This window comes from Arabidopsis lyrata (genome assembly GCF_000004255.2).
Source record: "Arabidopsis lyrata subsp. lyrata unplaced genomic scaffold ARALYscaffold_6, whole genome shotgun sequence".
Taxonomy (NCBI): Eukaryota; Viridiplantae; Streptophyta; class Magnoliopsida; order Brassicales; family Brassicaceae; genus Arabidopsis; species Arabidopsis lyrata.
In genome coordinates this window covers 10,316,490-10,454,246 of record NW_003302550.1, presented here as the reverse complement: position 1 = coordinate 10,454,246, position 137,757 = coordinate 10,316,490, and the positions used below count along the sequence as shown (strand labels likewise).

The 137,757-nt window shown below is 33.7% G+C and overlaps 22 protein-coding genes, 1 long non-coding RNA gene and 1 pseudogene across 41 annotated transcripts in view; 16 read left to right on the top strand and 8 right to left on the bottom strand.

Moving 5' to 3' along the window:
• The first annotated feature begins 2,702 nt into the window (after positions 1-2,702).
• Positions 2,703-7,644, top strand: LOC110227803. 13 transcript variants are annotated; one of them, XR_002331483.1, is made up of 10 exons: positions 2,703-2,978; positions 3,675-4,347; positions 4,579-4,653; positions 4,744-4,815; positions 4,910-4,982; positions 5,073-5,240; positions 5,341-5,410; positions 5,723-5,778; positions 5,904-6,562; positions 7,566-7,644. It is a non-coding gene; the product is annotated as an uncharacterized LOC110227803 (long non-coding RNA). The 13 variants fall into 13 exon arrangements; XR_002331481.1 differs by lacking the exon at positions 7,566-7,644 and having other exon boundaries at positions 3,675-3,757; positions 4,296-4,347; positions 5,904-7,152; XR_002331476.1 differs by lacking the exon at positions 7,566-7,644 and having other exon boundaries at positions 5,904-6,011; positions 6,124-7,152.
• LOC9308165 (GDSL esterase/lipase At4g10955) lies at positions 7,276-9,873 on the bottom strand. Its single transcript, XM_002872050.2, has 4 exons — positions 9,435-9,873; positions 9,016-9,095; positions 8,174-8,810; positions 7,276-7,889 (listed from the first exon to the last, which is right to left on the bottom strand). The coding sequence occupies exons 2-4, from the start codon at positions 9,075-9,077 to the stop codon at positions 7,509-7,511; spliced, it is 1,080 nt and encodes a 359-aa protein (XP_002872096.2). The 5' UTR covers positions 9,078-9,095; positions 9,435-9,873; the 3' UTR covers positions 7,276-7,508.
• Positions 9,874-10,024: 151 nt separating this feature from the next.
• On the bottom strand, positions 10,025-12,818 carry LOC9310243 (GDSL esterase/lipase At4g10955). The gene is made up of 4 exons (XM_002872049.2): positions 12,266-12,818; positions 11,677-11,800; positions 10,846-11,467; positions 10,025-10,682 (listed from the first exon to the last, which is right to left on the bottom strand). The coding sequence occupies exons 2-4, from the start codon at positions 11,778-11,780 to the stop codon at positions 10,284-10,286; spliced, it is 1,125 nt and encodes a 374-aa protein (XP_002872095.1). The 5' UTR covers positions 11,781-11,800; positions 12,266-12,818; the 3' UTR covers positions 10,025-10,283.
• Positions 12,819-15,540: 2,722 nt separating this feature from the next.
• LOC9308164 (vesicle transport protein SFT2B) lies at positions 15,541-18,266 on the top strand. The gene is made up of 6 exons (XM_021023800.1): positions 15,541-16,461; positions 16,544-16,597; positions 16,803-16,876; positions 17,473-17,590; positions 17,733-17,791; positions 17,904-18,266. The coding sequence occupies exons 1-6, from the start codon at positions 16,354-16,356 to the stop codon at positions 17,980-17,982; spliced, it is 492 nt and encodes a 163-aa protein (XP_020879459.1). The 5' UTR covers positions 15,541-16,353; the 3' UTR covers positions 17,983-18,266.
• Positions 18,267-18,588: 322 nt separating this feature from the next.
• Positions 18,589-19,339, bottom strand: LOC9310242. Its single transcript, XM_002872048.2, has 3 exons — positions 19,220-19,339; positions 18,909-19,066; positions 18,589-18,792 (listed from the first exon to the last, which is right to left on the bottom strand). Exons 1-3 carry the CDS (start codon positions 19,269-19,271, stop codon positions 18,775-18,777), a joined length of 228 nt encoding a protein of 75 aa, XP_002872094.1. The 5' UTR covers positions 19,272-19,339; the 3' UTR covers positions 18,589-18,774.
• Positions 19,340-23,482: 4,143 nt separating this feature from the next.
• LOC9310241 (squalene epoxidase 6) lies at positions 23,483-26,874 on the top strand. The gene is made up of 8 exons (XM_002874128.2): positions 23,483-23,725; positions 24,232-24,343; positions 24,438-24,618; positions 25,119-25,287; positions 25,417-25,635; positions 25,817-26,095; positions 26,192-26,470; positions 26,557-26,874. The coding sequence occupies exons 1-8, from the start codon at positions 23,522-23,524 to the stop codon at positions 26,668-26,670; spliced, it is 1,557 nt and encodes a 518-aa protein (XP_002874174.1). The 5' UTR covers positions 23,483-23,521; the 3' UTR covers positions 26,671-26,874.
• Positions 26,875-29,939: 3,065 nt separating this feature from the next.
• Positions 29,940-33,432, top strand: LOC9310240 (squalene epoxidase 5). The gene is made up of 8 exons (XM_002874127.2): positions 29,940-30,200; positions 30,392-30,503; positions 30,797-30,977; positions 31,702-31,870; positions 32,019-32,237; positions 32,400-32,678; positions 32,795-33,073; positions 33,187-33,432. Exons 1-8 carry the CDS (start codon positions 30,003-30,005, stop codon positions 33,298-33,300), a joined length of 1,551 nt encoding a protein of 516 aa, XP_002874173.1. The 5' UTR covers positions 29,940-30,002; the 3' UTR covers positions 33,301-33,432.
• Positions 33,433-35,935: 2,503 nt separating this feature from the next.
• Positions 35,936-37,561, bottom strand: LOC110227663 (probable protein phosphatase 2C 25). Its single transcript, XM_021022737.1, has 2 exons — positions 37,122-37,561; positions 35,936-36,627 (listed from the first exon to the last, which is right to left on the bottom strand). Exons 1-2 carry the CDS (start codon positions 37,170-37,172, stop codon positions 36,310-36,312), a joined length of 369 nt encoding a protein of 122 aa, XP_020878396.1. The 5' UTR covers positions 37,173-37,561; the 3' UTR covers positions 35,936-36,309.
• A 5,782-nt stretch (positions 37,562-43,343) lies between these two features.
• LOC9310239 (squalene epoxidase 5) lies at positions 43,344-52,095 on the top strand. 3 transcript variants are annotated; one of them, XR_002331526.1, is made up of 8 exons: positions 43,344-43,593; positions 43,802-43,913; positions 44,007-44,187; positions 44,819-44,987; positions 45,120-45,338; positions 45,508-45,786; positions 51,409-51,659; positions 51,809-52,095. XR_002331526.1 is itself a non-coding variant. In XM_021023697.1 (7 exons), exons 1-7 carry the CDS (start codon positions 43,387-43,389, stop codon positions 51,920-51,922), a joined length of 1,281 nt encoding a protein of 426 aa, XP_020879356.1. In that variant the 5' UTR covers positions 43,344-43,386; the 3' UTR covers positions 51,923-52,040. The 3 variants fall into 3 exon arrangements, 2 of the variants coding, with proteins under 2 accessions (XP_020879356.1, XP_020879358.1); XM_021023697.1 differs by lacking the exon at positions 51,409-51,659 and having other exon boundaries at positions 51,809-52,040; XM_021023699.1 differs by lacking the exons at positions 51,409-51,659; positions 51,809-52,095 and adding an exon at positions 45,888-46,020.
• Positions 52,096-57,184: 5,089 nt separating this feature from the next.
• On the top strand, positions 57,185-60,889 carry LOC9308163 (squalene epoxidase 4). The gene is made up of 8 exons (XM_002874125.2): positions 57,185-57,746; positions 58,451-58,562; positions 58,695-58,872; positions 59,010-59,178; positions 59,307-59,525; positions 59,665-59,952; positions 60,172-60,450; positions 60,558-60,889. Exons 1-8 carry the CDS (start codon positions 57,549-57,551, stop codon positions 60,630-60,632), a joined length of 1,518 nt encoding a protein of 505 aa, XP_002874171.2. The 5' UTR covers positions 57,185-57,548; the 3' UTR covers positions 60,633-60,889.
• Positions 60,890-60,980: 91 nt separating this feature from the next.
• Positions 60,981-62,861, bottom strand: LOC9310238. The gene is made up of 4 exons (XM_002872047.2): positions 62,445-62,861; positions 62,125-62,239; positions 61,539-61,790; positions 60,981-61,458 (listed from the first exon to the last, which is right to left on the bottom strand). Exons 1-4 carry the CDS (start codon positions 62,687-62,689, stop codon positions 61,123-61,125), a joined length of 948 nt encoding a protein of 315 aa, XP_002872093.1. The 5' UTR covers positions 62,690-62,861; the 3' UTR covers positions 60,981-61,122.
• Positions 62,862-65,488: 2,627 nt separating this feature from the next.
• Positions 65,489-68,244, top strand: LOC9310237 (RNA polymerase sigma factor sigE, chloroplastic/mitochondrial). Of its 2 annotated transcripts, XM_021022900.1 has the most exons (6): positions 65,489-65,634; positions 65,963-66,721; positions 66,843-66,989; positions 67,072-67,308; positions 67,394-67,657; positions 67,766-68,244. In XM_021022900.1, exons 2-6 carry the CDS (start codon positions 66,014-66,016, stop codon positions 67,961-67,963), a joined length of 1,554 nt encoding a protein of 517 aa, XP_020878559.1. In that variant the 5' UTR covers positions 65,489-65,634; positions 65,963-66,013; the 3' UTR covers positions 67,964-68,244. The 2 variants fall into 2 exon arrangements, with proteins under 2 accessions (XP_020878559.1, XP_002874170.1); XM_002874124.2 differs by lacking the exon at positions 65,489-65,634 and having other exon boundaries at positions 65,675-66,721.
• A 1,687-nt stretch (positions 68,245-69,931) lies between these two features.
• On the top strand, positions 69,932-71,698 carry LOC9308162 (probable WRKY transcription factor 30). Its single transcript, XM_021023647.1, has 3 exons — positions 69,932-70,442; positions 70,524-70,658; positions 70,883-71,698. Exons 1-3 carry the CDS (start codon positions 70,177-70,179, stop codon positions 71,394-71,396), a joined length of 915 nt encoding a protein of 304 aa, XP_020879306.1. The 5' UTR covers positions 69,932-70,176; the 3' UTR covers positions 71,397-71,698.
• A 177-nt stretch (positions 71,699-71,875) lies between these two features.
• Positions 71,876-72,836, bottom strand: LOC9308161 (arabinogalactan peptide 16). The gene is made up of 2 exons (XM_002872046.2): positions 72,528-72,836; positions 71,876-72,173 (listed from the first exon to the last, which is right to left on the bottom strand). The coding sequence occupies exons 1-2, from the start codon at positions 72,643-72,645 to the stop codon at positions 72,100-72,102; spliced, it is 192 nt and encodes a 63-aa protein (XP_002872092.1). The 5' UTR covers positions 72,646-72,836; the 3' UTR covers positions 71,876-72,099.
• An 857-nt stretch (positions 72,837-73,693) lies between these two features.
• Positions 73,694-76,224, bottom strand: LOC9310236 (inactive leucine-rich repeat receptor-like serine/threonine-protein kinase At5g24100). Its single transcript, XM_021020639.1, has 3 exons — positions 76,070-76,224; positions 74,476-75,800; positions 73,694-74,348 (listed from the first exon to the last, which is right to left on the bottom strand). Exons 2-3 carry the CDS (start codon positions 75,755-75,757, stop codon positions 73,783-73,785), a joined length of 1,848 nt encoding a protein of 615 aa, XP_020876298.1. The 5' UTR covers positions 75,758-75,800; positions 76,070-76,224; the 3' UTR covers positions 73,694-73,782.
• Positions 76,225-79,526: 3,302 nt separating this feature from the next.
• LOC9310235 (acidic endochitinase) lies at positions 79,527-81,402 on the top strand. The gene is made up of 3 exons (XM_021020482.1): positions 79,527-79,928; positions 80,371-80,567; positions 80,829-81,402. The coding sequence occupies exons 1-3, from the start codon at positions 79,611-79,613 to the stop codon at positions 81,232-81,234; spliced, it is 921 nt and encodes a 306-aa protein (XP_020876141.1). The 5' UTR covers positions 79,527-79,610; the 3' UTR covers positions 81,235-81,402.
• Positions 81,403-90,302: 8,900 nt separating this feature from the next.
• LOC9310233 (G-type lectin S-receptor-like serine/threonine-protein kinase At5g24080) lies at positions 90,303-93,916 on the top strand. Of its 2 annotated transcripts, none has more exons than XM_021020210.1 (5): positions 90,303-90,969; positions 91,130-92,473; positions 92,564-92,744; positions 92,833-93,283; positions 93,441-93,916. In XM_021020210.1, exons 2-5 carry the CDS (start codon positions 91,243-91,245, stop codon positions 93,810-93,812), a joined length of 2,235 nt encoding a protein of 744 aa, XP_020875869.1. In that variant the 5' UTR covers positions 90,303-90,969; positions 91,130-91,242; the 3' UTR covers positions 93,813-93,916. The 2 variants fall into 2 exon arrangements, with proteins under 2 accessions (XP_020875869.1, XP_002874166.1); XM_002874120.2 differs by having other exon boundaries at positions 91,119-92,473.
• Positions 93,917-103,179: 9,263 nt separating this feature from the next.
• LOC9310232 (probable peroxidase 61) lies at positions 103,180-105,154 on the top strand. The gene is made up of 4 exons (XM_002874119.2): positions 103,180-103,599; positions 103,687-103,866; positions 103,967-104,126; positions 104,684-105,154. The coding sequence occupies exons 1-4, from the start codon at positions 103,351-103,353 to the stop codon at positions 105,118-105,120; spliced, it is 1,026 nt and encodes a 341-aa protein (XP_002874165.1). The 5' UTR covers positions 103,180-103,350; the 3' UTR covers positions 105,121-105,154.
• Positions 105,155-106,574: 1,420 nt separating this feature from the next.
• LOC9308160 (uncharacterized protein At3g49140) lies at positions 106,575-109,978 on the top strand. 2 transcript variants are annotated; one of them, XM_021023280.1, is made up of 11 exons: positions 106,575-106,687; positions 106,765-106,861; positions 106,992-107,214; positions 107,476-107,578; positions 107,673-107,743; positions 108,109-108,270; positions 108,381-108,518; positions 108,608-108,901; positions 109,086-109,238; positions 109,355-109,500; positions 109,592-109,659. In XM_021023280.1, the coding sequence occupies exons 1-10, from the start codon at positions 106,648-106,650 to the stop codon at positions 109,478-109,480; spliced, it is 1,407 nt and encodes a 468-aa protein (XP_020878939.1). In that variant the 5' UTR covers positions 106,575-106,647; the 3' UTR covers positions 109,481-109,500; positions 109,592-109,659. The 2 variants fall into 2 exon arrangements, with proteins under 2 accessions (XP_020878939.1, XP_020878938.1); XM_021023279.1 differs by having other exon boundaries at positions 106,576-106,687; positions 109,355-109,450; positions 109,601-109,978.
• A 7,320-nt stretch (positions 109,979-117,298) lies between these two features.
• On the bottom strand, positions 117,299-118,960 carry LOC9310231. Its single transcript, XM_021023054.1, has 2 exons — positions 118,070-118,960; positions 117,299-117,772 (listed from the first exon to the last, which is right to left on the bottom strand). The coding sequence occupies exons 1-2, from the start codon at positions 118,564-118,566 to the stop codon at positions 117,499-117,501; spliced, it is 771 nt and encodes a 256-aa protein (XP_020878713.1). The 5' UTR covers positions 118,567-118,960; the 3' UTR covers positions 117,299-117,498.
• Positions 118,961-122,050: 3,090 nt separating this feature from the next.
• LOC9310230 (putative F-box/kelch-repeat protein At5g24040) lies at positions 122,051-123,730 on the top strand. The gene is made up of 3 exons (XM_002874117.2): positions 122,051-122,640; positions 122,713-123,187; positions 123,287-123,730. Exons 1-3 carry the CDS (start codon positions 122,387-122,389, stop codon positions 123,677-123,679), a joined length of 1,122 nt encoding a protein of 373 aa, XP_002874163.1. The 5' UTR covers positions 122,051-122,386; the 3' UTR covers positions 123,680-123,730.
• Positions 123,731-125,166: 1,436 nt separating this feature from the next.
• On the top strand, positions 125,167-127,139 carry LOC9310229 (putative F-box/kelch-repeat protein At5g24040). The gene is made up of 3 exons (XM_002874116.2): positions 125,167-125,514; positions 125,887-126,364; positions 126,594-127,139. Exons 1-3 carry the CDS (start codon positions 125,267-125,269, stop codon positions 126,939-126,941), a joined length of 1,074 nt encoding a protein of 357 aa, XP_002874162.1. The 5' UTR covers positions 125,167-125,266; the 3' UTR covers positions 126,942-127,139.
• A 4,875-nt stretch (positions 127,140-132,014) lies between these two features.
• LOC9310227 lies at positions 132,015-134,226 on the top strand (annotated as a pseudogene).
• Positions 134,227-137,651: 3,425 nt separating this feature from the next.
• Positions 137,652-137,757, top strand: part of LOC9308157 (S-type anion channel SLAH3) — a 4,864-nt gene continuing 4,758 nt past the window's right edge. The window contains exon 1 of one of the 2 annotated variants that reach the window (XM_021020442.1): positions 137,652-137,757. This exon is cut by the window's right edge and continues 173 nt beyond it. The gene's annotated coding sequence lies outside the window, so the exon portion shown is untranslated. The other variant, XM_021020443.1, reaches the window with a different exon arrangement.

Below are 137,757 nucleotides of genomic sequence, written 5' to 3'. Positions count from 1 at the left end.
CTCTCTTTTCTATGGTCACGTACTCTTGCTAACACACTTGTATGACGCCATCGACGTGACGACTGACGAGGATTTATAGTTTGCCCAAAGACAAATCCAAATCATAATTTGCTTTTGTTTTCTACATTACATAGCTATATTCTTAATTGCTTAACCAATTTTGTTTACTCACCAAATTCTCAAAGAAAGAAAAAGAAAAATGAACATTTATATCATCAAGAGATGAGAATAATCTTTTAAAATAAATAAATTCAACAAAACCGTCTTTTCTCACATGCAAGTAAACTAGTAAAGCGACTGAACATGGTTTTATTTTTATTTTTTTATAATCTCTTTAACGTCTTTTTAAAATGTGTATATTACTGAAGCGATGTTTGTATAGAAGCAGGCCCGGTCCGTCCATAAAACACGTGAAGCACCTGTTTTAGGCCACAACATATAAGTTAAATTTGAAAGGCCACATTCTTACAATTATCAGTTTCGTCTAGTGGTAAGATAGCCCATTTTTAGATCCAAGGTCCCAGGTTTGAGCCTTCCTTTCCACTTTCTTATTTCTTTTTTTTTTTTCCTTCCTGGCATTCTTTTCCATATTTTTTTTTGTACTTTCTCATCTAATTTTGTAACTATTAAGTGTTTTTTTTTTTAATTCCCGAAACCAAACTAACAACTAATAAGTGAAATTTAAAAAAGATTATTTTACTTTATTAAAATATTTAATGAAAACATTGACTCTATGTCTATATTTAATAAAAAAAATTATAGTATGTAATTCTAATACTTTAATATATATTTTTTGTCCATAATATTTAAAGTATAAGAATATCACATTTTTAATTATGCTTTAGGCCACTAAAAGTTTAGGACCGGCCCTGTATAGAAGATTCAATTGACAAGAAAATAACTGAAGCGATGAAAGCCCAAGTCATACTATGGCTCCGAATGGTAACTGTGTTTTACGGTGCGGGAGAAGTGCGGTATTACATTGCGGTACGGTTCAACTGCGGGACGTGCGGGAGAAATATATTTGCGGGACAAGTGCGGTTTGTATAAAATAAGCGGTACGAAATAAAATTTGATTGGTGAAAAAAGCTATTTGCAGGACAAAAGCGGTTTTATATATATATATATTAATAATTAATTTTTTTGTTAATAAATAAACAATAACATAAATTTATAAATCATTAGTAATACACAAATTGATCAAAATATAAATTTAATTTTTTGTTTTAAAATTTAAACCATATATTATAAATCAATATGTTAATATCACAGTATGAAATATAGTAGATCATTTAGTAAGTATATTATTTACACTAAAATTATTTAACAAAAAAAATAATTGAAATATTTATTATATAGTTAATATGAAATCATTTAACCATATTTTTTAATAAAAATGACTATAGTTTCTTTATATTTCTATAAATCTGTTTTTTTCCGTAATAAAACTGATTATTTTATAGTTTATGAAAAATAGTGAAGTAAGTTAAAAAAAAATTCTAAAAAGACTTGTTTTTCAATATATATTTAACAATGACTATACTATATTTGTAAGTAGTGAGACATTTTTAAGTAAAACAATGTCTCTATATATATATTATAATAATATTGTATAAATAAATATATGATTTAGCGAATATATATGATTTAGACAAACTAAGTAAACTGAATTATAAATTAACGAATAATATTAATTTAACTCTTACATGCAGATTCCATGATTTATAAAAATTTTAACGATCACTATGATAATTAATGATAATTATCTAGTTACAAATTAATAAAATACATAACTTATTACTATAATAAAATTTTGAATTAAGAAAACATAGATTTATAAATATTGAATCAGATAATCTGTTTTGAATTATTAGAAACTAAAAAATAGAAAAACATATGTAATGTATGGGATGAACATATGAATACATGCTTTAATTAATTATTACTACAAAAAAAACAATAAAAGTGGTAACATTTAAAAAATGGTTTGGTTACCATAATGTGATTAAAAAATCAGAAAATTACCTTAAGTGTAAAAATAGTTAGAAAGGACTATGGAGATAGTTTGGAAAAATTTTCTTTAGTTTTTTGCTTATGTACTTCGTAGGACAGCTATATATAGGCAAAGTTGTTATATTAAAAACAATAAAAATTAATAAGAGAAGAATCTAGTTATTATCCATCGCGTTTTTATACCGGACCGCATGGTAAAGCATTGAGGCAGCATGGAAACGCGGTCCAGTCTATTTCTCTGTCTTAAATTCCGCAAACTTTTTTTCTTCTTTTTTTTTTTTGAAAAACGCTAGTTGTTAGTATTTTGCTGTTTGGGGGACTAGGTGCGTTTTTCAATAAAACTTTTTGAATTCCGCAATTTATACGTTGCCAATCAAGGCCTATAATTTGGTATGAAGAATGTCCAAGCATTGGATTCCACCATTGATGAATCCCATGATCTGTCTGAAAATCCGGTGATATGATCGGATCGAGTTGACCATCACAATGGCCGACGGAAGAAAATGAAAATATCTCCAAAGTTTTTTATGGGATTCTAACCAAATATCCCCAAAGCGGGGAAACACAATTTTGAAAATAATGCCGTTCGAGCATATATATACACATAAGGGCATAAACGTAAATCTACGTGCTCTTTGTTTCGAAGAATCACATAAATAGCTGCTTCGCTTCTCTAAACGTTTCGTAATTTGGCAACGTAAACTCTTCTTCCACAAATAAACGGTCAGCGAATATTGAAATTTCAAAATTCATTTCGAATTCGCGTGGAGAAGCGATTTTGTTCTTTGATCTTCTTCTGGTTCTTTTCTCCGATCAATTGAATTTCATGTTCAGTGGCGTCTGATTCGTTGGGTTAGTTCAAATCGGGAATCCAAGGGTTTCGATTTTGGGTCGTCGGTGATAATCTAACGATGGATACGCGGATTGGATTCGGATCGTGTGATAGTATTACCAAATCGAAGAAGGTGCGCAAGATTTCGATCGTTGTGTATGTTGATTTGGGAATTTAGGGTTTTAGTTTTTAAATTGTTTGCTTGATTTCTGTTGGAATTTAGTTGTTTTTGATGGTTATGAGATCTACCAATTAGGATAATCAATCGCGTACATGGATTTTAATTTGGTGATCATAAGAGTTTCATGTTATGGAATTGTTTTATCAAACTTCTCTGTTATTTGTTGAAGTAGATGAGTTTAAATGGTTTCATTTCGTTGTAAAAAAGTAACGATTTAGAGAATTTCCGTCATGTCCATGTTTTAGATTGCATCGTTTTGGCTATGGTTTGGATTGTCTTTATCTGTGATTCTATGTCAATTGTTATGTTCATCGTTTATCTCGAATATCCTGTCTTTCTTGTTTTTCATGTTTATGTCGCAATATATATACAAGCTCTAATGAGTTTTGTGGTCATATGATTCAGCAATCAAGTGGCAATTCATATCTCAATTTGGAGACAGGAGCAAATTTATGTTCTAATCCACTGTATAAATTTATATTTGTTGCCTAGATGATGATGCATTGGAGGTTCTTTTTATTATCATAATGTGTTCTCTGCCGTTTTGTTCCTCATGCGTGAGATTGTTTTTCGCTCTGTACCAAGTTTTTCTTCTTCTTGGCATTGATTTTGTGGTTTCATTTTATGGTTTGTGTGTTGTATTTTCAGGTGAAATTTTGGCTCAGTAGTAAGTGCTAATAAGGGGGTCATGTTTCTTGCCTCATGCTGATATCTTTAAGAGCATATGACAGGTCAGATATCTCTCACTCTGTTCTCATGTTTATTGTGTCAGCTCGACAGGTTATTTGCATTTGAAAAGCTGAGTCTTGGCTTGTTTGGGTTACTCACACTATCTGAAAACACACGTTATCAAGAAACAGACACGGAAATCACTCAAACAAAATGCACTCAAACTCAAAACACACCCAAAGACTACAACACTCAAGCATAAACATAAACACACAAAACTCAAACACTACCAAAAACAAATCACATCTCACGCAACAAACCTCCAAACACACTCAAAGGTAACAAAACTCAAACAGAACATAACAAAAGAAATCAAATACAGCACAACACAAAACTAGACACAAGAAAACAAAAAAAAACTATAACGTCACGATTATATTCTTCTTTTTTTATTGGTAAGAATTTTGAGATTCTGTTGCCAAGTCAATTTCAGGTAAGTATCTTTATCTTCCTATTTTTCTTCCTTTTCTTTGTCTCTTACAACTTACAGCTATTAATCTTTTTTGTTAACAATTTTGTACTTTGTATGCTATTCCAAAGGAGAAATTCAAGCCACTACAAGCGACGGTGTCTTGCATACAAAAGTAAAGAGGTAACAATGTATTTACTTAGATATGTTTCGTCATGTGATTTTAAGTGAAGGGGTATCGGTGATGATTCAAAATCCAAGAAAAATACTAAAGTTTTAGGATAAAGCTTCTTGATTTCTTCTCATTTAATTACTTTTGCTTCATATATTCTTATGAATACATACTTGATAAAGGACATAACTAATCGTAAAAGCTGGTTTTGTCATACTTAATAAACATTTTCAACATTTCAGCTATGGACATTGTTTCATTGTCAAGATTAATAGAAACAATAGGAGCAAATCAGTCGAATCCCGGAATCAGACTTCGTAAGATTTCCTTCTTCATTAGCATTATTTTTGGTTTTATTTTATAGTCTTGTATTAAGTATACCGCTAATAGAATGGTTTTATATCAAGATGGTGGACTCTTAGGCTGAAAATAATTTAACAAGAAAGTGATTCAGTCGACTCATAAAAAGGAAGTGTCAGGTAGATAAACTATCTTTGTCTCTTTTCATAGTTTTTATTTATGGTCCTGTGTATTTAGTATACTGCTAATACTGTATAATGGTTTTATAACAAGGTAGACGGATCTTAAGCGGAAAAGAACCTAATTTAAGAAAGCCATTCAGTCTCCCCAAAAGAAGAAGGGTCAGGTAGATAAACACACTTTTTCTGGAAATGTCTGACGTGTTTAAGTGATCTATAACTTGTAGAACTAATAAAACATCATATTTCTCTATTAGATCTTGATTCCCATGGTACACTATTAACAATATCAGGGATGGGTTTTAGTTGTTGGAGAATCCTTTGCCAATGAGACAACCAAATATTTCCTCAGTGCTAAGGTGACTGATTTTCTTCATCTCCTCTTACACCAATCCTGACTTGCATCAGACTTCGTAAGATTTTCAGTAAGTTTCTACATTAGCATTGTTTTTGTGGTTTTATTTTATAGTCTTCTGTATTTAGTGTATTTCTTACACAATGTTTTTCTTTTTTAATCACTTCAAGATAGAAGATTCTTAGGAAATAACTAAACATAAGAAATTGATTCAGCCTACTCGGAAAAGGGAAGGGTCAGGTAGGTAAACATCTTCGTCTCATTTCTGAGTTTGTACTTTTTATGTTCTTGCTATCTTGTAGACTGTTATCATAATAGTGTTGTACTAAGATACATGATACTTGAGCGGAAAAGAATCAAATTTAAGAAGGCCTTCAATATCCATGAAAAAAGAATGGTCAGGTAGATAAACATACATTGATAAAATCTTTTTCTGTCTGATGTGTTAAAGTGATTTATAACTTGCAGGAACTAATTAAAGCACAACGTATTTCTCTATTAGATCTTGATTTCCAAGGTAAAATACTAACGATGTCATGGATCGGATTTCAGTTGTTGGAGAGTCTTTTACACATGAGGCAACCAAATGTTTCCTGATCAGTACTAAGGTGACTAATGTTTTTCATCTCCTCTTACACCACTAATTTTGGTAGCAGAATGATTTTTCTAACTTTATTTTGTGTGTCCGTTTTTTTTTCCATTGCATCATTTTGGTTGTGGCTTGGATTTGAAGGAAACCATCATATTTACATGATCCGGATTAATGGGGTTTGGAATAATGGCTGTGGTGTCACTTTTCGTTGCATCTGTGAAGAAGAAATTCATGCAAGAAGAATATATGGTTATACCACTTTGTTTATTTCGCTATCTATCTTTATATCTTTATATGTTTATGTCTCCATTTCCAAGCTCTAACATCTTTATAGCTTATATGTTTATGTCTCCATTTCCAGGCTCTAACATAATCAATCTGATTGGTAAATGATTCAGCAATCAGGTGACAACTCATATCTCAATTCCGTGTCAGGAGCAAATGTGAGTGTTGAAACACTGTTTGAATCATATTTGCTGCCTAGATGATTTGGGTTATCTTTTTGTTATCTTAATGCCGTCTCAAACGTCTATTGAGTGAGATTGTTTTCCTAACTTGATGAACAACCAGTCAGGCTCTGTAAGATTCTTACCATGTTTTGTAGTTTCATTTTCTTGTTTGTATGTCGTACTAGTCTGTGCCCATAATAATTGCTAACAAAATGTTTTGGATACTAGAGAGTGGATCTACAAAGAACAAAAATTCAAGAAAGTGATTCAGTAGCCAAGAGAGGTCATGTATTTTTGAGCTGTACATAACCTAATTTCCAGAGGCGATTCCAAGAGCATATGAGAGGTCAGGTAAAGTAATCTTTCCCTCTAATCTCATGCATTCTTCCCTACAGGTTATCTCCCCCTTCCCATTTGTGTTTCTTTTTCAATCTCTTACATCTATCAATCATTTTGTTGTTCATATTGAAGTTAAGTATGTTGTCTAACAATTTCGTAATTTCTTTGCTACTTTGAAAGAGAAATTCTAGTCACTACAAGCGAAAACGGTGTCTTGCATACAAAAAGAAAGAGGTAATCAATACACTTATACAGATATGTTTTGCTTTGTCAATGTTTTTGTCCTGTTTTGTGAAGGTGAACTTAAAGGGACTGGAGCAGGCTACGACGAGACAAAAGATTCTTTTTCGATTCATCCCTGAAGTTGAAAACCTCCAACTCGTGAACTTAGCTGTGATGATTCAAAATTAAAGTGATGAATCATAGTTGGTCTAATGTAAAATCGAGTATCGATAAGTAACATTCAGACGTCACATTCAAGTGAATGAGTCTTTATTTTTCATACCTATTAATTCTTTTGACAACGACGATTTTTTTATTTTTACCATAACTTTCTTAGCTATCTTGACATCACATTCAAGTGAATGAATCTTTACTCTTCATACATGTTGCTTTAACTATGTATGCGTTACTTATGTATGTATAGTTTGTGAAATTAATCATATATCCTATATAATATAACTATATAAGTCATGCAATTGACAACAAAATGATTGAAAGAGGTACAAAACATATCACCATTAAAAGTCGGATATCTCACCAAAACAGGCTTTAATAGAATTGAAATCCAACTACAATCAGTTTTTATTATTAGTGATTCCAAAACATGGAAAAGACAGGCAAACACAAAATAGAAGAAAACGAACCATAGTGCCATGAAAAAGGGTAAATAAAGTGTTCCAAACTAAAGATCAGCAGAACATATATATAAGAGGCATATATCATTTGATGCATCCTTTCAAGATTTGCCTTCAGGGTCGGGCCTAATTAAGCAGCTTTTCCAATTTTTCCTTAGGACCGAGTCTTGCTCCCACCATTGGTGAAGCCCATGAGCTACCATAGACGAACACGATTTGTTTTTGTTGATAGTCATATCTGCTGATTGAAGAAGGTGAAGAGGTTCCATTGACAAATCGGACAGTGGTGATGATGTTCCTATTCCTCGTTTCCATTGAGTTCTAAATGAATGTCTAGAACCGGTTTTCTCGATTTTACTTGCTCCGATCTTAGACATGAAGGTTTTGTGTCTGAAGTAATCGATGTATCCTGCACAAATTGGATCTGCTGGATTCACATATATATAAGGTATCCACGATGCTGTCTTAGAATCTTCTTGAACCTGTAATATTTGAAGACAAACGTATTGGTTTACAAAAAATAATAATAATATTAATAATAATTTCTTGTAAGAAAATAAACTATAAACTAGTTTTAATAGATATTTTAAACAATAATTTTCTTATTTTGGCCAACATGGAAATCTTGGCCTCGAGCTAACAAGATGAGTTCTTATTGACTAAACCACCATAGTTTATTGAATCAGTTATCAAAAAAAATAAAATTGAACCAGTTATCTTGATGTATATCAAACATTTGAATTTCGTAAAAAGATTAGTTATTTACCCGTTGATTGGTTAAGGCCATCTCGAAACTAGCTGCAGTAGCTTTGACGAGACTCTCGGCGATTCGATACACACCTTTAAGTGTACCGCCGCCAGGTAGCTGCTCCAGAGGAACAGTTATGATGGGTGGGTTGAATATGTAACTCTCGAGGAGGAATCCATAAATGTTCATGGTCTTCCCGGCCATCAACACTAGGGCGGCTCCCAAAGAGTGTCCAGCAAGCCATATAGCTGATTCGCTGTGTTTGTCAATCATAGCGCTGATAGCTTGTATGGCGTGGATAGTCCGGCCGCCTCCATGGAGGTTATTAAAGATGCATCGGATGTCAAGTTTCACATCAGGCATCCAAGTTTCTCCTTTTAGAACCGTGCCGCGGAAGGCAATCACATAATGTGGAGGTAATTTCAAATTAGGGGTGTTTTTGTAAAGGTTGTAGTTGTTGTATTCGAAAACGGCGCCATATATTGAGCCGTCGTTGTCGATCAAGGTTTCGAGTAAAGTGAAGTGGAAAAATTCCCACCAAGCCGGGGCTCGTGAATCGGGACGACCTACCCTTTTCTTAAGCCTGTCCCCTTCTAATAAGTACACTCCATTTACCAAACATGATGCCACTGAAGTTCGATGGTAAGAATCGTTCCTATTTAACAAAACCATTATATTTTTAGAAGCTAAAATGAGTAGGTATTGATATTTCTTCTCAAAAGGCTATTTTCATTAATTAAAACTCCGATTGGTGGTGACCATCAAAGAATCAATAAGAATGAAATGAAAATAAATTAAAAGAAATAAACTGAAAATGAAATAATCAAAATGAGAAAGAAAGAGGAATATAATATATATACCAATCAACAGAGGTAAGATGGAAGGGGCCAGAAACGCTGAAAGCATCTCTATCTGAGGCCATCGCTCCTTCCTCTTCTTCCTATGAGGGAAGAATTTCACAAGTGAAAACAACAAAATCAATTTCAATGGATGCACTCTTTTTGGCCAATGCCAACACTTTCATAGTAAAGGCATATTGTGTTAATTAAATTTAATTTCGATCAAGATCTCTAATTACCAAAAAGTAAACTACAGAAAGAATAAGCTTATACTTCTGTGTTTTAAAAGTCAGATTATACAAAAACATTGTAGGAACTTTTTTTTGGCTTTTTTCATGGCACTCTTTACAATATAAATACAAAGATTTCTTTCTAACAGGAAAGAAAATAACAGAAAAATGGTGAAAACATAAAGAAAAAGAAAAGGTTTTGAAAAATACCCTTGTCCGTGGTTTTATAGGTCAATCAGAATCGAATACAATAGAATCTGGTTAAGGAAGAGATCCCACTAAGCAATCATAGAGTTCTTTCTTTCAAGAATTCCATAAAAGAACGATTTATAGATGCTAAAATCTGAAGACTTTTTCTAGGATGATGAAGACTTTTTTGATCCGGAGGTATTGAGACCTCCCTGGGAACCACCTATCCCTTTAACATCAAGACGAGCATTAACGCGAGCCAGAATGTATCAACAACCTCTTTATTTACATTTGACAAGGTCCTAGTTCCTACAAATTGGCAATTAAAAACATATTAATAAGTGGATTAGTAGTACTCACTTTTGCTGCCAATTTCATCAAAACTAGATTTTATCAAGTGTACTCCTTTCTGCTGCCATTCTCATCAAAACTAGATTCGCAAACAAATTCTATTTTTAAAAAAACAAATATTGCTATTGAAGACTAGTCCAAACTTTCAATGTACAGAAAATAGACTTTTCAACGAGTGATTAAAAAGGCAATAATTCATAATATATCTTTAAAAATCAAACGAGGAAATGCAAAACAAAATCAAATGGAGAAAATAATTATACTTGTAAAGATAAGATGTAGTTCGCATCATCGGCATAGTTCAAATAATTATCAACAATTACATGGAAAAATAAGGAACTAAAACATGGGAAAGAGAGGCAGACATGAAATAGAAGACAACAAAAAAGTAAAAGAAATGGAAAAGGGTAGACAGAGGGTTTGGAACTAAAATATCACATGACTAAGATATAAATTATAAAGCAATTTAACCAAACCAAATAACTATTTTATATATATGACCCTCCTTTGTATTATTGTTTATTGGAGGGTCAATTGCTCCAATTTGTCTTCAGGGTAAGGTCTAATGCAGCAGCTTTCCCAATTTTCCCTCAGTGTCGAGTCTCGCTCCCACCATTGGTGAAGTCCATGAGCTGTCGTAGACTTAGTCGGTTTGTTCTTGTTTACAGTCATATCCGCTGATGGAAGAAGGTGAAGAGGTTCCGATGACAAATCGGACGATAATGTTTTTCCTCTTCTTCCCACCAATAGACTCCTAACTGACTTTCTAGCACCGGTTCTCTCGATGTTGCTTGCTCCGATCTCAGACATGAAGGTTTTGTGTCTGAAGTAATCGATGTATCCTGCACAAATTGGATCTGCTGGATTCACGTATAAATAAGGTATCCATGATGCTGTCTTTGGATCGTCTATTGGAACCTGTATAATAATATAAGACAAACAGTTTCTTGTAAGAAAATCAACTTGAATATAGTACTCAGTTTGGAGTGGCCAACAAGGAATCGCAAGTGAAAGAAACTTGTTATATTGACTCTTAAGCAGATCAAACATATTAAATTTCTTATAAAGATTATTTATTTACCTGTAGATCGGTTAAGGCCATGGCTACGGTGGCTTTGACGACACTTTTGGCGATTTGAAACACACCTTTAATTATATCGCCCCCGGGTAGCTGCTCTAGAGGAATAGAAGAGATGGGTGGGTTAAATATGTAACTTTCGAGGAAGAATCCAACCCTAGTCATGGTCTTTCCAGCCAACAACACTAGGGCGGCTCCCAAAGAGTGTCCAGCAAGCCAGATAGCTGAATGGTTGTGTTTATCCACCATACGGCGGACTGCGTTCAGGGCGTACATAGACCTATTACCTTGATGGAGGGTGTTGAAGATGCATTTGAGGTCAAGTTTCAAATCAAACTTCCAAGTTTTTCCCTTTAAAACCGTGCCGCGGAAGGCAATCACATAGCGTGGAACTTTCACATGAGGGGTATTTTCGTAAAGGTTGTATAGCTCGTATTCGAAAATGGCACCATATATGGAGCTGTCATCGTCGTTCAAGGTTTCGAGTAAAGTGAAGTGGAAAAATTCCCACCAGGGCTTGGCTAGAGCTTCAGAACCTACCCGTTCCTCAAGCCTGTCCGCTTCCAATGTGTACACTCCATTTACCAAACTTGATGCCACTGAAGTTCGATGGTACGGATTGGTCCTATTAGAGAAAAAAAAAAAACTTAATTATTTTAAGACTCCGACGAGTAGATAGATATGGGATATTGTTTTTCATTTTCATTAGTTGGTATCGATATTGATTGTCAAAGGTCAACTTTTACTAATTCATATAATTTTAATGAAAACTCCCATCTTCTTCTATACACATATAAAAAACAAAGTTATACTAATCAAAATATAAAATATTACCAGTCAATAGATGTAAGATGGAAGGGGCCAAAAATGCTGAAAGTATCTGTATCTTCTGAAGCTATCGCTTTTCCTCCTAATCTTTTTCTGAAGCCTCGTCCCATTTTTTTTCTTCTTCTTCTTCCTATATTAGATTGCCAGTTAGTAATCAAATGGCAAAGAACAAAATACAAATGTTCTACAAATTTATACATATATCATCTTTACATATATTTAATTTTAGTAATGTACATTTATTTGGTACTGTGAGGATAATTAAACTACTCAACAAAATCAATTTCAATGGATGCACTATTCTTTTTGGCCACTGCCAAAACTTTCATATACATGCATGTTGTGTAAATTAGTTAGTATTTCGGTATAGATCCTGATTAGTGATTACCAAAAATTAAAACTGCAAAAAGAAAAAGCTGAATTTATCGTTTTTAAAGGACAGATTATACAAAAACATTGTAGGAACTCTTTCTAGGCTTTGATATGACTAATCATTCACTCATTACATAAAGTACAGAGATTTCTTTTTAAAAGGAAAGAAAAAATCAGAAAATGATAAAATAAAATATAAACATACTAAGTTTTTAAAGAATACCTTCTCCGTGGTCTTACTGGTCAATCAGACTCGAATTTAATCGAATATGATTTAAGTAAACTTAAGATTTCGAGAACTTCTTTCTAACTCTCTAGCTTAGATGCACCTAAGGTTAACAAAAAAAATTGAGATCCTATAGAGTTCTTCTGTTCTTCTGTTTATTCTTTCTTTCAAGAGGAGAAAAACTAATGAGTTACTACACAGATAAGCACTTGCTATTTATAGATGGTAAAAATATGAAGACTTTTTGAATCCGGAGACTTTGAGACCTATCCCTTTAACACTGAGCCAGACTATTTACTTCTTAATTAGTTACAAATTGACAAATTTTCTACAAATTGGCAATTAAAAACACATTTAATAAGTTTGAATCAGTCTCTGACAGCATATACAACTGGTTCGATTTATCATATATAAAGCAAACAAGACTTCTTTATTCATCCATCATCAAACCAATAGTCCCACATGATATATAAAACTCAATAAAGAAAAAAAAAAATTTGGTTTAACAACAAATTGGTTTTAAACTAAAGTAAAAGGTTAGTTACAAGAAATTAAATCCAACACATAACTATATATCTAAACTAAATCATTAATTGTATTAATATATATACAAGAATTTAAATTTGTATGGTGATATACATAAATTTTTGCCCAAAAAAAAAAAGTATTGATAACTGATATACATAATAGACTCACATCATGACACAAAGTCAACCGAATATGTTTAAAGCATAGTCTACATTGAAATCATATCTTGTATTACTAACGTTAACGTTGTATTAAAATCCTACACTAACGTTGGATAAGTCTAAAATGAACTCATAATTATTCCTTTACAACTCCTTTCGAAATTACCAAAAATATTTTGCGTTTGAAATTAATTATAAAGTTATAATAGATTTTTTTTTGATAAAAAATGGAAATTTCGGGGATTGTGAATTATAATAGATTGTAGGTCCTGTATAACTTTATTCAAATTGCACATACTCTAAATAGATAAAGACTATAACAATATTTTGTATTCAAGTTGTATTTACTCTCCAGCATAGTTAACACTATATGTTTGTACCATGACACTCTACGTTAATTAATTATAAGGTTATATATCTCTGTCGGAAAGTTTTGCGATTGAATTTTATACTTTAGGTCAACGATACTCTACACTACTCTATTCGCTTAACCCATATTCATGTAATGCCATTGGAGGCTTAAGAATAAGGGAGGGAGATAAAAATATCAAATGTCAAGCATCAAGATATTACTATATGTTCTAAAAACTCATGGTCAACACAATTTATTGTTGCTTATCAATTTGGTTTCTTATAAGTTCTAAGTGGCAGTGTTAAAATAATCGTTTGACTTTAGCTATCGCTACAATAATCGAAAATAAAATTGCATTCATAATTTTTTTTAGCTTTTTTAAATCCAAGACCTATGGACCAAGTGGCAATAAGATAAATTTATATACAGTACACTGCATACCTTACCATTTAAGGGATTATTGTTGATTTTGACATTTTTCACCAAAATCTTTTGAAAATGCCATTTTCTTAATGACTTTGTGGATTATGGCCTTTTTGCCATTTTTAAAAACTTAACATTTGAGATTTTTTTTTTTTTGAAATAAACATTTAACCCTAAACTCTACATCTTACAAAAAAATGGGAACTTCATAAACCCAAACATAATCCCTAACATTATGTTTCTAAATCTTGAGAAATGGCAAATATAAAAGTTTTAAGAAGAAAAGGCATTTTCTACAAATGCCATTGAAAAAGGACAAAATCTATAATTAATTCCACCATTTAATATTTCTTCATATGGGCTAGGAAAAAAAGTTTTTCATGTGACTTCCAATTGGAATATATACATATGAAAAATATTCGAAAGAACCCTTCAAAGTGACAATTACTTCCACTTTGATTCTTCAAAATTTTTTCTTTTTACAATAAACCATTAATATGAAATATTTCAAATAAACTCTCTTTATCGATCTCGATCTAAATCTGGGAGAGATTTGATGTTTCTTGACTCCTTCGAACATGATCTAATCGACTTAATATTTGGCGTCACGGTCCATGCAACTTTTGATGGTTTCAATTCTTTTTACATAGATTTCGTCTTGCCGTTCTTAGGTAACTCTAGAAATCTAATTTTTGAAATTTTTAAAAAATCAAGTGAGAACTATAAGACCAAAAGTCTAGCTCTAAAAGCGCCCTTTTTTGGAGATCCATGAACCAACTTCCAATCTCGGAAAATAACCAGTAAATTGAAGAAGAAAGAAGTTGTTGATAATATTTATAGTGTTGTTGTCTTTTGTAAACTTGGTCTGGTGTTCAGTTTATTCGTAGTGCCATTTTTCGTTAATCGGGCTTTTGGTTCCGCGAGTTTTCTTTAAACTCGTCGCCTTTGTTTTCAGAGGGGTTTTTGTTGGACATAGTTCATGCCTTTCATTTTAGTCCGACCCAAATCAAGATTAACTTCATTAGCAGCCAACCAAGCCCAAAAGACCCATGATAGTAGGTCCATGATTTTATCACCAACTTAGTTTTCTTATAAATAGAGAGGCACCTCAATAAGAGAGAAGGGAGAGATAAAAAAAGATGGGAGAAGAAACTCATACTTCAAACAACTACTCTGTTCATCCAACTTGGGTTCAATTGCTCTGTTCTTCCATTTCGTCGCTTGACTCCTTAGTTCGTCCAACTGGCGCTCAACTGCCCTGTTTGTCTATCTCGTTGATTGACTACTCAGTTTTTCCAACTTGGCGTCCAACTGCTATGTTAGTCCATCTCGTCGCTTGACTGCTATCTCGTCGCCCAGCTGCCAGCTCGTCATTTAAACTGCCTAGCTCGTCGCCCAGATCGCCTAGCAACAATGATGGACTAGCTCCCACTTATTATAATATGAACTACAAATGGCCTGATCTCTACGTAGGCAGACTTTCACATGGCACATCTATAAAATAAATAAACTCTATATTCGTCGTGAGAACAACCTAACTCCCAAACTTTAACGGCATGAGAATGCTTTTCCTTTGTCAAGGAACTTACAAATACTTCATTGAAATCTAGGCATCAATATTATCGATCCTTGTCGGCTGAAAATTTCGTTCAGTTTTCCAGTTTAGTGTAATTTCTGTTTTCTTTTCCAAATTTTTTTTTCATATTCTAATTTTGTATATATATATATATACATATTTGTATATCCACCTTTTTTTGTTTTTTTGTTTTGTTTTGTATATCTATGGTGAATTGCAAAACTAACCATTTTGAATAAAGTAATTAAATATATAGCAGTATAATATAGAGATTTAAGCAAGTAAGAAAAGAGGGAAATAAAAAGTCCATAAACTCCTTTCTCGTTAAAGGAAATGGACGTGCGGCCACCGGAGCACTCGTCGCCGGAACTACCGCCGTTGATATTGCCGGCACCGCCGTTTCAATCCCTTAACACCGTCCTTATCTCCGCCTCTCTCCATCGACGATTCCAGATCGATATGTATTATCTTCTATTAACTTCCGGCGAAACTAAGACACTTACATGGGATGGGAAAGTGAGGTTGAATATGATCGGAGATCCATCGTTGGGCGGAGGAGAGATTGGTGAGATGTGTGATATGGTCACTAGGGATAGACGGCGACGGCCAGAGATGGTGGCTTTGAAGAAGACGGAGGAAAAGGAAGATGGAAGAAGAGTGTTCACACAGGGACAAAATTGTCCTAAATACAGAAAATACGGAAAATATCAACTCTTTTTTTTGTTGCATGTTAGAAATTTAATTTAAGTTTTTTTTTTTTTTGGTTATTCTTGCAAATTTTCCTGTATCCATCTTAATTATGTCATAAACTTTAGACATTGATTTTGATGGCCATATATATATTAGATGGACACAGTAAATTATATTCATAATTTAACTTTCTAATTGAACTATTATAATGAAAAATACAACACTAATTACATATCAGCAAGTCGTACCTTAATTTTACTTGTTGAATTTGGGCTTAAAGTGGCCCAGAGTTGTTGACACAATTGCATTCACATTAATAATTTTTCTCCGATCATCGGAAAACGCAGTAATCGAGATGCAGAAGCTCAACGACTTCTTCTCTGGTGGCGGAGACGGCGAAGAAACAACCGATAGTTTCCTTGAAGAAGGATCGGAGGGTCTCTGTGCTCTCTCCACTACCCAGGTTTCTCCTCAATGTCGATATCGCTAAGGTTTAATATTTGGTCTCTCTCTCTTTACTTAATCAATCTTCTTCGATTTTACAGAGAATGTACGGATTCGCCGCATCTTTAGCCACTGGTTTGCTGCTTATGTTCCTGGTAAAATATCAAATTTCATTGATAGAATGAGAAAATTTGCGATTTGTTAGATTCACAAATCCGATGGATTGTTCTTATAGGCTTTGTTATTGATTGATGTTCTTGTTAGCCACGTTCTATTGATCTAATTGAGATGGTCTTGTTCAGCATTAGACCGTATAGAAGAAGTGATTTCATTTTTCTGTTTCTTCTTCTTCTTATGCAGTCGATGATTGTATTTGGTATCCCCATCAAATTTGCATTGCTCTTCACATTTGGAAATGTTCTAGCTATTGGAAGGTATGTTTTTGTCGGGTGAAAACATGATGTTTGACTAACATTTGGCCATTTCATGGAATTTTAACTCTGCTTTGAATGGTTCTTTGCTCATATCTAAATCCAGTTCTTTTTGTGCTTGGGATGGATTTCAGTTAGATTTAGTTATTTTGATTTCTAATGCTAATTGGTTCCCATAATGGCATGGTTCGTTTGCTTCTACTTCTTGATATTTTATAGGTGAAAATTTCATTCTGAGATTGTAGATAGAAAACATGATTACTCCAATTTATTATAGTTGAAGCCATTTTACAACTTTCATCGTGTCCAGCTAACCGAGGTATTTCATAGCGTTTCTTCATGATTCCTGCCATGGAATTTTTTTACTTTGTATGACATTTACGGCTTCTGGAATTCTGTTTGAAAGATCAAAATTTAGAGCTATAGATTTGTTCCCATTTTAAGCTTGGTTGCTTGCTTGCTTGTGTAACTTCAATTAAAGCTGTTTCCATTGGCAAGAATCTGATGATATTGTCTTATATCTAACAAAATCTCTTGCCATTTCTACCTTCACAATGTTATTCTTTTTTAAACCACAAAGATCACTGTTTCTTTGGCAGCACAGCTTTCCTCATGGGACCTGAGCAACAGATGAATATGATGTTTGACCCTGTTCGTTTCTTAGCTACGTCCATTTATATCGGATGTGTCGTTGTTGCACTCATTTGTGCTCTCCTGGTATGTACTTGCTCTCTCATACAACAACCAATAACTATGTTTAGTGCCAATATTAGATCCAATCTGAGTAATGTCTAAAATCAGCAATTTGTTTGTCCCCAATAATTGTCAGCTTGAATTTAATTCTCTCCCATTCATGTAGATCCACAGCAAAATTTTAACCGTCCTTGCGATCCTATGCGAGATTTGTGCACTAATATGGTAAGTTAAATGCTAACCTTTAACTCAAAACAGGGTTTTGTTTCTATAAGGACCAGAAGGATTCTTAAGCCTTATTGGATTGAACATCTTCCTATACACATTATAATGACAGGTACAGCCTCAGTTATATTCCATTCGCACGGAGAATGGTCTCTGAAATAATGATCCGTCTCTGCGACACCGAGCTATAGTCAGTCATCTGGCAGCAAGATACAAAGCACATAAATTGTTTTATACTGGTCTCAAGAACTTGAGATCTGATTTTTTCTTAAAACGAAATTTGTTTGTTTGTTGACCTGGTCGTGTGAGCAGAAGTAAAACAGAATGAGCTTGTTTTATTGGGGTCGTGAAGCTCTTGTGTGTATTTTGTTGCTTCAAGCTCTTTTGTTGCTTCAGTCTTTAACGTTGTTTGGCATTTTGTGTGATCAAATACAAAGATTTTTTTTATTCAAATAACATCTTAGAGTTCTGAATCTCACAAGTAAGATTGCATCATCAGTGATGCAGTTGCAGCTGCAAATTGCATCATCAGTGACACAATCGTTTGCCACTATGTTTAGTTGGAAAGAGACATGAGAATAAGAGGTCTTAATTAATTTTTTTTTTTGTCAACAACTTTATTAGATTAGCTTATACAAACCAATTTTGGGGATATTGTTTACATAGGTAATTAGATGCGACATGAGAATAAGAGGTCTTAATTAATTATTTTGTTATTTACCTAATTTTGTATATTCGTTTAATTGGCTCTCAAAATTGTTACCAAGTGGCTTAATAAAAAATTGTCAAGACAATAATGCAGAAACTCGAAAGAAGCATTTTATCGTTTAATACTAATAACGAGAAAGAGTATCATTCTTACAAAATCATATTCTCTACATTATTAGTTACTTCTTTACATTTAAAAACAGCATAATAAACTTCACCAGCCGACAAGACAAGAACACCAAAGTGTTCGATCAAATCTTCGTAACTCCCAAATGTTAAATGCAACCACCCAACTGCAAAAATTCACAAAGTACAAAAAAATCAGAGTTCAGTTACTAATTGTATGACAGCAAAAAAGTTTTTTTTTTCCTCATGCAAGTGTTTGTTAGCAAATTATATAATCTCTCACCATAATAGATTCGATTTCTTTGTCGGAGACAGGTGTACGTTTCGGCTGCAGAGATGCTTTTCCTCCCTCAGCAGTGTTCTTCGGAGCCGCCGGAACATCTGAACTCGCCGTCACATTTTTCTTACCGCCGGCAACAGATCCCGGCGCCGAACCAGAACCTGAGAAAATTCACACAAAAATGAAGGAGACGTTAAGAACAAGAATAAAGCTAGTGATGAGCTTTTAGTAAACAAGAATCAAAGAAAATATGAGTAGTACTAAACTAAAAACATAAAACTGAGAATCTTAGGAACAAAGAAAAAATGTGAAACCTGATGAAATAGAATGTCTCTGAGGAAATTTGATACGAGGAATTCTCTTCATCTTCAGCTTCCTTAGATTCTTGAATTAATTGCTTTGTTTTCTTTCTCTGGTTTTTCTGACCATAGAGATGAACGTAGCTCTTATCTTTATCCTAAACTTAATGGGCTAATGGGCTGAAGAAGATTGTTCGTTGGATGGGCTTTTTGTAAAATAACACAATTGGGTTACGGCAAAAAAAAAAAAAAAGTATAATTTTTCCTTGCATAATTGAACAGTTGAAAAAAAAAAGTTTACGAGATATTAAATGATATGTTTTAAATACATAATTGGCTATTTTAATTTTCTAATTAATTAAGTGATTATTTGACAAGAAATACTCTAGAATTGTAAAAAAATATTATATTTATTTCAAAATATAAGATGTTTTAGACATTTTACTTTGTTTCATATTATAGGATGTTTTGCAAGTTTATATGCAAATTTAAATACATTTTATCATTTATTACCATTTATATTTTGCAGTATTTTGTATGATTGGTGGGATTTTTTTTTTTATTAAAAACAAATCATATTTTCTAAAAGAAAAATAAACTACCTAAATATGTGTGCTTTTATCTTAAACATCTTATAATTTGAAACAGAGGGACTACAAGTTTTATGGACAATTATATTACTCATTCCACAAATTTCTAAAATTAGCATTAGTGAGTTTATACAACAATTATTTTACCCTTATCTAATTATGTAAAATAAAAAAATTAGTTACAATTTGAAATTACGATTATAATACGATCACCTGAAACGTCAATCAAATGCTTACATATATTAGCTTTTTTAATATTAAATTTATGCTATTTTGGAACTTTAGAAATTGTATGTTAAATTTGTTAACAAAATCTATTTTTGTGCTATTTGTGAGAATTGCCTTTATTTGATCAATGATCACGTTTCATTTTATTTTTATCCTTAATTTGATATTTTCAACTTTTCTCTTATTTTTCATGTGCATTTTATGTCCCTTTCTTCATATTCTTTTAATCTTTTTTAAGGTTATATAATCTTGTTTTATTTCATATATTGAGACGTTACATTCATTCACTGACTCGTTATTTAAGAAGCTCTTTTCTTTCATTTTGGAATTTTTCTTTTTATTTCTATGAAAAATAGAAGTTTTGTCTTGCAGTCTAATAATTTATTTTAAGACGGTGGTCATATAAAAACGCTCTTCCTGGAGACTCGGGTGATGCAACAAGTCTAGCAGTCTGCCACCGTACCGTCTGACGTTATTAAAGATATCTTGCATGTAGGAAACTATTTTCTCTTTATTTTCTTAAGAACAATGTCTAATTTCTTATCTTTGGTGTTTTGACTTCTCTCCCCATATATATATAACGAGTGAATTTGAAGAAGAAAACTTCAAGACGATAGTGAATTCATGTGAAGATAAGATAAATACGAAGAAAATGTGGACACCGAAGATAAGATATTAGCGTAGTCGTCGTCCCAAATCCCAATCATTGATAAAGTTATGTGGTGAGGATTACATTGACTTGTTCATGGAAAGCAACTAAGAAATGAATTAGTATCTAACGATTTATGGCAAAACAACATATTACGTCGACCATTGACAAAAACGAAAACAACATTTTACGGAGCACGGAACAATAGTTGACATCATCCATTGGCCTTTACTCATCTTTCAGCTATCATGTTGATGTTTTTCCAATTAGCCAACCGGAGCAAGAAAACCACGGACTTGTGGATTTAGTGTTATATGAAAAAAAGACGGTGGTACTGACGTCATCATCGTTGGAGCCGGTGTTGGCGGTTCGGCTCTCGCCTATGCACTTCCTAAGGTTCGTAATCGGTTCAAATATTGAATCTGCATCGCTCTTCTAAATGTTTGTCTTTGTATACTCATATGAACAAAAAGTGAATCATGCATATTTATAGAAATCACTTATTAAATAGTTGGTGGATTTTATTTGATTTTTTCTTATACATGGTTAATCTATTTACATTTTTGAAGTAAAAAGCCAGTTATCCTTTATCGAGTAGCCTTGATTATTCAAAACCTCTTGCTGATTCGATAGCCTGTAAAGATGTAAGTTTAATTACCAAATGCAGAGTTTTGGCAGAATGCATAATTATGTTACTTTAATTAAATTGCCACGTATTTTGGTTTGTACATAACGTACATGCAACAAAAATAGAGGCTCCGACTGGTAACACCTGTTATTAAGGTTGAATTGCAGTCGATGTTATAATTTACAGTAAAAATTATGTGGTATAAACTGTAGACTGATGTAGTTTTTTGCTGTAAAAATATGAGTTATCAGTCTGATCAATACAAGTGACTGGTAACTTTTGTGTTTTAAAAGTTGCAGTATATGTTATTAAAACTAATTAATTAAATATCAATAATAATAATAATAATAATATTTTTTACAAATTAAATAATAAAATAAAATAATACTAAAAACATATTAATTTGAAATATATTTTTTTTACATAATAGTTATAAAACTAATGATTTACATTTTCCTAGCATATTCTAAATTTTATCTGTATTAAATCTAGTCCTATAAATAGTTTTTGATAATTAAATGAAAATAAAAAACAAATTAAAAATTTTAAAGATGTTAAGAAAATTAAGAATTTAAATACGTATTTTTTATGAAATGTTATTGAATTAAACTAAGATAATAATAAAAACAATTATCATTATTAAAATTAATTTAAGATATTTTCTTCTAATTTAAAACTAATTTTCGTTTTTTTAAAATGTAAAAATTATAACTCAACTTACCATATTCTAACTCATGAGAATTTCCATGTTTTTGAGTTAAGTTTTGATTTAGCAATTTTACAAAGGAGATAACTCAAAAATGTAAGTCATTCATAACTCAACAAACTTCAACCTCTAAAGCAAATTTTTAAAAACAAATCATGATTGGTAACATTTTTGAGTTATCTTCCTAATTCAATGCTACCACATAGTAATTCATGTTACCAATCACACCCATAAACATCATTTCTAAAAGGGTTATAGATAAAGGATCTGCTAAAATGAAAGTTGATATGTATAATGTATCCAAATTTAAAGTCGTGGAATTACGAATATATGTGTGAAAACTAATTTGAAAAATCTAAACTGTTACCTAAAATATCAATTCTATTATAAAAAAACATGGGAAAATACCCGAAAAAAACCGTCATCTATTATTATTTTGGCCGTTTAATACATGTAGTTTTAAAATTGGAATAAAAATACCTTGATTATTAAATTTTGTCTTTTAAAATATTCGTATTATAAAGGTTGGTAGAATCTTACCCACGAGTTAACAGCCGTTAACACGGGTAACGGAATCTCTAACCACAGTTAAAAGTTAACCCCACATATTTAAATAGATATATATTATTGTTTACTTGTACATACATGTAAATTAACTTCGCCTGGTGGCAATAAGCAGGTTGAATTCCCCATCTTAAACCGGGAACGAATCCTACATGCCACAATTTTTTAATTTTCTTTTTCTTTTTTTTTTCCGTCGTCAGCTTCCCTTTCCTATCATAATCACGGCGGCGTTAGGGTTTTTCTGAAGGAAAAAAAGAAAAATTTTATTTAAAAAAAAATCAAAAAAGTGTGACCGGTAGGATTCGATCCTGGGTTTAGAGGGGAACTCAACTTGCAAACCAGGCGAAGACAATTTATTGGTATTTGTATTTAAACAGATACTATATATCTATTTAAATATGTGGGGTTAACTTTTAACTCCGGTTAGAGATTCTGTTATCCGTGTTAACGGCTGTTAACTCGTGGATAAGATTCTACCAACTTTTATAACACGAATAGTTTTAAAGATAAAATTTAATAATCAAAGTATTTTTATTTCAATTTTAAAACTATCTGTATTAAACGGCCAAAATAATAATAAATGGCGGTTTTTTTGGATTTTTTCCAAAAAACATTGATTGACACATTTAGCTTCAAAAATGTCAATAACTTGAGTGGTACGTACCTTTTATTTGCTTGTTCTATTTCTATATAGTAACATACTCATTAATTAGGGGTGTCAATATCTTCTGTTTGTATCTGATATAAATTCATCGTCTCTTTAATGTCAACTTTGACAGCTCATAAATGATAACGAAATATGTGGACAACATAAAAGATCAATTTGCTTTCTAAATTATTATAAAAATTTAGCATGTGGTGATACCATGTCCAAACTGGCATATCTTTGTACTATATATATGTTATTCCTCTTTCTCAATTCTTTCATACACCACAATTAGAACTAATAGATATGGATATCGCTTTTACGCACGTTTTTGTATGGACGATACTCGCCTTCGTGCTGACTTGGACGGTGTTCTACGTTACAAACAGGGGGAAGAAGGCAACGAAGTTGGCTGATGCGGTGGTGGAAGAGGGAAAAGACGGTGCTGCTGACGTTATCATCGTTGGGGCTGGAGTTGGCGGCTCGGCTCTCGCATATGCTCTTGCTAAGGTATGTAAAGTCTAAAGTGGCGTTGGAATATTAAATCTGCATGGCACTTTTGTTAACTACTTTCTTATACTAATATCTGCTTATAAAATAGGATAATAAAAACCTATATTATACATTATCTATGATTGTTTTCGTTTTAGCAAGATAGAATTCTATCGCAGCATATGGTTTTCGCATGATAAAATCAGAACCGGTCCTGAGAATTTGAAAGCCAAAGAGAATAACAAAAAATTAAAGACCTATATATAATTAGGAACTTTAATAATTAAAAAAAAAAAAAAAAAAACTAATGAGAATTGGGAAAGAAGGAGTGTAACTAGACTTTTTTCGTATCCACGTTATAATACCTCTACCGCTCCACGGCTCCACCACAGTAGAAGTCGACAAGATCGTTTTAGTCAAAAAGGAGCCGGTAAATTAATATAGAAAAAAAAAACAAGTAAAGTTTGGGGTTAGGGCCGGCTTTGAATACAATCATATATTCCTATGCTAATTTCGGGTTATAGGACGGACGTCGAGTACATGTGATAGAGAGGGACATGAGAGAACCAGAGAGAATGATGGGTGAATTTATGCAACCAGGTGGACGACTCATGCTTTCTAAGCTTGGCCTTCAAGGTCTGTGTCCGCTTTACTTTCATTTACATTTATGTAAATCAATCAAGAAATTGCGTCTTGGTTTCATGGTCTCATGCGTTTATAATTTATACAGATTGTTTGGAAGACATAGATGCACAGAAAGCCACGGGTTTCGCAGTTTATAAGGATGGAAAAGAAGCAGTCGCACCTTTTCCAGTGGAAAACAACAACTTTTCTTATGAACCTTCTGCTCGATCTTTTCACAATGGCCGATTTGTCCAGCAATTGCGTCGAAAGGCTTCTTCTCTTCCCAAGTACGTTTCCTTGTTCACTAATTTTTTTACTATATGATTTATTGTATTCAATGGAAATCATGAATACATCTCATATACTAGTATTAGAATCAGAGTAATCCAAAATAAGTATTCGTGTGGAATGTGAATCGAAGTGATCTTATCGATATCACACAAAAGTCAAAGATATATAGAACTTTTTCATTGGCAACTAATGGAAGCTAATAAACTTTGATAAGATATATATCTTCTATAAATTAAAATTATATGACACTCGATAGATCGAACTGAGTTGTTTGAAATAGTTTTTAGACAGTCAATTAAGATATTTATACTTTTTACTTTAAAAGAAAAGGAAAATATATATTTAAAAATCTATTAACATCATATATAAAGAGATAGATAGATGGTAGACCCTCTTCGAATATCCAATTAGCGTCTAATTAATTTTCGTACATTGGAAAATACTACTGAACTTGACAATCGCAATGATTTTGTTTACACCAATCGTTGATTGGTAGTGTGCGCCTCGAAGAAGGAACGGTGAAGTCTTTAATAGAAGAAAAAGGAGTGATCAAAGGAGTGACATACAAGAATAAAGAAGGCGAAGAAACAAGAGCCTTGGCACCTCTCACTGTAGTATGCGACGGTTGCTACTCAAACCTTCGTAGGTCTCTTAATGACAACAATGTAAGTATGCTCCTTTGAGAGAAAAGACTACAATCGTTTCATATAAACGCTAATGCCATAGAACTGGTGTTACTTACTCTGATTTACTCAGTTACTTAATAAGCATCAATGTGCTATGACTTCATATAGGCGGAGATTTTGTCGTACCTAGTTGGTTTCATCTCCAAGAATTGTCGACTTGAAGAACCCGAAAACTTACACTTGATATTGTCTAAACCTTCTTTCACCATGGTATATCAAATAAGCAGCACTGACGTTCGTTGTGGTTTTGAGGTTCTCCCCGAGAATTTTCCTTCTATTGCAAATGGTGAAATGTCTACTTTCATGAAGAATACTATAGTTCCTCAGGTACGCATTGGGCTGATTAATCTTTGATCGATTGAAAAAAGAACTAAGCTTATAAATATATAAGTAAATTGGTGTTACTTGTACATAAATAAGTCATACATAGACACATTCTATAACATGTGCAAGAGGTCCATAAATCCATTCACAATATGCATTTAACATCTCTTACACTTATTTGCAGGTACCTCCAAAACTCCGCAAAATATTTTTGAAAGGAATAGATGAGGGAGCACAAATAAAAGTCGTGCCAGCAAAGCGCATGTCAGCTAGTTTAAGCAAGAAGAAAGGTGTGATTGTATTGGGAGATGCATTCAACATGCGTCATCCAGCAATCGCATCTGGAATGATGGTTTTACTGTCTGACATTCTCATTCTACACCGTCTTCTCCAGCCATTAAGCAACCTCGGCGATGCTAACAAAGTCTCAGAAGTTATCAATTCTTTTTATAGTATTCGCAAGGTGAGCATATGTACATTTTAATCTAAAACATAAAAATTTGATCAAAAGTGATTTACAACTCTTTTTTATAACTATACATGATTTTTTATGGTGAAGCCAATGTCAGCGACGGTTAATACATTAGGAAATGCATTTTCTCAAGTGCTAATTGGATCAACGGACGAAGCAAAAGAGGCAATGAGACAGGGTGTCTATGATTACCTTTGTAGTGGTGGGTTTCGCACGTCAGGGATGATGGCTTTGCTCGGCGGCATGAATCCTCGTCCGCTCTCTCTTATCTATCATCTATGTGCTATCACTATATCTTCTATTGGCCAACTTCTCTCTCCATTTCCCTCTCCCCTTCGCATTTGGCATAGCCTCAAGCTTTTTGGTGTAAGTCAATATATCTCTCTTTATATCAAAATTTTTCTATAGAATTATTTCTTTCTTAACCCTTTTTCTTGTTTGCTAATATCTAGTTGGCCTTGAAAATGTTGGTTCCCAATCTCAAAGCTGAAGGAGTTAGCCAAATGTTGTTTCCAGCAAATGCAGCCGCGTATCGCAAAAGCTATATGGCCGCAACCGCGCTCTAAACATTGATGCTCTAAATCGCAATTTATATGGAGCACGAATTCTTGTGATTGTGCATTTGTGAAACCTGTATTGTAGCTCTTATAAAATTATTAGTCTGGAACAGGGGAAATTTCTAAATATAAATAAATAAATAAACATTTGAATGTGAGATGTGTGAATTAATCTTGTTGTTACAAGTAATGCTCCTTTTTTATTTAGCTTCACCCATGTATTTATGGAGCTAATTGTTTGTTGCTCAGTCCTTTTTTTTTAAGACGATGGTGTTTATTACTTTGAAAAGTTTTGTTTTATACGTATTCGACATTTTTTAGTCATCCGGTATTCATATACAGTAGCACGGCTCTGGCTAAACTTGTAAATGAAACTTAAACAGAGAATTACATGGTAATCCATGATGACCTGATAGGAAATCAAATGCAGTCGATTCCTAATTTCATGTCAATGATTAGAGTAAGCTGAGAATTCGAATGGTAAACCTACTGATGCCAATCATTTCTCTCTTACCAGAGCTGTGTCACTGTGACCTGGAACTTCAACTGAAGGAAAAGAGAATGTTGTGTATTTAAGATTGTTGAGGTCAATCTCTCTAATGTGTTTGTCCAGTCGGTAGTTGGCCGAAATCGTTGAAAAGGTGCATGTAGTCTAGGCAAACGGTAGGAATATAGGCACAAAGATACTCATTTATCGAGTCTCATCCAGTTCTCCATATGAGACACAAGTTTGATTAACACCGTACCCCAACCTCTAATATTGTCACCAATTGGTAATTGATCTCGATTAAAAACATGAAGAACTCATCCATTTAATTATGAGAAAATGTACATAATTGTTTTTTCATTTATCCTGAATATATATATATATATATATATATAACAGTTTACTTAAAAAATTAAATATAATGCGATAAAAATAATGTTCAATCTATTTATTTCTATATATATCTTTTTTTTTATAAATATAATCTGCCGCTTGTGATGATTTTGGATGGAATCTTCCACCTGTTCGATCAACGCAAGCTCGCAACCTCCATGCTCTGTTATCCACAGTCAATCCGCCGGATCCTTCTAATGGGGATGACAGCTATTGTTGGGTTATCCATGGTATTAGCTACAATCACTTTCCCACTGCTATTACTTGGGACTCTATTAGGCCGAGAGCAGCTTTGAAGGGTTGGGCGTCCTCCATCTGGTTCAAAGGAGCCACTCCACGACATGCTTTCACAATGTGGATGGCTCAGTTGAATAGGCTTCCAACCCGGAGCAGGATGGTGTCTTGGGGCCTGCATGTGACCCCTACTTGCTGCCTTTGCTTGAACTACGATGAGACTCTTGAGCACCTCTTTCTGACTTGCTAGTTTAGCCAGCAGGTTTGGAACTTAATTCAGTCTCATTTGCACTTACCCGTCTGCATTTTCTACACTTGGCCATCGCTCATTTCTTGGACAAGGCTGAGAACTGATTCCTCTCCTTCGATCCTTCGAAAACTGGCGAGCCAAGCCGCTGTCTACCACATCTGGAAGCAGCGAAATAATCTGATTTATAACCAGATTTCTGCCACACCTGCTGCAGTTTATAAAACCATTGAGAAGGAACTGCGTAACACAATCACGGCTAGACGGAACCAGAAGAAATTCAGGAACTTGATGCCGCTTTGGATTAGATAGTTTGTTGTCTGACACACAACAATTTGCTTTGTAACTCTTGTTTTTTATTTCTTTTTTGGCAAGGTTACAACCATAGGTTAAGCTCTTTTGTAAAACTTCAAAACTTCATTTATATGATATTAACATTCCTATCAAAAAAAAAAATTAGATTCAAAGAAAAAATAACTCTTTTACAACAAGTGCAACGTTTGTTTGGAAGTTAAAGAATTCGAAAATTTAAACATTCCCTCCTAGAAACCCATTAAGTCAAACCATGCTTGGATTCCTAAATCATATCTCCTGTCTCCATTTATTTTAATCGCCGAGAATTGTTTATCGCTCCATTTGATTAGGCGGCTGGGAAGATTCGATGCATTGCCGTGCTTTCTTCCATTTTTTTCTCTCCAAATGGTATACGTCGAAATGGCTATATATATATCACTAAACCTTTCTGAATTTTCTTATAAACCATATCAAGGACTAAATTATCACGCAATTAATAAGCAAAACCGTAATGAATATGGCTTTGCCATACTTCTTGTGGTTATGGACGCTACTCGCTTTCGTGTTGAGGTGGATGTTGTTCCACGTAGCCAATCAGTCCTATCTTTCGATCTTATTTAGCATCTATTTGAAGCATTGCATTAATGGCCTTTCTTGCTAAAAATCCCACCTAGAAGCATTAAATTGCATTAGATTAAATTGCATTAAATTGTCCATCTGTCCACAAGGAAACTGTTACTTAACCCATAATTTTTGTAAAGCCACATCATTTTTATTTATATATACAACTTTTCACAAAAGAAAAAGTGTATAGTATCTGTTCGTTCTTTTAAGTGCTTTGTTTTTTTTTAAGTGCTTTTTTTTATATATATTCATACAACCCAAAAATAAATCATGTGTCTTTATAGAAATGATAAATATAGTTGGTGGATTTTTAAGTGATCTTCCGATAAATAATAGTGTACGTATATCTACATATTTTACAATATCGTGATTGTTGACCATGGAAGAGTTTTGCATACATTAATACATAAGTATGTTACTTTTATTTCCATGAATGTTTGTTTGTGACATCGTGTGCATAAAATACATGCAAGTATGCAACAAGCATAGATGCATCATCTTTAAAAGGTTAAAGAAACCAGCATTAGCTAAAATGAAAGTTGATTTGTGTCCGCAGTTCGGACTGAGGCCGGTCCAATGTTTCTAATAGAATTTTGGATGTTTCTTCCACAATGTGATTCTCTAAGTGATGACTTATTTTGTCTATGTTCTGGACCGACCCTCTGTTATCAAAAACATTGATTTATACATTCAGATTTAGCAAAATTCTCTTACTATTTTAATCGCCATTCACTAGTTTTCAAAGATATCAATAATTCAAGTGGTACCTTAAATTCGCTTGTCTATATACTGACAAAATCATTAATTAGGGTGGTCAATCTCTTATGTTTGTATGTGAAATATAAATATCATCTGTTTATGTCAATGTAGACAGCTAGAAGTGATAACGATTTATGTGGAGAACACAAAAGATCAATTTATTGCTTTTAAAAAAATAATATCATAATTTACCATATGTGGTGATGCCACGTCCAAACTGACTTAACTTTGTATTATATATGCATGTTACTCCTTTTAATAGTAATCAAAACCATATTGAGAACTAGTTAATAGATTTGGGATATGGCCTTTACGCACGTTTGTTTATGGACGGTACTCGCCTTCGCGCTGACCTGGACGGTGTTATACGTTACCAACAGGAAGAAAAAGGCGACGGAATTGGCGGATGCGGCAGCAGAGGAGAGAAGAGACGGTGCTTCTGACGTCATCATCGTCGGGGCTGGTGTCGGTGGCTCGGCTCTTGCATATGCTCTTGCTAAGGTATGTAAAGTGGCGTCAGAGTTTTACGTCCAAGTATTAAATCTGCATCAAGTTAACGATTTTCCTACTCTACTATTTGCGCATGAATAGGGTAAAAAATTTAGAACTATATATACATGCATAATAGAATTCTATTCCAATGTTTTGTTTTTGCATAATACAACCTTATGCTAATTTCTGATTATATATAGGACGGGCGCCGAGTACATGTGATTGAGAGGGACATGAGAGAACCAGAGAGAATGATGGGTGAGTTTATGCAGCCAGGAGGACGATTCATGCTTTCTCAGCTTGGCCTTCAAGGTCTGTCTCTGTTTCACTTTCATTTTACATTTACATTTTATTTTTAATTGGAGAATCTAGAACCAAATTCTATACGCTAATCTTCGAAACTTGTGAAAAATCGAATATATTTGTTATTTAAAAGTGGCTATAGTGTCCAACTATGATTTAAATCGCAGAACTTAAACCATAGTCTTTCAACTTCTTGAGGAATTCTTTAGTTACTAGACCATGAGTTTGTTTACATTTGCGTTTATAGAATTAAATGAATATGTCTTAGATGGATGATCGAACTTGTGCGTTTTTCTATATAGATTGTCTGGATGGTATAGATGCCCAAAAAGCCACGGGGATGGCAGTTTATAAGGACGGCAAAGAAGCAGTCGCATCTTTTCCGGTGGACAACAACAACTTTCCTTACGATCCTTCTGCTCGATCTTTTCACAATGGCCGATTCGTCCAAAGTCTGCGCCAAAAGGCTTCTTCTCTTCCTAGGTACGTATCTCTTTGTTCACCAAATTATAATTGCTAAGAATTTTACATCAAAAAATGTTACGAGATTTTGGCTTTGAGTTGTTGGTGTGGGCGAAGCGGTCTAAACCGTTAGCGGACTAAACCGTTCTATTTTTTGGTTGGACAACAAACCGCGCGGTAAACCAAATTTATTTATATGTAAAAGCAGTCTGCAAATTTCTGGATCCACACTGCTACGGTCCAATCCGTAAACGGATTTCTCCACTCCAACTGCCGCAACCATTCAACCTTTTACAGATCATATAATAAACATAACCGATCGGAAAGTCAAGACTTTTATATAATATTAGAATCAGATTGATCCAAAATAATTACTCATGTGGAAGTGAACTAATCGGTACTTTACAAAAGATATAAACCTTATTCAATGCCAATTAGAGGAAGCTAATAAACTTTGATAAAATGAACTTATTCTATATTATAAACCTTTAAGTTATAATTTTAATTTGGAAAAATTTATACATAACTAACGTTTGTGTCAAGGTGGGTTAGACAACTAATTAATAATATGTATACTTATTTTAACTCCTTATAAAATAAGACAAATAAATAGGCTCCAATTAATTAGTTAGGTGGTATACCCTCCAAAGGTCCAATTAACTCCTAATAAAATTTTGAACATTGGAAAATACTACTAAACTTGACAATAGCAATGATTTTGTTTACACCAATCTTAAATTGGCAGTGTGCGCCTGGAAGAAGGAACGGTGAAGTCGTTAATAGAAGAAAAAGGAGTGATCAAAGGAGTGACATACAAAAATAAAGCAGGTGAAGAAACAACAGCATTGGCACCTCTCACTGTGGTATGCGACGGTTGCTACTCAAACCTTCGTCGGTCTCTAAACGACAACAATGTGAGTATATAATTATATAGTCTCATTTAAACGGAAAAAAAAAAAACTTCAACTTTAACATAAACACTAATGAGTAATAATTTATGTTACTTACTATGATTTATTCAAGTTAGTTTAACAAGCATTAACGAATTATAACTTGATATAGGCGGAAGTTCTGTCTTACCAAGTTGGTTACATCTCGAAGAACTGTCGGCTTGATGATCCCGAAAACCTTCATTTAATAATGTCTAAACCCTCCTCCATCATGTTGTACCAAATAAGCAGCACTGATGTTCGTTGTGGTTTTGAGCTTTTCCCCGACAATTTTCCTTCAATTGCAAAAGGTGAAATGGCTACTTTCGCGAAGAACACTCTAGCTCCTCAGGTACGCAATGTGCTGATTAATTAAAAAAGGAACTAAGCATATGATTTAACTAAGTTGGTGTTACTGGTACATAGATAAGTCACATGTACGTCATATATTCTTATATTTGCAAAAAGTCCATAACTCCATGTATATAAACACCTACTTACACATTTTTTGAAGGTACCTCCAAAACTTCGCAAAATATTCTTGAAAGGTCTAGATGAGGGAGCACACATAAAAGCGGTTCCAGCAAAGCGCATGACAGCTACTTTAAGCAATAAAAAAGGAGTGATTGTGTTGGGAGATGCATTCAACATGCGTCATCCATCAGTCGCGGCTGGAATGATGGTTTTATTGTCTGATATTCTCATTCTACGTCGCCTTCTCCAGCCACTAAGCAACCTCGGCGATGCAAACAAAGTCTCAGAAGTCATTAAGTCCTTTTATAGCATCCGCAAGGTAAGCCTTCATCACATCCTAATCATCCAAGGCTAAAATATGATGAACATTCTAAAATTTTAAACCTATTAACAACTTCAAAAATTTAAGAAAGCTTGTTTTTTTTTATGGTGAAGCCAATGTCAGCGACGGTGAACACATTAGGAACTGCATTTTCTCAAGTGCTAATTGCATCAACCGACGAAGCAAAAGAAGCAATGAGACAGGGTTGCTATGATTACCTTTGTAGTGGCGGATTTCGCACGTCAGGGATGATGGCTCTGCTAGGTGGCATGAATCCTCGTCCGATCTCTCTCATCTATCATCTCTGCGCAATCACACTACATTCCATTGGCCATCTTCTATCTCCATTTCCTTCCCCCATTCGCATTTGGCATAGCCTCAGGCTTTTTGGTGTAAGTCATTTTATTTCGATAGAAAACTTTTTCTTTGACGCTCTTTTTGGTTTACTAATTACAATTTGACATTGAATTATTTTTTTAATTATATGTTTTATGTGAATCACCAGTTAGCTACGAAAATGTTGGTTCCCCATCTGAAGGCTGAGGGAGTTAGCCAGATGTTGTTTCCTGCAAACGCAGCCGCATATCGCAAAAGCTATATGGCCGCGTCTGTTTTTTAAACATTGATGCTCTAAACCGAAAAATATATATATCATATATGGACTACCAATCTTTGTGATTGTTAAATTGTTGAAATTTTATTGTAATGCTTATCTTACAATTATTAGTATATGAGTTATATCTTTCTAACCCACTGGTTAAAAACATCAGATGAATTTATCCCTTCTAATTGTTTAAAAATGCACCCTCTTTCTGTTTGTCCAAATATATATATATCCTCTATAAAACAATCATTCATTTTTTTTTTTTTAATTTTAACCATGCATAAACCAAAAAAATAATATTAGTACATAACAACAGGGAAATAGTCTACGGAAAGAAGAAAAGTTTAATAATAAAACAAGTTTTCGTTTTTTTTTTCGTCGAATCAAATATTATATTGAATTAACAAATCATACATAACTGTTCTTCTGGCCATAATGGCAGATTAACATATTATCAGAATATAATCTGTTTGTGTACAATTGGTGGCTTTGATTGTTTTTTTGTCTTTTGTGAATTTCATTAAAACTTTAAATTAAGTTGTCGAATTCTTATTCCTAATATATATATATATATATATATATATATATAACCCAAGAAAAATTTATGGACGTCGATAACAACTTCAAACTGCAGCTGTCCCAATAATTGATGAAGTTTTGTGGTGAGGTTTTTGTTGTCGTATACACAGAAAACAGCCAAAAGAGTAAAGTCTCGTCTCTATACTTCTATTTATAGAAAAACAAAAATAGATGAATGACATAATAAGATGCATTATTTAACAATTAACAATGAATGACATAATAAGATGCATCATTTAAGGATGAATGACATAATAAGATGCATCATTTAACAATGAATGACATAATTTATTGGCCTTTCAATATCTTTGAAGTCGACCTTTTTAGGGGTTATGCGGATAAAGATAATTCCCACCTTTAGTGATATTTGTGTTATTTTTCTATTTTGAAACGTGATTAAAGAAGTCTGATGAACTTATCGTTGTAACTTTACTTACAAAGAACTAGACTTTTGATCTAACGAATAGGCGTTAAACATTCATCTAGTTTGTTAGTGGCCTAGTTTAGGACATCTCCAACCCATCTATTTTCTCTTTTAAACTTTATTATAGAGTAAAATTATCTATAATCCTACTCTAATATTTCACTCTAAAATAAAGTAAATTAATATATTATTACACTATATTTAGAGATTATGTTTTTTTATTCTATTTGTTTTACTCTATTTCTTTTGTAATAAAAAATAAGGTGAGTTGGGAAACTAATACATTTCCCAAACTTAATTATAGAACTAGTACGGTTACTATTTATAATTGAGAAAGAGAGAGTGTGAGAGAAGAGAGACTGAGAGAGAGAGTGTGAGAGAGAGTGTGTGAGATAGAGTGCGTGAAACGTATAAAAGTTTTTTAGTGGGTCAGGGTTTTTTTTTATTTCTTTTTTTTTATTATATTTCATTCCCTCAAAGTTTAATAACTAAAATGCTCATTCGTAAATTTTATTTTTCTAAAATTGATCATATACATAAAAATCTATGGTTTTTTCTCTATCATTTGATATGCATTTTGTTTTATAAATTTTAAAATTTATATTACCGAACACTGTACAAATAATATATATACAGATATAAATCACTGTACAGATACATCCTTCTATACAGATATTCTGCTGTACAGATTTCTTCTGTACAGTTGTGTATATCTGTACAGTGGTCTACATCTGTACAGAAGAATGTATGTATAGAAAGATGCATCTGTACAGAAGAATGTATGTACAGAAATATACCACTGTACAGAAGACTACTGTACAGAATACCACTGTACAGATACATATATAGACCACTGTACATATATAGACCACTATACAGATAAAAACCATCCTATTTGATAAACGCAATGAATTAATTTACAAGTATATATTTTGAAGCAAATTGCTATTTATGATAATGTTACCCATTTGAAAGACAGGACAAGAACATATGAAGACCAAAAAAGAATGATGCAGTGTCGCTTTGAATGTATAGATATAAACTAAGACCTTAGACTGTACAGAAGACTTAGTCAGTTTGTACTGTACAAAAGAATGACTGTACAGATATAAACTACTGTACAGAAGAATACACAATCTCAGAAAATTTTCAACCATCCTACTCATCCAAAACATTACTTTGACCCCAAGTATTGTTTTTGTTTTGTATTAAATGTGTAATAGGCAATCTTTTGGGTTGGGATGTAATTCTTTTGGTTAGATTCATTTAAAATATGTTGGGAGATAAATTTTAGAGAAGTGTCTATTTTTCGTAGTTATAGTGCAACGTTGTTGTATTTTCTAGAATAGGGGTAGTTAATTAGGTTAAGGAAATTGAAATGCAAAACATGTTACTTTTGAACGAGAACAATATTTGGGTTCACCCCCTAAACATGAACCTCTTTTATTTATTTATTTATTTATTTATTTAGATAATATTAATTGTTTGAACTACTGCTCTGATTATCACTCAACAAATCCACATTCCATTAGTGGAACATTTCTTAACATTCAATTGCAACATTACCAATAAGAAAGAGACAAAATTTTCAAACTGGGTGTTAGACCCTTTTGGGAAAACAAGAACCAAGAACATCACATTCAACAATTTTCAAAAAAAAAGACTGACCCTTTCTCAACAACTTCATTATCAGTCTCAATCCGAAAATTCTACCTCTCCAAAACTTCTTTTGAATTCAACAATCACATAATTTACAAATCATTCTTCTAAAAAAAAAGAGCTTTATCGTAAACACAAACATAGCCAAGAAATATTAGAGAACTGAATCTGAAATAAAGCTAGAGATTTCTAATTTCAGATGCGTCTACGTCATATTGATATGTGTAAACTAAATCGGTCATAAATCTTGAACTATTGCTCTAATTGGCCTGTAATCACCGCCTTTGGAAAGCTAACTCAATTTCCTATAACTTTTGTCAAGGGCTCTTAAGCTAAATCTCAAGGTAAGGCTTTCATTCGAGTTAATCTTTCAGACACTGGATCATCATGGCCGTAACAAGGTTCCCTTCGCTAAACAGCACGACAGTCACCACACCAGTATTAGACACAACAAGGTTCCCTTCGCTAACCATAGCCGTAACACAGCACGAACCACCCTTGACATCTTTCTCCTTAAGAAACGCGGCGTTTGTTGTCAAGTAACCGCGTCTCACCACTTCAGCTATCTCAGACTCGTCTCTTAAACCAACTATTTCTTCTACAATGTTCTTATCTAAGTTCTTAGCCGCAAACTCAGCCGCTTTAACTCCTCCATGACCATCATAGACTCCAAATATCGCCTGAAAAATTATCACAAAAGCAAAACAACGTTTTGTTGTAAACTGTGTTGTTCTATTGATTAATGAATGAGATTTCGATACATATATATACATGATGAGGGGAGACAAATCCCCATTGGGCTAGTAAACCCTAAAGCCCAAAAGCCCACTAAGTACAATATAGGCCGTCATAAGGAGAATCTTCAAGAACATGGGCATGGGCCTTCTAGGACATGGACATGGGCCTTCTAGAATATGCATAAGGTCCACGGTTATGGAGTCCATCCAACATGTGGTTTATAACACGTTTAGAATACACAATTCATCAATAAATACAATTTCCCCCAAACAACATCATCAAGAACCCTCATTCTAGATTATACTACTAATTAATCGAATCAACGTAGATCTTGCATGAATAAACCCTAATTTAAGCTGTTATTGTTAATCAATCGAATCAAAATCACCAATTCGATTCAATTCTCAACCAAAAGGAAAATGAAAATGGAAAGTACATGTTTACGATCTCCATGAAGATTGGTGATAGTAGAGAAACGATCCTCCATAGCTTCTCTTCTTCCTCTCTTACAATAAACAGAATAACCATCACCATCTCTCTCGACCTCTCTACTCTCCTCCCTCGGCGTCTCAGCCAAAGCCGCCGTAGACGACGAAATCGGACCTACAAATCCAGCAACACCAATCGGTATATCAAGCCTTGTAGGTCGTTTCCTCTTCAAACACCTCCAGGAGATTCTTGCGGCGAAGAGAGAATCGAAGCTTTGTTGCAGAATAGAGACGACGACGGTGAAAACACCGGAGAATTACAAACGGCGACGGAGCAAGACATCGTTTATAGATTCCGATTTCGATTTCGAAGATTTGAGATTATTGATTTTGTTTCTTCTTCTCTGGTTTTTGTAACGATGGAGAGAGAGAAAAAGAAGTTTAAAGGCGCTGCAGTCCAAGTTGGGTGTTTGTTCCAATTGTAAATAGTACTTGTACTATTTTTATAATTAAGTTTGATAAACGTACTAAATTCCAACTTATCCCTAAAAAATAGAGTGACACATTAGAAAATATTCTACTTTACTTTAGAAAAAATAGAAGAATTTATTGGAGATGGTTTTAGATCAACTAGACTCTATTGTATTCGAAATCAACTACATATTTGATTGTTGATATACATTTGTGTTTGATTTTATATATATATATAGTAACAAATTATTATTTTACTTGAAATCAATTTGTTTAGTTTAATCAAAATGTTTTTTTTGGTTCATTCTGAAAAAGGTAAATACAGACGGTAATGTTTTTTTCTTTCTTTTTTTTCTTTTTCGTATTATTTTTTTTTCTATAAGTGAGTAAATATCATATAAAATGAAGAAGATTTGGATTTACATGTTGATAATTTAAGCTTTTAGTTTCTGAAAAGTAAATAAAAAAATAAGGAAGGAAATCTATATGAGCCATAAGCCCACATGATTTGTTTCTTTACTATTTGTTCATTGCCATATTAGCTTCGATCATATCGATTTTAGCATAGTAAAGACCAGTGGATAATGCGGGTATAGTCTCTAGGACTTTCTTATGTCCTTGGGTGATCTCAATTATATTTAGGAATTCTTTGTTCCCTTCACCCTTTGTTTCAATATGGAAACCATTTAATCTTATATCTTTGAAACTTAACAAGCTCCTCTTCGAGCTGGGTGAATATAGGGCATCGCTTATTTCAAGATGCGTGCCTTTTGATAAAAGGATATGGGCTTGACCGTGGCCCTCAATAAGACTAGCTATTCCCGCTATGGTGCTAATATTGGCATTTTCAATGTTAGATTTATAAAGTATTATCTTTTGTCTTTTTAAAATTGTGTGGCTCGATCCACTATCCACCACAATTATGTTCTTGTCCTCGGTCATTTCTTATATGGACAAGAATCATGTTCTAAACATAAAATAATATAAAATAAATTCAAGCAAATAACAATCAATGAACACATAAAATGCAAAGAAAAACATAGAGGTTTTGATGTCGAAGTAAGATTTATCAACTTGATTCTTTTATGCAATCAGAAGTTTCATACTCTATTAGATCATCTTGATCATGTTCACCATCTTTATATACCAAATGGGCTTTAGGATTCTTCCCTTTTACATTCTCTTGATAGAGGTCACAACGATGTTTGGAAGTCCTACATATCTTAGCCCAATGGTTTCCCATTCCATATCTATGGTATACTCATTTGGTCGAGTGTTGTGGTTTGGAAATACCACATCGTCCTCGCCCTCGACCACGGCCGGAATTGGGTCTACATCCACGGTTATAGTGGTTCCCATGGCCGGATGAGTTATAGTGGCCACAACCACGTCCTTTCAATACCACATCTATGGCATACTCATTTGGTCGAGTGTTGTGGTTTGGAAATACCACATCGTCCTCGCCCTCGACCACGGCCGGGATTGGGTCTACATCCACGGTTATAGTGGTTCCCACGGCCGGATGAGTTATAGTGGTCACAACCACGTCCTTTCCATTCACCACGGTCACGGCCGTGTGGTCTATCACTTTAGACGTGGTTAGATTCTTTGGATTCTTTCTTATCCTCTGCGGCCTTATTGGCATTAGGTAATGGGGTTAATCTATGAGGTCGTAATTCACTGTTTTTATCTGTAAGTCATTATTTTTTTATTTTTTTTTTTTCATCTAGCAATAGACTCATCCACGGACTTATAGTCCTGGATTATGAGACTTTCAATAAGATGGTGGCTAATATTGCCTTGTATCTATCTTTCTCTCTTGGCATTCTTGCCTTATTAGATACATTCACCAAGTCCTTTTGACTTTAGGATAATCTTAGTATCTATTGCCCATTTTAAAATAATTATCTCCTAAGAGATTTAGGGCAGTAAAGTACAAGTTGTAATTCAACATCTACAAAGAAACGTTTTGAGTCAAAATCATGTAATCGTTAGTGTCATGCGGTATTTGAGACCGAACCATGAATCGATTTACTTAGGGATTTGACTTTCCTCTTTTGCTTATGATTAGATTTCCTCTTTTGATTAGGATTAACTTTTCCTTTTCCTTTTAGGATTTACTTTCCTCTTTACTTTAGGATTAATTTTCCTATTTCACTTCTGATTTTAGATTTTAAGATTTCCTATTTTAATTAGGATTTGGAAATTTTCTATTTCTTAAAGTTTTCCTATCTTGAATAGGATTTATGAATTTCCTAATTTAATTAGGATTTAGAGTACAATAGGATTTAGGATTTTATTTAGGTTTTCATGCTTTCTATTAGGATTTTAAAGTTTCCTATTTTATTGAGGATTTTAAGATTCCCTATTTAGGATTTAGGGTTGTTAAGATTTCCTATTATCCCTAAGATTTAGGGTTTTAAGGTTTCCTATTTTTACTTAGGATTTAGGGTTTTTAAGATTTCCTATTATCTAGGGTTTCCTATTTTATTTAGGATTTTAAGGTTTCCTAGATTTTAGGGTTTCCTATTTTATTTAGGATTTTAGGTTTTAGGGTTTTGAGATTTCTTTTAGGATTATCTTTTCTAAGTTTTCTAGGGTTCATGCAATTTTAGTTTTAGGGTGTTAAGCATGTAATCAATCAAAGGAGCAAACAATCTAACAACCTAAACAATCTCAATCAAGCCGATTTAAACTTATGGAATTTTTTGGATTAGATTCGTTTTAGGTTTTAGGTTTTTAGACCTTTAAAGTTTCGGTTATTAGCTTATGTATTTTCGTTTTGCGATTTTAGGTTTAGACAATTAAAACTTCTCTAGCAACTTAGGCGAGTTTAGCTTAAGCGATAATCAACTTTTTCTAGCAACCTAAACGAGTCAAACAATCGAGCAAACAAGCAATCGGATCAAGCAAGCAATCAAATCATACAAGCAAAGCAATCACTTAATCAATCATCATTCGTTTTAGGGTTTCTCTTTGCTTAACTTTCAAGTTCAATTGTTGGTTCTTTAGCTTTAGGGTTTTGATGTTACCTTTCACCTTATGGGGTTGTATGGACTAGAACCGGGAGCTAAAGACCTCGGTAACTCACGCTGCTGCAACGAACCGCAAACAGTACCACGATGAACAGTACCGCGATGAACAGTGCCGCGATGAACAGTACCGCGATGAACAGTGCCGCGATGAACAGTGTCGGCGATGAACAGTGTCGGCGATGAACAGTACGGCGATGAACAGTACCGAGATGAACAGTGTCGGTGATGAACAGTGCCGCGATTTTTAGGGTTAGGGTTTTAGGGTTTTCGTTAAGAGCAAGTCGTGCTGATAACGTGTTGTAAACTGTGTTGTTCTATTGATTAATGAATGAGATTTCGATACATATATATACATGATGAGGGGAGACAAATCCCCATTGGGCTAGTAAACCCTAAAGCCCAAAAGCCCACTAAGTACAATATAGGCCGTCATAAGGAGAATCTTCAAGAACATGGGCATGGGCCTTCTAGGACATGGACATGGGCCTTCTAGAATATGCATAAGGTCCACGGTTATGGAGTCCATCCAACATGTGGTTTATAACACGTTTAGAATACACAATTCATCAATAAATACAATTTCCCCCAAACAACATCATCAAGAACCCTCATTCTAGATTATACTACTAATTAATCGAATCAACGTAGATCTTGCATGAATAAACCCTAATTTAAGCTGTTATTGTTAATCAATCGAATCAAAATCACCAATTCGATTCAATTCTCAACCAAAAGGAAAATGAAAATGGAAAGTACATGTTTACGATCTCCATGAAGATTGGTGATAGTAGAGAAACGATCCTCCATAGCTTCTCTTCTTCCTCTCTTACAATAAACAGAATAACCATCACCATCTCTCTCGACCTCTCTACTCTCCTCCCTCGGCGTCTCAGCCAAAGCCGCCGTAGACGACGAAATCGGACCTACAAATCCAGCAACACCAATCGGTATATCAAGCCTTGTAGGTCGTTTCCTCTTCAAACACCTCCAGGAGATTCTTGCGGCGAAGAGAGAATCGAAGCTTTGTTGCAGAATAGAGACGACGACGGTGAAAACACCGGAGAATTACAAACGGCGACGGAGCAAGACATCGTTTATAGATTCCGATTTCGATTTCGAAGATTTGAGATTATTGATTTTGTTTCTTCTTCTCTGGTTTTTGTAACGATGGAGAGAGAGAAAAAGAAGTTTAAAGGCGCTGCAGTCCAAGTTGGGTGTTTGTTCCAATTGTAAATAGTACTTGTACTATTTTTATAATTAAGTTTGATAAACGTACTAAATTCCAACTTATCCCTAAAAAATAGAGTGACACATTAGAAAATATTCTACTTTACTTTAGAAAAAATAGAAGAATTTATTGGAGATGGTTTTAGATCAACTAGACTCTATTGTATTCGAAATCAACTACATATTTGATTGTTGATATACATTTGTGTTTGATTTTATATATATATATAGTAACAAATTATTATTTTACTTGAAATCAATTTGTTTAGTTTAATCAAAATGTTTTTTTTGGTTCATTCTGAAAAAGGTAAATACAGACGGTAATGTTTTTTTCTTTCTTTTTTTTCTTTTTCGTATTATTTTTTTTTCTATAAGTGAGTAAATATCATATAAAATGAAGAAGATTTGGATTTACATGTTGATAATTTAAGCTTTTAGTTTCTGAAAAGTAAATAAAAAAATAAGGAAGGAAATCTATATGAGCCATAAGCCCACATGATTTGTTTCTTTACTATTTTTTTTCTTTTTTTTTAGACTGCAAAACTATGTATCAAAAGATAAAAAATATATAGGTAAAAGTAAATGTCGTCATTTGAAAGTAGTTACATGTATGTCAACCACAAAAACAATGCAAAACTTGGCGTTTGGTATCATGAGCCCGATCGCGACCTCAACGGTACCCTATGAGTAAACTCTATTCACATCTCTAGATCTTTATCAAAAAAAACTCTATTCACATCCTCTTTATTTTATATTTTTCCTATGCCAGCCTTTGGTCGCCACGTGATACTACTCGAAATAAACCCTATGATTACAAATTTAAAACCTTTACCATAAAAAAAAAAATTATATATACCAATTTAACGACATAAATTTGTTCTATCCAATTTCACAACTAATTTATGATATAGTTTTGATTATATTATTATATTATTTGAAAATTAAATTTTGAACAAAGTTACTGCATGTACAAATTTAAAATACTATATATTCAATTGAAAAAATTTGCTACTAAAATATGTTGCATTTCTTTGTTCTTTACATTTATTTTTCCCACATCAAAATTTTTATGGATTTTTATTGTTAAACATGCAAACTGCTGATAAAGAGATAACCATTCATTAGTAGTTACCTAAGAAACCAATTGAATACGGTACTCCATTGTCAAAATCATGGCCGACTAATTAGCTAACGTCTTGACTAGATTATTTCATTATTTAAGCGTCACAAAAAATGTCAATAATTTAAGTGGTACCTTTTATTCGCTTGTTCTAAATAGAAACATATTCATTAACTAGGATGGACAATATTTTCTATTTGTATCTTGGAGTATAAAAATATCGTTCGTTTTTTTGTCATCTTACAGCTCATAAATGATAAACGAAATATGTGGACAACAGAAAAGATCAATTTATTGCTTTTTAAATTATTATAATTTAGCATGTGGTGATACCACGTCCAAACTGAGATATCTTTGCACTATATATATGTTACTTCTCATTCTCAATTCTCTCATAAACCACATTGAGAACTGATAGATATGGATATGGCTTTTACACACGTTTGTGTATGCACGCTACTCGCCTTCGTGCTAACTTGGACGCTGTTCTACGACACAAACAGGGGGAAGAAGGCAACGAAGTCGGCGGATGCGGTGGTGGAAGAGCGAAAAGATGGTGCTGCTGCTGACGTTATCATCGTTGGGGCTGGAGTTGGCGGCTCGGCTCTCGCATATGCTCTTGCTAAGGTATGTAAAGTGGCGTCACAGATTTGCGTCTTAGTCTTACATTGATTCTTGTTGATTTTGTATAATATTTGTGCATCATTGATAAGGTAAACAACTATATACACTATTGTTGTTGCTTCCTTTGCATAATATATATATATACTTCTATTGCAATATTTTTGGGTTGGAACGAATAATCCTATATATGCTAATTTTCGATTATATATAGGACGGGCGTCGAGTGCATATAATAGAGAGGGACATGAGAGAACCAGAGAGAATGATGGGTGAGTTTATGCAACCAGGAGGACGATTCATGCTCTCTAAGCTTGACCTTCAAGGTCTGTCTCTATCTCACTTTCATTATATGTAATTGAATCAGAAAGTCATACTTAGTTTCATGATCAAATTTGTGCATTTATATATATGCATAGATTTTTTGGAAGGAATAGATGCCCAAAAAGCCACGGGCATGGCAGTTTATAAGGACGGAAAAGAAGCAGTCGCATCTTTTCCGGTGGACAACAACAAATTTCCTTATGATCCTTCTGCTCGATCTTTTCACAATGGTCGATTCGTCCAACGTCTGCGCCAAAAAGCTTCTTCTCTTCCCAAGTACGTATCTTTATTTGTTAGTTTTTTACCAAGAGTATATATAGGTCAAGAATTCTAAATCAAAGAGTGCAAAAGGATTCATTTATAGAACATTTAAAAATCATGAGCCACTCACTATTCAGTGTTAGCTATTTATTTGAGATGGGAAATCATGAATATGATTTGGTACTCTATATTAGATTCAGATTGACAGGAAATCGATTATACAAAAGATATTAAGCCTATTCATTGCCCACTAATTTCAAGATGCAAACTAATAAGTTTTGAAAAAAATATAATTTTTTCTATGAAATAATTTTTTTTTGAAACTCAAACTGATCAGTCTTTTGGAATTGTGTTTCTACATTCATAATTATTTGCAACATTTTGGAAAGTCAACATTTGTGTCTACCCCATCAATATATCTATTAAAAACTAAATAAAGATATAGAAAACCTCACACCATACATTTATCTATATACTAATGAATATATATGAAATAATAATCCCTTCAATTAGCACCTAATAATTTTTTGAAAATTTAAGAATATTACTTTTTTTTTTTTTTTTGTGCAAAAGAATATTACTAAGCTTGACAATAGTAATGGTTTTGTTTATAATACTAATCAATACACCAAACATTAATTGGTAGTGTTCGGCTCGAAGAAGGAACGGTGAGGTCTTTGATCGAAGAAAAAGGAGTGATCAAAGGAGTGACATACAAAAATAGCGCAGGCGAAGAAACAACAGCCTTTGCACCTCTCACTGTGGTATGCGACGGTTGCTACTCAAACCTTCGTCGGTCGCTTAACGACAACAATGTGAGTATTAACTATATAGGCTCATTTAAACGGAAATGTCATCAATCTTTTGCTAATGACATAGAATTGATGTTACTTACATGGATGTAGTCAATTAATTAATAAGCATCAATGTACTTTAATGTGATGTAGGCGGAGGTTCTGTCATACCAAGTTGGTTACATCTCAAGAAACTGTCAGCTTGAAGAACCGGAGAAGTTAAAATTGATAATGTCTAAACCCTCCTTCACCATGTTGTATCAAATCGGCAGCACCGACGTTCGTTGTGTTTTTGAGCTTTTCCCCAACAACGTTCCTTCTATTTCAAATGGTGAAATGGTTAATTTCGTGAAGAACACTATTGCTCCTCAGGTACACATTGGACTGATTATTTCTTTGTTCAATAAAAAAAACAACTCAATATGTAGATATATTACTATGTTGGTGTGCATATATAATTAAGTCGCATACACACATTCAATATTTGTAAGAAGTCCATGCAGATATGTCTAACATCTTTTAACATTTTTTAATTTTCTAGGTACCTTCAAAACTCCGTGAAATATTTTTGAAAGGGATCGATGAAGGAGCACATATAAAAGTCATGCCAACAAAGAAAATGTCAGCTACGTTGAGCGATAAGAAAGGAGTGATTGTATTGGGAGATGCATTCAACATGCGTCATCCAGCAATCGCATCTGGAATGATGGTTTTATTATCTGACATTCTCATTCTACGCCGCCTTCTCCAGCCATTAAGCAACCTTGGTGATGCGCAAAAAATCTCAGAAGTTATCAAGTCCTTTTATGATATACGCAAGGTGAGCATATGTCACATACTAATCTAGAACATGAAAATTTGATCAAAATAGATTTACAACCTCAAAATTCTAAAAAGAATACATGATTTTGTATGGTGAAGCCAATGTCAGCGACAGTTATAATAGAATTGTAAAACATTCTAGAATTCTCATTAAAGATTTGTGTAGCTGTACCTTTGGCTTATATACTAAGCTAGATACTTATCTATACAAGTGAGTCATTAACAGTGTTAATACTCTGTTTATCATGTAACAGAATAAGTATATTCTGTTAACTATCTGCTTCCTTGTTTCTTCTTCTTCACGGTACTTCACATATACTCATATACTCTGATAGTCCCCCTTAAGCTGGCATGAAGATGTTTGAAATGCCAAGCTTACCCACTAGAGCACGGAACTGTCCAGGATACAAAGCCTTGGTCAAAAGATCTGCAATCTGACACTCTGTCCTGACATGAGCCAAAATAATGGTTCCATCAGTAACTCTGTCTCGTACCGTATGACAATCACGCTCTACGTGTTTCGTTCTTTCATGAAATACTGGGTTATTCGCAATATGTATCGCTGCTTCATTATCACAATAAAGAACTGTTGGAGAAGAAGGAGGCAAATGCAAGTCTTCCATCAAACTCCGAACCCAAAAAATATCACACACTGCCAATGCCATAGCTCTATACTCTGATTCTGCAGATGATCTAGAAACAACATCCTGCTTCCTTGATTTCCATGAAATGAGAGAATCCCCAAGAAATATGCAATAAGCTGAAACAGAACGTCTTGAGTCTGGACAAGCGCTAAGATCAGCATCTGCAAAAGCTTTCAAGTCCATATTAGGATTAGAAGAGTAGAACAATCCTTGCCCTACAGTCCCTTTAATATAAGCAAGGAGCTTGAGTACTGCACGATGATGAGACACTCTAAGAGCACCAGTATATTGAGCCAATTTACCAACCGCAAAGCATATATCTGGTCGTGTTATAGTCAAGTAGATGAGTTTCCCAATAATGCTTCTGTAACTCTCAGGATTATCATAGAGCTCTCCATCATCTTGAGATAGTTTCTGATTTGGTTCCATAGGAATTGAAGAAGGTTTGCATCCCAACACACCAGCTGAATCAAGAAGTTCAATAACATATTTTCTTTGACACAAAGAGATAACTTCTGCAGATCTCGCGATTTCAAGTCCAAGAAAGTATTGAGCAGGTCCTAGATCCCTCAGCTTAAAATGAGACTTTAACTGAGACTTGAGATTAGCTGCAGCTTCTTCACTGTTGCTAGAAACAATTATGTCATCCACATAAACCAAGACAATGATTAAAACAGAATCACTGAACTTTGTAAACAAAGTATGATCAGAATGATTCGTTTGAAAGCCAAGTTTTTGTAGAGTTTCAGCAAACTTAAGATACCACTGTCTGGACGCCTGCTTCAATCCATATAGTGACTTGTTCAAGCGACAGACTGCATTATCAGGTAATAAGTCCCCCTGTCGAGATGAATAGCCTGGTGGAAGTTGCATGTAAATTTCTTCCTTCAAATCACCATTCAGAAACGCATTCGAAATATCCAATTGCAAGACGCATTTTCACTGATGTCAACTTAGCAACTGGAGAATAAGTATCAACATAGAGTCCAATCCTGACTTTTGTGTGTAATCCTTTGCCACCAATCTGGCCTTGTGTCTTTCTAGAGTACCATCAGAATGATATTTCACCTTATAAACCCACTTACACCCAATAATGTGCTTTCCTCTTGCAAATAGTCCAAGTATTAGTATCTTGCAAAGCAGTTATCTCTTCTCCCATTGCATTTGTCCAAACAAGATGCTTTTGGCGTCATTGTAAGTAGTAGGCTCAAATTCCTTGGTAATGACAATGAGAAAGAAATGGTAAGGACCAGATAGCTTGTCATATGACAAATACTTGCATAAGGATAGGGATTGTCCTTACTAGCAAGGTAACAGTGATAATCCTGCAAATGAGCAGGTCTTTTTATTTCTCTTGACTTGGTAGTAACAATGTTAAGAGTATCCACAGTTCTAGAATGTGCAACAGGAACTTCCACAGTCCTTGAAGTTGCACCAGAAACTGTGTTGTTAGAGACTCTAGCTTTGACAGTAAGTGAATCTTCCACATTTACTGCATTCTCCGGATTTGGCATAGGTATTAATGTGATAGACGCAGAATCTTCTACTACAGAAATAGCACTACCAATATGCACAGAATCCTTTTGTGGCTGAACTGGGATAGCAGATCCTTTATCCACTGCTAAATCACCAGCTATCTCAGACACAAGAGGAAACAAATCCTGAATTTGCTGGTTCATGTCTCCAACTGCAAGAGGGAATATTTCTTCATGAAAAACAACGTGTCTTGACACCAAGATATCATGTGTTTCAATATCAAGAAGTTTGTAGCCTTTGACACCAGTAGGATACCCCAAGAAGATGCATGCTCTAGCCCGAGGAGCAAACTTATTTCTCTGATGTGGTGATGTAGAAGAATAAGCCAAACAACCAAAACTTTTAAGATCATCATACTCTAGAGCTTTCTTCATCAATATTTCAAAAGGAGATTTGTTGAACAAGTTCTCTGTAGGAAGTCTATTGATGAGAAACACTGTAGTCATAATACATTCACTCCAATATTCAACTGGAACCTGGGATTGAAACATTAAGGCCCTAGCAACATTGAGGAGATGTTGGTGTTTTCTTTCAACCACTGAGTTCTGTTGAGGAGTCTCTGGGCATGAATGATAGGATATGATACCTTTTTCTCTGTAAAACTTGGTGAAGTTAAACTCAGGAGCATTATCTGATCTCACAGCCTTTACTTTGACACCAAATTGAGTTTCAACCATTGAGAAAAATCCAGGCAAAACAGTAATGGCTTCTGATTTATTTCGGAGAAGATAAACCCAAGTTGCACGAGAATTATCATCTACAATTGTTAGGAAATATTTATATCCATCATAAGAAGCAACTGCAAAGGGACCCCAAGTATAAATATGAATCAAATCAAATGCATTAGAAGTCTTATTATTCCGATGCACAAAAGGCAAATGCTTTTGTTTAGCAAGGTGACAAATTCTGCAATGATTCTGTTCAGGAGTATTCTCCTTAGGAAAAGAAATAGACAAAGAGTTTGACATAGATTTAAGCCTTTGTAAAGATGGATGACCCAAGCGTTGATGCCATGTGTGAGCATCAATCTTGACTGTAAGACAGACTGTTGGTGAAGCTTCTTTCTTTGGTTGAAACTGCAGGTCCAAGAAATAGAGCTTATTGTGGAGTTTACCTCTGCCAATTGTCAATGCCCTTGTAAGATCCTGAATAGCACAACCATAAGAATCAAACCATAATCCACACTTAATCTGAGAAGTCAAGGAGCTCACACTTAGCAAATGAAACTTAAACTGAGGTATGAACAGAACATCATGTAGAATGAGTCTGTCATTAAGTCTTATAGATCCCAAACCTTGTATTCTCACACCAACACCATTAGCAAGCTGCACTGTGGTATCCTCTATAACAGTCATTTCTTGAAATAGACTTTTATCATAAGTAACATGATGAGTAGCACCAGTATCAATCACCCATGTATTCATATTCACTAACTTATCTGATAAAGTGTAAAAATATGATTGAGTTTCTTCTGTTTGTGAATAGAAAATAGAGGGAAATTGAGTACCAGTGATCTGACATGTAGTAGGAGTAAACTCTGAAGTATAAGCAGTAGAGTTATATGATATCTCTGTAATCGTTGCAGATGAACTAGCAGGAGTAGATGTAGACGGCTGCAACTTTTCATTCAAATAAGAAACCAAATACTGAAGCTGCTCAGGAGATAAGAGCATGATTAACGGGATATCTAAGTAGAGATCCAAAGTTTTTGTGTCCAAAAATTTAATTATAAAATGCCATAAAACAATAGACCCGAGTCCAAAGATAGATATTTAGAAATGTTTTAGACTCGCATACGTGTCAGTTTCTTATTGGTAGAAGCTTTTGTATACACAAACAATTTGACATATTTTTTCAAAAATTTAAACTTTTAGACCTTCTATATTTGGATCCCATCATTGAACAATTTTAACAATAAATCTCTTTCAAGTGTCTAAATTGTAGATTTTCCATTATATAAATTATAAAACTTGTTTGGATCTCTATTTTTGGACTCATTGTTAATCATGCTCTAAAGTCTTTTCTCTGTCAATTTCGGTTACACCATCAGTAAGGGCAAGATTTGCAGAAGGTGTGATGAAATGTTGGTTGGAGTTTTGTCTTTGATTCTTTGGCTTCCAACCTGGTGGATAACCAATGATTTTGTAACACTTTTCACTCACATGACCAGATAATCCACAATGTGTGCAAGTAGCACGAGATTTCTGATATGTGTTCAGCTGAGTCTTGATCTGAAATGCTGAAGGATTGGGATTAGAGAGAGTACGCTGTCTTTGAGACTCATCAGATTCAAGCATGTTGTACATGTCAGAGAGACTAGGACGTGGTTTCATATTCAGAATTTGACCTCTGATATTAGCAAAATCATCATTAAGTCCCATCAGAAACTGAGTTATCCTTGTTGTCTCATGATCATCCAACAACTTCAGAACTTGTGAGCATCGACAACCACCATTCTCCTTTAGATTCTTAGTACAAGCCAGTCGTTCCCATAGAGTAACCTTCTTAGTGTAATATTCAGAGAGAGACATTGTACCTTGACGAAGAGTACTAATCTCTTGCTCCAAAATGTAGATCTGTGGAAGATTGCTCTTGTGAAATCTCTTGTAAAGATCATCCCAGATTCATGCAGCATCCTGAATATACAAGATACTAGCATAGATTTGTTTTGAAACAACATTGAGTATCCAAGCTTTCACCATACTATTACATCTGGTCCAGATCTTAAACAGATGATCAGATTCAAGAGGTCGAGGAAGAGATCCATCTACAAAACTGATCTTGTTCTTTGCTTCTAGACTAGTACGCATAGTGATGATCCATGAGTTATAGTTATCGCCAGTAAGAGTTTCAGAAACGATCGACATACCAGGATGATCACTGGAGTGAAGATAGAACGAATTGTGATGACTATCGATTGAATCTGAGTCCACCGGTAAACGATTCATGGAGATTTGAGCTGGAGGAACTCTGTTGAGAACGGATGCGGAATTTTGAACAATCGGTGAATCTTCACCTGAATCATTCGATGTTGATCGATTTCTGAGCTGCTTGGTTCCTTTCCTCGCCATTGTCACGATGATCGGCAGAAGGAAAGATGAACACGACAAGCTGAAGTGAAATCTTCAAGAAATTTTCTCGAAAAATCACAAGTTTCCCAGAAAATGTAACAAACTCTTTTGAATGAGAGGATTTAAGTCTCTGATACCATAATAGAATTTTAAAACATTCTAGAATTCTCATTAAAGATTTGTGTAGCTGTACCTTTGGCTTATATACTAAGATAGATACTTATCTATACAAGTGAGTCATTAACAGTGTTAATACTCTGTTTATCATGTAACAGAATAAGTATATTCTGTTAACTATCTGCTTCCTTGTTTCTTCTTCTTCACGGTACTTCACATATACTCATATACTCTGATAAGTTAATACATTAGGAAATGCATTTTCTCAAGTGCTAATTGCATCAACGGACAAAGCAAAAGAAGCAATGAGACAGGGTTGCTATGATTACCTCTGTAGTGGTGGATTTCGCACGTCAGGGATGATGGCTCTGCTCGGCGGCATGAACCCTCGCCCGATCTCTCTCATCTATCATCTATGTGCTATCACTCTATCCTCCATTGGCCACCTACTCTCTCCATGTCCCTCTCCCCTTGACATCTGGCATAGCCTCCGACTTTTTGGTGTAAGTCACTAATTATCTCCTTCCTTTTAGTAAATATTTTCTATAGAATTGTTTTTTATTTTTGTTAATCCTCTTTTTGGTTTACCATTACTATTTGACATTATTTTTTATTTTATTTTTTTGTATCTATGTTTTATGTGAATCACCAGTTAGCTACAAAAATGTTGGTTCCCCATCTAAAGGCCGAAGGAGTTAGCCAAATGTTGTTTCCAGTCAACGCAGCCGCGTATCGCAAAAGCTATATGGCCGCAACGGCTCTCTAAGTATTGATGCTTTAAACTGCAAAATATATCACACATAAAGAAATCACGAATCTTTGTGATTCTGCATCTATTATGTTCTACAATTGTTAGCATATAAATGAGAATTATTCTATGTAAAAGAAAAAACAAGGAATTGTAATCATATATATGAAAGTTGATCAATTTTTTCAATCATTTCGCTACGTCAGCAGTGGAGAAAGTCCCATGTGTCACATCAACATATATCATTTATGATATTATTTAATTGAATTAAGAATGTAAATCATGTATTAATTCTTTTTTATATGAAAAATTTAGAGAAATCTAACTAATGTGCCATACACTGTTCAAATTCTTAACAAAATTGTCACATCCCACAAATTCTTTTCAATCGTGCCACAGTCCAACTTTTAGCCAAATTTGTAAAGTCCAATTTGCCCCTTTAAAGACAAAATTCCCTTTATAATAAACCACTATATTTTTTTTTTCTCTTCCTCTCACGTTACTTTTTCTCTTCTTGTTCCCCTTTCCTCTTCTTTCTCTCTCATGTCTCTCTCTCTTTCCTCTAAAAAATGAAGTTCAATCTCCATATATATAAGAGTTTCCCAAATTTTAATCTTCTTCTTCTTATCCAAGTATGACCCAATTCAATTTTAAATAAATATTATTCACACTATTTTCGGAGTTTTCGGATTTATATTCGAAAGTGGGAACGAATATAAATCTGAGAAGAAAGATAAACGAGATCTGTTGTATTTTGCATGTGGACAACATCTCATATCTACCAAAATTTTCGAAGTACGTCGTTTCGAATTCTTGTCCACCAAATTTCTTTGAAGTCTGTTGTTTCAAATGTGGACAATATTTGTTGTCCACCAAATATCTTCTCAATCTGTTGTTTCAAATGTGGACAACATTTCTTGTCTACCATAATTTTCGAAGTATGCCGTTTCGAATTCTTGTCCTCCAAATTTCTTTGAAGTCTGTTGTTTCAAATGTGAAAAATATTTGTTGTCCACCAAATATCTTCCCAATCTGTTATTCAAATGTGGACAATATTTCGTGTCTACCAAAAATTTTCAAAATATGTTGTTTCAAAGTTTTGTCCACCAAATATCTGATATTTAAATAAATATAAATTAATTAAAATTATAAATAAAAACAAAAAGTCACATAGGCACGTGGGTGTTGCGTACTCAACACTTTTTTTTTTGTCACGGGTGTACTCAACACATTCTCATCTTTTTCCCACTTGTTTGGTCCAGGGCATTTTTGTCTTTCTGATTACTTCATAAAGATCAATTATGGTACATTTAGAAAGATTTATGTTTTGTGATATTTTTGCTAAGTTTTGTTACAGTGAATGGTACTTTCAACCAAATTCCCAAAAATATACATATTTAACTTATTAATTAAGTAATTTTAATTTAATTAGCTACAAAAGTCTATCAAAATCATATATAATTAACTTATTTAAATATAGCTGTATAAATTGTATTAACTTACGCATAAACATAAAATCAATGGAAGTTTATTTACATTTTTTTATTTTACTAAAGTATAAAAATTAAATAATATGATATTAGAATTTATTTTATGTTTTCATATACTATAATATATATCAGTGTTCTAAAATACAGTTTGTACAGCCGTATATACGTTGTACGGTGGGAAGCCGTATTGTATTATAGCTATACAGTTGTTTAATACGGTGAAAACTATACAGTCCGTATATACAGCGATTATACGGCATATATACAGTCTGTATATATGGCGATTATACGGCGTATATACGGTGAAATCCGCATATACGGCGCTTTTTTTTTTAAACGCTCAAAAACAAAACTATGTCATTTTATTAATGTTTGGAAAAATGATTTAACAAAATTATTAGTTTGGCTTTCAAAATATTAATCATAATAATTAACTATAAAATAACTTTATTGTCATTCTTTTCTATTATTTAAAATATTTTGTAAAGTTGAAAATTTTAAATTTTTTTGTATTCATGTATAGTATTCATCATGTTACTATATATATGTTTTATTTTTATTATATATATATATATATTTATTTAATAAAAAATATCCACCTTATAGTCTCCGCATAAACGGCCGTATATACGTCTATACGCTATACGATGCTCCACCGTACGCCTAGCGTATAGCGTATTCTCGAACACTGATATATACTCCCTCTGTTCCTAGATATTTGATGTTTTGGGTTTTACATACTAATTAAGAAAAAATAATTTTTATAATTTTTATTGTTTTATTATTAGTTTAGTAATATTAATCTTAATTTTCTCCTTTCTCTATTGGTTACAAATAAAAATAGTAATGATGCTATTACAAAACATCAATTTTTGTGGAACAAGAAAAAACTCAAAACATCAAATATGTAGAAACAGACAGAGTATATAGGATAATTGACAATGAATATTAGTTGAATCTAATTAATAAATTAATTATCCCGTCGTCTGAGTATATATATTTAACTCACTCTAAAAGAAAGAGGGAAATGCAACACGTTTGACAGCATTGCCTTCATATAATATTTGAAGTCGTCGAGGGTTATGCAGTTGACGTATACGGTTTGATTTGGTTATCTCTGACATTTTCCTTTTTTCTGGCTATGATATTTGATCATTTTCGTTTTATTTATCATATCACTCAATCACGCTTATCAGTTTATGAATTTTAATTTCTAATTAATATGTCCGGTGCCATATAAATTTTATTTATTATTAAAAAAATTTTGATTATTAAGGATCTGACTGGTATATCTCTAGAATAAAGGAGAGTAAATGGACTGATACAAAAATATCAAATCTAACACAAAAAAATTTACTCCACTTAGTAGGTGGAAAAATTCTCGTCATTTTTAATAGTTTTGGAAGAAGCGAGCAGAATTATTTTTCTTCTCTTTTTTTTTGATTGGTAAGTTTTGAACTGAAGTAAGAGTAATATGTTTTGATAATTTTGGAGGAAACTTTAGTAGTAGAATAGTTTCTCTCAATTTTATTCATTAGCCAATAGACTTATTTATACAAATATCATAACTTGATTAGCAAGTTCTTTACATATTTGATAATAGGAAATCTACCTATTTAATAATAAAAATATATTATACAAATGTTAACTTTCCTTTCAAGTCGATGTCGTAATCTCCGAGATCTCCTAACATCCTCCCGGAAGCTCATACGTGGTATGACGTATGAGATTGGACAATCATCTTCACGGTCTTTATACCCACTATAGGGTCATCAATGGTGTTTATACCTCGCCAAAAGGTCATCAATTCGGTGGAAAATACTGTAGTAGTTGTGTATCTCCATCGTCTTATGTCACCATGTGAATTGAACGAACTCATCAATTGGTTCATGCTCATAATTCACAGCAACATCATATCATCACCTCCATCGGATCCGTATATATCCGTTGGAGTTCTTCATATTTATGGCTTCATCTTCACAAGAAAAAATCACCGTTTCCATAGCATCGTTGGAGTCGTCGTTGACAAAATCTCTTGAAAATATCATAACCATCTTCATCAACGTTGCGAATATCATGTGAGAACCATCTCATCATAGAACGAACCAATCAAGTTCATGTTCATATTCATGCAACGCCAAATTACGAAGTTATTAACGTCACCAACATCATAGTCTTCATTGACTTTTTCTTGTCACCAAATCTCTGTGAACGAGACAAAGTAACACCATCTTCTTCTTCTTCTTTTTTTTATCTTTTTTTTTTTTCATAACAAATAAAATAAAAATAAAAGAAAAATCAATGAAGTGTGTTTGATATTCCTAAACAAAGAAACGAAGATTAAAAACTTCTTCTTTTTTTTTTTTTTTTAAACGCGGAAGCTAACGTAAGAGAACTATAACCCATATGAATAGGATCAAGGCTCTGATACCATGATAAGTTTGGAGGAAACTTTAGTAGTAGAATAGTTTCTCTCAATTTTATTCATTAGCTAATAGGCTTATTTATACAAATATCATAACTTGATTAGCAAACTCTATACATATTTGATAATATGAAATCTACCTATATTATAATAAAAATATATTATACAATGTTAACTTTCCTTTCAAGTCGATCTCGTAATCCCCGATATCTCCTAACATGTTTCAACCTGTTTTATTTTTACTCTAACATGTGTATATGATAAGTATTTTCCATGCTTGTTTATTTAAGAGAGCTTGATTAAATTCTCCTTAAAGCCCATATTTTTCATTATTTATTATAATTGACTGTCCAATCCAAAGAAAGATTTTACAAGAATAAAATTACTATCTCTACTACAAACTAAACAACATATATATGATATAGAAATAAGAAATTAAAAGTCGAGAAATTAATAAGTCGGTTTCTGAGAAATTTGAACCGTCCAAAAATTCAAAGAAATTAGCTAATCATCAAGAAATTGCATTAATGTGATCAATTATGTGCAATTCGTCTTCAAATCAAAATTAACTACCCCTCGAGAAAACATATGATTGCCATGACATATAGTAAAGTTTTCTATTCGGAGTTAAGGAGAAACAAACTTTTTGTTTAACATTTTGCTCCTAGGAACCCATGCTAATTTGATTGTTTATAAGTATAAATTTTTGTAATTATTAATTACAACATGTCCATAGTTCTAACTTCTAACTAATGACACTTATGATTACAAAAAAATATACTATTATTGATATCTTTTTTTTTTTTTTTTTTTTTTTTTTTTTTTTGATAACCGTTGTCATCCCAAAGGCTTTCTAGGCCCAAAGACTAATCCACGAGGCCTTGCATCCAGATACGCTTTATCCCATCGTTAAGGGAGCGGCTAGATGGCCAACCCGAATCGAACCCAGGAGGGGGAACTCACAGCCGTGAGCCCTTTACCAAGTGGACCAACGTGGGTTGGTTCTATTATTGATATCTTGACACGTTCTTAGTAATTAATTCAAGATATGATAGATAGGCCATGCTGTTAGATTACAAAATTCGTGAGCGAACTTTCCGGAACTGAAAGAAACATTATTATTATTATTTTGATAAAACAAAAACATAAATTTAAAATAATTTTATTTTCTTTGCCCTTTTTAGTCCATTTAAAGTTCTGGATGGAGCAAACACTCTGGGAGTATTTCTTAAAGATTCTATGACGCATAAGAAGTTGAAATAGGTGTTGTTGCCGATAGATGTCTATGCACAAAATATATCGATCCCGTTATGCGCTTGTAATTTGTTTGTGTGGTGGCCACCGTGGCCACTATTTGTTCGATATTACCTTAGTTATATCTTTAATTAATAATTATAGGAGACTATGCTTAGCAAATTAATACGAATTATTTTTGTTTTGTCAACGAAGATATGATAAACTAACTAGAAACTATATAGAATGAGTAATTATTGATTTATTTAGAAAGCTGGCTTACAAATATCATGTCATGTGAATATAATTTGATCCCATGTCGACCTGTAACTGACTCATATTGATTGGCCAAGCTGTGGAACTCTAGTTTATTGCATTTTAAAAAATTTTATTTTAAGGGTTTGTTACATATTTTTAGCTTGTTTTGACATTGTGGGTTTCTCCTATTTAACGATCACTTCAGGTACAAAGGCATAGAAATAATTACTAAGTGGTAATGACAATGACTTACGCGTGGTTATGGACGCTTCTCGCCTTCGTTCTGACATGGATGGTTTTACACCTCATCAAGATGAAGAAGGCGGCAACCGAAGATGTAGAGGCAGAGGCAGAAGAGAGATCAGATGGTGCCACTGATGTCATCATTGTTGGAGCGGGTGTTGCAGGCGCTTCTCTTGCTTATGCTCTTGCTAAGGTATATATTTGTACATGTGACGGTCTTTTGCATAAGTTGGTCTTTGAGAAATTAAGATCCGCCATGTTATTAATTGCAGTGATCAGTAGAAATGATTAGCGTTCAAATTTTCTTGATGTTTTGGAATCCTACATAACCGAATGATTTAGGATTTTGGTAGTTTTCATGTGTTTTGGGTAGCTTCATTAATCAAAGTAAATACTTCTTTTTTGTTGGATCGGCTATATAGTATGGTTGATGGCGGTGTTATAATTAATTTTATCAAACTTCAAATAGGTTGAATTATCTTAACCGTTGTAACAAGTTTTGAGGCTTCAATTGCTTTTTGGTATGGATTAGAGATAGGTGTTAAATGAAAAATTTAGAAAGATTATCAGATTGTTAATGAAAAAAGTTATTTATCAAAACTAGTGTTCTTAACCTAAAATTAAATAATTACGTGATAAAACCCCTTCCATGATACGAATAATATGAACTAAATTAAATCAATGAACACGGTAAAATGTTTGTATTCAACAAAAAAAGGAACGTGGTAGAAAGTTTTTCTTTTTTTATAAGAAATCAGTATTAAGCTTCTAGTCCAACATTACATTTCTAAAAGAATTCGATAGCGGATTCAACAATTTTTTACAGAAAATGTTGTTTTTTTCTATTTTGTCCCTATTAGTTACTAATTATGTGTAATTAACTGAATGCGGATGCAGGATGGACGACGAGTACATGTGATAGAGAGGGACTTGAAAGAGCCACAAAGATTCATGGGAGAGCTTATGCAAGCGGGAGGCCGCTTCATGTTAGCCCAGCTTGGCCTCGAAGGTCTCTTTCTTCACTACATCTTTACATTCATTGCTACACATTGCTTGACTTGTTGCCACAAGCACATATATATGCATATGAACATATGTTATATTTCGTTAATTTGCGATGTTGGGGTTCTATATGTATTAGATTGTTTGGAGGAGATAGACGCTCAAGAAGCCAAGTCCTTGGCAATTTACAAGGACGGAAAACACGCGACATTGCCTTTTCCAGATGACAAGAAGTTTCCTCATGAACCAGTCGGTAGACTTTTACGTAATGGCCGTCTGGTACAACGTTTACGCCAAAAAGCAGCTTCTCTTAGCAAGTATGTACAAATTTTTACTTAGCTTCTTTTTTTGTATACTTTTTATAACTTATGAATGAGTAAAATAATCTTACGACTCTTATACACTAGATTTCTATTTCATCTTCTTGATGATAAAATGCAATGAACATTGGCAGTGTACAATTAGAAGAAGGAATGGCGAAGTCTTTAATTGAAGAAAATGGAGTGGTTAAAGGAGTGACATACAAGAACAGCGCAGGCGAGGAAACAACGGCCTTTGCACCTCTCACTGTCGTATGCGATGGTTGTTATTCAAACCTTCGCCGGTCACTCGTGGATAATTCTGTGAGTACATACTTATCTTTTAAGCATTTTATTTGTAGACTGCCATTTTTCACTATAAACTACAACAAAATATTGGTCTTGTCGTTAACTACCGAGTTTAAGGATCATAATCGTATATTTATATATAGGAGGAAGTGCTCTCGTACATGGTGGGTTATGTCACGAAGAATAGCCGACTTGAAGATCCACATAGTCTACATCTTATATTTTCTAAACCTTTGGTCTGTGTTATATATCAAATAACCAGTGATGAAGTTCGTTGTGTAGCCGAAGTTCCCGCTGATAGTATTCCTTCTATTGCGAATGGCGAAATGTCTACCTTCCTCAAGAAATCAATGGCTCCTCAGGTACATATCAAAGTATTGATAGTAAAAGTAAAAGCTTTTATAATATATATAGGTGTGTTTTAACATTTTCATGGTGTTCAAATGGTATTATTTTGTTCAAATGACTTTGTTTACATCATCGATCCCTTTGGGGTTGTAGATACCTGCAACTGGAAATCTTCGTGAGATATTTTTGAAAGGCATAGAGGAAGGATTACCAGAGATAAAATCAACAGCGACAAAAAGTATGTCAGCAAGATTGTGTGATAAGAGAGGAGTGATTGTGTTGGGAGATGCATTCAATATGCGTCATCCTATAATCGCGTCAGGGATGATGGTTGCTCTCTCGGACATTTGCATTCTACGCAATCTACTCAGACCATTACCTAACCTCGGCAATACTAAGAAGGTCTCTGATATTGTCAAGTCCTTTTACATCATCCGCAAGGTTAGTTATGACATACTTAGTTTTTACTAGAGAAGTATATTACTTTGGTTCTGGTTTAATTAAATGGAGTGACTCGATATTTATACGTTTTTTTTTTTTTTTTTTTTTTTTGATAATAACTCGATATTTATACGTTAGAATGTCATATATCCTATTATCAAGTTGTGTTGGACTAGTGGTATGACTTAATTTTTATTTGTTGATTTTGAATGGCAAAAGCCAATGTCAGCGACCGTAAACACGCTGGCTAGTATCTTTTCGCAAGTGCTTGTTGCTACAACGGACGAAGCAAGAGAGGGAATGCGACAAGGCTGCTTCAATTACCTAGCTCGTGGAGATTTTAAAACAGCCGGATTGATGACTATTCTCGGAGGCATGAACCCTCACCCCCTTACTCTAGTCCTTCATCTTGTAGCCATCACCCTTACGTCCATGGGCCACTTGCTTTCTCCCTTTCCTTCGCCTGTTCGCTTTTGGCATAGCCTCAGACTTTTTGCCGTAAGGCTTTCTATTTTCTAGGCTATTTTAACACAAATCACAAATGTATACCTTTTTAACGGCTATAAACTTGTTTCTTATATGACTTTTTCTATGTGAATCAACAGTGGGCTTTGCAAATGTTGGGTGCACATTTAGTAACAAACGCAGCTCGTTTTAGAAGAACCTATATCGCCAAATAGTAAACCTTTTACAATCAAATAAATAATTGTGTGTATATGAAGTTGAGCCTTTGGTTAAGCTCTACTGAATTATCTTGTAACCAAACATGGATATGTTACATGCTGATTTGTTATATTCTATATATTGATTCTTGATTTTCTGCTTATAAATTTCCCTCGTGTTTACTCAAGGTTCTCTGCTGATTTTTAGGGTCTCCATAATTTTACATTTCTCTCACTACAGGACTTTTTTGGTTAAACCAGTTTCAAAGAGAGAACTGAACCAGGTTTTTCTAATCCGGTGCAATGCATGATATTATGGTAAGTGGCTCTGAATCTCAAATAGGTATAAAGATTAAAGTCTTGATGTATTGTAACATATTTCAATATTCATAAAGGCTGATCAACAAGGAAACGAATCATAGCTTGTGGTGAACGGCAAAATCTGTTGTCTTCGTAGATAAAAACGAATATAGAGTACAAAACAACATCTAAACAAGAATAATCTTCCTCAGCTCTGTCCAACGAGAACATCCTTGTATGGTGTCGGAGATGATACTACCACGGTCTCTGTAGCTCCCGCTCCAGCTTTGGAGGTTAAGTGGGCACGGGGTTTGGTTCTACTAGAAGCTTCGTCAGCTTCCATTTTCCTTATTCTTTCTTCTTCAGCAACAAGAGGGAGATATCCTTCTCTCCCTTCAAGAAGCCGGTCTTGAGCTCCGCCCCGTAGTTTCTCGAGGCGTAGCCCAGTGATCTGAACGAAGTTAAAAACCTTAACAACGTTCATCAATCCTCCCACAAACAAACATATAGCCCCGGCAATCCCAAGCCAAACCCATCTTTCCCCCTGAAAATTTATTATTTACGGTAAGAAGCGGATTTTGAAAACCAATTATTATGCGATAAATTTGGTTTTCAAGTACTTACAAGAAGCTTCAAGCCACTGTGAGATGACCCGGATTGGTCGAGGCTATTGAGAACTGCCGAAACCAAGAATAGAAGAGATCCAACCAAGAAAGGAATGTGAACACACTGCTGTAGAATTTGGACATGACTGTCTGCTCTCTGGTAGATTTGGCATGAGTTGTGAATCGATCCTATCACCCAAAGCAACGGACCCGCAATAAGCAAGTTTAATGCATGATGCTCTCTTCCACTGTATCCACGTTTTGTCTCAGCCTAAATAATCCAGCGAAAAAAATCACATCGGAATGTGACTACGTGTAATTAGTCCGACACATATCAAAAGTTGTTATTCACAACATTTCACAATATTTTACTCTATTACTTATGTTTTGTGACATGAATCACAATGAACATAATGGACAATCTCAGATTAATATGCCACAAGCACTTGGCTTTATCTGCTCAATGCCGATGATGACCTCTTCAAATACTAGCTGTAATTGTTACAAAACTGATATCACCGAAACCTAACCGATTTAGTTCGCTTCTCTCTAGTACTTTCTTAGGAGGCATATATGTAAAATTTGATGAACAATAAAAGTTATACCTGATGGAAGACGAAAAAGATTCCCAAGAAAAAAACTACCGAACCCGCTATCTGAACCAGAGGGACTGCAAATTCCACAAGCCCCAGTTGCAAATCATACTCCATTAACCTTAACCTTAGATCACAAAAACAATAAGCTCATAACTAAAACGTTCTTTTTAATCCCCCAACATTGGTGAATATAAAGTTATATACAGTATATCACACGTAGTCATATTCGAGCTAACAAATTATGGTAAATTAACTCTTTTTTTTTTGTTTAAGAAGGTAAATTTAATACTAAGATTACTAAATTAAGCAAGCTTTTTGAGATCATTTACCGGTAATCGATTCCGGCTAGATGAGCCACGAGATCATGAACATTCACGGCAGTTATAAGAACGAGAGCTAGGAGAATAAGGACGAGGCCGGATCTTGGTTCCCATGAGAATCCTGTCGCCGTGAAACCGCCGATGAGCGCTACGGTTGCAAACAAGTATAGACCTGCGTTGATGTACTCGGCTCTGCTCCTCCCTAGCCGAGGGCCGTACGTTCTAATCTCACGCGCCGTCGCGAGTTTCACCATTTGATTGAAGATTATGTGTCTAGAGAGAGACTGAGAGATCTGGGAAAGACTCAGAGAGAGAGAGAGAGAGCGGTTTACGTGGCCTTGTGCATGGAGTTCTACTAGGGAAGTGTAACGTGGCAGATTGTAGAAAACAGCTGACTTTCGTAGAAGACGTTGTCGTTTTATCCTCCAGGTATTTTTTTTTTTTTTTTGCCACATCCTCCAGGTACTATTTTAAATTTGGGCTTCTTATTGGGCTAATCTTAGGCTATCTTACAGCTAAAATAAAGGACTCAAAAGTAAAAGTTTAGGATATTATTGGGTCATGAGCCTAATAAAATATATATCTAAACATAGTTTATTGTTTATTAAATTTGATATCTATAAATTAGTATGTTTTAAACTTTTTAAAATTTAGTACTATTCAGCTAAAATTTTGAATACTTTTTTTTTTAAAAGAAGATTTAAAATATTTTATTAAAATTTAATGTGATCTAAAATAGTAATGCCATTAACATTTCTTCAACTTTGTAACTCCGACTCTTGGGCTATACCAAAAGCCACAAAACCAACAAAGAAAAAAGCAAATGGAAATCAAAGTATTTAAACAATTGGAGTTTTAGCGTAATAATTAGGATTAATATATTCTCTCTGTTTTTTTATAAGTGATGTTTTAAGCTTCTAATTTTGTTCTTAAATATAAAATGTTTTCAATTTTCAATGCAAAATGAATTATTATTTTTTATTGATTTTGACGATTTTTATTCTCTAGTTTGATTTTTTATTGGTTGATTAGATAATAAATGATGTTTTAGTTTAGAAATAAACAAAAATTAAATGATTAATTTATATGCATTCTCCTAAAACATCATTTATAAAAGAACGAAGAGAGTATTTGACTTTTAAAAGTTCAAAAAAATATGTTAATCGGTTTATAATATGGCTACGTAAATGCTTCTGAAGCCACCACTTTATTTTGGGTCCAACTGTTGCTGAGAAGACCATCCACGTGTATATTACCTGATCCACAACCACAAGACTTGACCCTTTAGGAAATATCTTCTCCTCCACTATAAATTAGCCACGTCGTCTCTCTCGCCATCTCCGCTTGTGCATTCTCACCTATGTTGCATGGAAACTCCATCTAAGGTGCGTTTCCCGTTTCGGAAACTCTTGGAAATGCGTGGAAACGTCATGAAAACACGTTTCCTTAGGAGGGGTTATTGGTTCATAGATTTATATAGAATTAGAAATCCAAACAAAAATCATTTGTTATTCAATCATTGATTTTAAAATCCTAATTAAATTCATGTGTTATTGGTTCTATGATTTATAAATACTAGTTAAAATCTTATGTTATTCGTTTAGTCATTTGTTTTTGGATTTGAGAATCCAAATTATGTTTTAAATGGAATTAAATGGAATTGAAAGAGAAAAATAGAAGGATTCAAATCCATGGATAAACACATGTTATTTTAAAATCCATATATCTTGATTTCATAATTAATAGAAATTTTCAAATTCTATATGGATTTACAAATTAACAAACTAATAACACCCCCTAAAAAGTCAATTTAGAAACGCGATGGAAACGTACGTTTCCATTTTGGAAACACATCGGAAACTTAATTTTTTCTTTTGAAACATAAACATTAATTATTTTAAAAATATAAGTATATATTTGATATTTTTTCTTTAAAAACTTAAAAATATGAAACACTTATTTTATTATTTGTGATCATGATATATGGTCTTAATTTTTGATTTTGAGTGTTGTTATCATTATTTTAGTTACACTATTTAATATTTTTATTAATGATTATGTTATTTAAAATATATATTTAATATTCTTTTGATGTTTAATATATATATATATATATATATATATATATATATATATACGTTTCCAAAACGTTTCCATTTCGTAATTTTTTAAAAAATCCGTTTCCACGTTTCCACACGTTTCGCTTCCGCGTTTCCGTTTCCGTTTCCATGCAACCTAGATTCTCACTACCGTTTATTTTTTGCCCTTGTTGGCCGTTGGATCTTATCTTCGAGCTATTTGCACATTTAGTTAAATAGTTATAGATTTACATTTACATTTACTCAAACCTTTTGTAAAACGAATTAAACCATGATTAATATAAAACTAAAAGTCAATTGTGACGAGGAAAATTTTTAATCAATAAATCTTGTAGAAGTGTTGATAAATTATAAAATTGTTTACACATTAAAATTTTGTAAAAATACAAATAAATATAGTTCAATCGAATCGGTAGAGTTACGTTTAAAATTAACTACTATTCAGATCCTTAATGAATGCTCACCAATAGTGGTGCAAAGGTTAAAAATTTGAAACTATTAACAAAATCTCGATAAAATTTTAGAATTGATCATGCTTGTGACACAAAATCATTGTTATTACGCCAGTTGATTCCGAATATTTTAGAGATTGAAAATTACAGTTAAACTTATATAAATTAATACCTCGTTAAATTAATAACTTTGTTCGGTCCTAATTGATATTTTGGCTCAAATATGATTTTTATAAATTAATAAACACGATAAATTAATAAAAATAGTAAAATACATTGATTTTAATATTATTAATTTATAGAAGTTTTACTGTATTTTTCATTTGTCTCTTAGGCTCGAATGCTTTACGTGGTGTGATTGTATCCAACGAGTTAACACACCCATTGAATTAGTCAGGCTAATTAATTCCGAATCATCAACGTGGTTTAAATTGATTAAAATAAACTTTTGGGGTTTTATGAATAGATTCCGGAAACATACGGCGTCACATTGTCATTAATCTGTGGACACCATAATTTACGTAGTTCATTGAGACATATTTTCGTATTCCTCTCCAATTTTTCTTTATATTTAAAATTCGTGAACCAGAATCTAAAATCGAACGAAGATTCTCGAAGAAATATTTCTCTCCGACGATACTTACAAAGGTATGCTATAGCGATTTGCTTCGTCGATATCGAACATTAAACATCGTTTCGATAAGATCTTACTTAGTGCGTAACGATTTCTGTGTTAGACTTATTTGATCTTTCTGTGTAAAATTCTTACAATTTGTTGATCACTGGTTATGCTCACGAAAGATTTCGACTTTGCATTTTGATTCTCTGTAATTTGAAGAAATCTGAATTTGGGTTTTCATGATCGCTCTTAAATGTCGAATCTTTCAAATTCTAGTTTTGGTTCGTCTCTTTATATCATCGCTTGTTCTGTAGTAAAATTGCTCTAAGTTATAATGAGACATGTTTCTGCTTGCAGCACAAGTGAGCTAGCTTTTCGAAAGATTCAATTTTTCAGCCTTAAATTGTGATGGGAGTTGTGTTTATTTCAAGTTCAGCTGCAAGATCTCCGCTAGGGTTAAGCAGTGATCTTTTGACACATCGGTCTTCGCTTAAGAAGCCATCAATTGTTGCGTTTAAAGCCGATGATTCGAGCAATTCAGCTTTGATTATTCCTCCTCGTGAACAAGTTTTGATTCCTGCGGAAAAGCATAATGAGAAGAAGAGAGTAGTGACGAGGAGGAAGCCGTGTAAAGCTCCGAAAAAGCCGAGTTCGTTGGAACATAATTCGGCTCCTTCGTGTTCATTAGGAGTTGATTACTATGAAGCTGCTGCTAGACTTGAAAGCATATACAAGCTTAGTCCTGCAACAACCACATTAGACGAAGAGGATGTTGAAGATGGCGGTTCCAAAGCGAAAGTTTCACCGAGGAGAAAACGGAAACAGAGTGGTGAGGAGAAGAAAGTTGTTGTGAGGAATAATGTGATGAAGGAAAAGCGTTTGAGCCTTGATAAACGGATCGCTTTGAAGAGAAATGTTCAAGAGAAACCAGTTGTTATTTCTGCTGAGAAGAAAGTAACAAAGAAGCAGCAAGAAGAGGAGAAGATCGAAAGGCTTGTGCGGGACTATTCAGCTTCTAATGATATAGTGAGCTTGGACTGGAAAAAGATGAAGATACCCCCTGTTCTTTCTTCCACTGAACATGCTTGGTTGTTTAAGTTGATGCAACCTATGAAGGTATTCTTCTTTTTTCTTGAAAATAGCATGTAGTCTATAGATAGATGATGATTCACTAGGAAGCTGGAATCGAGTTTTCATTGCAAGATATGCTCAAATTGTTTGGGGCTTAACATTGCAGGCTCTTCTGGAAGTGAAAGATGAATTGCAAAAGAGCTTGGGAAGAGAGCCTAGGGAAGCTGAAATAGCCGGGGAGATCAATATGACTGCGGGTGAAGTCAAAAAGAAAATCGAAATAGGTAGAGCTGCAAGAAACAAACTTATTAAGGTTAGTGTATAAAAAGGTTTTAGCCATTACCTTTCTTAGAAAGACTATTCTTTTAGCTTATTGTTTTTCTCCTTCATTGCAGCACAATCTCCGGCTTGTCTTGTTTGTTATGAACAAATATTTTCATGATTTTACCAACGGACCGAAATTCCAAGACCTCTGTCAAGCCGGTATGAGAGGGCTTATCACAGCAATTGACCGCTTTGAGCCAAAAAGGAAGTTTCGTCTTTCAACTTATGGTTTGTTTTGGATTAGACATGCCATCATAAGGTCAATGACAACCTCAAACTTCACTCGTGTCCCATTTGGACTTGAATCGGTATGTAACCCTCTTTGGCTCTTTACTCAGAAATAGATTGTTTTGCTGAGACCTTACGCATTTTCTCTTTGTTGAAACCATTCAGGTTAGAGTGGAGATTTTCAAAACAAAGACTGAGCTATTGTTTGAGCTGGGAAGACTTCCAACCGAGGACGAGGTAGTTGAGAGACTCAAGATAACACCTGAGAGATACCGTGAAGTATTGAGGGCTGCAAAACCGGTTTTGTCACTAAATTCAAAACATTCGGTTACTCAAGAAGAATTCATCAACGGAATCACAGATGTTGATGGTGTTGGAGCTAATAACAGCAGACAGCCTGCTCTTCTCAGGCTCGCTCTCGACGACGTGGTGAGTTTCAATTCTCCATCTTTACTCTTGTTAGTAATTAGCTTATCTTTATCAGTTTTGGCTTCTTGTCTATATGAATACCAAAAACCTATTACATTTCACTCTCAGCTCGATTCATTGAAGCCGAAAGAGAGTCTGGTTATTCGCCAGAGGTACGGTCTTGATGGGAAAGGCGACAGGACTCTAGGAGAGATAGCTGGAAATCTCAACATCTCTAGAGAAATGGTTAGGAAACATGAAGTCAAGGCCTTGATGAAGCTTAAGCATCAGGCTCGAGTTGATTACCTTCGTCAATACATCGTCTGAAACCAAACCGAGCCGAATTGAGCGCCTCACTCAAGCATTTGTGCATACTTGGTATGATTTCTTGAATTTACGAGATACTTCAAACCCTCTTATAACCGTTGTATAGTTGTGTATGTAAGTAATATCAGAGTTACTTATAGCTGCGTTAAATCGAACAGTGAATCAAAATCGTTGTATTATATCATTACTATACAGTCTATACTCATACTGAAAAGTTATACATGTAAAGTTTGAGACATTGTATGCATTATTTTCACAAAATTGAACCGGTTGATTCCTAAGAAAACGGAATCAATACACCGGAACATTGAACCGGTGTGAAATAATACAATTCAACTAGTCTTCAGTCCGGTTAGATTGAACTTTGATTAGCTTAAAACCGGTTTAGAGCGGTGCTAAAGATTCTGAGAAGAGTTTACAATAATGTTAAACCGTTGATTATTGGCTTCGTGAAGTCTATTACACGGCAACGAACAAACTTTTTTTGGTCTTTGCCATTAATGTCTAATAATAATATTTCTGCCGTATTCTATAGATCATGATTGGTTTATATGTGCCTAAAAATCAATTTAAAATTTAGGTATGTCCATTTAACTCCGAATTTTTGATACAAAGAATTTTCAGTGGCTGACACTAGAGAATGGTCAAGCCATTATCATCACAAAACCTTAGTCACACTTCCATGTTTTCATTCTAATGACTGTGATGTCATTGAGTCGTCATAAAATGTTAATGTGGTATCTTTTTTTTTTTTTGTCAAATTTTTTTTTTGTTTTTAACCAGGTTGTCCGGGCCCCACTACTGGTATCCTGGTGGTCTTACATACCAGGTTCACGTTATCCCATCGCTAAAGGCGTGACAGTGGCCAAATGGGGTAAAATCCAGAATTGTCGCGCTTGCAGAGATAGACTGATAACGTTTGTGTTTTTAGTATTAATGTTTGTGTTTATTTTTTATTTTTATTTTTTTTTAAGTTAGATTTTAGCATTTGTGACAAGCCTCAAACGTTTTTGTTTAAAGTTTTGCATTTGCATTTAGAGTAGAAGCAGTGCAAAAGAATAGGCATAAGTGTTTAGGCCCAAGGCAAGGCCATATCTAAATATATTTTCATACAAAAAGGTCTATATATGCACCTAAATTTTCTTTTGAATAAGACCAAAAACAAAAATTGAAATTTACATATTTTCAAATATTCTCTAAAAATATATTTATTTTAATTTAAAATGGCGAATAAATTTCTTTTCACTGGAATTTCTATGTACGTTACTAACGTTAGATTGTCCCTGGTTTACTAGAGTTTGCGTTTGTATGTAGCATTATTATTTGCGTTGTCGTTAGCTTTTACGTCTGCATTTAGTGTTATGTTTCTTGCTTTTGGATTAGCATTTCTGTTGGATTTATTTTTGCATTTTTTTAAATGTTTAAATTTTGAATTAATCTATTTTTAAGATTTATTATATAAGAATTTTATTATTTATGAATTATGATATTTCATATATTATCCTATATTTCTAATGTATATTGTTTGATCTCATAAATATTTAAACCGCCTAATACCATCTAAACTTCGATTATGTGTTATAGATACTAGCCGATGATTTTTCACTTGTTTATTGTCTAGCGTTTTCTTAAACACTTTAGAGAAATTCTAGAAATTGGATCTTATATTGAATTTGGTTCCATTAAAGATAATTAGTTAAACTTGATTCAAAACAAAATGAATATTCCAACATAGTGATCAATATATTTGATATTTCTCTTGGAATTTCTAAACTCAATATTATAATTTATAGCAAAATTAAAAGTTAAAATAGAAAATCATATTTCTTAGTAATAATGAAAATTATTAACAAATTAATTTTACGAATAAGAATTACATGATTGTGACCCTAATATAAAAACAAAACCAGATCATGTAAAATCAAACTTCAAAAATATGAGATCCAATAAACCAAAAATAAAGGATCGAGAAGCAGAGAACTGGTCAGCATGTTGGACTTTCCAAATTCATTGACCAAAGACCGGTCTCACTTCTCCAATCCACATCAGCTTTCTTCGTTCTTCAGTCAAAAAGTCAACTATCTCTCTCACACATAATCCTCTTTAAAATTCTCCTCTTTCTCAGTTTCCAAAGCCATGCAAAAATAAACATAGTAACAATACTTTAAACTATTTTACACCACTTTAATCTTATTCTCCACTCTTTGAACGTAATGGAGAAGAACCATAGTAGTGGAGAGTGGGAGAAGATGAAGAAGGAGATCAACGAGCTAATGACTGAAGGAAGAGACTATGCACACCAGTTTGGATCGGCTTCATCTCAAGAAACACGTGAACATTTGGCCAAGAAGATTCTTGAATCTTACCACAAGTCTCTCACCATCATGAACTACTCCGGCGAACTCGACCAAGTTTCCCACGGTGGAGGAAGCCCCAAGAGCGATGATTCCGATCAAGAACCACTTCATGTCATCAAGAGGTACCTCCATATCTATAAACTGTCATAACATATTTTTGTTTTGTTTTGCATAACTCATAATTATTTGAAAATGTAATATAGTTCAAAGAAGTCAATGCCAAGGTGGACTTCAAAAGTCAGAATTGCCCCTGGAGCTGGTATCGATAGAACGCTGGACGATGGATTCAGTTGGAGAAAGTACGGCCAGAAGGATATCCTCGGAGCCAAATTTCCAAGGTTAGTCTCGTAATTAAACTAATAAATCACTATTTAGGAAAAGAAGAATGTTCTCATTTTAGCCCTTCATTATATTCACTGAAAATGTGACAGGGACATAGTCTTCTGTTTTATGACTTAATTTTTGTAAAATAAAATTTTAAAGTTTTCTTAAAATGTAGGAAAAAATCTTAGTGGTATACGAGGAAAGAAAGTTCAACTAAAATGTCTATTTTTGGGTACAGAGGATACTATAGATGCACGTATAGAAAATCTCAAGGATGTGAAGCCACCAAACAAGTCCAAAGATCTGACGAAAATCAGATGCTCTTTGAGATCAGTTACCGAGGAATACATTCCTGCTCCCAAGCTGGACATGTCCGTTCAAACATCCCGGTACAGCATCTCGAACCGAACCAGACTCAAGAACACGAAAATCTTGACATGGTGAAGGAAAGTCTAGACAACTACAATCACCAAGCACATTTGCATGACAATTTTCACTATCCATTGTGCTCTACCCCAAATCTAGAGAATAACAATGCGTATATGCTTCAACTTAGAGACCACAACACTGAGTTTTTTGGATCTACAAGTTTCTCTAGTGATCTAAGAACTAATATCAACTACAATTTTCCGGCATCTGGCTCGGCTTCTCACTCTACATCAAACTCTCCGTCCACCGTTCCTTTGGAATCCCCATTTGAAAGCTATGATCCAAATCATCCATATGGAGGGTTTGGTGGGTTCTATTCTTAGTATCCACTTAAGGGAGGGACGGAACTTTTACATGATCTCTTGATTAAAGAGAGATATAGTTTTTCATAATAGCTAATCAATTTCCAATTCAAATTTCCTAATTAATTACTTTTTAAATCATTTTTATCAATATTGCTTATTTTCAGGTCTATGTTGAAATAAATGGATTTGTACTCGTACGTATGATCCTTGTTATCTAGCTTATAGTCCATGGTTTTTTACTTTTTACCATATGTTGTTGTAACATATTTGAATCTTTCTATTGCAAATTTGAGTCTAGCTTCTTTTAGCTATACTATTAATCGATCGGCCTATGTTAAAGATTTATTTTCACTGAGCGGTTCGTATATAACAGTCGTTACGAAAGATGTAATAATAACAAAAGATTGATCTACACTGAGCGGTTTTGTTTAAAAATTTCAGTTATAAAATAACAAAAAAAAATGTCATTTAAGATAATGAATGTGAGAATAAGAAAATTAATAAGGAAATGTAAATCGATTAAATATATTTCCAACAGTTGAACGCACATCGACTTTATACAAATGATATGGACCTTCAAAAATGTATCCTCCAAAAATTAGAAAACCACTTTAATTTTCTCTACCACACATACAAACTTTTATGGTCTCTATTTAGTTATAATCAAAATGAAAAAATATAATTAAACTAAATAGAGACCAAAATTAAATTGACAAAAGGATCAATGGATGAGATATGTGAGGACCAAAGCCACCAACATAAGGACATATGCTATGCCTTGGTCTATCGTTGTTCCTGCAATATTTTGTTCCAAAATTAACCATCCGAACAAATATAAAATAATTGCACTATCCATAAAGAAATTAGCAATTTTACGTTACAGCTTCATGGTTGTTTGATTTAACTTTTCCAGTTAACTAAAGTAACCCGAATTATTATGGCATTATTTTATCTAAAGCATTAGAGAGTAGAACTACATATCATTGGTTAAGAGATAACTAATTACCTACTTACTCTCTTTTTTCTTACGACAAAAGGCATAGATTAATTAGATAATTTTGTGAATATTGAGAAATTTAAGATATTCACACATTTAACAAATTTCAAGAAACATTTAGTTAACCATTGATTATAATTATATAAACTCACCGTCACTTGTTGGAGCCGGAGCAGGAGCCGCGGATTGAGCTTGTGCCATCGGCAACAAAATGGCGAAAATTATCGATACAATTGTAGAAACTCCGAAGAAAAGCCTTGAGCTCGACATTTCAATTATTTTTCCTCCCTCTTTAGTTCTTAAATTCTTTTATTAAAGCTCTTCCCTCTCTTAACTCCTTAATTTCTTTTCTTGGAGAAGGATTTTAGAGAGGGAAGAACAAAGAGAGAGAGGAAAATGAAAAGAAGAAATCAAAAGAAAAGGCTAGGCAGAGCGATAGATGAGGTAATGAGAATTATGAGAGATTCTTTTGGCTTTTTATTGAACAATTATTTTCTACTTTATGGTCGACCCGCATCTCTCGGAACAATTCATTTTAGCCCCACAATAATTGATGCTTTTGGAAATGGGAAATTCAAACTTGTGAATGTGAAAAAACTGCTATAATTTCAAATACGTTTTAAGTATAATTGAATTGATCCCGTACCCACAAATTGTTTTCTAGCTTCTTCTGTCTAGTTTGGACACATACAATATTCCCCCTACTATATTATTGCCATTAATCCAAAAACATAATTGTTGATCTGTTGTCGTTTCATTATTTTTTTTAGTAGTTACCTTTTTTAAAAGTGTATACTAATTTTAATTTTGCCATGTAAATTCGTAATTGATATTAAAGTATGAGTACTATTTTACCTCCATAATTTTAGATTTTGTTTTTATGTGTGGTCAAAATCCATAATAAAGTTATTTAATTAAGGAAAAATTCCATAATGATACTCTTAACTATTTTTAGATTTCCATAATAACACACGAACTTTTTTCTTATCTAGAAAAATATATAATACATGAACTATTTCTTAATCATTTCATTACTTAAAGCCTTAACAATGCATCCATTTTAGGACATCTCGTAAAATCCAAATTTCAACAAAGCATTTCAATAGAATTTCTTCTTTGAACATTATAAAGGATAAAATCCAAATTTAAACATAAACATTTCAAAATCCACACATATATCCTTATGAATAGCATCAAATTTTAAATATCCAAGATTATAAAACTTATGGAATTAAATTATTGATGGAGTAAGTTCTCCTATGCTTCATCTAAATGTTAAACACCGTTTTAATATTAAAATTATCTAAATGTAAAGAAGTGTCGCTAAAATTTGATATATCTGCCACTGATGATACATTTTAAATCATAATGCCAAACACCGTAAACTAAAAATTTAGAATGTATTAATCAGTCCCTCTCAATCTCCTCCAAAGTCTCAATCACTTTCACCATCTCTGGTCTCTTCGCCGGAACCCTAGCCGCACAACTTGTCCCTAACTGCAACATCTGAAGTAACTTTGATTCAATGTTAGGAGTCTTCACAAGCTCCATATCAAACACTTCACCTGTCCATTGTTTTGCAATAACGTCATTAACCCATACCACCAGATCTATCCCTTCCTTTCTATCATCCATACTCGATCTTCCGGTTAGAGTCTCCAACATCAAGATTCCAAAACTGTATATGTCTGATTCAGGTGTAGATCTCCTTGTGTCGGTTACTTCTGAGGCACGGTAACGTAGTATTGATCTGGCTGATGAATCTGCCCTCACAACCGGGTTGGTTAACAGAGGTAAACCGGCTTCCGATATACATCCATATCCTTCCGAGTTCATGAAGACGTTAGAAGATTTGATGTTTCCATGTGCGAGCTTCTGTATGTGTAAGTGACCTAATCCTTTTGCTACTCCGATCATGAATCTCAATCGTGTTTCCCAGTTCAACGGGACATGGCCCTCGTCGGTGTTCTTGCCTGCCCGAAAAAGGAAAAAAAACTTTCTTCAGATGCAAGAAACTAACATTATCAAATAAGGTTTCAATTTTTTGTTCGCGTTTACCATTTGCGTTTGGAAGAATAAACTGAAAAATGTGGAACGTACCATGAAGACGAAGAGAAAGACTGCCATCAGAGTAGTAATCATACACCATAAGCTTCTCTTCCTTGGAACACACGTAAGCCCTTAAGGGAGCAACGTTCTCGTGCTTAATGTTTCCTACAATCTCCATTTGATGTTTAAAATCCTTCCGGGACACTACTATGTCCTTCAACCTCTTAACCGCGATGACCTTGGAATCTTCTAGAACCGCCTTATACGTCATCCCGAAAGTGCCCTTCCCTAGAAACTCTGCAGAAGCTATCAAAAGGTCTTCCAAGTTAAAAGCTAGATTGCTTCCTTCAAAAAACATTACTTTGTTAATTTCGCTCTTATCCTCCATGTCTTCTATATTCTGCTCTTTTCCTAATTTAGAAACTTCCTTCTCACTTGGCATCTTCTGCGCTGGTTTCAACTTCTCTGGTTTTGGTTCTGTCTCTGTCTCTCGTTTCTTCTGTCTTTTAACATAGCAAACGATTATCAGAACCGCGATTACAAAGAATATCACGAAGCAAACGCTAATCGCTATCCCGAGAATCGCGGGTTCGGATATATAGATCCCCTTTTTTTCTTTCTCTTTCTCTTTAGGAATCACCGGAGGAGGGGCATTTTCGTAAACTAAGTTGTTGCCGGAAAAAGCCGAGTTCCCGAATCTTTTCAGAGAATTTGGGATTGATCCGGTGAGATTGTTGTTGGAAAAGTTAAGTCTGTGTAGACCGGGGAGATTAAGATCCGGAATCTCACCGGAAAATGAGTTTTTAGCTAGGTTAAGTGAGACGAGTCCGGTAAGATTAGCAAATCCCGCGGGAATGCTACCGTTAAACCTGTTACCGGACAGATCAAGAACGGTGAGATTCGTCCACGTGGCGTAATCGGACGGTAATGGGCCAGAGAATCTGTTGTTGCTGAGACTAATTGCTTTGAGTTTCTTAAGCTGCAAGAAATCAATTGGGAACGGTCCTCGTAGGCCGTTGGATCGGAGACTGAGGATCTGAAGCTCCGATAGACGGCTGATAGTTCGCGGCGGGATCACTCCTAGAAGACTTGCTCCGGGCAAGTGAAGGGCAGTGACACGTGTGCCGTCTCTGTCGCATGTGACCCCTGGCCACGTGGTGCATACCGGGCTGCTTGCGTTCCACGCTAGAGACCGTGGGTGAACGATGTTGTTGCGGAAGTCGAGAAGAGCTTGTCTGTCGCCGGCTAGGTCACCGGTGACCCGAGAAAACAGAGAAGTTGATCCAAAGAAGAGAAGTAAAACAACATAGAAGATGGAAAATCTTCTACTCATCTTCTTAATAATTTCTCTGGTTATGTGATGGAGACTTTTATATCTGCATTAGATAATATTATTTGATGAGAAAATGTAGATTTTAACGATTGCTATCATGTTGTTTATAATTTTATGTTATCTTGTCAAATCAAGTCTATAAACTCGGCCTGACATGGTTCCACAAAAAAAAATAAACTACACTTATTCATGGCTAAAATGACATTTGAATACAAATATTCCAAAAGTTTAACTTATCAAATATATAAGCCAAACAGATTCTTCAGATGTGATTGCAATTTGCAAAGAAAGTGAAGATAAAGAACAACTTACAGTTCAAATGCGGAATCTCATTAAGGACTGGCGAGACTTTAGTTTGAATTGGGAAGAGAGAATGTAAGAGATAATAATGAGAATTTAAAAAGCAGAGAAGAGAGAAAGAACAAAGAAGTTCGGTCTGCAAAAACTATAGGCAATGGAAGCCATAAAAGATAAATACTCCATCCGTTTCGTTTTAGTTGTCGTTTAAGGTTTTTTCACACAAATTAAGAAAAGCATTAAATTTTCTGTTTTACCTTTTATTAATATATTTTATAAAAATTTCATTGGCCAAAACATTAAAACAGTAGGGATAAAACTAGAATTTTCATCAAATATTTGCATTAAAAACCTAAAACGACAACTATTATGAAACAAAATTTAAATCCTAAAACGACAACTAAACCGAAACGGAGGGAGTATTATTTAGGAAAGTCAAACCGTTTACACACAAATGATTTGGTTAATCACATACCGGCAATACACAAACGCTAATAAACGTTTAGTTTGGGCACATTTCCGGTTTAAGGAGCTTCAGTGTTTTAGATTAAAGATATGGAAGTTGGTTTACTAAAAGTACAATTAGCTGGGGCATGATGGTGACAAATATTGTTAGTGCTGGTCTGATGGAGGATTATTATAACTTAGAAATCATTTAAGGGAATATGAGCTGTCAATTTATTTTACTTTGATTTTTAATTAACATAAAACCCCTCAGATTTTTTTGTTTCTCAACTTTTCCCACCAAAACTAATTTGAACCATAAACAATATACGTAGTTTGAGTTCTGCATGCATTACATAATTAATTAGCAATGTTTCATAGATATCATTTTTCGAAAACATTGTGTGTTAGGTTTTATAAAAGATAAAATAGTCGATTTTCATATATCCAAGTTTCTAAAATTGCAACTTTTTTTTTGTTTCTGCTAACAAGATATATTATGTGCATGAGTTCATGTATAACTCAAGAGTCAAGAACAATTTTAACTCTTAAAAAAAAAAGAACAATTTTAACCCTTTATAACAAAAGAACAATTTTAACATAAACCATTAGGCTATATATATGTCTTAACCCTAAAATTGCAATGCTTAATTAGAGGGGGTGGGGAGTAGAAAACTTTCTAAAGGTAAAGGACCTTTTGTGCTATATGAGCCTATATATGAGTATATTTAAAGTGTATATACGGTACGCACATGCAACTGCATGAATAATTTGTATATCAAGCGATTACTATAACATATTAATAAATTAAAATCATATCTTATGTGTGTTTGGCAATGTAACTTCACATGATCTGCGAGCATCTTATAATCATTGACGTAAATAGTTGTTGATATATTTTACTAATTTATGTTGTTTGTTGTGCATATATTATTGTAGCTGCATGTGCGGCCAAGTGGGAAAATGATTTTTTGCAGCTTAATTTATTGTCTCCATTACCAACAAATTTAGAGCTTTTTCTATTCCCAATTGCTTGTCAGAGCCGTCTCACACAATTAGAGAAAGCGAAAACATTAACTATCCCACATACAACAATGAATTATCAAACGCCTAAGGGAAAGTGACAAGATTTACCAACGTTGTGTTGGTCCAGTGATAAATCTTTCAGGTGGAGGTACTGGGTTTGACGCCCGTTGGGAGAGATCTCTTTTCTAAAGAAGATGAATTTAACCTAGTGTGGATCCCACCTCTGGGAGATGTAGAGTCTTCGGGGTTGAACTTCCAGATATTCAAAAAAAAAAAAAAAAAAAAAGTGACAAGAGTTACTACTATAGCCTCTGGGCAAAGGCAATGTTATTCTTTAGAAAATGGGCCATTCCGGCCCAAATATTTATCAGCATTTGGGTTACGAATTTTTGCCCTGAACGTATGGATCAACAATTCTTCTTTTTGTTTTAGTGGGTTTAGTGAACAAGAATATTCTACACTCCACCAAAACACTATGATCAACAATTTTCGATAATATGTGGAGATTAGTTTGGATTAATCATGTGAAATTTTCTGATTAATTATATGTATCTTTCCGGCAACAAATGATTGTTTTATATTGTCCATAGTCCATACATTAATCAAGTCAAGGTAAGATACTATTGTACCTATGTTAGGGTATTCTGGTAATTTGCTTACAATACCTTGACTGGTGTTTGTTTTAGCAGAATGATAATCAGATTAATAGATAACTTTTATTTTGTATACATAATTTATATCTCAAAATAAAAACAATACTCTGTACACAACTTTAAACTATTTAGGCATGGGCATTCTCAATTGGTCATCCGACTTTCTACGTTTGCCCAATCTGTATCCAACTTTCATTAGGTATTTGGTAGCTAAAATTTTCACTGGTTATAGTCGTATAGATATGGATCGGCTGTTGGTAGAATACCTACAAAATTAGCTGTTTGATAGTTATCAATTATAAATTTATTCTTTATCAAAATCAAAAAAACTAAATAGTTATTCAAAAATCAAAATTATCTAAAAATACTCAAAATTACTCAAATTTACCTAAACAAATACTAGAAATACTTGAATATGATTCCGATCTATGAAAATTTTGACGACATATTATATACCTAAATTACATACATCATATACTTGAATTATTCTTACATGCATATTTAAAAATACTTGTAGTATTTGATATTTCCTAATTTATAATATATATTTGTCGGATATTACATAAATAAATGGAGAGGCCTAATAAAATATACTCGGAGTATAATTTGACTTTGAAACTTTATTGAGTTTAATCAATGATTGTATTTTTGATAAAAATAATTATTATGAACACTTTTGAAAGTATTAAACGATTTTTTTTTATTTTTTTTTGACAGCAAGTATTAAATGATTTTAATTTCAAAAATTAGTAAATGCGTTGGTCATTCATTGATTGGAAGAGAGCATAAGACCTTTTCAAAGCTAGTTGATAGAAATACTTCTCGGTCTTATCCCTAATTTTACAGAGAAATTATTAATACTTTTACTGGGTTTAATTGACAATAAAATTTATCATTGATATGTAATAGAGAAAATATGATAATACCATAATTATGGTTCTACTACAATTTCGATTTCTAATTTGAGTAATGCAAATTTAGATCAAAATAGTTTCGACTCTATAGATAAATTGAAATGTGCCAAATGGCACGTAAACCAGCAAGAGGACAAAGTCAACACCACAAAAGACGACAACGAGCACAATGTGAGGTTCATGATCTACCCTCTGCGACTGCTATTACTAATTTGATCGCAAGTTTTAATTTATTTTTCTTTATTTCCTTAGACATTTACAGTTAGTGGTCAGAGATTAATCTAGATGGCTTTTTTAATGTTTGAAATTTATATCTAGTTTAAGTCGCAAAGCAATATAATTGGACGAAAGAAAGAAAACAACCAATGAAAGTCATGTAATGTGTGTGAGAGACATTATAACATACATAGATAAGATAAAAATTAAAGCAAACAAAAGTCATCTTTTACTTTGGGGACATATAAGTCTTTTATAAAAAAAAGAAGTTAAGCAATAACAAACAAACACATAACCACAAAGATGACAAAAAACATGACTAACATTAATCTTCTCAAGCATGTTATATACCTTCTCTTCTTCATAAGCTGCTTTATTACCAAACCCTCCGATGCATCCAGAGGTGGCATAGCCATCTATTGGGGCCAAAATGGCAACGAAGGTAATCTCTCGGCCACATGTGCCACCGGCCGGTATGCTTACGTCAACGTCGCCTTTCTTGTGAAATTCGGAAATGGTCAAACACCGGAGCTCAACCTTGCCGGCCACTGCAACCCTGCGGCCAACACTTGCACCCATTTTGGCTCTCAGGTCAAAGATTGTCAGTCTCGTGGCATCAAGGTTGGTTCATTCACATATCCGATATCCTTTAATTAGGTCTAGATGATTTTTGTTTTTTTTTTGACAAAAAAAAAATGATTTTTGTTTTCGAGATAGAAAATAAATAAATTTTGTTTTCTTTCTCAAGTTTTAATGCTATAAATTAACTAGTTTGAAATCACATTTCTTTTGATACTTTTTTTTTTTTTTATTTTTTTTTTTTTTTTTACTTTAAATTTCCATTAAAAAAGAAAAGTACAAGACCCTTAGGCCCAATGACGGCCACATGGCCCATACAACTAACAGAAAATAAAAAGAACAGCCAGGCCCCAAAGAAGAGCCCAGAACAAACAAAAGCAGAGAACAGGGCTCAATCTTCTATCCCTCTCGGTTCCTCTCTTATGGTTACCTGGTTCTCTTTGTTTCAAGATTCTTTTGATACTTATGTCAAAATTATTTAAAGGTTATGTTGTCTCTCGGCGGCGGGATCGGAAACTACTCGATTGGGTCCAGGGAGGACGCAAAAGTCGTCACTGATTACCTGTGGAACAATTTCTTGGGAGGAAAATCATCATCACGTCCCTTAGGTGATGCTGTTCTTGATGGTATCGATTTCAATATCGAGCTTGGCTCTCCTCAACACTGGGATGATCTCGCCAGGTAGTAATTACGGAATTCTTTTGAATAAATCGTGATTAGAAGATGTTGAATACCACCAATGATTTGGGTGACTAATTTAACTATTTTAGTTCCGGTCCAAAAAGATAACGAGATTCGAACTTTTTGGTTATACTATATATAGTTATACTATATATAAAAGTTTTATTTAGGTGTTTAAATTCCTTCTTGGTGTTGACTTTTTTTTTTTTTTTGTGAAAACAACAAACTAAACTTGAAAAACAAAATTATGCTTGTGGACAGGTCTCTCTCAAAGCTTAGCCACAGAGGCAGAAAAGTATATTTAACAGGAGCTCCTCAATGTCCATTTCCAGACAGATTAATGGGAAGTGCTCTCAACACTAGACGTTTTGACTATGTTTGGATCCAGTTCTACAACAATCCACCGTGTTCATACTCTTCAGGAAATACTCAAAACCTCTTTGATTCGTGGAACAAGTGGACCACTTCAATCACAGCCCAGAAAATCTTCTTGGGTCTTCCGGCAGCTCCCGAAGCTTCCGGAAGTGGCTATATCCCGCCAGATGTACTGACTTCACAGATACTTCCGACTTTAAAGAAGTCTAGGAAGTATGGAGGTGTAATGCTTTGGTCTAAATTTTGGGATGATAAAAATGGATACAGTTCATCTATATTGGCTAGTGTGTGAAAAGAATCGTAATGACCATTCTATGTATATCAATTCTCTAGTGTTTGGTTTTTGAAGAATTGTTGTGTGTGTGTGTGTGTGTGTGATGTTAGTATTCTAATTTAAATTGTTTGTATATATCAATATACTTAATCAACCTTCATTAATGAAATTAAGGATTTGCTTTTAGTATGCACGGATACAAATGTAGTTGCATGAAATATCTTTTCAGAGGTAGATGTCTACTTCGGAAATATAATTGAAACTGGAAATTCTCAGAAGCGCAAAGAAACGACATGAATCACAATTCCGAAAAGAACAGGGAAAAAATGGAAACTTATGTTTTATATGAGAACATAACAATATCTCACATTGGAATGATAGAAAAGATTTTGACTAATATTCAAAAATAAGTTTTTCATGTGCTTTCAAAATATAAAAAAATTGAAAATAATAATATCACACATTAAAAAAGAGAAGAGCTCTTCATCTTATATATTAAAGGAGAAGTCAAAAGTGCTCACGTTCGCTCACAGAATATGTACAGTCGTTTTGCCCCCCTCCTTTTAATGAGATTAAATTAGTGAAATTTCCATATTTTTTAATATAAAAAAAAATTCGAACATGTTAAAAAAAAAGAAATATAACGTTTTCGTTTTTTCAACTCTAATTTGCCTATTGGGCTTATATTTTTACAAAAAAAAAAGCCTGGTATAATTTACACCGTCATATGTAAAACCCTAAAATATTGTGCTGGAAATTCCTATAAATATAGGATGCCTCCCTTGAAATTCAAACATCACGGCTTGATTTTTATGCATAGCAATTATGGTTTATAGTTATTTTTTTGTACCTCAAACTTGGTCCTTTCTATGATGCATCGTCATCGGTTTTTTTTTTCTCCTTTTTATGTTATGGTCACTTGGAAAGTAAGATCTCATAGATCTTTGCCAATTGGTGATGAGTTATTTACGCAAGATTTATAGTTTGGTCGATTACATGTTTTGGTTTTCGTAGCTGTTTGGTTTTATATGAATGAGAATTTTCATGATTTTGATTAGCACCTCTTTCTTTTCTCAGGTACAAGCATAAACTTTTTGTATTGTGGAATTGCAAACGAAACTCGAATCAAATTGAGGTATCTCTCTAATCTTGCTTGCTTTATGCGTTTTAAAAAAAATAAATTTAATTTGATTGCTTTACTGTTACGTGATCATATAGTTACGATCATAAAAGGATTAACCGTGCGGCTGTATTTTCTTTGGTACGATCATTATTCTTTTAAGTGTTGTTTTTATTTTACGTATTGTTTTATTGTTTCGAATATATTTCTTTAATACATAAACTTTAAATCTGTTCAGAATGAAGTGTTCTATATTATGGAGTCTATGGAGATTATGCACCGTCTGCAACGTTGTCCGGATCGTATGAGGGAGAGTGCATGAGTCGTTATGGACTCAAAGACGTGTTTCCGGACTTATAATTATCGTTATCGTATGATCGATATCTCGATGTATCTTTAAATCTTGATTATGATATCTTTCTTAGTTATACTAAAATCATATTAATTAATGAAATATTTTGGATTATATTGAGTTTATCGTGTTCATCGAATATCACACATGTTTATGAATCGAAGTTAATCGGTACTATCTTGGGAATAATATTCATTGTCGACAATTCTTATATTCTGAGTTTATTATGCTTAATTGAAAATAATTGATACTAATACTCAGAATGATTAATCACCGGCGCTATGTTTTTAATGTATACGATGATATATATACCTAATCGGCGACATGATAATTCTTATCGCTATATCATGTATACTAGACCGGAGTTATAAAATATCTTATTCGTGTAGAGATACCTAATTTACCGGTTCTTAGAGGATTAATTCACGACTAATCTTAAAACAGAGGCTGCTAATAATGATGAATTATTGCGTCCGTGTATCTTATATGTTGGTAACTATTTTAAATACATATATCAAATTGAAATACATATATATTAATAACAACTACAACAATCTGTAATGCCTTTTACTTTTGATATGATAATCTTTTTGGGTTGATATTAGCTAATCTCTATCTAATTTTTTGAAACAAACAAAATAAGAGATATAGATAGATATTTGTCTTTCCGATTGAGACCGTTCTATAATTTCATATTGTTTTTTAATATTATTTGATGTTATCCTATATAATATTATACAAATAATTATTACTTTGTATTATTTGAGGTTATCCTATATAATATTATACAACAAACATAAAGAGTATTAAGATAATAACTACTTCTTATGTTTTACTACCGAATCTATCGAGATTGTATTTAATATTGATATATACAAATATTGGATACTATTAAACAGTTTTCTATTTTATTTTGTATTAAGATAATAACTACTTCTTATGTTTTATTACCGAATCTATCGAGATTGTATTTAATATTGATATATACAAATATTGGATACTATTAAACAGTTTTCTATTTTGTTTTGAATAAAAAAGGATATACTTATAAATTTACTTTTTTTTTTTTGTTATTTATAGAAATTTTTATAATATTATAATATATTTTTATGTAGTAGCCCATAAAAAGTTAGGTGTTTCTATTTTTGATTTTTGTAAATTTAAATGAATATGTGAATATATTGATATTGACATTTTAAAAGAATATTTTTGGGGTTATTGTTTAGGGTTTTTCTCCTTATGTAATGATATAGAGTATTATGTTAATTTATTTTTTTAAAAATATTTAAAATATTATATTGAATATTCTCATGATTTTATTTGGTAACTACGAATATTGAAGATGAATAGAATGGAATATTTTCGTAATATTTTCCGTTTTTGATGATTGTGTGTGTATTACGACGATTTAAAATGTTATTTTCTATAAATATATAACTTTTGTTAAGTCTATCCATATATGTATATATATAGAGAGATGGCGTCGGTTCCCTGTTGCTCTCGTGTTTGCAATTACTATTAACAAGAGCAAGGGTCAGACTCTGGAGCATGTAGGATTGTATCTTCCCAAACCGGTGTTTACCCATGAGCAGTTGTATGTTGCGTTATCTAGAGTAACGTCGAGAAAAGGTTTGAAGATTTTGATTACCGATGAGAATGGAAAGTGTTAGACGAAAACAATGAACGTGGTGTTTAAGGAGGTTTTCCAGAACATATAGTTTTTGTTCGTATCTTAGACGTATTATTTTCGATATCTAAGCATTTTGAATTTTTATAATCGTTGATGCTATTTACAGACTTATGTTTTTCTAGATATTATATTCCAAAAGGGTTTACATTTATTGTATTGATTATGGGATTTGAGAAAATATTTATTAGTAAAATTCTCAAGAAGTATGGGCATTTTATATTCTAAGATGTTTTATATCATAGTAGATGATTACACTTCGATGACTTCCAAAATTCATATGTTATCACAAACTTAGCGTTAGTCAAAAATGTGTTTTACGCTAAATTTGTGGTTAAATATTCGTGTATCTACCTGAAATATCTTATTAATTCAATATTACACTTAGCAATTTATAATGTAAAATTTCTATATTCGCTATATATTAAAAATCTAAATAATTTATAATGTAAAAGTACTACTTTATACAAGTAATGTTGTGGTAAAATTTATATATATATATATATATATATATATATATATATATATATTCTTAGATATTATGTTTTTGGACTTTTTCCTTCTGATAATGTTACATTTCTATTTTAAAGAATCATATATATCTTCAGATTTGAGTAAATTCGTATATATCTTTACCTTTAATTATTTATGATATTAGGTTTACGTGATAAGTATATATATGACGGTATCGTCTTCATCCAAATTAGTTCTTTCTTGGGTAACATGTTCGCCGACATGGTTCGTTTTGTCGACGTATCAGATTTGGTACCGACAATACCAAAGAAGAGAATCAGGGTCACAGTTCTAAGAAGATATGACGGTTTCACGCTGTTTAATTCAACTTTGGAATTAATATTTGTCGATAAAAAGGTTAGTATTTGTCGAACTGTTTTTATATCATACAAAACTGTAAATTATAATGATATTAACATTGTTTGTTTGTTCTAACAGTTAATTCGAACACTGTTTATATTGTAGGATACTATGATACATGCCGTACTCAACAAGGATCTTCATGTTGGATATTCAGAAAAACTCATATAGGGCAGATGGTTTGTAATAAGTAATTTTAACTTAATTCTTGCTATGGGAACGTTTAGGGCAACACCTCATCTGTTTGAAATTCATCTCAAAACTTCAACCTCTGTTTGAAAGTGGAGAGCTTGAAAACCCAAACATTTTTTCGCTTTCGTGAGCTTCGAGGATGTACTAGATGGTTTAGTAAATCCTGTTTTTGGTGTTGGTATGTAACTGTTTGATTATTATATTTTACCTTTATTTAACATTATCCTCAAATGCTAATAATAACATGATTTAAATATAGATTTGATTGGTCGTGTTATGAGTGTTGGAAACTATGATGAAGATGTATCTCCGGATATTACTTGGAATCAAGTTTATCTCGAATTAGAGAACGAAAAGTAAGTCTTTGTACATGTAACATTGAAGCGATGCTTTGTGCTAGAAATTTTTTTTACCTCTTTTTTTTTTCTTCAAAGTGGACTGCGTCTACAGTGTCGATTACCAAGCGAATATTCACGTGAATTCTTTGATGGTTGGAAGATGTGTTGATAACATCATCATATGTGTTTTAAGATTCGCAAAGTTGGAAATGGCTCAAGGTGACTACGTTTTTTATGTATTCGTTTCTTATCTCTATTCCTTGCTTATTAAGTTGAAAGAGGATCCGCAAAAAAATTGTAGACCAATGGCGTGCAACTACTGCAGGCGCCTGTACGAAGCTTTTGTTCAACCCCATATGTCCTGAAGAGGCGGCTATGCGTACGTACTTTGCGGGACGGGATGATGGACTTTAGTTGTAACAATTATTTCTGAATTTCGTTTGTTACCAAATTCTTTTGGACTTATCGCTATTATATTTGTCAAACACTTTATTTTAATTTTTTAAAAAGTACGCATGAATAATAATATTCCGATCATATTTTATTATTGTTATATGCATTTTTTTTTATCTAATACTATCATCTTCTATTTTATAATAGTATAATGTTTTATCGTAGGTCGAGAGTCTTAAACCATATAAACATTTAATAACTAAATAATGGTAATACATCAACGTATTCAAAAAAAAAATGCCGCATTTGACGAAGGTCGACGATCTTATCCCTTATGATAGAAATTGCATCATTTGTGTCAAGGTTTTGGTTTTTTGGTTTGAAAATTTTGGCAGACCTAACCAGAAGTTGGAGATGATTCTTGCGGATTTAGAGGTTAAACACTACTTTCACGTTCGACATTTTTTTTTATCGTGATTTGCCTTACATACTTTATGCTTATGTTATTCTTATTATTTAGGAGACTAAGATTGAAGCTACTATTACCGGTGGTGCGTTTGATCTTGATAATTTAACTAGCTTGAGGGAAGACACATGGTACTTTCTATCTGATTTTTTGGTTCTGTACTTGTCGGATTTGTTGAGTAACACGTCCAATATGTTCCGTATATGGTTCCATCGACCAACTAAAATGACTAGCACGTTTGAGCGGTCACCAAGTAAGTGTATTGAGCCTGAAAGATTTAGCAGCATAAGGGGATGGAGGATCCTGACCGAAATTCCGATTGGTACGTTTTTTTATTTCTACTTTTTATTTGTTTGGTTCTAATGAAACAATGGGATAGCTAATAAATTGAATACTTTAAATCAAGATACGGTGGGATTTATCGTTTATATCGACCGACTTATACGGATCCCTTATGTTTCTGGACAATACGAAAGGGATAGTGGATGTAACTGTGTCTACTTCATCTTAAAGAATCATAGGTGAGTTTCTTTTTCAATTTGTATTTCAGAAATTCTTTATATATGACGTTTAGTTTTGGTTTGAAAATTAAAAGGGGATTGAAATTGAGATGTTGCGCGGTAGGAGATTTGGCCGACTATTTTATGAGAGTATGGGTAAACCGAGAATATGATCATTCGTACCTTCGTGATCCTGTATTTTGTGTTTTGAGGTTTTGGCATGTTAAAGAGTATAAATGTATTGACTTATATTTATTCATCGTATTTTCCAAAAACCAAAATTTAAGCCTGTTATTCTTCTTTGCTCTCATCGAATTGAATATTTTACAGAAAAACCATGTCTCATGAATAGAGTTGGATGCTCTAGATTTTATCTTGACCCGGAGTTTGACGAACTTGAGGAGATCAAAGAACGGTAATATTCAGTATTTATAATCATTTATTTGTTGGATATACGTAATTCATACATTTAATGGCCTATTACATTTTTATATATAGTACACTCTCCACAGCTTATGCTTGAGCAGCTACGAATTCAAGATGTTCCGGTTCGGATGCTTGAGTGATCATGGAATTTTCTACAAAAATGATCGATGAGTCTTGTGTTGTTATGGGTTTTAAAGAATATCTAAATACTTATTTTTAGAGACAGTATGCTTGATCTTTTGTAATATTACGGTCAAATTTTAAAATCTCATAACTATGTTCTATCATCAAAATTTAAATGTTTTTTTGAGAGAAAATTCTTGGTCGCGTAAGGCGCGGGTAACTACCCTAGTTAGTATATAAGAGATATATATGGATTACTCAAAAATTTATTTTGAGTTAGAAACCCTTCCGTTCATATTTCACTTTTCAATAAGTAGAGTAACACATACTAGTGAAAAGCTCTTACCCTTTTTCGATGTGGGATATTATATTGTTCTCAAAATTTCTATTTTGAAAGCACATCATTAACTTATTTATGTTTTGTAACTATTGAAAACATAAATAAATAAAGAAATAACCTACTTGGATGATTGGATCAGCAAATTAGGTTTCGATGCCATGTTAAAGAAACTGTGAAAAAGTTTTGTTTGAATTTAATAGAAGAAACTATTCATATACATATACAAAGGATTGATCTAATATATCTAATCTAATTGGGTTATGAACGGTTTAACATGGAATGCACCAATCCATGTCATTTGTTCTTTTATATACAAACAGGGGTTAATCCAGGTTTTTACTATTATAGAATGAGTATAGTCATCGAGTACAACAGTTAAAAAACGGATCTAAACATCGCACTATTTTGACTGGTCAAGTAAAAACAGTTAGATAAATTCACATTTAATTTGTTGCCATCATTCAAAATCTATATATATAATGAGAGAGTTTTCTCTCCATCTAGAGTGTCCACATAGGCGACACATCAGCGTACACGTCATCATACATTTTTAATAGGTATAAAATGTTACCTAAAAGATTCGAACCCCTTACCCAATACATTCGAACCCCTTACCCAATACATTTAATAGGTGCATTTCAAACCAAATTGCCATTTAAATCGTTTTGATTGATATCAAAATTTAAATTATATATATGACTTTATAAAACTTCCACTCAATTTATTTATTAAACGAAGAAACATTAAAAAAAATTTCATATACTTTTATATTATCATCTTTTAATAAAAGAAAATATTTTTTCATAAACAATAACATTGTTTAATATAAATAAAAAGTAATATAATATAACACACAAAAATATGTGAATAGAAGTTAATATACAAATAGATAATTCAAAAATAGAAGTTAATGAATTAATAAAACACAGCACAAAAATATATAAGATAACAATATGAATAAAAATTAGAAACATATAGATAATTTTCAAATACATATAATTTATATATGAGAAGTAGAAAACAAAAAAATATGTTATCACGCTAGAAAGACATTAACCTTTTCAAGAGTTATAAAATATTTAGATTAAAAAAGTTTATATGATAGTAAACTATAGAATTTAGATTACACGAAATAAGAATATCTATTTTTCAAGAAAAAAGTATGTATCCAAAATCAAGATAAAATATATATAAAATTGTATAATATATTTAAGGAAAGAATTGTGATTTAAAAGTACAATTAGATACAAGATTTCTTTAAACAATAACGTTAGAGTGCAATGTTTCATGGAAAATGCAATGTATGAGAATAGGAAGAATCCAAATATCAAATTTAATATGTAGGAAAAAGAACATTTTATAATAGACAAGAAAAAAAAATATATAAAAATGAAATAGATAAAGAGAATATAATTTTAATATAAGTTTATAATGAATCAAAAATTTAATCAATTATTTTAACGAAAAGAACGTGAAAAGAGATAAAATGTCGCGAGGTGGACGACTGCATATTAGAATATGACGAATAAAATGACAGCGAAATAATTTCAAGAGAAATTGACTAAATTCAAAAAGATGTATGAACATGACATGGTCGAGATTGTATTATATTTCTCTGAATTTTTTCAACTAATTTTTTACCACGTGTTACCTAAAAATTTGTTGGTTTTTTTCAAGAGAAACATTATTCTCAATAAAATCTATGTTATATATCATTCATAATTAAATAGGTTTATGTCATTATAGATTTATTTTTTAAAATTCAATATATATATTTATATTCACGTCTTATATTGTTAATAGTTTATAAGTAAAATCTCGCGCATTGCGCGGGGTCACAAATCTAGTTTTAATAAATGGAAGAGTATATAGAGTCAGCCCCGGCTCAGATGGGTAGGGCGGAAGTGCGACGGCCCGGGGCTTTTTTTTTTATAAAAAAATTTTACATATAAAAAGGCCCAAATATTTTTTTTAAATATTATTAATATGAGAATTATATTTTAAGAGGCCTTATTATTTATAAGAAAATGTATAAAAAGGCCCAAAATTTTTAAAATAACAATTTTTACTATAAAAACTCCGCAAAATTTTTAAAAATTAAGTAAATTTTCTCTTTGTATATAATAATAGGCCAAAAATTTTTTTTTGCCCTAAGGCTCTCAAATATATTGAGCCGGGGCTGTATAGAGTAATAGTAATATGAAAAGCATATTAAAAAAATTTCATATTACTATTACTCGCATAAATCAGAAAAAATCAACTGATTTATGCGACACTATAAAATCTTCGGTACCATGAACACACATTTCACAAATTATAAATTATATATTGGTATGAAAAGTAAAGTTTATGATTACATCTTCCATCATAGCTGGAGTTTTGACACTATTAAAAAAGATTTAATAAAAAACAAAAAGGAACAAAACAGGTGCCGCCATATCCAATATCCAACATTGTCAATTACTCAGAGCCGACCATTTACGAAAACGAAGACCTTTTGTCAAAATTTAGCTCAACCACAAAGACACGTGCCACAATCTCATTCTTCAGAGTTCTCCCACCGAACTATCTCTCTAAATGCGTTCAAATTATAAGTGAGTGATATATAAAGAATACTAAAGCATATGGTATAACGATTTTTTAGCTTTGTTACAAGATTCTTACTATGTCTTCATTTCATTTTTATTTTCCTTCTTATAGTCTCTTCTTCTCATTCTTATGCTTCTTCTTAGTTAGCTCCGTAGTTCAAGTTGGCTTGGCCACTGAATCACACATTGGTTTGGGTTCAAAGTTAAAAGCTAGTGAACCGAACCGGGCATGGGTTTCCTCCAACGGCTCTTTTGCAATCGGGTTTACTCGGTTTAAGCCAACCGACCGGTTCTTACTAAGCATTTGGTTCGCACAACTTCCTGGTGATCCAACCATCGTCTGGTCTCCCAACAGGTACACATAATCCTTAAAATTTTAGTTATTACAATAATCTATATTAGTAGTATATATAGAAATTTGATTTTTAAGCTAATAATTTCTTTTCATATAATCAGAAATTTTCACATTATTTTCACTTAAATATCCAAATATCTAAAATATAGAAACTTCCCAGTCACCAAAGAAGCCGTGTTAGAGTTAGAAGCCACCGGAAACCTCGTACTCTCCGACAAAAACACTGTCGTATGGACCTCAAACACCTCAAACCATGGTGTTGAAGCAGCGGTTATGTCCGAATCCGGAAACTTCCTACTCCTTGGAACCGAAGTTACCACCGGTCCAGCCATTTGGCAGAGCTTTTCGCAACCTTCCGACAGTCTCCTCCCAAACCAACCTTTAACCGTTTCCTTAGAACTAACCTCTAACCCTTCACCGTCGCGACACGGCCATTACTCCCTGAAAATGCTGCAGCAACACACTTCGCTTAGCCTCGGCCTAACCTACAACATCAATCTTGACCCACACGCTAACTACTCCTACTGGTCCGGACCAGAGATTTCGAATGTCACCGGAGATGTTACCGCGGTTCTTGACGATACCGGAAGCTTCAAGATCGTTTATGGAGAATCCTCAACAGGAGCAGTGTACGTCTACAAGAACCCGGTAGATGATAACCGGAATTACAACAATAGTAGTAATTTTCGGTTATCAAAAAATCCGGTTCTACGGAGATTGGTATTAGAAAACAACGGTAATCTCCGGTTGTACCGGTGGGACAACGACATGAATGGTTCAAGCCAATGGGTCCCTGAATGGGCAGCTGTTTCAAACCCGTGTGACATAGCTGGAATATGCGGTAACGGAGTCTGCAATTTGGACCGAACCAAGAAAAACGCCGATTGTTTATGTTTGCCCGGTTCGGTTAAGCTTCCTGATCAAGAAAACGCTAAACTCTGTTCAGATAACTCATCTTTGGTCCAAGAATGTGAGAGTAACATCAATCGTAATGGTACCTTCAAGATCTCGACGGTCCAAGAGACCAACTATTATTTCTCAGAACGTTCTGTCATCGAGAATATCAGCGATATGAGCGTGAGGAGATGCGGTGAGATGTGTTTGTCGGATTGCAAGTGTGTGGCTTCAGTTTACGGTTTAGATGAAGAGACGCCTTATTGTTGGATTCTAAAGAGTCTGAATTTTGGCGGGTTTCGAGATCCTGGCTCGACCCTTTTCGTGAAGACTAGAGCTAATGAATCTTATCCCTCAAATTCGAATAATAATGATTCTAAATCGCGTAAGAGCCACGGATTAAGACAAAAGGTTCTGGTTATTCCTATAGTTGTGGGGATGCTTGTGCTTGTGGCACTACTAGGGATGTTGTTATACTATAATGTAGATAGGCAGAGAACACTAAAGAGAGCTGCAAAGAACTCGCTTATCCTTTGTGACTCTCCTGTGAGTTTCACTTACCGCGATCTCCAGAACTGTACCAACAACTTCTCCCAACTTCTTGGATCAGGTCAGAATTAAGAATCATCATGTGGATTTATAAAATGTTTTAACTTAAAAGTGTTTGAAATCTTATTTTCTTTGTTTTATGATGTGGTAGGTGGATTTGGGACAGTATACAAAGGAAAAGTAGCGGGTGAAACGCTAGTCGCGGTGAAGAGATTAGACAGAGCATTATCTCATGGCGAGAGAGAGTTCATCACTGAAGTCAATACCATTGGTTCAATGCATCACATGAACCTCGTTCGCTTGTGTGGTTACTGCTCGGAAGACTCACATCGGTAAGACTTAGAAGACTATTACCAAAAACTTTCCTCTGTTTTCAAGCAAAAAGATTTGAAGAAAATATGTTTTTTGGTGACATTACAGGCTTCTAGTTTATGAGTACATGATAAATGGGTCATTAGACAAATGGATATTCTCTTCAGAACAGACAGCCAATCTACTTGATTGGCGAACACGTTTTGAGATAGCGGTTGCGACTGCACAGGGAATCGCGTATTTTCATGAGCAATGTCGGAACAGGATAATTCATTGCGACATTAAACCTGAAAACATCTTATTGGATGAGAATTTTTGTCCTAAGGTATCAGATTTTGGGCTAGCCAAGATGATGGGGAGAGAGCATTCACATGTAGTTACGATGATTAGGGGTACGAGAGGCTATCTAGCGCCTGAATGGGTGAGTAACCGCCCTATCACGGTGAAGGCCGATGTGTATAGTTATGGAATGCTTCTTCTTGAGATCGTTGGTGGTAGGAGAAATCTTGATATGTCCTTTGGCACTGATGATTTCTTTTACCCTGGATGGGCCTACAAGGTAATACTAAGAAATGATTCAAATAGTTTTTTTTTTTAATATTAAAAATGATTCAAATAGTTATAAACATAAAGATATTTAAACTATGAAAAGTTATCAAAGTCTAAATGATCAGCTCTGATTAGAACCTAACGATTTTTTGAAAATTAATGTATAGGAATTAACGAATGGGACAGCTTTGAAAGCTGTGGATAAGAGGCTACAAGGAGTAGCAGAGGAAGAAGAAGTATTGAAAGCTCTTAAAGTAGCTTTCTGGTGCATACAAGACGAAGTATCGTTGAGGCCTTCGATGGGTGAGGTGGTGAAGCTTTTAGAAGGTTCTTCCGACGAGATATATCTGCCACCGATGCCGCAGACGATTCTAGAACTTATAGAGGAAGGATTGGAGGATGTGTATAGAGCGATGAGGAAAGAGTTCAATAATCAGCTTAGCTCTTTGACTGTTAATACCATCACAACCTCTCAGAGTTATCGTTCCTCCTCTCGGTCTCATGCTACTTGTAGTTATTCTTCAATGTCTCCTAGGTAGTTTTTGTTTTGTTTTTTGCATCATTTCTCTATTTCTTGGACTAAGAAAAAAATGATATTTATTGGAAATAACTTAAGAAACAAGATGCATATCTTGCGGAACAATAACAGTAAACCGTGAAAACTCTTAAAAACCGGTGATTTCAGAATGGAATATCTATAGCTCCCTAATAACGTTCTTGTACAAACAAATTTATCCATAGCTTTATTCATTTTATTTGTTAGAATTGGATTTAAAATTTTTACATTGTGTGTGTTCAACTTTATGTTAATGATACTAACGACATATATGTACGCTGAGATCTCATACTAGACACAACTTAGTAAATATTATTCCATAAGATTAATCAAAATTTACTCTCTTCAGCATTTTGTGTTTTAATTGATTAAAATACATTGATGGTATGATAGAGTACTAGTCAGGTGGAAATTAAAAAATGTTTTTGACCTCTAATGTATTATATACTCAAATACTTGTAAGTAACATTTTCCTATATAGCAAGCACCTGACCAAAGCCGACCCTGATATATTTGAACCATCCAGCTTTTATTAAGGATGTCGAAGTCTCTTACTACTAAACCAAATGAATTTTCATAACAAAATTTGTCCCCTACGATTTGAAAAAAATAAAAATAATATCTTATTGGGTTCACAGAAAAGGTAACAAATGATAAGAAATAGTGAAAATGGTTAAAAAAAACCAGAAGTCCGATCCCATGCTTAGAGAAGGCAAACGATATAACTCTTAATCTCTTATCTTAATCATCGGATCTTGCTCTAGCGGTATCTATCCCGCTAAAAACGGACTTGGGACGGTCAAATCCTATTTCAATTTTAAATCATCAATTTTCTTATCTACGGAATCCGTAGACTCTCACGAATCGAATACTTTTGCCTAAACAGTTTCTAACTTTGGACGTCTTCAAAGAGAGTACAATAGCCAACACAAAACGAATTTATTTTCATCTCCTATCTACTTTAAAAATTTTGAAGTTTTAAAACACTAAATAATGCATTTGATTATGAGTATGAAAAAAAATGAGTATGATTGATAAACAGTGTCGAAATTTGCCTTCACTCTGCATCAATTTTCACTAAAAGATCTTCACTACCATTTTTTCCCAATGCTGTAGAAAACAAAGTTTGAGTCAAAATTGAAAAGAAAGAAAAAGAGTGAGAGATGGATTTATTTAATGCACAAGTTAGTAAGTGAGCTTTTAATATTTTAACCCATGTTGATATGAAAGTTGGAAAAAAATAAACCATGTTGACATGGAAAATTCAACAAGAGTAACATAGTTGGATTACAAAGTAACCATTTACACAAATTCCTTAGAAATGAAATACTAAGTTTTCGATTAATTGACGCTTAAGAAAGGACGACAAGTTTTCAGCAATGCGTTGGTGTAGGATTGTTATTCAGTCCTTACTCTTACAGCTAGATTTTGGTATCAGGTTTTGTTTTCTCGTGTAGTGCGAATTAGCTTACTTATTTATACATCCACAACAAGAGCAAGCGAAATGTTTAATTATGAATATTTTTCGCCGACCAGTTTGGCTCACAAGACGTTGATTGCAAATTTTAAAACATAAGTATAATTAGTAAGCTAATTTTAAAACATAAGTACAAATAAGTATAAATCACAGTTAAAACTAGAGTAATAAAAGTTTAATTTGAAATTTTCTTGATTTAGTTTGAAAAATTAAGATTGGAATTGTAGAGTATGGCAAAGAGAACAACTTTTATGTATGTTTTATAAAATTAAAAAAAAAAAAACAACTTTTATGTATGGATTGAGATACACTTTTTTTTTTGGGTATGGAGATACACAATGTTATAATATTAAGCTTTATTTATTTATTTCTACATAAACATATTTATCAACTAAAATTAAATATTAGTAGGTACAGGAGAAAAAACTGAAATTACTATGTAAAGGAGTTTGAGTCAAACGGGTAAAGAAATAACCAAGTAGGTCATACAAAATAGCAAAAACCAACTAGGGCATACTTTAAATTCCTCAATATGTGTTCTACAATTTACATCAAAATTTTATACGGCTGGCAGCTACCCTCCTTAGTCACTACCTAAGTCCCCCAAATGACTGCAACAATAAGATATATATATATATATATATCTCCTATACTATTATTTGGAGAGTACATTTTGGAACTAACCTTACTTTTCGTAAGTTATTACATTAAAATGCCATTAGAAATAAAATTTTAAAGAGTAAATTAATTCAGTTTATTAAGGATAAACAAGTAAAATACTAATTTATGTCATTTAATTAAATTATAAAACGAAAACCTGTTATTAATTTTTTTTTTAAAAGAATGACCAATCAAAATGAACATATAAGATTTGATATCTAACTTACCATATTAATTTGTTATTAATCATTATACTTCACTTCTCATCTTTATATGATTATATTTATATGAAACAAATAAATCATCATATCATCCACATAATAAAAAAAAAAGGGAAATTGTTAAAAATACCCCTTTTGGTGTGCCTCTTTTCAAAAATGTCCCTTTTAGATGTCCATTTTAAAAAATACCCCTTTTTAAATCTGAAATTTTTATAAAGTTTTATTAGGTTTATAAGGTACTTATGGATTGTAACTACTACTTGAAGACTCGATCCAAGTATTTATAAGGTTTTATAAGGTGTTTTTAAAGGTTTTACAGGTTATTTTAAAGGATTTTCAAGGTTTTTTAAAGGTTTTACAAGATATTTTAAAGGTTTTTAAAGGTATTTAAAATGCATTTATAAGGTATTTATAAAGTATTTATAAGATTTTAGATACATAGAAATGTAGTTTGTGTATGTTTTAATAATATTACATACATATTTGGGTAAATCTTATATTTTTAAGAGCATTTTTTATAAGGTTTTAAAAAAGGAGTATTTTTGAAAAGTGGCAATGAAAAAGTGGCATTTTTGCAAAAGCCCCTAAAAAAAAGTAATTTTTTTCCGCATATGCCAAGATTTGAATATTTAAAAACGCATATAAATTGTTCAATCTATGAAGGAAACAATCAAACGGGTCAAAAATTCAGTCTTTAGTAATATATTTATTTTATACAAAAATAAATTCAACAAAATTCCAACGGAGTAACGGGTCAGAATTTGAATATTTATATTCGATTTTATATATTTATTTTTTTGAAATGTATAATTTTATATACTATAATTAAAAAAATTAAATATTTTAATTTGCAACATTTAAAATAAGTTTTACTTGATATTTTTAAAGAATATCATCAATACTTAATAGTTCAAAAAGTTAAAAAAAAAAAAAATTTGTCATCCGAAATTAATTAGTTAAAAATTATAAATACTCTAATATGATTATTTTTAAAAATATTTATAATAGGTCACAAGTTAAATATAATGTATTATATGATGAAATGAGTTTTGATCCTTATAACTATTTGAGCAGTTATATTTAATTTCATATAATTCATTTTTTGAAATTCATAATTTTATAAACTACAATAAAAATTTAAAGATTTTAATTTGGAATATTTTAAAATAGTGTAGAACATTTAAATATGGTTTGACACCACTAAATATTTGAAAATTTGATTCCGCAAGCAATTTTGGAATTAACGTATAATAGATTGTGCACACAATATTTTTATTTGGATTCTAAAATGAAAATATATACTCCACGCACGGGTTGATATTATTATATACTAAATATATGTTCATAACATATTCGATTATGCGAATAATTGGTAAATTCCATAATTATAAATCTCAAACAAATTCCGTAATTCGATTAGCTCAAACAAATCTCTATTTCAACAACCAAAGAATTATAAATTGAAAAAGAACTTCCTAAATTAATTCAAAATAATAGCTAACTTTCTTAATTAATTCAAGATAATCTACATTTTATATGCGATTCATTTATGGTATTTTAATTTTTGGTCTAACTGAATTATATGCATTCATATTTTGTGGTTGTTAACATAAATGAACTCATTGTTAAAAAAATATTACTTTTTAAAAAATAAAATTATTTTCCGTTTTCATATCTTAAAAAAATATTATCCACAATTGAGTATTATAGAATATATATATATATATATATATATATATATATATATATATATATATATATATATTCTAATATTGTATATATGGACTCACAAAAAAATTAATATTTTTTCACTTATTATTATAATATATTAAAACTTAATTCTAATATATATATATTATATAAATTTTGTAATAAATAAAATTTAACCCGTATTTTAGTACGGGTGATGATCTAGTATATTTATAAAACACAAACACGTATATTTTTGGTTAAATAACATATAAACTTAGTTCAATATATGTATTTGAATGTATTGAATGTTGAACCTGAACCCCCCAGGGTTGGTAACATCATGTAAAAGATGGGACAAAGTTCTCATAAGACAAGCACAAAGATGGGTTGAATAGATCGTATAAATTTGTGGAGAAAATAATATAGATTTTGGTATAGCTGGACTCGATAGACGAGCTGCCTACGTACCCGAAGCGGGATCAAGCCAAAACGTAGTTCGATTACACCAAAGAGAAAGTATTTAGTCATTATTAGAAATGACATTGTTTGTGTCTAAATAATGGTAAGAAATGTAGAAGGTGAATCTTGTGTAGAAGAATATGAGTCCCCTTTCTTAGAGTCTTCACCTCTCTTTTATAGCCTCTTCCTTCCTTCTAGGGTGTCTTTACTTGGCCATTAAATTTAGAATTAACTCCACAAAATAACTCCAATTTTTGGCAATTAACTCCTAATCTTGAATGACAAACTTAATTCCTTTGACAATGACAATTAATTCATGAATTTAATCACAAATTAATGTCAAGGTTTGACCACCCCCTTTTGCATTATAGGGCTCCTAGGATTTTGTAAAGTGATGGTTCTCCAACATGTAAAATGGACCCCTTGTGGGATCCGGTACCAACATTAGCCCCCCAGTTCTTCGAGTAAGATGATTTGCTCGGAGAACTAATATTCTTGACAATCATGCGGCAATAACTTTGATTAGTAGATTAGGCATGCAAACTTTGTTGTTAGATGCGAGGTGAACTCGTTTTTGCCTAAAGACTTATTCGCGTAAATGCGAGCATTGAGCTCGGCTTTTGAACGTATTTTGCTACGAGGCGAGCTCGGCTTTTTTAACATATTTTAGTGCGAGACGGACTCGGCTTTTAAATGTAGTTCTGTGCGAGCAGGCTCGGCTTTTGAACGTATTTTGGTGCGAGACAGGCTCGGCTTTTTAACGTAGTTCGGTGCGAGCTCGGCCTCGGCCCTTTTATACAAAGTCAAAGTAGAATTTGGTTTCCTGGCCAAGGGGCCTTTATTTTCTTTGTCAGGATATTTTGCCCGAGGGGGTATTAAATTTTCTTATTGGAAGAAATATTTAATTTGGTGGAAACCATCAGTTTTACCTGGAGAGCTTGCAAGGTCCTCCTAACCGAAATGGCTTTAGCTTATTGGAGAGATATGCTCATCAGACCCACTTGCCTTTTTTAAAGAAAAAACATTAGAATTTTTCCTCGGTCTCTCGGATGCGAGGTTAGAGCTCGGCTTACAAAAACATTCCTGATAGTTCGGAAATGTTTGTTCGAAGAAAAGCTAGTGTAAGAACTGTTTTTCTTGAACTGAACTAGAATAATGTTTGAACATTGACTAGAATTTCGCGTTGGAAATTTTGCATAGTAGGTGTCAGTTTGTACTTGAGTAACCTATATTTTGTAGGACTTAAGGCTATACTTTGCGCATGTACGCAATAGCTGAAGAACAAACTCGACACTTAGATTTCACCAGAGTAAATTCATTTTCCGAGCGATGGTACTCGAAAAATCTCTGTGAGACAGAATCTAATTTTTGTGAAGAGCGAACTCAACACTTAGATTCCATCGAAGAAACATATTTTCCGAGCGATGGTACTCGGAAAATTCTCTATGAGGTGGAATCTAATTTTTGTGAAGAGCGAACTCGACACTTAGATTCCATCGAAGTAAACATATTTTCCGAGCGATGGTACTCGGAAAATTCTCTATGAGGTGGAATCTAATTTTTGTGAAGAGCGAACTCGACACTCAGGTTTTACCGAAGTAAATTTATTTTCCGAGCGATGGTACTCGAAAAATCTTTGTGAGACAGAATCTAATTTTTGTGAAGAGCGAACTCAACACTTAGATTCCATCGAAGTAAACATATTTTCCGAGCGATGGTACTCGGAAAATTCTCTATGAGGTGGAATCTAATTTTTGTGAAGAGCGAACTCGACACTTAGATTCCATCGAAGTAAATATTTTTTCCGAGCGATGGTACTCGAAAAATCTCTGTGAGACAGAATCTAATTTTTGTGAAGAGCAAACTCAACACTTAGATTCCATCGAAGTAAACATATTTTCCGAGCGATGGTACTCGGAAAATTCTCTATGAGGTGGAATCTAATTTTTGCGAAGAGCGAACTCGACACTTAGATTCCATCGAAGTAAACATATTTTCCGAGCGATGGTACTCGGAAAATTCTTTATGAGGTGGAATCTAATTTTTGTGAAGAGCGAACTCGACACTCAGATTTTACCGAAGTAAATTTATTTTCCGAGCGATGGTACTCGAAAAATCTCTGTGAGACAGAATCTAATTTTTGTGAAGAGCGAACTCAACACTTAGATTCCATCAAAGTAAACATATTTTCCGAGCGATGGTACTCGGAAAATTCTCTATGAGGTGGAATCTAATTTTTGTGAAGAGCGAACTCGACACTTAGATTCCATCGAAGTAAATATTTTTTCCGAAAGACTGTACTTGGAAAATCTCCGTGAGGTGGAATCTAGTTTTTGTGAAGAGCGAACTCGACACTTAGATTTCACCAAAGTAAATTCAGTTTTCTAAGAGTTGGAACTCCGAGAAATTGCTGGGAAACCACCTTGCAAAGAGGCAGTTTGAATTGGTGGCACTTTCTTGTTGTCACCGAGGTTTGGATATTCTCGAGAGAAAATCTCATTCTTTCGTCGTCACAACTTCGTACTTGAAAGACAAGAAACTTTATGTCCCCACAGACGGCGCCAAATGTTGAACCCGAACCTCCAGGGTTGGTAACATCATGTAAAAGATGGGACAAAGTTCTCATAAGACAAGCACAAAGATGGGTTGAATAGATCGTATAAATTTGTGGAGAAAATTATATAGATTTTGGTATAGCTGGACTCGATAGACGAGCTGCCTACGTACCCGAAGCGGGATCAAGCCAAAACGTAGTTCGATTACAACAAAGAGAAAGTATTTAGTCATTATTAGAAATGACATTGTTTGTGTCTAAATAATGGTGAGAAATGTAGAAGGTGAATCTTGTGTAAAAGAATATGAGTCCCCTTTCTTGGAGTCTTCACCTCTCTTTTATAGTTTCTTCCTTCCTTCTAGGGTGTCTTTACTTGGCCATTAAATTTAGAATTAACTCCACAAAATAACTCCAATTTTTGGCAATTAACTCCTAATCTTGAATGTCAAACTTTATTCCTTTGACGATGACAATTAATTCATGAATTTAATCACAAATTAATGTCAAGGTTTGACCACCCCCTTTTGCATTATAGGGCTCCTTGGATTTTGTAAAGTGATGGTTCTCCAACATGTAAAATGGACCCCTTGCGGGATCCGGTACCAACATTGAACTTTATGTCATTTTACTCTAATAATATCTAATTGTAACTGATGAATATAAAAATATTAATGGGACTCACTTTCTAATGTGTTATAACTTGAATCTCTACATACATATTTAGTACTTTTAAAATTATAAGAGGTACTAGATTTTAACCCGCGGTGTACCGCGCGATGATTTATTTTTAAAGTTAGTATAAAAATATTTTGTAAATTGTATCTCCTTATAATATATTTATTTATATTATAGTTTACAATTGTTATTAAGTAACAGTATACCACGAGTCCACGAGACAATTGTTAATAAACTGAGGATTTAACCCGTATTAAAGCGGCATGTTATTGATATTTATAAATATTGATTCAAATTCGTCCGCCATATAAACCCGTTCCGAAATATAACTCGTTCCGTAATTTCTTAACCGTCCCGTAATTTGTTTTTCTTATAAAATTTAATGATTATTTATTATATATAAAAGTTTACAAATCATATCATTCTCTAAGTCATTTATATTTTAATAAACTGAAGATTTAATCTGTATTAAAGCGGCATGTTAATGATATTTTAAAATTTTATAAATATTGATTCAAACTCGTCCACCATATAAGTTCGTTCCGAAATATAATCCGTCCTGTAACTTCTTAACCCGTCCCGTGGTTTGTTTTCTAAAAGTAATAATTTTAAAAATTAACGATTATTTATTATACATACAAGTTTGCAAATTGTATTATTTTCTAAGATATTTATATTTTATATTTAACAATTGTTATTAAGTAACATTATACCATGGCACAATTTTTGGTTGTATACAATCTTTTCTAAATGAGATTCATTTAATATGTCTAATATTGGTGGTATTAAAAAATAATTAAGGATTTAATCCGTATTGAAGCGGCGGATTAATGATATTTTAATATTTTTATTATTGTTGATTCAAAAACCCGTCCCGCCAAATCCGTCCCGCCAAAATACTCATTTATTTTATTAATGTTGATCTTATTTATGATATGATTCTGAATCATTGTCTAAATATTTTAATCGATGTAGAACGTTGAACACACATTTTCGTCAATTGGATAAGATATGTCCGTTTTTAAAATTTCGAATCACAGTATATGCAGAAAAAAATTGATTTTTTTTTTACTTTATGTATTATATGATGATTCAAAACAGTTAAAAACAAATCAAACAAAGATGATATGAGAATCATAATTCTAAATCTTAATCAAATCTTCTAAATATCTAAATTATTAAATATGGAATATCCGGTGTATGAGTTGGATTAAATATAACCCGACCCAACAAACTTTTTATGAACAAAATTTGTAAACGGGTCGGATATCCAAAATATCCGAGAACAATTTTACCCCCGACTTAAAAGTGACTGAAAAATACTAGATTTCATTATAATATTTGAAAGTGTGAACTCAAGATTTGTGGTATACCAATTTACCAAGCGACCCACATAATTAGCCGGACAAAATAAAAGGACTAATCAATATTTCGAACGTGGAACAATATCGTTTCATTTCATGTGAATCCGCGTTTGTCCTACACGCGCTTCCTTGTACTGTACATCAAACCGATCAAAGTCAGAACGTAATAATAGTTTTTTATATCGATATATCCGGTTCACTCACGTGGACTTGCCACCTAAGTCAAACCTATATATAACTCTCATCATCGAGCACTAATCCATATCTCTTAATTCATTACATTTATTTTCCCCTCTACCTATTTCTTTCTCGTATACACAAATAATAAGAATCTAGCTACTTTGATCTTTTAATCAAGAAAGCAAAAAAGAATCTAGGGTTTTTTTTTGTGGTGGAAGATTTTTTCGTCTTTTATAAAAATGAGGCAGTTTGTGAAATTTTTCCCACTACTGGCCATCGTAATCATAAGCTTAGCCGGAACGGCGACGATAGAGGCTGCGACGGGATTGAACCCTCCGGTGAAGCTGGTTTGGCATTATTACAAAGTTACTAACACTTGTGATGATGCAGAAACTTATATTAGATACCAAGTTGAAAAGTTTTATAAGAATGATAGTAGCATTGCCCCAAAGCTTCTTCGTCTCCTCTACTCCGATTGTATGGTTAATGTAAGTGAAAACAACTAGAACAGTATATACCTTCATTCTTTTTATGACCGATTGTATGTTGTTGATTTATGTAAAATGTGTATGTAGGGATGTGATGCTTCGGTTCTTTTGCAAGGACCAAACTCGGAGAGGACAGCTCCACAGAATCGAGGGCTTGGAGGTTTTGTGATAATCGATAAAATAAAGCAAGTTCTTGAATCACGCTGTCCTGGTGTTGTTTCTTGCGCTGATATCCTCAACCTTGCCACTAGAGATGCTGTTCACATGGTACATACTTGCATGTTCTTATTAACGTAGATGTATCGATCGATTTTTTGAATTTTATTGAATGGTGTTGTTTTGACGAATTCGATGAAATGATGAATAGGCCGGTGCACCGTCTTATCCTGTGTTTACCGGGAGAAGGGATGGAGGGAGATTAAATGCAGACGCCGTAGATCTGCCATCACCGTCCATCTCAGTCGATGAGTCATTGGCATACTTCAAGTCCAAAGGTCTTGACGTTTTGGATATGACTACTCTTCTAGGTATCTCATAGTCTTCTCTTCTTCTTCTTTTTTTCTTTTTTTATTTCCTTTAGAGACAAGCATCTTTTTTATCAGTTCTTCAAGGGAAACGTAATCCCAATGCTATTACTAAAACTTGATTTGTTTGTTTACGTTTATGTTTATATTACTAAAATAACTTTTTGAAAAATCAATCCACATACGTATTTTAATCAAAATCATTTAGAAGTTATAAAAGTATACATCAAATGAACTGTTACCGTCACTTTTTGGCCGCTGCGTTGGAATTTGCAAAAATATTTTATGAAAATCTGAAAATGTTTAATATTTCTATAAGAAAAAAAAAATGAGATTGTAATTTAAGGGTCTAGTAGCTTTGTTTAGTTACTATAAACAATTAATTCTCATTATATGCAAAACTTAAATACTACTATAAAGTTTACAAGACAGTTTCACATCCTAGAAGATTATCCACTAGTAATCCAGAAAGAAAGATATAGTAATATACTTAATTAAAGTGGAGCTAAATAAGTACTATTGGGTGAATATCAACAAGCTCTAACTGTGTAATGAAACAGGAGCACATTCAATGGGGAAGACACATTGCAGCTACATAGTGGACAGACTATACAACTTCAAGAACACTGGGAAACCAGATCCGACCATGAACTCAACATTGGTTTCACAACTTCGATATCTTTGTCCTCCAAGAACACAAAAGGGACAAACGGACCCACTCGTTTACCTAAACCCAGACTCAGGCTCGAGCAACAGATTCACCAGCTCCTACTACTCTCGTGTCTTGTCTCACAACGCTGTTTTGAGGGTGGACCAAGAGTTGCTCAACAACGATGACTCAAAGGAGATCACGCAAGAGTTCGCTTCGGGTTTTGAAGATTTCAGAAAGTCATTTGCTTTGGCAATGTCGAGGATGGGATCTATCAATGTTTTGACGGGAACAGCTGGAGAGATTCGGCGAGACTGCAGAGTTACCAACGCTAATTACGGGGCTTAAACTATATTTACATCTTATCTAATTTATGTGTGTGTTTTTTTGTATAATATAAAAATATAAATTATTTTGATAAAAATATTATCAATAAGGATGTGAAATAAAAAATATATAAATTGCATTCTATGAGATGGAAAATTTAAAATTAATGAAGCAACACAAAGACTATATATTTGACATGTATTATTATGTGAAAAAACAACAACACTCTTGATCACTATAGAAATCCTTATTTAAAACAAAAACATACAATCCATATGGCATATAGAGTGAAAATGAAGTGGTTGGTTACTTTGACAAAAACGCATCGTTTCAAAGATTGAGTTACTTTGAAAAGAGTCCGAGCCACATATGCCACTATTTGAAAAAAATTAATCTGGCGTGCCACCTTATAATCTGAGTGCCACCATAAATGTGATATCCCCAAATTACCCTTAATGAAATTAGGGCGAATTGGTACGGAATAGTACAACTCGGTACAACTAAGAAATAATAATACAACTGGTACAAATGAGAGATTGTATGATAACTGGTCCAAATGGTACAACTGCAATATAATAGTACAACTAGTACAACTATATATAAATAGGAATAATTGGTACAAATGGTACAACTGAAATATAATAGTACAATTGAAACAATTAGTACAACTAACATATGAATAGGGACAACTAGACAACTGGTACAACTGATACATAAATAAGGACAACTAGACAACTGGTACAACTAATACATAAATGGGGACAACTGGTACAAATGGTAAAATTTAAGCAATTTGTAATTATAAACCCTAGCGCCATCATCGTCTCTTCTTGCTTTGTTCATTGTCCACCGCCGCCGATTCTCTTCCACCGCCGATTCTCCTCCACCGCCGATTCTTCTTCGCACTATAAAGCCGATTTGGAGAAATCTAGATCGGGATTGTTGTTAATCTCAGATCTGTGAAAAAAACGAAGATCCATGGATCTAGAATGAGAAGATCGAAGAGAGGGAAGAAAGATCCATGGAGAAAAAGAGATCTATGGAACTAGAATGAGAAGATCGAAGAGAGGGAAGAAAGATCCATGGAGAAAAAGAGATCTAGGGTTTATAATGGTTGATGAGAAACGCAAAAAGAAATCAATGGAGAATAAGAAATCTAGAGTTTTGATGATGATGAAGAGATAAGAAGAATAGAGATCCATGGAGAAGAAGAGATAGAGAGAAAAGAGAAAAAAATCTGGAGAGAAAAAGAAGAAGAAGAAGGAGGCGTGATAAAGAAAATGAGGCAGTTATGTTTTTGTAGTTTAGTTGTGGCAGTGATACGTAAATATTAGATTAGGGTAAGGGTTTTTAAACTTTTTCTATTAATTTCGATTTAAAAGAAAATGAAAAATAAAATTATAAACATGTAGGGGCATAAACGATTAGTTTTTTTAGAAAAAGTGGATGATAAAAATTCCTTTGGAGAAAAGGATACGTCATCACCACTAAGCAAAATCCCAAAGATATTTGCTACTTTAAGCCTTGAGGGTCTCCTCTCCTCAGCTCATGGCCGTCCCCGGATTCTTCTCTTCCACGGCGCTTCTCCGTAATATAATATCTCTCTCTCTCCGAATTTCAACTTTTCAAATTTATCTCTGAACTGAATCGAACAAATACTTGCAGGGCATTGTCCTGTATCGAACACAGAGGATAGAGGAAGCTACTTCCATGTCGCTCCTCGCCCAATTTTTCATCCTCACCTCCTCAACACTAATTCTGGGTACTTTTTACCAATACTTGTGTTGTGTGTGATTCAAAGTTGAGATTTTTATATATATATATTTTGAGTCCTCCTCACATATGATTAATTTACTAGATTTTGAATGGACTTGTATGCACATTATTACTAGGTGTGGATTTCTCAAGTGTAACAGTGACTATCTTACAAGAAAACACCTGCGGAGGAATAGGACTCAAGCCATAGCAGAGTATTTGGGTTCAGCTTCAAATCCTAAGAAGCCAACTGGGAAGTCAAGTTATCATCCTTCAGAAGAAATCAGAGCTTATGTGCCAGAGAACAATCCTCGAGATTCTAGGCTTTCACCTCCAGAAACTGCTAGAACCATCATTGAGGTATTATTATATATGGCATCTTTCAATTTAACCATTTCATTAGTAAACCAATCCTAGGACTGATGTCTTAATGTAAATTACAGTTACATGTTAGGGTGAAGAGTTCTGCTTGCTACCTTATTGTGGTTTCTTTAGTGTTCATCTATCAGAAATTTCTATAGAAACCTTATCTTTATCAGCATGTCTAGTTTGCCTCTACCTGTTTGTTTTTCCAGACCTGGTTTTGCGGATCTGACATTTCCCGTAGTGTGTCTTGTTCAGGTGAACAAAAAAGGAACCCTGATGCTTTCAGGTTTACTTGGTATTGGAGTTCATGAGAATATTCTCTGGCCGGATATACCTTATGTAACAGATCAGCATGGAAGTAAGAATTCTTATTTTTGTTTCTGCTTCGTATTTATTCAGTTGGCTAATTATAACTGTCAATAAATTAATTGAACTACTCTTATGATCTGCAGATATATATTTTCAAGTGAAGGAAAATGAGGATATAATGCAGACTGTTGTTGCTTCTGATAATAATTATGTGGTATGTTGTCTTTTTCATATATATTGTCTTGTTACATACATGAACCTTTATAGACGATTCATTAAAGAATGGATACATTAAGTCATTTTAAGCCTAGCTTTCTCCGTGGACATATCTGTTTTTTTGGAACTGTAGCTAAAGCTGCTTTCTTATTACTCTTGCTCTTTTTTTTTGCTAACTTTACAATCTTATGAATCTAGATGTGCAAAAACATGCTTCAATAATAGTCATTTAGGTTGGTGCCTATATGTTTTTCTTTAGCTTAAATGATTCTACTGCATGATGTAGTTTTTACAGTTGCCATTGTTTTCTCTCTATTCATTTGTACGGAGATAGAGCTGTGATAAGTTACATATATAATGCAGCAAGTGATAGTAGGTTTTGATACGATGGAGATGATCAAGGACATGGAGCTCAGCAGTCCATCTGGTATTGGTTTCGGGATTGAAGAAATCGAAGATGGTGAAAGTGAAGTCGAGGATGAAAACAAGGGGGATGAGGATGAAGGAGAAGACAAAGATGACGAGGTTTCAAAATTTTATTTCAGCTTTCGTTCTCAATTACTGAAGAACTTCACATGGAAAAAACCTGTGTTATGAGTAGCATGCTTCACAAGATATTGTGATCTTAAATCCAGGAATGGGTTGCTGTTCTAGAAGATGGAGATGATGAGGATAATTATGTCTCAGATTCTGATGAATCACTTGGAGACTGGGCAAACTTGGAAACGATGCGGTATTGCCATCCTATGTATTTTGCCACGAGGATGGCCGAGGTTACTTGCAGTCCCAAAATTGATTTGTGATTTATTAAATATTCACCGTGTGAAAGACTATAAAACTTAGTTTCTTTATTTGAATTTAGGTTACTTCAACTGATCCTGTAAATTGGATGGAGCAGCCGTCCGCTGGCCTTGCTATCCAAGGGCTCTTGAGTCGTGTTGTTGTGGAAGATCACTCAGATATCCAAAAACATATCTCTGGTTGCAAATCTACAGGCACTGACAAAAACAAGGAGGGAGTAAACTCAGAAGAGAAATTTGAAGGCATTGGTGAGAATGAATCTGAGATATTGCAGGTTGAAAATTCGAGAAATGCCATAGCGTACTACAAGTTGGAGATAATAAGAATCCAGCTCATCACGGCACAGGGACATCAGGCAAGATTCTCACGCCTTGTCTTATTTTGGTAATTATGAGATCAAACAATATTAGACACCTTAATTAGTCCATGTTCGCATTTGGTTCATAAGTAGTAAACCTGATGGCTCCCATTTTTGGTGTGGCAATTATTATCTATGCTCATGCTTTTGGTTGGTTTTGTATTTTTTTGCTTTTGAACAGACTGAAGTGAAAGTGGAAGACGTCAGGAAAGTACAACCTGATGCTATTGCTCGTGCATCAGATGGTATCTTGACTCGTCTAGAAGAAGATGGCGATAAACTAACTGAAGCTCTCAAATCTCTGTGCTGGAGACATAATGGGATTCAAGCAGAGGTAAAAAAGCTGTAACTTTACGTTACATTACTGGAATTTCAAAATGAAGTTGTTGTATAGCTTTCACGACTATACTGCGACAATCATGATTATATCCATATGGTACTAAATTGTAGGAAATGAAGCTCATCGGGATAGATTCGCTTGGTTTCGATCTCAGGATTTGCTCAGGAATGCAAATTGAGACATTACGGTTTGCATTCTCGATAAGGGTATGTCGATTTTCGTCTTCTATCTTCTAGACTCTGTTTAGTGATTGATGATACATACGCTTATCACAAGACTAAAACAAACCTGTGAACTGACATAACAAATTAACAATATCACTTGGATTAATGTGGCCTGGGAACTTTATATTGCAGGCAACATCAGTACACAAAGCTGAGGGACAGTTGAGAGAATTATTATTCGCTTCGACACCTCCCAAGCCACTAGAAACCAAAACAAACTAGTCAAAAGGAATCTTGATGATGTCGCAACAAGAAACAATGTCAACCGCAATTTCTCGTGTCAATGAAAGTGCCCTCACCAGTGAGATGTGAACTAACTCCTGCTAACGTTAAAGACCGTTTGTGGTCGACAAGTAACTTCAAGGTTGGCTTATTGGAGATTGGTGGGTGGAGAGTCTCTTGTTGTTTGATTGTTTTTCAATTGATTATTGACGCTGTATCTTTGGGTTAATAGAGCATTTGAAATTTAACCCAATTTATTTATACATAAATATATTATAGATAAAGAAACCCCTATTTTGTTGGGAATGAAAAGTTCTCGTCGGGGATTATCGCCTCTGCAAGCAGAATTTGACACCCTTCTTTGGGCAATGGAATGCCTCATCTCAGAATCGATGACGAGTGTTGACTTCGCCACAGATTGCTCCGAGCTAATTTCCATTTCGGATAACTCATCTGAATGACCTACCTTAGCAGTAGAATTTCAACTTTTAAAGCTTTTGAAGCTTTCTTTCCGTTCGTTCTCTATTAGGTTTATTCCACGTTGTATCAATATCCGTGCTGATTGTCTCGCAAAAAAGGCAAGAGCACGAGGTTCTTTATTCTCCCATGTAAACACATCGGCTCCAAATTGGCTCTCTCTAGAGGAAAGTCTCCGTCCGATTACTTAATAAAATGGTGTTTGGCGGAAAAAAAAATATATATATATATATTATGATCTGTAACTGTAGCAATATACTAGAAAATTATAACTTTTCAAACATCACAATCTGTTACACACAATTCAATATATCAAATTCAAAAGTTGGTTTTCATTTAAGAATATGGTAGTTATGTTTTACTGTGTAATGTCTAAACATGTCAATTTTGGCTTCGTGCATATGGTTTGTTGGTCTGTTTGGTCATTTTGTAGGTAAAAACTCTCTTTTGGACAATTCCTTTACAAAAAGGGTTTTTGATTCACCTAAATAAGGTTGTGACAACTTCGTTGGTCTATTGCTTGGTTCAGTAGTACTATTTTGGTTCTGTATTCGAATAGTTGTCGTTTTAACTATAATTAAGCTTATTAAGAAAAAGTTGAAAACGACTATTTTAACCTCGTCCTAAACAACGATGCACAATTGTATTTTACGATAACAATTTTTTTTAAAAAAAAAAACCAGAGTAATTAATTGTCTCGGAGTTATCTTCACCGACCAAAAGAAAAAAATTCAGCTTAGCTTCTGGTCAATTTCACTTTTCCTAGCTTTGATTTGCAATCTCCTCCGTCGATGTTTCTTCTTCTTCTTCCATCGATATTGCCGAATAATGGCATCGTCGTGAGTACACATACCTTGCCGAGAGAGAGCGATCGAAATGGCGGCGGCGAAGACCATGTGGAGGAGGAAGGCGGAGGAGCTGGTGGAGAAAGCGATGAACGGAAACCTGTGGAGGATGAAGGTTTTCCCAGATTTAGAGAAAAACTTGAAGAAGATGATAAAAGGTTTTGCTTTCTTATTCAACTTAATCCATAAGATACAATGCTTATTGCTATATAAAGAAAAGAGTAATCACAGATAATATGATGCATGTCCTAGCTACACATGATTGCTCCGGATCCCAACGCGTTAAATCTGTTACTCAGGTGAATTTCATGACGTAGCCCTTCTGTACCTTGAACACGACAAGTTCGTGGTACTCTGCTTTTGACCGTTGCAGACTGTGGGAATGGGCTTCTCATGGACCGAAATCTTTGAACGTTGTTGGACTTTAGTCGGCCCATCTTGTCTGTTTTGAGGCTGAGGCAAAACCTCTGTTTTAGTAAGAAGGTCCTTACTGTTAACACTCCCCCGCAAACTTGGCGTCGGTGGTGAGCAGAGACCAAGTTTGAAGCGAAGATCAAAGAAGGCTTGTTGTGGTAGAGATTTGGTGAAGACATCTGCTAGCTGATCAGTTGCAGGAATGTGCTTCACAATAAGAGCTCCAAGCGCAACCTGTTCACGGACATGATGAAAGTCCCGAGCAAAATGTTTAGACTTGGAGTGCAGGGCTGGATTTGCTGTAAGATGCACCGCTGAGAGATTGTCACAGTACATTTCAGGAGTAATAGGTTGAGCTACTCCAGTTTCACGCAACAAAGAGTTCAGCCACATTATTTCACGAGAGGCCATAGACATGGTTCTGTACTCTGCTTCTGTAGAGGAATGAGAGACTGTGGGATGGCGCTTTGATGACCAAGATATTATGTTCTCACCAAGAAACGTGCAGAACCCACCAGTACTCCTGCTTGTGTCTTTACATCCTGACCAGTCACTATCGCTGTACACTCTAAGGGTTGAATCTGTTGAGTTTGAAAGATTTATTCCCAACTGAAGTGTACCTTTAACATAGCGAATGATCCTTTTAAGCAAGTTGAAATCATCTTCTGATGGAGCATGCATCTTCTGACAAACAAAGTTGACCGCAAATTGGATGTCTGGTCTTGTCAGTGTGAGATACTGAAGCTTTCCCGCCAAACTTCTAAAGTAAGTAGGATCCGAGAAAGCTTTTGACTGATGTGAGAACTTTCCCAGTTGTAGAGGAAGTGGTGTTGGCATGGGAGCGCAATCCGCCATTCCTGCTGAGACTAGGAGATCTGTGACATACTTTTCTTGATTAAGAAACAAACCATTCTCATGAAAATTTGCTTGAATACCCAAAAAATAGTGAAGAGGACCCATGTCTTTCATCCGGAAGATGCTACTCAGACTCACCAGTAGCTGTTCCATGAGCTTTGTGTTGTTTCCTGTTAACAACATGTCATCCACATAGAGTAACAGGTACATGACATCCGGTCCTTTGATGTAAACAAAGAGAGATGGATCAGGATAACTGCAGGTGAATCCAAACTCAAGAAGAAACGAGCTAAACTTGTCAAACCAGGCCCGGGGTGCCTGTTTTAAACCATAAATAGCTTTCTTAAGCTTGCATATGTAGTCTGGCTTACTCGTGTCTTCAAAGCCTGGTGGTTAACCATATACACAGTCTCTTTCAAGTCTCCATGTAAAAAAGCATTCTTAACATCTAACTGTTTGATGTTCCACTTATTGATTATAGCATTGTGGAGTATCATTCTGATTGTAGCAGTTCGAACCACAGGGCTATATGTTTCAACAAAATCAACCCCTTCTTCTTGCTCATATCCCTTAGCTACCAATCGAGCTTTTAGTTTATCTAGAGAACCATCAGCACACAGTTTAGTTTTGAAAACCCATTTGCAGCCAAGTGGTTGAATATCTTCTTCTGGTGGAACCAAATCTCAAGTTTTGGTCTCATGCATAGTATCTACTTCTTCAGTCATAGCACCGTTCCATCCCGGGTCTTTAAGAGCTGTTTTTACTGTCTTAGGCTCCGGGTAGTTACTCTTGACTGTATGCAGAGCATAACGAGGATTTGGCTTCCTTATTCCATCTTTGGCTCTCGTGATCATGGAATGATCATTGTCTGGAGCTTGATTATTTGTTGGACTTACAAGTGGAGGGAAGTCATCTTTAGAAAATATTGAAGTAGAAGGTGATGTTGCAGGTGTTGTTGTAGAAGAGGAAGTTGCAGGTGTTGCAGGTGAACTTGGACAACTATTGATCAGAGTGGTATGTACGAGCTGCAGAGACTGACTACAGAGAGGTACAGAGACGCTGTCGCCAATAGAAGCAGCATCTAAGGCTGTCGTACGCTCAGGACATCCCTGTACCACTATAGGTGTCAGAGCATTAGAGTTAGAATCATGTTGTTGAAGTGGAGTAGGGTTTTCTCTGGATTGAGGAGGCTGAGGCAAACTCTGTTGCCACGCAGATAGAAGAGGAGAGGTAGCCGCAGGTATTAATGAAGCATACTCTTTCTGAAAAGGGAAGTGGAGTTCATTAAACAATACATGTCTGCATATGTAAACTTTACGAGTAGGAGGATAAAGGCATTTGTAGCCTTTATATTTCTCATTGTATCCTAAAAAGACACATAGGAGAGATCTTGGATCAAACTTGTTTTCTGTATAAGGTCTTAAGCAGGGATAACAAGCTGAACCAAAGACTCTTAAGGAGGTATAAACTGGTGGCTTACCTATAAGCAGTTCATAAGGACTTTTATTGCCTGGTAGGACTGAAGAAGGTAAGAGATTTCCCAAGAAAGAGGCAGTGAAAAAAGCTTCCACCCACAAGTATTGAGGAACTCTACTCTGAAACATCATAGCAAGACCAAGTTCAGTGATGTGTCTATGCTTACTCTCGGCTAAACCGTTTTGCTGTGGGGTGTATGGACAAGAAATGAGCTGTTTGATCCCACAACTTGTCAAATGAGACACAAACTTGGTGCTTGTAAATTCACCACCACCATCACACTGAAAGTTTCCAATCTTTGTCATGAAGAGATTTTCCACCAATTGTTGAAACAGTATGAAGGTAGAATAGAAGTCAGACTTTAGCTTAAGAGGATAAAACCAAGTAAATCTTGAATAATTGTCAATGAAAATGACATAATAACGAAATCCCTGTGATGACACAATAGGAGATGGTCCCCATAAATCATAGTGGATGCGTTCAAGAGGTCTACTAGAGACAAAATCTGATGCAGAAAAAGGAAGTTTACAAGTTTTCCCCAATTGGCAAGCATCACACAGACTGGAGCTTGATTTATTCATTACTATGGCTTTATTTGTAGATAACTGATGAAGAATCTCATTGTGAGGATGGCCCAGCCTTTGATGCCAAATCCCATCGGTTGTAGCTTGTTGTCTTGATGAGTAGAAAGCAATAAATTAAGGATTTTCCAACACATAGAGGTCCTTAGTTCGATTTCCTCGTGTGAGGAGCTGTTTGGTCCGTTTGTCCTTCATAATAACACCATCAGAATCAAATGTAAAGGAACAGGGGTAATCAGATGTGAGTTTTGAGACTGACAACAATGACTTGGTTATATCCGGACACACAAGAACATTCTTTAATGGTAAAGTAGTACCTTGCATAGTAGGAAGAGCAATGGAACCAATGTGTGTGATCGGAAGGAAGTCGCCATTACCTACTATAACTCCATCATCACCTCTGTATTGTTGAGTATTCTGAAGTTGAGCCGCTGAGTTGGTAATGTGGGCTGTAGCAACTGAATCTGGTACCCACTCATGGCCTGAGGACTGATCTGACAGCTTCATAGTGGCCATAGCCTGATGAAATTCATCCATCTGATATGCATGATCAAACCTCTTGTAACACTTGAACGCTGAGTGCCCATTCTTGCCGCAAATTTGACACGTTGGACGTTCTGAACCAGAGTCAGAGGAGTGGTTAATCTGCTGGTGAAACCCACGGCCTCGAGTAGAATAGCCACGACCCTTTCCACGAGATCCACGGCCATAACTCTGACCTCTTCCTTGATTGTATGAGTTCCCATCAGCAGCAAACGCAAGGTGTGGAGTAACAGCAGCAGTGGCATTGTAGCCTTGAAGCTTATCATCAAAGTTAATCAGCTTATACCCTGCATCCTCAAAGCTTGGTCCAGGAAACAGATCCATTGAGTTTTCCAGATAGGTGGATCTGGATTCATACTCTTGACCCAATCCATGTAAAACCCCATAGATTTTTTCTTGATCCGTAAGAGGACACCCAATAGAATCAGGTTGATCACAAATAACTTTAGAATCAGACAAATATTGGGTCATAGTCTTTCCTTGCTTAGACAAGTTATTCAAACGCCTCTGTAGATCTTACTTTCTAGTTGCTGAAACACGATTAAACTTTTTGCCTAGGGTAAACCATACCTCCTGAGATGTGTGTAGACCGTAGACAGCACGGAGAGCTTCTTCTGATAGAGATCCAAAAAGCCAGGTAAGAACATTCTGGTCATTCGTTACCCATTTGAGAAACTCCGGATTTGGTGTCTCCGTCACCGTGTCGCCGTGTCTCACAGACGTAGTAGGGTTAAGTCGAGCAGTAGCTCCGGTTACATACCCCAAAAGCATCTGCCTTGAAAGAAAGGATTCGAATTGGGTCTTCCATAGAAGATAGTTTGTCTCAGTGAGCTTTAGAGTCACACAATGAGTGATGTTTACTGCGGAAGGTGAAAAAGGAGTGATAGAGCCTTCCATGGCTCTGATACCATGAAGGTTTCCCCAGATTTAGAGAAAAGCTTGAAGAAGATGATAAAAGGTTTTGCTTTCTTATTCAACTTAATCCATAAGATACAATGCTTATTGCTATATAAAGAAAAGAGTAATCACATATAATATGACGCATGTCCTAGCTACACTTGATTGCTCCGGATCCCAACGCGTTAAATCTGTTACTCAGGTGAATTTCATGACATAGCCCTTCCGTACCTTGAACACGACAAGTTCGTGGTACTCTGCTTTTGACCGTTGCAGAGACAGTGGGAATGGGCTTCTCATGGACCGAAATCTTTGAACGTTGTTGGACTTTAGTCGGCCCATCTTGTCTGTTTTGAGGCTGAGGCAAAACCTCTGTTTTAGTAAGAAGGTCCTTACTGTTAACAGGTCCGAGACAATTCATCCTTTCCACTGTAGCCATCTTCGTCTCTAAGGTTTGTCTCTTTATTCAGTTCAGTTCCTCAATCGCCGTACGATCCGACCGATTTCGAACATTTTGTAGTATGGGTCATGTATTTGATTGTCTAACTTTCTTCCTCCTAGACCGCTTTTGCTGTGTTAGAGTTTCTTCAGTTGTATTATTTGTTTCCAGTGATTGTCGAGACTGATTTGATTGGTTTATATTGGCAGATAACAAGTCGACACTTTTGTTTATTTTCCTGTCGTTAAAGGCATTTTAAATCCACCTGTTTTGTTTCTTTATTGTGTTAAGATTGTGAAAGCGACCCTTTTATAAAGTCGTATTCTTGTTTTGGATGAGCATGACTCAACAATTGCGCAGCTGTATGCCTTTTTTTTTTTTTTTTTTTTTTTTTGACAAACGCGCAGCTGTATGCTTAAACTTGCTTCTTTATGACAATATTTATAACTTGACGTGTTGAATTGTTTTTTGGGATTTTTGCTGTGTTGACCAATTAATTGTTTTGACGATTCATATATGTAATTCAGTCTTCGTAATTTAGATTGAGTAATTGTGATCAATTAATTGAGGTTAATTTAGGAAGTCTTATGCAAAAGTTGTATTGGAATGTCAAAACGACAACTAATTAACAAAAAAAAAAAAAAAGTGTAGAACGACAAGTATTCGAATACGGAGGGAGTAATGGTTATTCCCAGAATCATTATTACCAACGAAACAAAAATCCATGGTGGTATCAGTCTGAAGAGTGATCCGATGATGGAGGAAATGGTAAAAGTATGAATACAGACATTAACTACGTTATTAATTAGGTATAAGAACGAAAGTTCTCAGTTTTGATCTATGATTTAGAAATGTTTCTTCCAAAACTCTAATTTCAAAAAGTTTTCCTTGTTCCATAAATAGTAGAAAGTTTTAGGTCTTGTGTTTCTTTTTTTTTCTTAAACATAAAGTGTTTTAATTTTAACTTGATGCATCTACTTAACATTTTTGATGTACATATTTGCTCAAGGTAATCGGGTCAGATTTTTGATTCTGATCCAGAAATCTTTGATTCGGATCTTTTCTTTTTTTTTTTTTTTAGGAGAAACACTTGTTTTCATTCATTCAAATCAAGCCAAGTACAAGAAGGGGTGATTCAAAGATCACAAAGTTTAAAACATTAATAAAAGAGACATTCCCCAATGCCATAAAAAGATGGATAAGGTGAAACGACATAGGTTCCATGAGAGCTTTGAGACAAAAGCGATAAAGCATTTTGGCACATGTGAGGTCACGGCTAGTTTAATGATCTTCCACGAACGAATCGATGGATGACAAGTTGGTCACTGTCAAAAGACGAGGTGACGTTGAAGAGGGTTCCATGTCCGAGGTTCTCGTCGGCGCGAGAAGGGCGAGCTGGAATTGCTCATCGGCAAGGAGATGAGTGTTGACGGTTCTATGGTCGGATGGACTTGGAGATAAAAAGTTGAGAAAGCTTCGGTAACCACCGTTCCTTGGATACGGGATCATAATGCCGTTCTTCCTCAAGCTTTCAATTTCATGAATAATAACCTTACTGTTGATTAAATGCACTTGTTTGAAATCAGTATTCAGAGGAAATGGGGAAAACGGATTGAAGAAGCTTCGGTAACCACCGCTCCTTGGAGACGGGGCCATAATGCCGTTCTTCTTCAATCTCTTGAATTCATGGAAAATATCCCTAGGTGATTTTAAGGGCAGAGTTCCCAAAAAATCTTTGTACCAAACTAGAAACAATGGTGAATTATGTTCCAAATGACGTCCTCGATCAATTGTATCCATAAAACGACACAAAGTGTGGCTAAGAAAGGACAAAAGAGAGTTTAGATCAAACCTGTGCAAATATGGAAATGGACGTTGCTTTATAATTTTCTTGGCCACAAGAATAAGACAGTTGGGCCTGGGTTGAGCAGTTAAAGGAGTTGGGCCGCCATTTAGGTTGTGGACAAAAGGAAGATGGGCTTTGCTAATAACCTTGTAGGTGGGCTTCAAGACTCTTATTGTTGGACCGCAACTCTTCAAGATGGACAATAATAGAGTAAACGTTGGGCCCTGCTGTTGTTGTTGATTATGTGGGCCGAGTCCATTAAAAGGAACCTCCAGCAAAATTAGGGTTTTGCCATGTGCCGTCACTGTTTTTACCGGAGAAAACGCAGGCACCGACGGTCCAAGGGCCTCCAGCCACCAGAAGCAAACCGATAGCTCGGAACTAAGCCATGGAGGATCCAAATGATGCGCATGGGGAGGTGGAGCTCTTGCCATGGACGAATTCCGGAGAGAATAAGCTTCTGTAGGAGATGGTGTAGATCCAGATCTAGAGTAAACGGGCATCGCGAAGAAGCGAAACTCAGCTTTGTTAAGTAATACACCACTGGATCTAGAAGAATCTTCTTTTGTCGACTTTGAAATAGATGTTGAGAGTAGAGGGAAAAGCAGGAGGAGTGTCACTAGAGGACTCTTCCTTTCTCTGTCTCTAAGGATTGAAGCACCGTGGAAAATGGACAAAAGGTTGAAGATTCGGGAAGATTGAGAAAACGGCCAAAAACAAAAAAAAAGCAAAATAGAATTAAAACGCAGCAAAAGCAAGAGGAGGAGATCTCCCGACGCCGGCAAGCATAAGCTTCACCGGCGCCGGAATAGATGGTCATGGGAAGCGCCTCGATGTTAGTGCCCGAGAGAGTTTTCAGCTTTTATTTTTACTTTTTTTCCATAAAATTTTATTCGGATCTTTTCTATATTTTAGAAATTTTGTAGTTATTTTGGGTAAGATTCTCTACAAATAAAATCACGACATTATTGATTGCATTAAAATTGAATTCTAATAATTCGTTGGTAAGATGTTTTAAAGATAAGGAAATTAGTTACTAAATCATACCATATATTTATATATTTTGTAATTCATGTTTAATGTTTTTTCTTTTCTGATTTTGTTTATATGTATGTTTTGGTTTTCACTAATTTAGATCCAAATTCTGATATTTTGTAAATGTATAATGTTCCAGGAGTCTAAATTCTGATTTTGCTAATGTCACACATGTCAATTTACTAAATTCTGTAAATGTAAATTTACATCTAAATTCTGATTTCACTAATGTCACACGGATCAATCTCTAAATGTGTAATTGAGTTAGTAAAGTACATCTGCTTTATGGGTTAAATCTTAAAAACTAAAAAGTATAATCATATAACTTTAATACTTTATAAAATTTATTATAAAAATCCAACATTTTAAGTTTTTATAAGTTTTAATCTCCGTCCAAATGGGTAATTGCAATACTAACTTATTCAATTACATATGTTATACATGTTAATGTAAAAATACCAAAAGTTTAATTCATATAACTTTAATACTAAATAACAACATTCCAAAATCTAATATTACTATATATATAAATAATATATTGTTCTGCTTAAATCCTAGATTTTGAAAATTTTACATATAAAAAGGACCAAAAATATACAAAATAAATACAATAAATTCATCAACTTAAAATAAAATTATAAAATTAATTAAATATTTTAACTCGCGGTATAGCGTGGGTCATATCGTAGTTATATTAACAAAATTGTAGAAGAGAAGATGAAAAACCAAATGAAACTTGAGAACTTCATATCATATTAGTACAAAAAGATGGTTTTTAATAAACTAACAAAATTCTAACGTGTCAATAAATGTATTTTTTTTGTTTGAAAAGTCCTTTTCATATGTTATAAAACACACATACCTAATCATCTTTTGTTTCGCTTATGTTTTACAATTATTTTGCTCAATTTTTTGTCAAATTTTTCTTCGTATTAAGAAAATTAATTAATAAGATATTATAAACACAAAATCACTTTGATTTTCACTATAACAATATATCACTTTGAGAAATTTCTAAGTTAACAATAAATCCTTTTAATATTTTTTTGACCTTTTATTCCACAATGAAAGAACTCTATAGACCTAAAGTTATACTAATGACGTTATAGCAAATAAGTACTTCCGAAGAGTGTAAAATATTATAACCTTTTGTAATATTGAAGTAATCGAAAGAATTATCTTGTTTATCATTTTTCTCTTTATCATCTCATTTACTCATTTTTACACTTTATATTAGTTTTCTTTCGATAAAGAACATTTTATATATAGTTAAAAAAAAAAGATAATGATCACTTTGCTAAAATTATGTATCAAACTAATAATCTGTAATTATTTGTTTTTCTTCTCTCTAAAAATGAAACATTGCAATATTCTTATTAAAAGTTTTAGAATATATTGACTTGTCAGTATTTGATTAATGTAGAAATTCTGAAATTACAGTACGAATATACAAATCCGAGGTGAATTATAGTTTTGATTATCCCTATTAAAGAAAAACATCAATCCATATAGATTGAATATATATATTTAAAATACATCAATCAAGTGTTGGTTATTTTTCATTTTGAAAAAGAAAAAAACGTTAGGGAATTTGGAAGCAAAACCAAAAAAAAATCTCCGTAGAATTTCACACTTCTCTGCTACAACCCATTGAGCCTCTCTTACCAGTGTCTGCTCCACCCACAGTGTAAACTTAAAGTTAACCTTTACAAAGTTGAAAATTTCTAATTAACAATAACTAAATCCGTTTAACCGTTTTTTTGTTCAAGGAGGAAATGCAACGACGGTAGGACAAATTAACTGAGGCTTGTCACATTATGATCAACGCACTGCTTTTTTCAGTGGTTGTGGGAATTCCCAGAGTACTTAGTTTCAGCCAAGCTGTTGGGACGAACACTGATCAAAGGCCGGCATGGGGGATCAACTATTTACTACATTTCAACGTCTTCAATAGCAATTTCTATATTGGGTCAGTTTTGGCTTACGTTTTATGTTACATCGCGTCTAAGGGTGTTGAATCTGTGGCTTTAACTGCATATTTTGATATAATTTATATTTTTGTTGGGGTTTTCGCAATTTTTCTCAGGATTTATCACGTATCTATAAAACTATCCATCATCGGCGGTTTCCTCTTTGCCGTGGTCTTGGTAACGGTCTTCTATCGGCGATTTTCGAGAGCTTATGGCTGAAAATCAAGAAAAAATAGTACTCCCTTTGTTTTAAAATATAAGATGTTTTAGACATTTTATTTTGTCTCATATTATAAGATGTTTCACAAATATAAATGCATTTGATTATTTATGACCACTTATATTCTGTAGTATTTTTTATGATTGGTGAGATTTGTTTTTATTAAATACAAATCATATTTTTTAAAGAAAAACAAAGTACCTAAATATGTGTGTTTTTACTGTAAACATCTTATAATTTGAAACAGAAAGAATATTTAAATAAAAACTTGTCTCAGATTATATATCAATACAATGTCTCGGTTTACTATTCTCGCTTGGTTTATCTATTTTATCTTGGTTTAGATGTTTGTATTTAAGGAACAAACAATGTTTATTTATGAAGCATAAACTTAATCAAAATGAAAAGTTTGTTAGATCTGAAATGACTTGAACAATGTTTAGAATTGACTTCTCCCTCAATACCCAATTATCCACATCAATCTAAGAAACATTGTAATACTCTTATTAAAAGTTTAGGATAAATTGACTTGTCAGTTTATGATCAATGTAGAAATTCTGAAATTACAGTACAAAAATACAAATCCTAAGTGAATTATAGTTTTCAAAATCCCTATTAAAAAAAACATTAATCCATACAGATTGAATATTTATATTTAAAATACATCAATCAAGTGTTGGTTATTTTGGCATTTTGAAAAAAAAACTATAGGCAATTTGGAAGCAAAACAAAAGCAAAAGTCTCTCTTTCCCTCTCTGAATAGTCTCCCTTGTTATATTTATGCCTTCTTCGTGTTGTAATTGCTATTCTATTCCATTAAATTTTGATTAGGAGCTTTCTTCTTCGCATTTCATTATGATTATATATAAAAATGGTCTCTTTAATCATTCACTCATTCGACTTTCTCCTCAATTTTGCAATTTTCTTTCATAAAACTGAATTGAAAGAATACTTGCAGGGCATTGTTACAGCTTGTAGTACACGTCAAGTAATAAAGTCAACGCATTCCTCAACCAAGAGAACAATAGAGAAAGTCAACACGTTTTAGTTTTTGGGTTATTCTTCTCAGATCAAGTCTACTATCGTTCAGAGAAGAAAATGGTAAAATGGTCGGACTTGCCACCGGAGATTCTCCATTCGATCTCCCTAAAAATCGACAATCCCTTTGATCTGATCCACTTTCGGTCGGTTTGTTCCTTTTGGCGATCTTCTAGTCTCCTCAAATTCAGACACATGACATCACTTAGATGTCCTCTTCCCCTTGATCCCGGCGGTTGTGGTGATGATTGCCATATCTTGAGCAGCCGTGTTTACCTTCTCAAGTCTCCTAATCGCGACCGTCCCCAATATTGGTAATAAAATCTGTTTCTTGAATTGATTCTTGAATCTTGATGATACTTAAATGAGAATATGATCCCTGCCAGGTTGTTTAAGCTACAAGCAAAAGAGAATGGAGAAGTTGTTCTACATAGTTTGTTCTTAAGAAGACACTCCTCTGCGTATGGATGCTTGTATCCAAGTCTGTCACTTGATTTGCTTAATTGTCAAATCTTTGAGCTAGCGAAAGAACATGTGGCATGTTACAGCGAATGGTCTGAATTATTCGAATGCATTTCAAAATGTGAAGAACGTATCGGCTTTATGGGTTTAAGCACAGAGAACAACGAATATATGATTCTAGGGAAGCTCTCATTCAATGGTCTCGCAATGTTTAGGTCAGTCGATAAGCGTTGGACTGAGCTTGGGATAATCTATGATTCATTTTTTGAAGGGATAGTTCCATTTAAAGGTAAGTTTTACGCAATAGATCGCACTGGAAAAACAACAGTGGTAGAGCCAACTCTAGAAGTGAATACATTTCAGCGGTCAAGGCCTTGTGATAAGACAAGGAAACGTTGGGTAAGGAGACTAACATTTTTATATCTTGTGTTTCATGCAACTAATTGGAACAAAACTAAAACTTAAAAGTGTTTTTATTTCATTCGTTGTCTCCAACAGCTTGTAATGTCAGGGGACAAACTCATACTCGTAGAGATGTGCACAAAGAGCCGATACGATTTTCACATACCAAACATCCGTGAGAAAAAGATATGGTTCGAAATATCAGAGTTAAACGAGGAAAGAAACGATTGGGATCAAGTGGAAGATATGGATGGTCGCGTGTTGTTCTTGGAGCATTATTGCAGTTTCTCATGCTTGGCTACTGAGATTCCGGGGTTTAGGGCTAACTCTATAATCTTCATGGACTTGTGGGGAGGATCTAACTCGTATGAACATGAAAGCATTCTCGTATATGAATTTGATGAGCAAGGAATAAGAACTTTAATAGATAAACAGGAGTATATAGAGCTGTTTCCATCTCCCCCTGGTTGGGTAATCTCCAACAGATGATCATATATATCTTGATCAGTTTATTCTATGTAACGAAGATTTTTTTCTTCATTTTGGTATGACTCATGGTGTTCACTTGGGAGATTATTTGATTCTCTAGGCCAACGTGGAAGTATTGACATGGGGATTACATCTCATTGCTCTGTTTCCGATGCTCTCATAACTCACAGCCGTAGACGGCACCGAGTAGAGATTTTGAATAAGATTGAAGATGAACTTGAATCGCTGCGACTTCGCACGAATGTAACGGGTAATGACATTCCCCTTTGGAGGAAGAAAAATGATGCTTTCAAGAGCAAGTTCTACTCAAAAGATACTTGGCATTTGATCCGGCAAGTCAAGCCAAAGTGTTCTTGGTATAAAGGAGTATGGTTCCCTAACTCCACTCCCAAGCATGCTTTTATCACTTGGATTGCAATCAACAACCGCTTAGCCACGGGAGACAGATTAATCAAATGGAATGCAAGTTCAAACGGAAGTTGTGCTTTATGTGGGCAAGGAGTAGAGACAAGGGATCACCTTTTCTTCTCATGTCACTACTCCTCCCAAGTTTGGTCAGCTCTCGCTCGTGACATGCTAGGCAGCAACTTCACGGCAAGATGGGAATCTCTCCTACCATTACTCAACGCTCCATCAACTCCACGGCTTCACTTATTTGTGTTGAGATACGTGTTTCAGCTTACAGTCTATAGCATTTGGCGAGAAAGGAATGGACGTAGACATGGAGATACTCCGACGCCAGCATCCAAACTAACTCGCTTGATCGACAAGAACGCTAGAAACCGGTTGAGTACTTTGGCTCAGTCGGGCTCGCCGGTATACGAAGGTGGTTTGCGCTACTGGTTCCACACCCACAGCCACTAATCTCCTTCTCAGGTTTTTTAAAAGTTATATGAACTGTTTCATCTCTTTGAACTAAATGATGCATTATTTGTAAAACAGTCTTTTTTTGGTGAATACAATTTTACATACAAAAAAAAAAAAAGAAGATTTTTTTCTTCACCTTTCCTTTTGTAAAACTAGACTATAACAATGCTACTGATATAGAATAAAGTGAGTTCACACTTCACACCTACATATATACTCGGTAGTCCAGACAAAGAGAATTGTTTTAGTTTTTTTTTTATAGAAAAATTACTTGATCTAATTATAAATCCTTAATCTTTGGTTGACTTTTCCAAATTAGACATAACGTTAATTAAAACCAAAAACTCTGTCACAAAATGTTAAATCTGACTAACCTAATTCAGTCAAGTGAACCCAAAGTTGAAGATTTATTTGTCTAGTGAGATATTTGAAAAAACAAAATTAGCCAAAGAGGGATTAGTGATGGATTAGTGTTTTGTTCTGTTATATTTTATATATGATTCGGAACGAGAATAATAAGTTCAACTTGTTAATAATTTACGCTAAAAAAAAAAAAAAAAAAAAAAAAATTACCCTATATACAGCTTGGTTTGCACGGCAATTAAGAAAGTCAACGCATTTCCTCAACCCAAGAAAACAAAACAATAGAGAATAACGCTCCATCTTCTTATTCTCAGATCTAATTGAATTGCTATTTCCAAGTCAAGAGAAGAAGAAGAAATGGGCAACTGGTCGGAGTTGCCACTAGAGATCATCCACATGATATCAGTGAGAATTGACAACCCCTTCGATCTGATCCATTACCGATCGGTATGTTCCTCATGGCGATCCTCGAGCCTTCTCACATTCCGACCAGTTCCATCACTTAGATGTCCTGTTCCACCAGATGCCGGTGGAGATGATTGTTATATTTCAAGGAGTCGTGTTTATCTGATCAAGTCTCTTTCTAGCGTACCTTTCCAATTTTGGTAATCAATTATCAATCCACTTTAAACAGTTTTGATCCAAAAGTTACCATAATAATTGGTCTTTCGTTTTCATTTTGAAATGATTCTTGAATCTTAATGAATGTGTTAAAAATTTCACATGAATCATAAATTGCAACCTAAAGTAATATATTAATTAGAAATACGGGTTAATCCCCTCGTTTTTAAATGAAAGCTCAATTTCCGTTCTCTCCGGACCAACACTTTTTCAAATATAATGTTTTGAAGCTAACCGGAAATTTGGTCTCCAGATATTCGCCAAAACGCGGATATTTAACCGTTATCCGTATGGTTCCTAAAAATTAAATAAGGTAATTCAAATTTAATGAAAATAATTTGCATTGTTCCTTGCAGGTTGTTTAAGCTACTAGAAGAGGAGAATGGACTTGCTCTGCACATTTTGTTCAGTAGAAGAACCTTCTCTGTGTGGGGATGTTCATATCCAAGTTTGTCACTTGACTTGCTCAACTCTCAAGTCATTGAGCTAGCTCAAGAACATGTTGCTTGTTACACCTCTTGGTGCGACCTTTTCGATGATGATTTTGCGAATAAAGAAGGAAAAAGTATTGGTTTTATGCAGTTAGATGCAGAGAACAAGGAATTTATAATTTTGCGAAGACTCTCAATCCAGGGACTTGGCATGTATAGGTCATTTGATAAGTGTTGGACCGAGATCGAGATAGAACCTGATCGTTTTCTAGAAGCAGTAGCGTCGTATAACGGACTATTTTATGCCATCGATTCTACCGGAGTAATGATAGTGGTAAAGCCATCTCTAGAAGTGAACTCGTTTCATCGGTCGAGGCCTTGTGATAAGACAAGGAAACGTTGGGTAAGGCGAACAAAACTTTTTTTTAAAATACTAAGATTTTTTTTCATCTAGTTACAAGTTACAACTTTCTTCCTACGGCGAAAAATAAAAATATTCACACTTTTTTTAGTCAACCAAATAAGTTGTGATTAGTCTAAGATAAGATTTTAAGTCCCTAGCTTGTACATTTTAACCCCTCAATCATAAACACCTTTTAAAATTCTCTCTTTATAATATTGTCTATATCCAGCTTGCCAAGTTGGAGGAGAAACTCCTACTAGTAGAGATCTGCACCGAAAGCCAAAAGGAGTATCTCACACCAAAACTCCTAGCGGAAAAGGGATGGTTCGAGATTTCGGAGTTAGACGAGAAGAGAAACGATTGGATTCAAGTGGAAGATGTGGGTGGTCACGTCTTGTTCTTGGACTGCCATTGCTCTTTCTCTTGCCTGCCTACTCAAATTCCGGGTTTTAGACCCAACTCTATAATTTTCGAGTGTCTTTATGGATCTTATAGACATAAAGACTTTCAGGTGTTTGAATTTGGTGAGCAAGGTATTAGATCTTTTGAAGATATCTCCGAGTATGCTCAACTTTAGTCGTTTTCCCCAAGGATAATTTCCAATGGATGATTTTGATCATCGATCACAAAACATAATTGAAACAAAAATGTTTGTCGTCACCTTTCAATTTTTTTTTTTTTTGTTCAACACAAATGGGTTGTATATAAAACATTTTTGTATACAAACTAATTGTATATGGTTTTGTAATATATCCTGTATCATCAATTTAGCATTGATAGTGTACCCATTTTTTTTCTTTATTTATCAGCCAACTTTTTCTATCTTTTATAATTTAAGGTTGATTTGATGTGTGGTTTGTCTCAGTGTCAAAGGTTAGATTTTAGTGAATCTGAGAGTGGACAGATTCGTGGATTGTTAGTAAAAGCGTCTACCGGGTTATGTCAACAGGTTACAAACGAGGTTGTTGGGTCTGTGAGGCAGTATTCACTTGTGGGTGGAACGCACTTCTGGTGTTAGCATAAGTGTGAGATGAAGAGTGTTTAGGTTCTTATTCAAGAACATAAACTTTTGAATGGATGGCAGCTACAAAGATTCATGTTTTGTGCAGGTTTGTGTTTTTTATATAACACATGGTGATTCTCTTGGAATGAATTTAAGAGAGCAAGGAGTTCGTATCTCAGGTGGAGCAATGGATTCTCAGTGGTTATCTAGTTTCCTAATCAGATCTTCAAGCGACAAAGAGGTATATGATGGAGAAACAAGATTTTGTGATGTATGGGATTGCGGTGTGGTCTGATGAGGTATCAGCATAAGTTGTTGCCATATTAGATCACGAAGAATGTTCCAAGTGGAGATGACAAGGCTGCTGGAAATAGAGAAAGGTTCTTGGACTTCTTCTCACTCGAAATTCGATGAGCATGATATACCATATGATGTTCTCTGGCTTGATATCGAACATACAGATGGGAAGAGATACGTTACATGGGATAGTGTGTTGTTTCCTCCTCCAGAGGAGATGCAAAAGAATTTGGCAGGAAAAGGGTAGGAAGATGGTGACCATTGTGGATCCTCATATCAAGAGGGATGACTCATACTTCTTACACAAGGAGGCTACTCGGATGGGATACTATGCTAAGGATTCATCTGGAAAAGACTTTGATGGTTGGTGCTGGCCTGGTTCATCATCTTACATTGATATGTTGAGCCCACAGATTAGAAAATGGTGGGGTGGTAGGTTCTCATATAAGAACTATGTTGGGTCAACTCCATTGTATACCTGGAATGACATGAATGAGCCTTCCGTATTCAATGGTCCCGAGGTATAACTTTCTATATTATTGGTATTTTTTGCTTGTTCCGTTATTGTTTTTCTATAATCTGTATAGCTCATTTTCTCATATTCATTTTGAATTTGCGGTCAAATGTAATAATCCATTGTTTTTCTATAGAACAATTATGGATATGTTTGAACTCTGATTGGTTATTTAATGTATCCCTTATCTTGCATGATATGACACCTTTTATTAAATATTGCACTACTAAAGAAGTATTTTAAGATCTATTTTATGTTTATGTGGTTTTACATTGTATATTTATTTCTGTGACTGTGTTAAGAGTGGAGTGTAAGCTATGATTGCATATCAACACAATATCTCAAAGCTGGTGTTGGAAGCTGAAAAGAAGTCCTAATAAAGAGATAAATGCATAAAAAAATTCAAACTGCATTTGGAAGACAATGACCAAGAAGTTTGAGTTAATTGTCTACATCAGGAGAAGATCACATAAGTGTCTACTCAGGGAAATCACTTGCAGGTTAGTCAAGTGGATAATTTCAAGTATCAGGGAGTCATAAAGAAGAAGAAAAGACTCTAGTTAGGGTCTGGATAGTATTAATGACGATGGTACTAAGTTCTGGTGGAGTTTCGCATGCTTGAAAAGCATTGCAAGATGAGGTTTGTGCCACTGGTTTATATCCTTTTGATGCATGTCTATATTGTTTTACAATATTTTAAGTGACTCTGCTGAACAATGTAGTCTTTACAGCTTGCGCTATTGTTGTCTCTCTATTAATAGTATACATATGCCATGTAGCTAAGTAATAGTAGGTTTTTGATACGATGGAGATGATCAAGTATATAAAGCTGAGCAGCCCATCTTGTATTGGTTTCGGGATTGAAGAAATCGCAGATGGTGAAAGTGAAGTAGAGGATGAAAACCAGGGGATGAGGATGAAGGAGAATACGAAGATGACAAGGTATGAAACATTTATTTCACCTTTCGTGCTCAATTATTTAGGAACTTCAAATGGAAAAATACCTCTGTTATGTTTCAAATCTGTGATCTTGACTCCAGGAATGGGTTGCTGTTCTAAAAGATGGAGATGATGACGATGATTATGTGTCAGATTCCGATGAATCACTTGGAGACTAGGCAAACTTGGAAACGATCCTATTACCATCCTATGTATTTTGTCAGGAGGATGGCCGAGGATACTTGCTGTCCCAAATTTGATTTATGATTTGTTAGATATTCAACATGTGAAAGATTGTAAATTTTTTTTGTTTATCTATCTAAATTGTATAGTTGCTTCAAATGATCATGTAGATTGGATGGAGCAGCCGTCTGCGGTCCTTTCTAAATCGAAATAAAATATTATTTAGGTCATTCATAAGTTTATGCATATAATAGATTTTTTTTTAGCTGTCAAAAAAAAAAGTTTTTTTAATGTAATGTTTTGTAACTAATTATAAAGAGAAAATTAACTTTTATACCACATTTGCCCTCATTCTTTTTCATTCTATCACATTGCAGGCTTATTTATCACTCATACCACAATTGAAGTGTGTAATGACCATTTTGCCTTTCCTTTTGTTTGCTCAAATTTCGGGGACAAAATTCATAGTTTAAGCACACAAAAAGAAGTTTACATACAGTTGTCCCCGAAGTTTGAGTCTTCCACAATTTCATCTTATTTTTGCATGTTTGCTGGTTTTTGTCCCTCAATTTTAATTCATTATTCTTGGATATTAGTATGTAAACTCTAATTGCGGTTTTTTTATTTTGTTTGATGTTTATATTTCTTTTGATTATTGTCACCGAATAGGTTTTTTGTCCCCCCAGATATTTGTCCCTAAATGTTGCACTTTATCTGCCACATCAGCCGAGGGCAAACCCCTCTTTTTCATACCACAATACCACATGAATGTGGTACAAGTGCTAAATCATTCTCCATTGTGGTAGAGATGCTAAGAAATTTGAAAAATGTGGTACATTTGGCAAAAATCTCAATTATAAAAGTGTTTTGGTATTTAAAATATTAGAATTAAAAAAAAATGTTGCAAATAATTGTGGGCTTGCCACATCAGCACAAAAACTTATCCTTTACATTATAGAGGATAATAACAAAATATATTTATATGGTAAAAAATATCTTTTCAAAATCATTTATTAAATATCTTAAATATATTTGTATACAATAGATGTTTGAACAAAAAAGAAAGTATAAACCATTAAAAATATTTATTTGTGATATTTAAAATATTAAATTAAATCTTTCAGAAGTTCTTAACATTGTTTCAAGTATTTTTCTTTGATTAAAGAAAAATTTCTCAAACTTATCATTGTTATTAAAAATATATATTTTAAGATATTTGATTACAGAAAAAGTTAAGACATTTGTAATTACTTCTAACTATAGTGGACTATTAAATCAAACATTAATAAAATAATAAGTTAATCAATTTCTGCTTATTAACAAATAACAACTAGCTAGTAGTCATATATATATGCTCTTCAGTAATATTCTTTGTTATCAAATCCAAGCGATCACAGCATAAAAGATTAATTTAGCATAAAAGATTAATGTCCAACACATAAGTGCTCCGCCAACGTAAAAACAGTTTAAAGCCTTGGTGGGATTATATGGTGCCAAGCAAGTGAGTGTATTCTACTAAGCACATCAAATTGGACTACATGTTTAGAAGCGAGCTTGGTTTTAATTAACCCATGTCTCAATCTTTGGCTAAATGGCAGGATGACCTCGGGAATTGTCTACTCGATATTGATGCACTTCTTGATCATCACCGCATATACTTTTTTGATTTCTCAGCTTTTTGGCCTTACAAGTGATCAGTTTTTTAAAGACCCGCTTAGCTTTGTGAGGGACTGGCTGATGTTGCCTTGCTTTTGGTATTGTGGGTATGAACTTGTCTTAAGGAAATTGGATCGGCGGCTTGTGCATTTTTGTCATAGCTTGTTATATATGTTCATCTACACCACCTGCTTGGCACCATATAATCCCACCAAGGCTTTAAACTGTTTTTACGTTGGGGGAGCACTTATGTGTTGGACATTTTTCGTTTCAATCGCCTTTGTTATTCATCTTGCTTTTCGGGAAACGATGGATCCTCCAAAGTCTTTACCAATCACCCCCATAGAGACATTTATGTATATTTTTATGATAAAACTCTTTTTAGTTTATTTTAAATATTAATATTAATACTATTGGTGGTCATAAGTAGATAACTTATATATATTAATAAAATGATTTTTACAAATTAAAAAAAAAACATCAAAATGTTTGTGGAATACCATTTATAATTACGTACAACAGAAACCTTTAGACTAGAACTCAAACAATTTCTTTAAAACTTGTTTCTCTTCACTTTTGTTTTCAAAGATATATGATGATTAATTTGTTTATTCATCATAACGTTTTTGACTTAATTTGTGTTTTCAAAACTTCTTTCTCTTAACGTTTTAGATATCAATTCATTAATTTGTTTATTCAATAATTGTCAAATATTATGGAATAGAATATATTATTGAGTTGTATCAAATATGAAAATACAAAATACATATATATAATGTCAACATTAACATAATGCTAACACCCATATAATGTAAACTTTCCTAAACACATAAGTATATAGCTTGTACAAGAGGTAATATAGAGATCTATAATATTCTTCGATTTGGGCTTCACTCCATAATGGACTTTAACGATCCATATTACTTGGTCCGCAAGATACACATCTTGCGTATCTCCAATACTCCCCTGCACGACAAAAGTGAGACGCGAAACGCAAAATATGCAATCACAAAGCGGAACACCTATGTCGTGGACATCATGTCGAGGAAGGACAAATCATGTCAAACACTCCTCGGGGTACAACAAACTTCAAAAGAGGGATGGAACTTCAGCTCGCCTTTAGTCTTGGTAAATTGGGAATAACAACATCCCGTGGGTGCAAATCTTGCAACTCCACAAATAATTGTCCTTATCACGGACAGTCCACAAATCGGATTAAAAAATTTTGACCTAAAAACAAGAGCATTCCAAACAACTCCCCCGTAATATGAGAAATCAAAACTCATATTAAAAAAATTAAATATTCTAATCAAGAATAAATCTCTCCAATCTATCAATCCGTGAAACCCAAAAACCCATAAGCATCATCACTTTGTAGAATATCCTAATTAAAAAAACTCTTGCACTAATTCAATAAAGCCTTATTTAGAAAGAAACCTAACTATTGTAATAAACGTAGACAAAAAAAAATATCTCATACCCTAAAATCAAAACCATAACGTGGACACAACCTCACGTCATCATCATCTGGATCGTCACCATCACCATCGTCTTCGATGGCTTCACATCCCATGGGCATTATGATCACAAATTTATTTTAATGCGGAAGCGTTTAATTTAGATTAACAACTCACAAGGATCGACTTCTCTGATACCATGTCAAATATTATGGAATAAAATATATTATTGAGTTGTATCAAATATGAGAATACAAGATACATATATATAGTGTCAACAGTAACATAATGCTAACACCCCATATAATGTAAACTTTCCTAAACACATAAGTAAATAGCTTGTACAAGAGATAATATGGAGATCTAGAATATTCTTCGGTTTGGGCTTCACTTCATAATGGACTTTAACGGTCCATACTATTTGGTCCGCAAGATACACATCTTGCGTATCTCCAATAGAAATCCCTCAAATGCAAGTTTTTCAAATAAGACAGGGACACATGTTTTTGAAATGCAATTGCCTACGTGACGATTGTCATATCTTGAGCAGCCGTGTTTACCTTCTCAAGTCTCCTAATCGAGACCGTCCCCAATATTGGTAATAAAATCTGTTTTTTGAATAGATTCTTGAATATTGATGATACTTAAACGAGAATTTTTCTTCGATGGCTTCAAATGAGAGTATAAGTTTTTGATTTTTCTTCTACACACTTTCAGCTTTGATTTCTTAAATCATCCGTTGCACAAGTTGTAAAAACGTATATTTTTTTTTAATCTAATTTAACATTAAATTCAAAAAATTAGTAACGAGAATTTGTTAATGAAAGGTTTTTTAAGCTATACAAGCAAAAGAGAATGGAGAAGTTGTTCTACATAGTTTGTTCTTAAGAGGAAACTCCTCTGCATATGGATGCTTGTATCCTAGTCTGTCACTTGATTTGCTCAATTGTCAAATCTTTGAGCTAGCACAAGAACATGTGGCTTGTTACAGCGAATGGTCTGAATTATTCGAATGCATTTCAAAATGTGAAGAACGTTGTTGGGGTCGGATTTCATCCACCTCTTAAGACCGAGCCAAACTTCAATACCTCGGAGTATCTTCACAATCACTTTGGGAACATTCTTGTCGCCTTGGGGTATATGTTCCGTCACCTCAGGGTATCTTTGTAGTCGCCTCGGGGTACCCTCGTAGTCACCTCGGAGTACTCTATCGATTACCTCAGGTACTCTTCTTGTGTTAGGAGACTAACATTTTTATATCTTGTGTTTCATGCAACTTGGAACAAAACTAAAACTTAAAAGTGTTTTTTATGTCATTAGTTGTCTCCAACAGCTAGTGATATCAGGTGACAAACTCATTCTCATAGAGATGTACACAAAGAGTCGATACGATTTTCACATACCTAACATCCGTGAGAAAAATATATGGTTCGAAATATCAGAGTTAAACGAGGAAAGAAACGATTGGGATCAAGTGGAAGATATGGATGGTAGCGTGTTGTTCTTGGAGCATTATTGCACTTTTTCATGCTTGGCTACTGAGATTCCGGGGTTTAGAGCTAACTCTATAATCTTCATGGACTTGTGGGGAGGATCTAACTCGTATGAACATGAAAGCATTCTCGTGTAAGAATATGATCAGAAAGGAGTAATATTTTTAAGAGATAAACCGGAGTATATAGAGCTGTTTCCATTTCTCTCTGGTTGGGTAATCTCCAACGGATGATCAGTAACTAATTGTATATGGTTTTAAATATTAAAAAAAAAAAATTGTATATGGTTTTGTATTATATATATCATCATGTATCAGTATTTTTGGCATTGATATAGTACCAATTATTTGACTTTATTAACTTTTTCTATCTTATATATTTTAGCTAGGTTGCATGGGAGATTTTATATGGACCAGCTACTAGAAGATGCCATCTTTAATTACGATAAAGACTCCAAACTCTATATTGACCATCAAAGAAACAACACTTATCGATTACTCTAAATTATTGAAGTACATAAAAATTGATGTGGAGGCAAAATGGGTTGGAGATTGACCATCAAAGAAAATTGAAGTACATAAAAATTTACACTAGAATTATAAAAATTGATTCAGCTAAACAAAATGGAGAAAAAAACGATTCAGTGTAAAATATATAAAAAAGAAAATCACCGGAAACTAAAGAATCAGTTCCTTTTAATTATCAAAAAAACAATTAAAGAATCAGTTGATGGTAATTCAATCTATTATTTGGAAGTACACATCATAATACTAGTTCAATTCTTTATAAAAGAAATACTAGTTTAATTTAAATATCCATAACTGTAGCTAATACGACATATTGCAATTGTATTATTTAATTAATGGATTGGAATTACTTAAATACTATAAGAATGATGTATATGTGACAAATCGATTGAAGATGATACAAATACAAGTTAATGAAAGTCTTCTTGTATTACTCAAAAGCAAAAAAAAAAAAAAAAAGCGATGGTTAATTAGCCATCTTGCGACTTTAAGTCCATCAATAGTAAACATTACTAATATTTAAAATTAGAACTAATATAGTTGTTTTACTAAGTTAAAAACCACAATTTTTGCAATTACCTAATCGTTTTTCGTTTTGTTTTTTAAATTTCACATTTTTAGCTCATTATTGGTCCATAAACTCTTATTTAATTTATCTAAAGCCATTGCCATTTCCATTCTCAAAATGTTAAAGATTTCTTAACTAATTTTACAACGTCAAATCAGTTATTTTTATTATGTTTTTACTCAGATGGCACTAATAAAAATTATTTTATGAACAGTTCACTTCACACACTTTTTTTTTGCAAAACATATTTTGGATTAAATAATTTAACCTTAGGAAATATTTAAGCAAAACTCATGAAAAAATTATTATATTATAATGATATATATAATATAAAAATAAATTGTGAAGTATAATCTTTCATGAAGGTTATGAAATTCGGATAGTACTAATCTATATTACTTAATTTGTTTATCCCAAGTTTTTATTGTATTTTTGTTAATAGCATGTACACTATGTGAATTTGAATCTAGGCGATGACAATGTTCATATGAACTACTAGCTAGATTATGTTCCAGATTTGTATTCATTCTTTTTTAGTTTTCTCTTTTGTTTGTTATTTTTTTTCGTAATTTGTAGAGTGAAAATATTTTTTTTGTATAAATTCTCAAATAATGCTAAGAAACGACTGAAAATGGATGTAACTTTCATATTGAAGGGTAAAATACTATAAATCTTATGTACTTTAATTTTATTTATAATAGATAGTTTCTTATTAGAATTTTATGTGTGTCCTAATAAGTTGATGATAAACTTGTAGTTACAAAAAATTAAAATGGTAATTATATTTGAAATTATAATTACAATATATTTCAAGTCCTTTTCATCTAATGCTTTCACAAATTTCCTACGTTTGAGATCAATACTCAATGATGTGGTGGTTATAATTATTTAAGTTCTTTATTTAAGCTATTGAATTAATAAATTAAGCTATATCTTTAAAGTTTAAATATGTATAGATCATCTACGTGTTGAGAAAAAAATTACGAACATTCTAGCATATAATCAAACCATTAATAAAAAAAGATAATAATTGAAGATATAAATATGTGTATTATTATGAAAAATTGAACACTAATAAACGTATATATTTTTTTCAAAAAAACTTTTATAAATGCGTCGATTGAGTTTTGATCAGTTTTATAGTTTACATCAACCAATTAGACCAACCTATAGATGATAAATTACGTTAATAGAAAAACCTTAAATTAATCAATATAGAAAACGTTTGCCGGTGATAATTTCTTATTATTATCATTATTATTATTGTTTTCTCGTTAAGTTTATCTTCGTCATTATCAATCTGCTTAGTCAAACCTAAGTTTTGTCCGTTCTAATGACAAAACTCATGTACAGCACATATAGATAGGAACAAAAACTATTATATTTATGATTAATTAAGATATAACTGGACAAGTATAAAAACAATTCGGGTGACAGCTAAAATCCTAATTCAAACAATCAACCAAATACGTACCTAACAACACAATCTCTGCGAAGGGTTTTGTGAACGAACTTGGTTTCTTCGTCTTTCCTACTTCTTTGTGTAATTTACCCAAAAAAATGTTTTGTATTCGGTTACTCGTTTTATGTACTCGGTTTCTTAAAAACAGTTTTGTATTCTTCCACCCACAATTTGGCTATACACCTAATTAGCCCATAATTCAATTATAGATAACTTGTTTGGAAATGATTTCAAATATATGGATGTAAACCAAAAAAAAAAAAACAAAGACATAAACCGCCTACTATAATTCCGAAACATAAAGTTCTATACAAAAATAGAATCAATATACAAGAAATAGATGCGGAAATTTATGAATAGGAAAATCAAAACACTGTAAAAACATTATTGGAGAACACACATATTGTAGTAATAAAAACATTATCTTGTGAAAACAAAAACTTAGATTTTTGGATCCATCATACCAACCGTGTTGAAAAAAAAAAGATTTGTGGATACCGTGTGACTGAAACATAAGATACATTGGCTATGCAAATGCAATAGTTAGTCTTGTGTTACTTGTGTAGTAACTACATGATATGAGAAATAGGTTCAGTTCAATTAGCCTTCAACGGTTCAACCAATACGCCATCGAAGCATGTATGCTAGTTAGGTTTGTGCAAAGATGCCTACGTACCGCTTCGATAGATATGCATGCTACGCCTGATCATTTTCTTTCCTCATCAAAGTGGCAAAATGTGTTATCTACCTCTTTTTGCGTTTGGGTCATCTGGGATACGTTTGATAGACAATTTTGAAAAATCGTTTTTGGTAAAAATTCAATATGGTTCTAATTAAGATCTACGTGCCGCATAGTAATTGGCAAATACTTAATAACTAAAATTGACTCCTAAATAATATTGTATTCTTCTTTAGTTCCATAAAAACTTTGACTATAAGCTTATAAGAAAATAAAATTTTATATTTCTCATAATATCATGTAAACAACATTTTATGTATTTGGTAAATAACATAACAACTTCAATTTCATAAATTAATATGAAAATCTTCCAAATTACTTTTGTTTCTTTTTTTTGTCCGTTTTCATATAATGTGGTCCACCACCAACGCTTAAAAACTTATCACTGCGACTAAAAATAAAATAAAATTACTTGAGATTGTCAATGACGTGAACCATGACTAGTTGATCAACAAAAAGACGGCCACGTTGAAAGCTTTGAATTACAGCTATACATTTAACAAATACATACTCTATAGATTTCCGTAACTGTACTTACGTGAACACTTATTTATA

Bases quoted from the DNA above. Each gene is read 5' to 3' on its own strand.
- LOC9308165 (XM_002872050.2), bottom strand. From the start codon at position 9,077: ATGGCCTCAGATAGAGATGCTTTCAGCGTTTCTGGCCCCTTCCATCTT. The intron at 8,811-9,015 runs GTATATATATTA...TTTGTTAAATAG, and splicing joins CATCTTACCTCTGTTGATTG to GAACGATTCTTACCATCGAA. The intron at 7,890-8,173 runs GTAAATAACTAA...CAAATATTACAG, and splicing joins TGGCCTTAACCAATCAACGG to GTTCAAGAAGATTCTAAGAC.
- LOC9310243 (XM_002872049.2), bottom strand. From the start codon at position 11,780: ATGGGACGAGGCTTCAGAAAAAGATTAGGAGGAAAAGCGATAGCTTCA. The intron at 11,468-11,676 runs GTAATATTTTAT...TTTCTCTAATAG, and splicing joins CATCTTACATCTATTGACTG to GACCAATCCGTACCATCGAA. The intron at 10,683-10,845 runs GTAAATAAATAA...ATTATTATACAG, and splicing joins TGGCCTTAACCGATCTACAG to GTTCCAATAGACGATCCAAA.
- LOC9308164 (XM_021023800.1), top strand. From the start codon at position 16,354: ATGCAGAAGCTCAACGACTTCTTCTCTGGTGGCGGAGACGGCGAAGAA. The intron at 16,462-16,543 runs GTTTCTCCTCAA...TCGATTTTACAG, and splicing joins GTGCTCTCTCCACTACCCAG to AGAATGTACGGATTCGCCGC. The intron at 16,877-17,472 runs GTATGTTTTTGT...TTTCTTTGGCAG, and splicing joins AATGTTCTAGCTATTGGAAG to CACAGCTTTCCTCATGGGAC.
- LOC9310242 (XM_002872048.2), bottom strand. From the start codon at position 19,271: ATGAAGAGAATTCCTCGTATCAAATTTCCTCAGAGACATTCTATTTCA. The intron at 19,067-19,219 runs GTTTCACATTTT...GAATTTTCTCAG, and splicing joins GAGACATTCTATTTCATCAG to GTTCTGGTTCGGCGCCGGGA.
- LOC9310241 (XM_002874128.2), top strand. From the start codon at position 23,522: ATGGATATCGCTTTTACGCACGTTTTTGTATGGACGATACTCGCCTTC. The intron at 25,636-25,816 runs GTACGCATTGGG...ACTTATTTGCAG, and splicing joins AGAATACTATAGTTCCTCAG to GTACCTCCAAAACTCCGCAA. The intron at 26,471-26,556 runs GTAAGTCAATAT...GCTAATATCTAG, and splicing joins ATAGCCTCAAGCTTTTTGGT to TTGGCCTTGAAAATGTTGGT.
- LOC9310240 (XM_002874127.2), top strand. From the start codon at position 30,003: ATGGCCTTTACGCACGTTTGTTTATGGACGGTACTCGCCTTCGCGCTG. The intron at 30,201-30,391 runs GTATGTAAAGTG...GATTATATATAG, and splicing joins TTGCATATGCTCTTGCTAAG to GACGGGCGCCGAGTACATGT. The intron at 30,978-31,701 runs GTACGTATCTCT...TTAAATTGGCAG, and splicing joins AAGGCTTCTTCTCTTCCTAG to TGTGCGCCTGGAAGAAGGAA.
- LOC110227663 (XM_021022737.1), bottom strand. From the start codon at position 37,172: ATGGAGGATCGTTTCTCTACTATCACCAATCTTCATGGAGATCGTAAA. The intron at 36,628-37,121 runs GTACTTTCCATT...ATAATTTTTCAG, and splicing joins TTCATGGAGATCGTAAACAT to GCGATATTTGGAGTCTATGA.
- LOC9310239 (XM_021023697.1), top strand. From the start codon at position 43,387: ATGGATATGGCTTTTACACACGTTTGTGTATGCACGCTACTCGCCTTC. The intron at 43,914-44,006 runs GTCTGTCTCTAT...ATATATGCATAG, and splicing joins CTCTAAGCTTGACCTTCAAG to ATTTTTTGGAAGGAATAGAT. The intron at 45,787-51,808 runs GTGAGCATATGT...GTGAATCACCAG, and splicing joins CCTTTTATGATATACGCAAG to TTAGCTACAAAAATGTTGGT.
- LOC9308163 (XM_002874125.2), top strand. From the start codon at position 57,549: ATGACAATGACTTACGCGTGGTTATGGACGCTTCTCGCCTTCGTTCTG. The intron at 57,747-58,450 runs GTATATATTTGT...ATGCGGATGCAG, and splicing joins TTGCTTATGCTCTTGCTAAG to GATGGACGACGAGTACATGT. The intron at 59,526-59,664 runs GTACATATCAAA...TTGGGGTTGTAG, and splicing joins AGAAATCAATGGCTCCTCAG to ATACCTGCAACTGGAAATCT.
- LOC9310238 (XM_002872047.2), bottom strand. From the start codon at position 62,689: ATGGTGAAACTCGCGACGGCGCGTGAGATTAGAACGTACGGCCCTCGG. The intron at 62,240-62,444 runs GTAAATGATCTC...TTGTGATCTAAG, and splicing joins CTAGCCGGAATCGATTACCG to GTTAAGGTTAATGGAGTATG. The intron at 61,459-61,538 runs GTAAGTACTTGA...ATAAATTTTCAG, and splicing joins ACAGTGGCTTGAAGCTTCTT to GGGGAAAGATGGGTTTGGCT.
- LOC9310237 (XM_021022900.1), top strand. From the start codon at position 66,014: ATGGGAGTTGTGTTTATTTCAAGTTCAGCTGCAAGATCTCCGCTAGGG. The intron at 66,722-66,842 runs GTATTCTTCTTT...TTAACATTGCAG, and splicing joins AGTTGATGCAACCTATGAAG to GCTCTTCTGGAAGTGAAAGA. The intron at 66,990-67,071 runs GTTAGTGTATAA...CCTTCATTGCAG, and splicing joins CAAGAAACAAACTTATTAAG to CACAATCTCCGGCTTGTCTT.
- LOC9308162 (XM_021023647.1), top strand. From the start codon at position 70,177: ATGGAGAAGAACCATAGTAGTGGAGAGTGGGAGAAGATGAAGAAGGAG. The intron at 70,443-70,523 runs GTACCTCCATAT...AATGTAATATAG, and splicing joins CCACTTCATGTCATCAAGAG to TTCAAAGAAGTCAATGCCAA. The intron at 70,659-70,882 runs GTTAGTCTCGTA...TTTTGGGTACAG, and splicing joins CTCGGAGCCAAATTTCCAAG to AGGATACTATAGATGCACGT.
- LOC9308161 (XM_002872046.2), bottom strand. From the start codon at position 72,645: ATGTCGAGCTCAAGGCTTTTCTTCGGAGTTTCTACAATTGTATCGATA. The intron at 72,174-72,527 runs GTGAGTTTATAT...AAAATATTGCAG, and splicing joins TCCGGCTCCAACAAGTGACG to GAACAACGATAGACCAAGGC.
- LOC9310236 (XM_021020639.1), bottom strand. From the start codon at position 75,757: ATGAGTAGAAGATTTTCCATCTTCTATGTTGTTTTACTTCTCTTCTTT. The intron at 74,349-74,475 runs GTACGTTCCACA...TTTTTCGGGCAG, and splicing joins TCTTTCTCTTCGTCTTCATG to GCAAGAACACCGACGAGGGC.
- LOC9310235 (XM_021020482.1), top strand. From the start codon at position 79,611: ATGACAAAAAACATGACTAACATTAATCTTCTCAAGCATGTTATATAC. The intron at 79,929-80,370 runs GTTGGTTCATTC...AATTATTTAAAG, and splicing joins GTCAGTCTCGTGGCATCAAG to GTTATGTTGTCTCTCGGCGG. The intron at 80,568-80,828 runs GTAGTAATTACG...GCTTGTGGACAG, and splicing joins CACTGGGATGATCTCGCCAG to GTCTCTCTCAAAGCTTAGCC.
- LOC9310233 (XM_002874120.2), top strand. From the start codon at position 90,692: ATGTCTTCATTTCATTTTTATTTTCCTTCTTATAGTCTCTTCTTCTCA. The intron at 92,474-92,563 runs GTCAGAATTAAG...ATGATGTGGTAG, and splicing joins CTCCCAACTTCTTGGATCAG to GTGGATTTGGGACAGTATAC. The intron at 92,745-92,832 runs GTAAGACTTAGA...GTGACATTACAG, and splicing joins TGCTCGGAAGACTCACATCG to GCTTCTAGTTTATGAGTACA.
- LOC9310232 (XM_002874119.2), top strand. From the start codon at position 103,351: ATGAGGCAGTTTGTGAAATTTTTCCCACTACTGGCCATCGTAATCATA. The intron at 103,600-103,686 runs GTAAGTGAAAAC...ATGTGTATGTAG, and splicing joins ACTCCGATTGTATGGTTAAT to GGATGTGATGCTTCGGTTCT. The intron at 103,867-103,966 runs GTACATACTTGC...AATGATGAATAG, and splicing joins CTAGAGATGCTGTTCACATG to GCCGGTGCACCGTCTTATCC.
- LOC9308160 (XM_021023279.1), top strand. From the start codon at position 106,648: ATGGCCGTCCCCGGATTCTTCTCTTCCACGGCGCTTCTCC. The intron at 106,688-106,764 runs GTAATATAATAT...AAATACTTGCAG, and splicing joins CTCTTCCACGGCGCTTCTCC to GGCATTGTCCTGTATCGAAC. The intron at 109,451-109,600 runs GTATGTCGATTT...TTTATATTGCAG, and splicing joins GGTTTGCATTCTCGATAAGG to GCAACATCAGTACACAAAGC.
- LOC9310231 (XM_021023054.1), bottom strand. From the start codon at position 118,566: ATGCCCGTTTACTCTAGATCTGGATCTACACCATCTCCTACAGAAGCT. The intron at 117,773-118,069 runs GTTTGATCTAAA...TTTAATCAACAG, and splicing joins CCATTTCCATATTTGCACAG to TAAGGTTATTATTCATGAAA.
- LOC9310230 (XM_002874117.2), top strand. From the start codon at position 122,387: ATGGTAAAATGGTCGGACTTGCCACCGGAGATTCTCCATTCGATCTCC. The intron at 122,641-122,712 runs GTAATAAAATCT...GATCCCTGCCAG, and splicing joins CGCGACCGTCCCCAATATTG to GTTGTTTAAGCTACAAGCAA. The intron at 123,188-123,286 runs GTAAGGAGACTA...TGTCTCCAACAG, and splicing joins ATAAGACAAGGAAACGTTGG to CTTGTAATGTCAGGGGACAA.
- LOC9310229 (XM_002874116.2), top strand. From the start codon at position 125,267: ATGGGCAACTGGTCGGAGTTGCCACTAGAGATCATCCACATGATATCA. The intron at 125,515-125,886 runs GTAATCAATTAT...TGTTCCTTGCAG, and splicing joins AGCGTACCTTTCCAATTTTG to GTTGTTTAAGCTACTAGAAG. The intron at 126,365-126,593 runs GTAAGGCGAACA...GTCTATATCCAG, and splicing joins ATAAGACAAGGAAACGTTGG to CTTGCCAAGTTGGAGGAGAA.